Source organism: Dermacentor andersoni, chromosome 10 (genome assembly GCF_023375885.2).
Source record: "Dermacentor andersoni chromosome 10, qqDerAnde1_hic_scaffold, whole genome shotgun sequence".
In the NCBI taxonomy this organism is placed as follows: Eukaryota; Metazoa; Arthropoda; class Arachnida; order Ixodida; family Ixodidae; genus Dermacentor; species Dermacentor andersoni.
In genome coordinates this window covers 44651171-44765607 of record NC_092823.1, presented here as the reverse complement: position 1 = coordinate 44765607, position 114437 = coordinate 44651171, and the positions used below count along the sequence as shown (strand labels likewise).

At 45.9% G+C, this 114437-nt stretch overlaps 2 protein-coding genes across 2 annotated transcripts; both read right to left on the bottom strand.

Moving 5' to 3' along the window:
- Positions 1 to 11467: 11467 nt before the first annotated feature.
- Positions 11468 to 41167, bottom strand: LOC129388255 (chymotrypsinogen A-like). Its single transcript, XM_055078396.1, has 8 exons — positions 40974 to 41167; positions 38660 to 38687; positions 33295 to 33368; positions 28678 to 28784; positions 23527 to 23668; positions 18614 to 18725; positions 15225 to 15376; positions 11468 to 11855 (listed from the first exon to the last, which is right to left on the bottom strand). The coding sequence occupies exons 1-8, from the start codon at positions 41076 to 41078 to the stop codon at positions 11637 to 11639; spliced, it is 939 nt and encodes a 312-aa protein (XP_054934371.1). The 5' UTR covers positions 41079 to 41167; the 3' UTR covers positions 11468 to 11636.
- Positions 41168 to 47673: 6506 nt separating this feature from the next.
- Positions 47674 to 112779, bottom strand: LOC129380631 (chymotrypsinogen A-like). The gene is made up of 8 exons (XM_055062231.2): positions 112096 to 112779; positions 107885 to 107912; positions 85785 to 85858; positions 73952 to 74058; positions 66916 to 67057; positions 65088 to 65199; positions 57221 to 57381; positions 47674 to 48634 (listed from the first exon to the last, which is right to left on the bottom strand). The coding sequence occupies exons 1-8, from the start codon at positions 112195 to 112197 to the stop codon at positions 48425 to 48427; spliced, it is 936 nt and encodes a 311-aa protein (XP_054918206.1). The 5' UTR covers positions 112198 to 112779; the 3' UTR covers positions 47674 to 48424.
- Between the last annotated feature and the right edge of the window lie 1658 nt (positions 112780 to 114437).

Sequence of the window (114437 nt, the reverse complement as noted above, 5' to 3'; positions counted from 1 at the left end):
TTCCTTTAGTCTCACTGCCCAGAGCACTGCACCAGGGCCTGAACGGATAACATTTAAAATGTTTTGAATATTAGCCGACTACCACTCCAAGAGCTTGCGGATCTCTTTAACAAGCACTGGTGAAACTTATTATTGTTTTAGCGCGGAATCTGGAAAAAAGCAAACGGAGACACGAACGGAACAGGCGCTAACTTCCAACTAACGTTTCATGCCAGATGTTCTGAATATATGCAGCAAAAGAGAGAAAAAGAAAAAAGTACAACTAATCACTTCTCCGTACCAGCACGTGTGCTTTACCGAGCCTTTGTGCCAGGCTGTCCTGAAGAAACCCTATTTCTTTGGCACATAAAAAAAAGACGATGAGCTGACGCAGTTATAATCATCACTGTTGGTTACTGCAGCACCCATAATCTCGCGCGTGCAACGATCTTTGCAACGAACAATACTGCAGTGCTGTGAAGATATGGAGCACACCCAAAATCACGGTATTGTAACACCGTGTCCCTGTCCTTCCTCCCTTTGTCACCCTGTCTAAACAAGCGGTTGAAAGAGCGGGTGAAAGCAGCAACGTGACCTTCTTGTATTTATTCCGCTAACAATCGACAGTTGCAAGTAGCGCTACATTGGGTATGTTTCTCTTCTGTGTGCCAGTCAAAATGTTGCGTCATACAAGTACTAGAAAACATAACAGACAAATTTCTCCGTTGTTTGGCAGAGTCGAATCCACGAAACAGTGGTTCCTCAAGAAGAACTCGAAGATTTAGCAGGCTGCGCCACAAATCGTCACGCGTCAAAGCAGTTTATGGATCGGGCGATACACGTACCCATGCCGTTCCAGACATGAACCCTTGATAATTGCCAACATATATGCGGATGAACTTTTATGCCATCTGCTTAAATAAGAAGCGCTATCGCTCTCTCCCTAACCGATCTGTGCAGAAAGCGCTCCAGACGTTAAACTAAATTTATTCACTGACGTATTCATTCACGGTGAAACTGGTCAAAATTCATACCCATGCCCTTAGACCTAAATAAAGCCTTTAGACAAGGCCTAGCTGCAGTAGTTGATATTAAATAGCTTAGACTTTAAAGGTTGCGCTAGAACTTAATATATTGTATTGAACCTCAGGAGCTTAGATGTAAACATTTTCATGGAACACGTGGTGAAGCTTGAAAGATGCGCATGGGCACCTCGTTTTTGCGTTCCCGTTCCATGGCGTTTGTTTCTGCTGCCCCCATAAGAGCCGCAATAGATTGGTAAAGCACCCACCGCGGTTACTCAGTGGCGATGGTGTTGGGCTGCTGAGCACGAGGTCGCGGGATCCAATTCCGCCCACGGGGGCCGCATTCCGATAGGGGCACAATGCGAAAACAACCGTTTACTTAGATTTAGGCGCAAGTTAAAGAACCCCAGGTGGTCAAAATTTTCGCAGACCCACACTACGACGTGCTTCATAATCATATCGTGGTTTTGGCCCGTACAACCCCATTATTAGTATTTTTGCATTGTTAAAGTACAGCTGCACATGTGCCCACGAAGCGCAGTATTGGAATACTCTATAAAGAGACAGAGTTCTTTATTTGATAGACCTTTTCAATTTCGTTATAAAAGCCCCAAGTATGAGTGAACTTAAATACATGAGTTTAGTGATACTTCAGAAGCACTCGCGTTGCAGCTCTGACAAAATACCCATTTCGTGCGATAACGTGTAAACCCGGCCTTGTGAAAATGTGGTCTTCCTATGGGCTGGGGTGAAGATAAAGCAATTTATGTCGGTAAACATGAATACATACAGCCAGCCATAAGGCTAGATGTACGTTTGTGTCACATGTACTCCTAATCCCTGCGCGCTTATTTGATTATCCTAGTTCTTGAGGAGAGCAGCATTATTGCTGTTTTACTGTAGCCTGCTCTGCTATTTGGCTGAGGTGCAGAGTACAGATAAAGGCTAGATGCCTTTCCAAAGAAATGAAACTGTTTCGTAGCAATATTCTTACTGTTTCTCTTTGAAATTGCCGCTTTAAGCTATAGCTAGTTCTGAGTACGACCATTGCCATTAACTCAAACATTGTGGCTATATTTTTTTTTAGAAATGCGTATAGTAGATGAGAGTGTTGGGGAAGTTATTATCTTGAAACGTGCGCTTCTCGAAGTGCTTCTCGACACAAAATAACGTGCATGCAATGCCAAATAACAGAAACGAAAAACTCAGCTCTCTTATCTACTTCTCTGTACAATTAGAAAATGTCTGACCCATTACTACGTACAATAACCACACACTACCAATGGCTTTCTCAGACAGTATTTTGTGCAGTATGAATGCAACTTTATACCAATTTGTTGTTCCACGAAGCGAAATTTTCTGCTTTTCATAAAGAGTTCGATGGCTTCGTATCGAAAATGTCGCGTGCATTTCCGTTCAGCGTCAAGGGACGTGGATCGAAGCAAACAGCCTCACGTGATGCTTGATAATACTTAAGCTTTTCAGGCCCCGAGCATCGTCACTACGTCTTTCAGTGACATTTCAGTTTCACCTAACAGCAGTAAAAACTGCAAAAAGAAAGCTAGCATACAGTTAGTTAAATAGCATGTGACGAAGAATTAGTCAGGGGACTTCGGTAAGTGATATACCGCTCCGTCTTCGTTTTGTTTCCCGTAACGTTATCTTTAGAAAAGAACGGTAACCGTATTATACGCTCCGAAATTATATTGATTGCTTTTGTGTATGAATACTTCAACAACGCCTTTTTTATTGCTTGTGCTCTTCTGTGTTACTTTATTATTTAGTGGTTTTACGTTCTTCCTGCGTACGCGTGACACTGTGGATATAAAGCTGCACGAGTTGTGCGGTTAACTTCATAATGTTCCTTTCTGTGAAATTGTATATGTATCAATATTGTGCTTTTCCGCTGTTCGAAGTACACCATTTACACTGGAATGTGTCGAATGCAGCATTGTTTCCTATGAGTTTAAACATTTGATGCGGCCATCTCTTAGAGTAACCAAAACATAGACTGAAGCACTTGTTTGCATGTTGGACGTAAGTTTCTCCGCCAGTGTATACATCCTGCACATATGTCACCGCTACGCACCAATGTTACTCAGAAGCATGAAGCATAGTAATTATTCAAACGTGTTCGACCCGAGGTTGTGCTAACTAGAAATGGTTACGTGTCATGTTTGCGTCCAGGAAATCGCTCTTCTGCGGTCGTCGCTAATTACCACAACTATAGCGCCACTTTACGACTGTACCGAGTGTTGTTGCGGTGACTTGAAATTATATTAGAAATTAGTCGTACGAAATTAAATGAATTGTTATTTCGGAGACACGCGTCTTGGTGGAGACCGTAGGATGGCGGGTTGTGCGTGGTAATTAGTCGCTTATTAATAAAAAGCAGATTATGGCATTTTAAACTATTACGTCAGAGGGGCTCACCGTAACTGGGAAATCGAAGCTAGCTCTCCCCTCAGGCCACCTGAACTTTCGTAGCGGGAAAATTGCGATTACCCGTGGAAGTGCGGCACGACGAAATTTGGCTATCAGAGCACGAAACCGAAATTGCCAGGTTGCAGAGAGCGCAAAGCCCCTCCCCTCGAAGAGGTGTTCTGCATGACGTCACCCAGCAGCAGGCAGCCAGCAGGCTGTGGTTCCTTGCTGTCGCAGCACGCTGGTCGCCCACTGCTGGGTGAAATTAGCAGAACGACGCCTTGAGGGGCGTGGCCTTCACCCTCGCTGCGGCCTCCCTGTTTCGTCTTCGGGCGATGTCGATAGTCGAGTTTCGCCTTACCACGGTTCTGCGGTAATCACAATATTCCAGGTCCAAAAGTTGATAGTTCATGCACGGAGAACTCGCTTGAATTTCCCAATGACGCTAGGCCTGCTGAAACTGAACGTTTGAATGGTAATTGAAGGAGTTACATTGTTAGTAAATGATTACTCGTCACCTTGTTGTCGGCAGCCCTGGTGATATTTCACCGAGGGAACCACCCTTTCATTTCAAAACATCTACTTTCGAATATTGACGTCTTCGTAGAAACACCCGGTATATAGTGGGCTTGGAGTGTGCTAAGCACTTGGGACAAAATTCATCGCCCCCTTGTACCAGCATCAAGAGAAGCAAAACCTCGTTACAATAATCCGCGAAAAGAAATAGACGACGAATAATGAATACCTTCTTCAGAAAGAAAGCCCTTATGAAGAAACAACAAATGAAGTAGATTTCGTACTCTCTTTGAATCCCAGCAAAGTGCAAGATTAAGAACTGTGAGGTAGGGCTAAGGGATGGGATAATAGGTTACAAAAGTATAGGATTGCTCTCAAGTTGAAGAAGGTGGAAAATTTCCGCAGAATGAAATGAGGGAGACGAAACGTGGCATGGCACAGGGCAAGACGCTTCCAGTAAATGATAAGCAGGCTAATGTCATCAGCAATTGTGATAATATAGCAAAAGCAGCAGCAAAATTCTATAATGATCTGCACAGTACGTAGAGTAGCCACACAACCTTCATTGGAAGTAGTGATGAACAGGATACAGAGGCTGGTGATCAGCTAGCGATCAAGTTAGAGGGACCTTGCAAGACAAAAGATGGAATAATAGTCGATTTAATCAAAGGTGAAAGAGTTAGTTAGACGAGACAAGAAGACACCACAAGCGCTGTTTTTTTGTCTATATTTTGCGCTGTTAACAGCAGGATGGAGAACCAACAAGCCCAAGCTTCTATTCTACAGTTCCTCTGACGTTTTATTCAGCTGCTCCCGTAGGTTATTTAATGATGAGATTGCGCCCCTGGCAGTTTTAGGCATCATCAAGATTATAGGGAAGGATTTCAATTTGTTTTTCTAACTCCTAAACCACCGTTCACGTTTTAGTGACTATAGGAACGACAGACTCAAGTTAGTTTCGCTTCAGATTTCTTAAGCGAATTTCCTTTTTTTTTTAATTAATTTTTGTACACATACCACACGGGCTCCAACTAGAGTATTTCGTGAAGAAGTAAGAAAAACAACACAGGGCGACAACATAAGAACATGACTAACGAGAAATCAAGCAAGTGAAATAACAATGAAGGTAGCGCAAATCAACAAGGTAGGATAAAAATAGTCACCACAAGCGCTTATTTGCAGCTAAATGTTCACTCAGCCAAAACTGTATTTAAAAAGCAAGCAGATACAACTGGGCATTTGCCACAAATTAAGAAAAGTTCACTTCATACTACGTGTGCAAAATCAGAAAAGAAGCGACGAAAATCAAAAGCAAACAAAAATTACACAGAAGCGGCATCAAAATGCCTCAAGCGAAGAACACATCGCTCAGGCTGCGTTCATCACGCCTCGAGCAAATTTACCTGTCTGAGCAATAAATTACCTGAAGGAACACTAATGCATGCTTCTCCAGCTTTCTGGATGAAGAGCGTTTGCATTATTTCTCGTGCCAAATTATTTTTGTTTCTAAAGAAAAAAATTTACATGCCGAAATATGGCGAAGAAATGTAAGACGCAGAAGTGCTTTGTTGTTAGTTTTTCTTCCCAACGTTTCTTCAAACGGGGAGAAAAAAATTTTCGCCACTTAGATTTGACAACGGGAAAGTACAGCAAGCATCCCGCGGTAAATGTCATTCTACAGCCTCGCTTATTGCACAATCGCGTCATGCGTATCAGTTTTTGCGGTACTTTTCCACTACGTTTGTTCCTTTGTTTTTACGTGTGCTCCATAGCACAAGCAAAAACAGTGCAATAAACATGCTTAAAACGCATATCCGGATGGTCCGATGAATGTGGCTATCCGCTATAGACGTGAGAACGTACTGCTTGCTGTCACCTTTGCTTGAGAGACAGAAGTGGCCAAAAAGTATTGGCCACGTCAGGCAAGCTTTGGCAACAACAACAGAAACGAAAGGAAACAAAATTCGGTAAAATTGTACTGAACCAAGGAACCCAGCATAGCTATCGGTGATCTTACCGTAACTCCAACGAAACCGCTGACTTGCAGTCGTTTCCCTAGTAATATTAACCACTGACCACAAAGGTTCGGGCTTTTGTGTGACATTTGTCTATTTTGGCTTTCCCGAAGGCCAATTTTTGTGCACCTTGCGCAAGCACTACTCTAACGTTTTATCTATACTGTGTGTTGCACAAAGAGAGACGCTGCAAAATCCTGTTTTGTTTGAAAAGCGAGCTCTAAGCCGCACTGGCAGGGTGGCTAGCGCTGGCGCTGATTGCCTTTGTCGTTACCTATGTAACGTATATTCTCCATCAGGTTTGTGCAGGACCCCATCTGTACAGCATTAGCTATATTTAGTAAATGACAATGTAGAATTGTGTATACGGAGATGGTTGAAAAGGTTTTTTAAGATATCCAGAACCACTACCTATCTAAGATGCCGCGAATCGCGTTACCAGTTTTTAAGTTTGCGTGAGTAGCCTTCATCGTGGTAGGGATAAAGCGGTCTTCCAAAGGAGCGTCAAAAAACTGCTGGTGGGTGCAGAGCAAATCGGTAACATGCGTCTGTTCACGAACGAAAACGAAGAGTTGTTAGAGACGCTAAGTCGTCGGGGAAGAGTTGCGCTTCGATGCTTCAGTTAGTTGACGTTTCTGTTAATTTCAGCATCGCAGTCTTACAGAGTCACTCGTTAATTTGTATATTAGCTCGCGCGGGTCTTTCTTGGAATATCACATCGTTACCCTTCCTGTCTTGGGAATACAGGAATGCCAGAGGTCCAGCGTTTGGGCACCATCTGATGAGGCTTCTAGAGGTCCTCCTGCTAACCATAGGGACAACAATGGAAAACCAAGCGGGCATGTCTTGTGAACATGATCTTACGGAACGGATTACCATCACCCGAGAAGCGCGCGTCGGTACAAAAAGCAGAATGGCACGACGATGACAGCGCCTGTTACCGAATGAAGAAATCGCAACACGTTGATTACCGACGCCTACGTATGACTACGAGCCCTCACCGATTGTTGGTCATGAGGCCGCAACTTCGTTGCAGGCTTCGTTTCCGGCTGTTTTCTGACCGATATTTGATACAAATTACATTGCGGCAGAAACTGGCGTTTACTTCACGCCGAAACTTAAATGGCACGTACACTTCGAGCAGTCAAAAGCTAATATTAAAGTCTCACATTTTGTTACATGTGAGATCCATTCTCGATCATGTCACTATGGTTTGGGACCCATATCAGGACTTTTTGATGCAAATAATAGATAAACTTCAAAATCAGGCTGCACGCTTCGTCTCACGCGATCACAACACTTTCGAAAGTGTCACAAAATAAAAGCATTGCTGGGCTTCGAAACGTTAACCACACAGAAGACAAAAATTGCCCTAAATTCTTCCACCGTATCTTCTATTATCAAGCAGGAATTGGTAGCCACAACTGTCAGTCGGAGCAAAGTTATGTCAACTCAACTCAACCCCTCAAAGAAGGGGCGTGAACACAGTTGTAATGCGAACCGTTTGGCCACATCCTCCTTTCCACAAACTGTCACAGAATGGAATTTGCTGTCAGAAGAATGTGTTTCATTGTCTGATAACCACAATTTTTGTTCCCACCTGTGTTTGTGACAATGCATTACTGTCTCAGTTTTAATTTTCTATTACGCTTGAAAATGTTCACGTATTGTACGCTCCACTGTGATGTTACTTTGCTTTATACATTTGTTGCTTACTTATGTGAACAATTTAACACATCTTTCTCTCACTGTACCGCGTGTGATAATGCCTTCGAGGCGACGCAGGTATTCTGTAAATAAAGAAACGGCTATTGGACTCCCCTAAACGGCTTCGCTGCAAAATATCCTGTCTAGTATTGGGTATACTGAATATACTCCCTGCCGAGCAGGAAGAGAGGGAGATCGACTGGCAGAGATTAGGAAAGCCTCCTTACCGCACCGTAACAGTCTAGTGAGCTGCTGACCCCTCAACACTGTAGGGAAGATGCAGTGCGGAAAAGCAGTGTGGGAAAGGAGGAGTAGGAAAGGAAAGGTTACCGGAATGGCGAAGCTGACGGTCCTTCATCGAGACTTCGACTATCAAAAAACGTTGCGGGGCAAGTTGGTGATGCATAATTTTTCTTTCTCAGGAAAGTAATCCAGCGCTACTTATACGACGAGAACGCAGAAAGACATGACATTACCCTTACTGCGTGTATGAATATACGTCAAAAACCAAAACGTTTATGTAGAAAACACAGCTTATTCACACATATACTCGAAAGAAAAACCTCGTGAGTCTGTTATTCTGGCCGCCGTCTCACATCCCACGGAAATTTCCGTAACCTTGCGTTACTCCACGTCTTTATCACAGCCAGTAGTACAAAGTACTCGCAATGTATCAGTCTTATTTTGCTTTCTTACGAAAGTAATCCAGCGCTAGTTTTATAACACAGAAAGACATGACACAACGGGCGCATGTCTTTCTGTGTGGGATGTGCTACTGTGGGTAAAAAAATAAACTCACGAGGTTTCTCTACCAAGTATATGTGTGAATAAGCTGTGTTTTTCACATAAACGTTTTCTCCTTTGATGTATCTTCATACACGTAGTAAGTATCCGACGCAGTACAGGTTAGAATAGACTGATTAAGAAATTGAATTGAATTATGGGGTTTAACGTGCCAAAACCACTTTCTGATTATGAGGCACGCCGTAGTGGAGGACTCCGGAAATTTTGGCCACCTGGGGTTCTTTAACGTGCACCTAAATCTAAGTACACGGGTGTTTTCGCATTTCTCCCCCATGGAGACGGATTAAGGCTGCTGCTCGAAAACAAATGTGACGCTTTAGAACAGGAAGATGAAGATAACATAGAGGTAATGCATGAAGCGGTGACTAGGCCGATTTCAGAAGCGGCAATAAACTTCCTAAGGAAAAAAGGACCTAATAAAGAAACCATAAAGCATGCAAGCGACTCACTCAAGAGATCAGCCTAAATTCGCTAGACTGATAGACCTGATAAACAAGAAGAAAGTAACCGATATCCGAACTTATAGCGTCAGAAAATTGAAGAACCAGTAAAGGATGACCTCAGCATGAAATCAGTGAGAAGAAAACTTGGCATAGGACCGCACAGGATGTATGCACTGAAGGATAAGTAGGGCAGCTAAGCAGCATCAGCAATTTCGATAATGTAGTGTGAGCAACGGAAGATTTATATGCTGAACCGTACAATACAATGAGCAGCCACACAACCTTCACGGGAAGTAGTGATGAACAGCGTACAAAGTAACCTTCCATAACTAGCCATGAAGCGATGATATGGCCTGGGATGGCAGCAGGATAACAGCAGGATAATGTGGAATAACCGTTCACCTAATCAAAGATGGATGATATGTCATTAAAAAGCTTGTGGCCCTTTACACGCAATGCCTTATGAGTTGAAGTGTACTAGAGAGATGAAAAATTACATTATTATTATCCATAAGAAGAGATGTGTTAAAGAATTAAAGAATAGCAGGCCTATTGCCTTGCCTTCAGTACTGTATCGTGTATTAAACAAAATATTTTCTAATAGCACTAGGGCAACACTTGAATCAATCAAGAGAGCATGCTGGCTTCAGGATGAGATATTCTACAATGGATCATATCCATGTCATCTATCAGGTAACTGAGAAATCAACAAATATAATCAACATGTCTATATGGTCTTCATAGATTATGAAGAAGCATTTGATTCTGTAGAGATGCCAGCAGTCATGGAGGCATCGCGACATCAAGGAGGGAAGGAGGCATATGGGAATATCTTCGTAAATGTGTACAAATGTACCACAACTATCATGGCTCACAAGAAAATTATTTATTTACCTTTCAAGAAAGGGGTCACTATCTCTCGAATGCAATTCACTGAATATTTAGAAAAAGTATTCAAGCTATCAGAATGGAAAGACTTTGGAATGAGGATCAGCTGCGAATATGTCGGGAACCTTATGCTTGCAGATGACATTTTCCTGTTCAGCAACAATGGGGATGAATGCCAGCAAATGATCGAAGACCTTAATCGAGAAATTGTCAGAGTAGGATTGAAGATTGTTATGCAGAAAACAAAGTTAATGTTCAACAGCCTGGCACGGGAACAAGAATTCATGATCGCCAGTCAGCCTCTAGAATCTGTGCAGGAGTACGTTTAGGTCAATCACCCACAGGGCACCCTAATCATGCGAACGAAATTTACAAATGAATAAGAATGGGCTTATTCTGGAACAGCAGGCATTACCCAATCCCGACTGGAAGTTTACCACAGTCGTTGAAAAGTGTACAATCTTTGCATTCTACCGGTGTTAACATATGGGGCAGTACGTTGAAGGGTAACAAAGAAGCCGAGAACCAATTAAGGACCACGCATTGAGCTATGGAACCAAAAATTTGAAGCCTTACGTCAAGAGACAGGAAGAGAGCGGTGAGGACCACAGATTAAGGGGGGGGGGGGGGATAGCCGATGTTCTAGCCGACCTTGAGAGAAAAAAATGGAGCTGGTCAAGCCATGTAGTGCGTAGTGCGGTGGGCCCTTAGAGTTACAGGAAGGGTGCCGAGGGAACAGAAGTGCAGTCGAGGACGGCGGAAAGTTATATGGGGTGATGAATTTACGAGATTTGAAGGCGCAAGTTTGGATCAGCTAGCGCAAGACAGGGGTAATTGGAGATCGCTGGGAGTGGCCTTCTTCGTGGGATGGACATCCTAATAGGCTGCTTCTGCTGACGATGATCGACATAAAGACTATATGGCATGCGGTTTTCATGTGAAAGTCTTATGCGTATACTTTATGCGTAACGCCCTTTTAATGCGTAGGCAAACTTTGGTGAGTGCCCCAGCTCCGTCAGGCGAAAAGTCATGAGAGGAGGTTCGGGTTCCGTGTCTCCGCAAAAATGCGCAATTTGCTAGGACATTTAATCGTTATAATAGTGTAAATCTAGATTATTATAGTAGCTTTATAAGCGACAAGGATGATTTTTAACCGAAAAACAAAAACATGAGCGGAGAGAATACCCATATAAATACACAGCGCCCCATATAATGTGCATGGGGAAGCTTATAGTAAGGTTGGGCCAACCTAAATTTTTGGATGGGCCAACTTGAAGTTTGAGTGGAGGGCGGGAAGGCAGGATGTGCAGTTAAACACTGAAAAGCTGCTCTCCCTGATAAATATCCGTTTCCTGATACTTCATAGATCACTGAGCGCCATTTACTGGGCATTCACATGCAGCTCTTCGATGCATTTTCCTTGCGATAGCAATTATATGTACACTCGAAGCGAATTTCTGCCGTCGCCTTGAGTTTCCGTATTTGAGTTGAGGGAGAGCATCTCAAAGTAACAGTACATTTTAAAGGGACAGACCACGGCGCTTTCTCACCTCCTTCCTTTCCCTTAACTCGTTCTCACTTGCTGTAAACGTGTGCTGTTTTTGAAGTCATGAACCAATTAGCCGAAACACAGTATTTGTGTGATTGGGCTGTTGTTTTCTTCGCATTAAGGCAGAACAAAAACTTTTATTAATAAATTCAGTTTAGGACGCACTTCTCATCTTTCATGCCCACTGTTTCCGTATGCGTTTTACAGCTACCTTTTTCAATATGGTTAACCATTTCGCCAATGTGTTCGTCTTGAGTTTTCCACGATGGTGCTATGGAAGGGCGTCTCATGGCAGGCGAACTGAAAATTCTTTTCGGTCCAACCTATATTTCCCCCACATTCGCACGTTATTTAGAGCCTTTTCGATCCACTCTATGTGACTGGAGACCCGCGCGTAAAACGGTGGTCTACTTGGGGGGCATTCGTCCTTTCCCGCAGCAACGATTCCGAGTTGCAGTGTTTTTCCGTCGTCGCCCCTGAGCGTTAACGGTCCACCTGATTCCCCCTGTGGGGGACAAGGAAAGACATGATTATTGTAGGGGCACAATATAAGAATGAGTGTAAAACTATTTTCTGATAAACTTTACTTCCAGCGAAGGATTTGCTTTTGTAGGACGATGAACAACGGTTATAACAACTGTAGGCGTACTTGCAACGTGAAGACCTATTGACGTATCATTTTTATGGTAAACGTTTCTTGTCGGAATATTCCTAATGAAGTAAAAAATGTCATATTCTATACATCTCATCGACAGAGCTGACGAAATAAAAGAAAATTCCACTGGAGGTTTCAGTAATAATCAAAATTTCTTTTTCTCTTAAACTGCCAGAAGCTCAGTTAATTGTGAACGGCATGTGGCTCTTCGTAGTCTCTAATTTACCAGCCTAATGACCTGCAATATGGCCGTAAATAACCTCAAGATTATTATTGACCCAGCCGATGCAGGTTATGTGAATAAGGCAGCAGGCTCCAAAAAAAAATTGAGCGCTGGGGTTTAAGCTCGGAGGGATGCGAACCATGGACATTTGTGAAATTTCAGGTGGAGCCATGTCCGCCTGCACCATAATGGTGATAAATTGTTTGATTAGCATTGTTGATGCGCACGCTTCTGAAAATATCTTTCTTTACATTTCTCGTTTTCGAATATCTTGAGCAAGAGATTACGTTCATACAGAAAATTGTCGGACTTCAAAGTGCTAAAATAACATTTGGTAGTGCTGTACACATCAAATCTAGTGAAAAACTTGGGTCTGTTAGCTTACCCAGTATCTTTTATTAACTGGGGGCAATATCTTACTGACCGCAAGCAGTCGTTCTCAATTGGTTTTGTTCTTAACACTAAATTACAATAATGTCAAGACAATCAGCAAAACGTAAACAAGATGAAAGCAGCAGCCAACGCTTCAACTAGCGGACTTGTCTTTTTCAAGGCGACAAATGCTCTCCTAGGCCCAATATATCATCGTCATAATCATCATCACCAGCCTGGCTACGCCCACTGCAGGGCAAAGGCCTCTCCCACGCTTCTCCAACAACCACGGTCATGTGCTAATTGTGGCCATCTTGTCCCTGCAACCTTCTTAATCTCATCAACCCACCTAACTTTTTACCGCCCACTGCTACGCTTCCCTTCTCATGTGATCCAGTCCATAACCCTTTATGACCATCGGTTAACTTCCGCCCTCATAACATGCCCGACCCATGCCCATTTCTTTTTCTTGATTTGAACTAAGATGTAATTAACTCGCGTTTATTCCCTCACTCAATCTGCTCTCTTCTTATCCCTTAACGTTACACCCATCACTCTTCTTTCCAAAGCTCGTTGCGTCATCCTCAATTTAGGTAGAACCCTTTTCCTAAGCCTCCAGGTTTCTGCCTCGTAGTTTTGCACTGGTAAGACAGCTGTTATACAGTTTTCTCTTGAGGAATAATGCCAACCTGCTGTTCATGATCTGAGAATACACGCCAAACGCACCCCAGCCCATTCTTATTCGTCTCATTATTTCAGTCTCATGATCCGGATCCGCGGTCACTACCTTCCCTAAGTAGATATATTCCCTTACCACTTACAGTGCCTCGCTACCTATCGTAAACTGCTGTTCTCTTCCGAGACTGCTGAACGTTACTTTAGTTCTCTGCAGATTAACTTTTAGACCCACCCTTTTATTTTGCCTGTCCTGGTCAGTGAGCATACATTGCAATTGGTCCCCTGAGTTACTAAGCAAGGCAATTTCATCAGCGAATCGCAAGTTACTAAGGTATTCTCCATTAACTCTTATCCCCAATTAGACCATAAATAGCGGCAAAAGTGACAATAAATGAGACAATAAATGTAGTGGCAGAAGACAGTGCTCGTGAAAAAAAAGACTAAATATATAAAGGAAAGAACGAAAGGGATCAACCAAAATAGGGAGGAGGCAATGATAAAAAAAGATCAAAGAAAAAGAAGAAATTAAACAACACAATTAAATATAACCAAGTGCTCTATAGTTTGAAATTCAGCATAGCGAATGGATTTTAAAGCTCCCTTTGCAAGTTTATGCAATAAAGGTCCAATATTTCAAAATGCCCAAAGCAAATAAAAACCAGTAGTCATAAACTATGCCTAATTTAATTGCATAGGTTGAAATTTAGCATAGCGAATAGATTCTAAAGCTTCCTTTGAAACTTTCATGCCTGTTGGTTTTTATTGAATTTTGGACTGTCTGGAATATTGGACTTTTAGTGCACGTATGTCTCAAAAGGAGCTTTATAATCATTTCGCTATGCGAAATTTCAAACTAGCAGTTGGTTATTTTTCACTGAGTTGCTTAGTGCTTTCTTATTCTTCATTTATTATTGTGTTGTCAATAATATTCCAACTTACCCACCACCCTTTCTTTATTTATTCGTTTCGTTCTTTTATTAATATGTGTTTTCAAGAGTACTGTTACCTGCCAAATCTACAGTGACAAGTCAACCGGCTGAAATGTGGCACTACCTCATTTTCCTTCACCTACGTTCAGTAGCACATTAACTTTCTTTTCAATTGCACACCCTCGGGGCCGTTAACCCACCCTCGGTCGTTACCTCGCCCATCTGCTTTACCCTCTTTCCCCTTTAGAAGAACAGTGTCTATATATACTGTGCCGAGGATAGCATACGTCGTCTTGAAAAAAATACAAGTCCACTTGTGGCTCCTGCTTTCATCTTGTTAACGTTTTACTCTCCGTCTTGAATTTTCATCTCCCGCATTCCACAAGTATTCTCTGGATTATTGTCGGGAGTATCACAAATCGTATGCTAGGATCATTAATATTTTTACATGCAATATTGACGCAGCTATCAAATTTTCTCAATCTGCTCCAGCTAGACCATTTTTTGATGAGTGTGTAAGGCCACAACTTGTCATCGGCCATGAAAGTAAATGATGCAAACATTTAATCAATTTGTTTATAATCTCACTTATTTTTCAGTGCATTTGTGTTTCATATGCTAATTCATCTTATTTACCAATACCTATGCACATTTTCTTGTTTTATTTTGTATTTTGCTCCTCTATGTAGCTGGCAGTATAGTATAAGTAACCGTAGTGGGCATTGTGAGCGCTGCTTCTTCAAGTTTTTTTTATATTATTATTGTTCAGAGACATATATAATCTCGAAATAAATGGAAACACCTTTAGCCTAAACCAAAGGGTGTTTTAAGCAACCTGACTCATTGATTACATTAGGGACAGGCCGGGGGAGGGGGAGGCAATATCACTGCTTATTCGATCTATTCTTAACGCACCTAGATAATTAAGGGGTTATATCCATGTGTAAATGACGCTGTACAACTTGGCGCCTCGATTGATATCTGAAGCCGAAGTCACCGTTTCAATTGCCTACTTACCCGACAGGCTCCAGTGCCTATCCCGAAAGCACAGATTACAGGTCCAGGTGTGGCGTGTTTCCTATTTCTAACTGTTCTTAGCTCATCTTGGCACAGCTCATCCGTGAGACCAACAACTTCAGCACGCCGAAGGCTCTTGCTGGTATTTCCCCCTGGAGAAAGAAATAAAAAAAGGCACAAGGTGATTGCACCTCTAGTTCCAGTCGGTGAAAAAAAGGAATGCCTTCCTGAACGAGTTGAAGTAGGGATGGGATTTAATCAGAAAGTAGACTTAATTTCAGAAAGTAGACTACTAGTGTCGCGCATTATATGCGCGACGCTAGTAGTCTACTTTCTCAAATTAAGGTAGGCAAGCATCAGAGATTACGATGGAACTGTCTACGAGTCACCTATTAAATCCGATGCGCTTGACACGCAGATAATGCACGATGCTAGTAACAAGGTCCGGTAACAAGGTAACAAGGACAACAAGGTCCGGCAAGAACATAGACAAGAGATAGTATGAAAGGTAACATTCGAGTGAGTTCCAAATCCACCACGGGCCTCCAGGCCTGAGCGATAACTTTAGGCTGTTAGTGGTTAAAATTCGGTCCCGCTAAAGCTCATCAACAAGTAGAGTCGAGTGCAAAAGTTTAGAGACCACGGCATACGTAAAAAAAACAAGATTTGTTTCCTCTAGCACACCCGTGCAAGGTCAAAAGACATAAAAGCATGGTGCTCGTCAAGCAAGCGCACATGGACAGTACACTCGATTTCACGTTTTATGCCAAAGCACTGAAGAAAAGATTTTAGTGGCACTTCTGGTCTTTGAATTTTCGCACTCGACTGTACACATGTCAGTAGCGTAGAAATACTCCAGATGCCGACAAGAAAAAAGAAATTAGAAAGAACCAGCCCCAGTTGCCATCCAAAATTGCGTTTAGCGTGCTTTGGGAGTTATTAAAGAGTTATATTAAAGACATCTTTTATTACGACCGAGCACACTGGAAAGAAAAAATGATAGCCTCGCCAAAGACGCCCCGCTCAGCTTATCTAATTGAGAAGGCATAGCTCCCTGTCATGAAGCAACTACTTATATAGCCTTTTTTAATTAGCCATTAGGCGTAACACGCTGGTCGCATTTCAAATTCAAAATTTATTTCAATTGTGCCCGCAGAAATAGCGACGAGTGAATTTTGAATTTTCTCTTAGGCCTGAACTGACCGAGTTACCGATTGAGCATATATTCAGGACATCAAAGCATAGAAGAATAAACACGGGACATGTATTTTTTTTTATGGGAGAATGCTAACTCCCATTCTTGCTTTCACAAAATGTGCGAAACCTGCTAGTGCGCTTCATCGGACATCTACTTTCACCTAACCGAGATAGGGCCAGAATCGTAATAACGGAGCGTGAGAAAGCCTGCTCATGACATTTCTCGATTTGTACAGCCGTGGTTACAAATGCGTCAGTTTACCCACAAAAATTAAGGTGCCTTGACCGGAACCCCCTCCATAGTCCTTCTACTCGCCACCTAAGAATGTGTTCGTCTTTATATAACAAGAATTTCTAAACTGCCTGTTTGACAATCTCGGGGAAAAATGTTCATGTTTTCGCTCATGTGTTGATGTTAAGCCAAACTAGCTGAAGTTCTTGTGGCACTACTATAAGTTATCAGCCTGTCGCGCAGCCTTCGATGCAGCCTGCTGGACAGCCTTGTTGGCTTTCTTTTTTGTACAAATCTGGTTATTTCAAAGCACCGTCTGATCTCATTTTGTGCCTTTTTCTTTCTACATGACCTACACAAGCAATTATTATAACCCAAACCTTTCTCAGTGTTGCTTGCTACTTGAAAAGTCCGGTACCTGAGATTGCGGGAAGGGCTGAAAATAATCAACACATGCAAATGCGGAGTCGTTGACCAGACTCGCCTGCGGTGGCTGGCAAAGCTAAAACGGCCGCCTACCATTTCTGACACTAGCACCTAACCCACATCAAATATCTAGGCTGTTCGGTAACCGCACTGGCTCACCATAAATGTTCCTACGTGCCGTGCCATAAGCTGCACAAAGGCCAAAATGACGCGATACAAATGTCGTCTAGGATATCAACTATCTCTTCCATTTAGGATTATTACACCGACATTAATTCACTGCATCACATTTCTTCAACCATACCCTGCGTTCTATACTAAATTATTTTCTCACACTGAAGCCCTATCTGGGGACTGTGTCAGATGTGTGAATTTTCGCAATACATATGAAACTCAGAATGTGTAAAAACCTATTTAAGTACAAACAGCCGCTCAAAATACAAATAACGTTCGCCCACACGGAAGATTTCAATCAACTGGATAGTGAGCACACGACCAGCTTAGGTGCAAGAAATGAAGATCGGGTACGGAGAACGTCAGGCTCGTAGAGCCCGTTCGTAGGTAATCTCAGCTGCTTCTAGGTAATCAGTGATATCCCTTAGTCACTCCCGTTACCGTGGGCACTGCGCCCCTCATACTGCATCGCAGGGAGGCTCAGGCGAGAGCTTCTGTCGCGCATTTTTCTTCTCCAAAAATAGTCCCCACAGGGAAATCTGGGAAATTCTTTGTGGAAAATCTTGCTTCTAAACGTGCATTTGCCAAGGTACTATACGTAGGGTGAAGCACTTTGCTTCATCTTTGTCTCACAGCCACTTAACTTCCGTCGAAATGGTACCACTGTAGCCGATACAGAGTTAAGAGTAACTAGTGCGGTTTTTCAAGGAACCTTTTTAACGTAAACTTTGATCACTAGATACGTGCGGCTCTTCAGTGACAAGAAAAAATAATTTAAATTTCCCCGGATGTAGGCGGAGTTGAACCCTCGTCATATATTGGCCTACCAGCTAACATTAATAAAGGTTTTCAACAACAAAAAAAGATACAACGAACAGGGTGCAACATACGATTTTAAAAACTACGCTGTTCTGTGGTCATAACACAGTAGGTCTTGTAATTTTATTTTGTATCGCGTTTTGAACATTTTTCTTTTTCTTTCGCTGACCAGCTTGGCTAAGCTTAGCTTGGACACACAATATAATCAGACGCGCTTGTTTCAATATATATGCCCACATTCCTCATACATGACGAGTTTCGGCGTTTGCAGTACGGTCTGTCGACACTTTGCTTCAATGCTAATCGATCTAGCCTTGGCGTTCATTGTGAGATTGGTGTTGCCGGATTTGTGGGCTATGACAACCTTTACGAGACGAAGCTTTAAGGTTGAATGCATCACACATTTATATGAGTTGATTTATAGTTTTACTGTGCTTTTACGTGTGTGATTTCTTTTTCCACGTCTGTGGTCTTTCTTATTTGCCCATATTCACGTGAAGAATACCAATGTCCAATTAAAGGCGGAAATCGTGGTACTTACATTCTGTCCTACCCCAGCCGGCGACAACAAGAATCTTTCCTGCAACATCCATTTTGTGTGTAGGCAGGCACACTGGCTTCATGAACCTGTGGAATTCCAGATCCACTGGCAGCTGTTAAATGTAACGTTTAGTAGGGATCAATTGTAATCAAGCCGAACATATCCTCAACAGATAACGCCCTGCTTATGTCACACTGCTTTACATTAAATTTTGTAGATAAAGTCATGTCAATTTTAATGGACTGTTCCGTTGCTAAGAAGTAACTTTTTTTCATATATGCCTCTGAGGAAATAGTGTACAACGCACTTATACATATAACACATATAATTTACCAGTGATGCTGCTGTTTAAGAACAAAATTTTGCCATGGTTTAACTGGCCAAATGGTAGGTACATTTGCCTATTATAGTGAATTGTGATTGAACAGGTTCTATTTTATAATAATAAAATATACCAGGTTATTCAATCGAAGCGGTATGTTTTTTATCGCTGAATCTCGCAGCAGCTACAGCTGAATAATTATTTCAAGTGCGACAACGTTATTCGCGTTCAAACGAAACAGAGCTTCACTGAGTAGCCGCGTGGCCGTTAGTGGATAGAAGACAAATATTTCCAGTAATGAACTATTCTTAGCACTACTCACCGTATGAACCATCTTTACAGCATGCTCCATACCAAACAACAGCAGGTCGACCAGAGCAATCGTGAAACAGTCATCAGATTCATACCATAAAGCCTTCATTTGATACTCGGCGCACAATATGATACAAACTGACTGGAGTTACGAAAGGTATGATTGGACATTGGCATCATCATCATCATCAGCCTGGTTATGCCCACTGCAGGGCAAAGGCCTCTCCCATACTTCTCCAACTACCCCGGTCATGTACTAATTGTGGCCATGTTGTCCCTGCAAACTTCTTAATCTCATCCGCCCAGCTAACTTTCTGCCGCCCTCTGCTACGCTTTCCTTCCCTTGGAATCCATTCCGTAACTCTTAATGACCATCGGTTATCTTCCCTCCTCATTACATGTCCTGCCCATGCCCATTTCTTTTTCTTGATTTCAACTAAGATATCCTTAACTCGCGTTTGTTCCCTCACCCAATCTGCTCTTTCCTTATCCCTTAACGTTACACCTATCATTCTTCTTTCCATAGCTCGTTTCGTCGTCCTCAATTTAAGTAGAACCCTTTTCGTAAGCCTCCAGGTTTCTGCCCCGTACGTGAGTACTGGTAAGACAAAGCTGTCATAAACGTTTCTCATGAGGGATAATGGCAACCTGCTGTTCATGATCTGAGAATGCCTGCCAAACGCCAAACATTGCTATGAAGGATAATGAATGTCGGTGAATTTTAATGGACCTTAATATGAGGAGTGAGTGCCAGCTGACTTAAGTATCACCGAAATACGAGCACAGGGAGTGTGCGGGTTGGAGCGTGTTCGAGCGTGAGTCGAACGTGAGTAAATGCTGGACATCATTAGTGTGTGAGGACGCATGTGCCATCACCTGTGATGATAATGATGATTGTGATGAGGGGTGGTGGTGGTGGTGTGATGATGATGATGATGATGATGATGATGATGATGATGATGATGATGATTGGGGCCTATTGACGCAAGGTCCAGCAGTGGCCAAAAGACGCCATGGCTATTATAAGAACTTGTGGCTGTGACTGCTGACAAGTGTCTATGTGCATGAGTAGGATTTACATTTGTAAAAGGTGATGAGCGTGAATAAACATGAGTATCAGTGAGTATGTAGAACGCATAAATATTTGTGGATAACTATGAATGAGTATTAACCTATTGTACAGACATTTAGGAGGTGGTATGCCTTCTAACAAGGCTTAGTTCTCGCGAACGCGGCGCACATAAAAACGGCTTCTTTCAATTTTTTACGATCACTGTATGCTTAGCGCGTGACGAAACCTTAAACCTAGCTGTCTTATTAATCGCAAGTTCATGATATTGTGGTAGTCTTCTCTAAATATCATCGAACAAGCAGGCTCACAAAGCTAAATATTGGTTTAATGCTGCAGTTGTCCGTTAGATTCAAAAAATAAATATTACTATATAAGACAGACAAAGGGACACATGATAAGATACTGAGGCAAACACTAATGTTATATTTTTTTGAATAATCTTTGGCAGCCTATATGCGTCGACATTTGTGTCAACTTTTGTGCACGTTTGTTCCTTTTTAATGAAAATATATATTTTACTCGCTCCGGCGTTTCTTTTGAAACTGCCGCTGCGTCCCGTGCATTTTATCACAAGTTTTTACTGCTAAATGCTACAACCCCCCCCCCCCTCGCCACCGTTCAGCTCTCCCAAAAATCACTTCGCTTATAATTACTGGGTGTAATGTGTAACCTACCACCGCTATCAAAAAAAGATGGCAGGTTCGCCGGAAAGCTGAAGCATAGATTGCGATAGCGAATTATCAGACAGCCATACGAAGTAAGGATCGTACTTTCATCGACCGTGTCAAATTGTAAACATTTTCTTCCCAACTAAATTAACAAGCATGGTGTCAGCGCACACAGCAAATATGAACACATCACATTCGATGACAGCGGACAGTCGCTGTCAGAACGCTGGCGTGAGGAAACGAGGCAGCAGAAGTGAGCGAAATGGCCTTCGTGTTGTCCATCGCTTCAACGCAGAGTGTGCACCGAGAACACACAACACGCACAATGGTACGATCCGCCGACAACCCTAGACTCTGCCCAATGCAGATCGCTGTCAAGACACGGCCGCGCGACCGCACACAGCCATTACATGCGCAGTTGCAGCCGGAGAACAACGGCGCCCTCCTTCCTATGCCTCGCTACGTTGTGTGCCTCGCGCTCGACGGAAGACGGTGCGCTTCCTCCCCGCTTTCGTTCCTTTCGCGCGGGTGACGTGAGCCGCAATTGCCTGCTCCCCTGGCACAATTACACTTTAGCTTACAACGCAGGGCGAGCGGCGACGGTGTTGTCGCGCTTGGACTTTCTACGAAGCCTCACGGTGGTGTGTGGGGCAATGCAACGACACAGCTAAGCGTGAAGTTTAGCACAGGGAAATTGGGACTTATATTGCTTCATCAAGAGATGAGCGATGGCGTGGTCTCGATTCAACAACAAGTGATACCCATAGTCAAGCAATATAAATACTTTTGTGTACGCATAAATAAAGGAATGACCAACTCAAGTATTTCCCAAGATAATGTAAGAGGAAGTGCAATGCAGAAATAAGAAAAGGAAGTGCAATGCAGCAATAATGAAACATTGAGCACTTTGTGGCTGCAATAAGTGTGAGATGGTGTAAGGAATGCAGAAATGTGTAATGGTGCCAGAGCTAATGTTTCCAAGTTCAATTCTGTGCTTAACATGAGACATCCTGTCGCGATTGGATGTTAACCAAAGGTCGGTAGGCCGCTCCGCAATTGGGGACACACGATAAAACTACATATGATGCAGTGCCGGGAGACGCGCATTTGGCCTGTTTTTAAGTCAAAGAAGCGCAGAGCAAAATAAATTTCGAGAAAGGAATCAGTGGCATGGATGAAAATACATAGATGGCTAAAGCGCGCCAATATCTGAACCTGAAAAGCATGGCAAAAAAATGTAGGGAAGAGGTCAAGGAAATTGGCAACCAGGTGCAGCGTAACTGAAAGCCTAAATACACAATCAGGAGTCATCAGAAAGGAAGCAAGAGAAAGAGAGACTGTAAATTCGATATCAAGAATGAAAAAGAAAGAGACCATGGAGATGTACAAGAATGGCAAGAAATAAAATAGAAGGGAAAATCTGTACGATAACACAGAGGGAAGTCGAGCTGGTTGGCCATGAACAAAAACATACCGGAGCAGATGTACGAAACAGGAGGCATGTTTCTGCCGCAGCAAAAACCCAGAGGCAACTCGGCATAACTTGATGGAAGGCGACGGTTTTCACCCAGCGAAACCTTTGGGAAACGTCCACCTTCCAGAAGCGCTGAGATATGGAGTGGATGTAGGCATTAACCGGTCAGTCCAGATAAGTAAGGGAGAGACGTTTCGAGTATTGGTGGAAGAAAATCAGAACACAAATTGATAGCAGGACAGTCGTTGCAGGCGTGTCTGGCTATAGATGGTAGATATAGAGGATATAAGGAAGAGAGAAAATATTAAGAAGACATAGACACAATGCTAGACATAAATTTCTGCAGCTTAATTGAGCAGTTTTAAATACAACACTACTGATCGTCAGAAAATAAACTGCACAAATGCCCTCTCAAGATCTTTAGGACCTGGTTGCAAACAAGATTATCGATAACGAATGCCTGATGCATGACTAACTTTCCAGAAACTCTAAATTGGAAGTTAAATAAAGACCGAAAGTTGTGGTAAAAGAAAAGCTGCTAAAAATTTGTGTGCAGCAGGCAAATGCAATACGGTCTGTTCCAAGAAGTTCATCCCTGGTTGTAGCGTAAAAGATAAAGCTGCATTCTATATGACTAGACAGCAAGAGACACAAAAAACAGACCACAAGCGAGGATTCCAGGTCTTCATTGAAGATACCACCACGAAACTCAACATCTAGCTTGTGTCACCCATTTTGTTCCTGCATTGCTCTGAAAGCATTTGTCCCTGTTTCAGTTACGATAGTTTGGGCTTCCTTGTTAAGCAGACAGATAGCAGTAAGCAGACTTTACGGCTTGAAGTTGTGAAATAATTCGTTAGCTTCGTAATTCGAAAGCACCGAACTGTTTATTGTGCGCCTTTGGTACGTAAAGCCGTGTGAATCATCATCCGGAATAGTTAGATATATTGAACGAATAATTACAAAACGGCTACAGCAATTCTTTATGCGTGGACATTTCCAAGCTTTGGTATGCTAAAATGCTTGCATTTTCGTAGATTGTGTGTATCGGAAATTATAACTTACTTTCACAAGTGCCACGTCATGCACGATCTCGTCTCGTTTTACAAATCTTGGGTGCGCGATAATCTTATGAGCGCGCACTCCAGTGAATTTGCCATCCAGCGTGAAGTTGTACATCACGGCTACCTTCTCCACGTACCGGCCTCTGAAAAAGAACATGCGTCAACAATTCGGACAAAAAACAGCCCATCCAGCAAGTGCCCTTTTTGCCATACGCCATGGAGCAAAGAAACCGCACGAGAGGCTCTGACTAGCCGACATAAGTTGACGAGAGTGTGGCGGAGGTCACGTGGCGTTTTTTCGCAAAAAAAGCACTGGCGCTGATGCGCCAAATATCAACGTTGCCGTAGCAACCGCGATCGTGAGCTCTCGCTGCTGCTGTAGGCCTCTGAAAAGTCAGTTAAGATGTCTTTCGGCCCGTGTCAGTCTTGCAAGACATTCTATTCGCGAGTCAAGCTGACTTCGGAGTTGGGTGTGCAAGCTTGAAAGTTGTGTTTTGGTTGTGTGAGTGTGCGGGTCAGCCAGACGAACACACGCTCTAGTAATGACGGCACGATTTCTGTAGCACGTTGACGACTTGCCAGAGAAAAACACAGGAGCGTGTGTGCTTCACTAAAACTGTTACAGATGTTTCGTAGGCTTTATTCTGGTCAGCCGCACACACTTCCGGCGGCTCCCTACATTGAAAGTTGAAAGCTCGTGCTTATCTACTCCGGTGACCTGATTGGAGGTGCAAAGAGAGGTGGCACTCCAACATGGCTGCACTTCCGGATTCAAAAATGTAACGTCAGGGCCTCTCCTATATTTTTCGTTCCTCCATGCCACACGCCATATTGCAATGCTTCATTATCCGTACTATGCCCTCGTATGCTTTGCAATCCGCGCTCATGCGAGAAAACATGCGAGCAAACGTTCGACATTTTGAATTTTATGTTTTTAATTTACTTGAATGAATTTACTACCATGGTTAGACTTCGCTTCCCGCAAGAAAGAGTGGGCCGTTTGGTGCTTTATTCTCTGCAACCTGCGCTACATATCAACAATAAAATAAATAATTTTGAATATTAAACAATTTGAACACCATTCAATTCGTAGCCACTGATCTTTTTTTAAGTATTTGCTCGGGATCAACCAAAAAACTGGGGTCATGTTTTATATTTTGGTCATTCTTAAGCTTCAGTGGCTATGACGATGCGCTGGTGATCTCAACGTTGCAGGTTCGATCCCCACCGTGGCGGCAGCATTACGATGGAGGCGGAATGGGAAAAAATGAACAACCCTTCCCCTACCGGAAAATGGCGGTAAGCTAAGCGTCTCCTGCGTGCACTTGGCTTTCATCAGTGAAGTACCCGACAGGTAAAGGTGCCTGAATTCTTCGGCCTCCCGCTCCCTCAGCTCGGGATCTTCTCGTTGCTGTCGGATTGCCTGGGCTCGGGCGGTCCTATCGGCGCGCCGATGGCAAGCCCTTTCACGGGACAGTTCTCGCCACCGCTCGGTGAACGCTGCCTGTTCCTCGGGATGACGCACAACGGGTAGCCGTCCCATCCGCTTTCCGAGACTGAACTGAACGTAAACGAAGCCGGGGGGCAGGGGAGGAGGCAGCGCGCGCAAACGCCTATCATGCCCTTTCCCTACCAGGCGGAAGAGAAAAGGCTCTGACTGGTTGCGCACGTGGCGTGAGCGCGCGCCTATGCAGCTGAAATCCTTGCTGATAAAACGCTCCGGCGCCAGCTCAGCTGTTAACTCACGAAAGCAACCTTTCCTGCAGCTGCTTTGCTCAGGGAGGAAATGGGTTTTTGCGTGACCTCAACAACGCCACTTGTGAGCCAACACAAGCTTGGCTTGAAAAAACGCTCGTGACCCATGCATTGAGAAGGAGGAGGAGATCCTTACTAATGAGAAAAGAGGTGAGGCAGGTCTGCAGAGCGTCTGTCTAGCCTGCGCTACTTCGCACTGGGTCAAAGGGAAGTGAGGTACGGTGCATTGATGCTGTGCATTGTATTATAGCGCGGCATGCCATGCAAATGACGGCGTACCATGCATTGGACACCCGTTAAGAGCCCCAGGTTGCCAACATTATTCCAGTGCCCCCCTCCACTCCCGCTATGGCGTGCCTCATATTTAGATCGTGCTTTTGGCACGTAAAACCCCCAAAATTTAGTTTTTGAAATTTCTAAGCTGCTGAGAATATATCGCGAAATCATTGGGCACATTGGAGGAAACAAGTCAAATGTACCCTGCATGTTTTATTTTCTATTTACAAAATACAAAAAAGACTGTGAACGCTTGGATATCCGAAAGGTGCCTTTTTACAGTGAAGCTGTATATAGCTACCCTCAGGCGGTGGTCGATGTCCATCCGTCCACGCGTCGCATCAACACGAAAAAAATTTCGTGTCCACTTTCTCGCGAATACTCTGTAGCTTCCAATCTAATATAGGTATCTTGGAAACATCATCCTTAGATTGGCCGCTAGATGACTCTACCATTACGCCGAGTTCCATTTACTTGTAAAATTAGTTAGTGCACAGTGAAGTTGTGAAACAGAATTCCCGTCTGCTGGTAATGCATGGCCGTCTACGTAGGGACTATGGTTACAGAAAACCACTGTAACCCTTGTGTTATAAAATCGTTCCCGAAATAAATTTTATAACAATTAGCCGTTAAAACGACTCTAACGTTACGCTAAGTTTCATCTATTTTTCATAATTGCGTAGTTCACGGAGAATTTGTAAATATTGTGGAATTCACGTCTGCTGTCAATACATGGGCTTCTACGGGAAGGAAACGGACAGCACCATATTTGTAAGAATAATAATAATAATAATAATAATAATAACAATAATACCTATATAAATACAGATGCGGCGATTAAGTTAAAGCACACCACAGCTTCACTGCTCGGCCTTCTTCACAGAGTGGGAGGGCTCATAAATTGTTTTCCAATGTTGCTGATTGATTCAGAAGAGCTATAAAATGAGTGGGCGGAAAGGGTTCAAGAGGTGTAAACCTGAGTGTTTCTATAGCGATACCCGCTAAAATTGAAAAGACATGATCCAGCCTCAAAATGGTTATCATGGCGTATAAAAGCAAGTAGCTTTATCGTTTCACAATAGTTCTCTTTGAAACATTATCGTTGCAAAGGAAACGTGTTCTGAGGCAGCCGAGCTCGAGAAGGGCGTGTTTATAGCCAAGCGAGAACTACCGTAATTTAACCAATATACGTACATCTATTATCTAGGGAATGTTCTCAAAAATAAGTAGCTTTTCTATATTCGTCAAGACATAATGTCGACCGTTATTCGTTAACGAAACTACCGAATTACCGAGCTAACCGTGGCCTATGCTTGGCAACGTTCGGCATCTATGCGAGCCCGCGTGGTACCCAGTCGCCGTCATATTATTATCGTCATACCGCCATCGTTACGTTGTCATTTAACATCGTCATAAACGTCATCCGATAGCCGTCCTGTCATCGTCGTTCCACCGTCTTCATAGTTTCATTGACATGATTCCTCCTCCGTCATTCTAACGTTATCATGCTGTCGTCATTCAATCGTGATTTAGGCCACCGTTCTCATGCCATCGTTGTCGATACGTTGTTGCCAGACATTCACTGTCGTGCGTCCATTGTCTCACGTCGTCATAATACCGTCCCAATTGCGTCATCGTCGTTTTCAGCTTCGCAGTCCAGTTGTCCTCATACCGTCGCGGACAACTTCGGCAATCGAGTTACCATACAAAAGTGGGTAGATAGCGAAAAAAGTGTGTGTCGCGTGTAGAATGAGCACTACAGATTTTGAAAAACCGTAATTTCAGCAGTGCAATGTGTGCGTACATTGACGAAATGATGATCGAATTAAAATCGACAGTCATAGTGAGATGGGCGCTGCTGCAATGTTTAATGCATTACCCTTCTTAGCGTACTTCCCGCATTTTGCAGGGGCTATGTACATATTGTTAGATACGGGACCTCTTCCTGAGTCTCCTTCGAGTTCACCAGACCACATCGAATCGCGCCACACCTAAGTAAGGAACGCAGAAGCCGATCTACCCCTTTCCCGAATCGTGGCACGTGCAAACGAGTTGGCGTCCCCCACCTCGTGCGCCGCAGGTGAAGCTATTCGCTGCTTGACTCTTCCCGAAAGTGTAGCGGGAGCCTCGCACGGTTCCGGGTAACGCATGTCCCGAGCAAAGCTGCTTTGCAGCACTGAAACGTCGCCCCCTTCCGCCTATTGTGACGGCGCTTGCAAGTCGGCAATGCAATACCGCAGGGAGAAATAAGCCCGCGGACAATTGGGGTTATTGTTTGCGCTATATGTTAATTACCTGCTTCGCTGTGCACCCGGGAGAAAGATGCAGATACGCGGTGTACTGTGCATTGGGAGCACGCTAGAGAAACCCGGATGGTGTAAATTAATCTAGAGTGCCCCACTAAGGGTTGCGTAATAGTAGTATCGTGGTATTGGCAAGTGAATCCCCAGAATTTGTTTAATTTATTTTACTTTGCCTGCTTTTCTGTCTCGCTCCACCTATGTCTGCGTATCCGTCCATCCGTACCTCTATGCCCCCTTGTCCTTCTATGTTACTGTCTTCCATTGGATAGTGGTGGTAAACACGGGACATCGAACCAAAACAGGACGTAAACACATAAGCAAAATGACTGCCAAAGATCAAGCAAAGCCAACCGGAGCGCAGCGTGACACAATATTTGAAGCTTTTGAGTAAATAGGAGGCTCAGAGCGGCGTCCGGGCAGCTGTACTGAACCGAAACACCTCAAGAGTTCAGCAGAGTGCCGAAAAAAAAACGTCCGTGAAAATCTATATTCGACAAGTTATTTTTGGAGAAATCCTTCATTCCCTTTTAGCTTTCACTGCACTGAACCTTCATAATTTTTTACAAAGCTATTGTCCATTTCATTAGTACAGTTAATGCGTGTCATTGCATTGCCGAAAGAAATGATATAGCTGCCCATCCCCAATGGTACTATCATTCATTGGACCCGTCTTTTGGCAACGGGTTACTTGTAATTGAGAGGTAGATATAAACTGGCCACAGCTATTCTCTCAGACCAGTATATTATGTACCTGCAGGCCCCTGCCCAGAAAAATACAAGCAGCGCCTCTGAAGCGTAGAGGCTTTGAAATGACTCACTTTCTCACCACACAATGCGCTGCCGTCAGAATAACGTTCCTTGTGATTATGCTTCCGCCGCACAAACCAGACCCCTTCGCCGATCTGTCCTTGCTGAAAACTGCAACCTGACGAAGGAAAAAGACCAGACAATTTTTTTTTATTTTTTTACCACAAAACCACAAGAAGGCAATTATTCTTCGGTTGATTTAGTTACAGGCCGTTTGTTCCATCACAGTTTAGCTGTAGTCCAGCGGTGAACCTGGCGCTGACCATGGGACATTTGTGAAAGAATGTTCACAAGAATTGATGCACTGAACGCCAACAGGCTACGTGTAACGTGCAACATTTGTAGGATTCTGAGCAAACAAACGGTCTGGAGCGTTCAAAGGCAACTTGTGGTATAAATTGCGTGCACACGCAGGCGTCATCATTATTAGGCTGTTTAATTCCCCGCAGCGGGATGAAGGCTGTTCCAAGCGACGATCATGTTGCCTCTGTCTTCGCTCGGAGAAATCCACATAGTTGCAGCAAACTTATCAATTTCAATAGCAATTTTATCGTTACCTTCTTCTTTTTTTCTTTTTTAAATATTTCTTCACAACCACGAGTTGTATTTTCATCATTATAAGGTTACGACACCTTACGGGATCTTATAGTTGTATTCTTTCAATTTTGTCGGTGCTGTGTTCTTAAATATATTTGTCATCAGGCTTAGCAGGGCTGCACTCAGTCTCCCACTACAAGACTTCCTTCTATACATACATCTCTCGTAACTCCTACCTCACTCCGGGCATGAATAAAGTGAACTAATTCTGATACAGAATTTATCCACTTGTGCCCTCCACTGTGTGTTACCCTTTAACTGGCCATCCGCTCTGTTGCTCTAATAAGCAACCGATCGTCGCCTCTGTCCATTACGCATTCCGCCCATTTCACACACCGTTCCGCAAACTCCCAAGATTTCAGCTACAACATTTTAGCGCCTTTGAAAGTAATGTTGAATTTCTTATATTGAATGTTACAGCTACAAAATTTCAGGTCATTGCTTGCTCTACCACGGTTTCTTCCTATGTTCCGTGTGCTCTATCTTTTTTTCGGACACCCACGGTTCAGTGCTGGCAGAATGCGCTAGGTATGCGTTTTCGTGATTTTCCACAAGAAAAGTAAAAAGGTACCTGTAAAGAAAGGGGTCAGGCAAGGAGATGCAATTTCTCCAATGCTAATCAGTGCATGCTTGGAAGAAGTATTGAAGCTGCTTCCCCGCAGGGGCGTGTGCGTCAGCAGGTGTTTGGTGTGTTGCGACACCGCGTACCCGAGCACACGAGGGTTGGACCCTCCCGCGTCTAACCGTGCGCGGCTTAGCCGTGTCCGGTGAAAAGGCGATCCTGGAGGTCCGAAGCAATGGCGATCCCAGTGGCCAAAAGGCGATCCCGGAGGTCCGTTGAAAAGGCGATCCGGAGCAATGCTCACGCACAAGAATGTGTGTTGCATGGTAGCAGTTGGCACCGTTAAATCCTTCTAAACTAATATCGTTGGCTCACCTGGTCAAATTAGCGTGTATGCTCGACTAAAAGCCGCACTCCCTACTCGGCAGCCAGAAATTCTTTTAAATAATGATGAAATTAAGAGTCCCAAGAGTTCCAGTTGACAGACTATTTCGACCTCCAAAAGAGTCCAGGGCACTAGGCACCGCCAGAAAACTTGCCCAGCAATGGCCCACCCCTATGTAATGGCTGCATCTGATCAAAATTGCTTAAATGTGCGACTTTTACAAGAATATATAAGGTAACGTTTCAAGCGATGTCATGTTCATCAGATGTTCCCTCAAACCACACATTCCGTAATGTACAAGTGCTGAGCTATATAGCTGCTCGCTGAGTATGAGAATGATACTCAGTGCAGGTATTCGCTCAATGTTGGTCGTTGTAGCCTCGAGCGGATTTCTTGAGTCTAATGCTACTTCTTTATCGCGAATCTATTTGCATGCCTAGAGCCGTTCCTTTCATTAAAATAAAGGCTTTATTGATTGCATGCTAGCGATTGCTCTTATCTGTACTTTAGGTGCTGTGATGAGCTGGCTCTCGGGACGTTAAAAACAAATGGAACTTAGCACAAAACACGATGATAGATTATGTGGTTTACCAAACAGCGTCTATAATTATAGCGACACACATAATCGAGACACTCTGTCTTGATTTATTTAATAATTAATTTATTTCTTATATATTACAGGAATTAATTATGAAAAAGCTGCTCTAAATAGACGCCGTGAAGTTACAAAGCAGAACAACTGGAGCACGAGCAGCTACGAAAAAAACATGTGATGTGCTTTGTCGAGAAATCAATGCCAAATTGCAGAAAAATCCCCTACGTGATCGCAATTATTCCGAAGCAAACCCGAAGCCACATTTTCTAGTATGGGCCTGAGCAACTTTGTACGAAGCACAATCCACCAATAATGTGGCTCGTTCATACGACAATGCCAAATTTGCCCAGAATGTCACCACCATGTTAGAGCGAGCCATGATGCCATAGAGGTTGGCACAGCTCAACCATTTTATCTTATGCCGGCAACCGATCATAGGCATGACATATTACGCTTATATATGTGGCTGTTTTCGCTGCTTTTGCTGCACATGAAGTCAGAGACTTAGCTCAAGCCAGAAACACCGCTTGTTTGATCGTTACGATCACTCGTGTATACCGCAATTATCAGATTTTAACGAACCTTCGATTGTAACGCACACCCGTGCTTTTCAGGCCGAGATGTATTTAAAAAATGCAATGTCCTTCATTGAGCACCGTATCCCGTCGCCTGTAGTGGACTGGATTGTATGACAGTAGTGTTTAGCGGCTACTAAGAAATTCGGTACCCGCAGTACCGAAGTATTGCGGGTGCCCCAGTACAGAGCCTTCGGGTCGGATGTTATTATTCTGTAGTTGCCATACAGCTGTAAGTGCAATTTTTCGCTAGGAAATAATGGTTTCCAATGAGGTCAAGTTTACGCACCCGCAGTACGGAATTCCACAGTTTTGGAGATTCGAAGCCTATTGCAGCTCACAGCCTATTGCAAGTTCGCTTTCGTGTTCGATATTTAAAGTGCATGTCATCTTTTAGGAGGTTCTGCCAGGAAAACAAGGACGCGTTGTAATAGAGTGAATACATGTTCGTTAGTTCTTTTTTCGCACTAAATTTTTCTAAAAAAAGAACACTTCGATTACTGCTTTGTTGAGCCTGGATTACTTCTCTCGGCAGCTGGCCACCCCAAATTTTTCTCGACGCTGCAGATGTACGCCGCACACTGCGCCAGAGGCAAGAAACCTAATGCTTGTCATTGGTATTTCCATTTGGCTCACTGTCTCGACACACGCTATCTTGTGGTCTTCATGGAAAAAGAAACACGTTTCGCGAACTTTAGGGACAATTATTTTCTCCCCACGCTCTTGTTTCCCATTAGATATCCACTCTTGAAATTTCAGAATCTAACATAGGCGTTGTCTTGGAGGAAAGTTTATCTCACTTTGGATCACGAGACGATATGCAAATTGAATAAAGAATCTACTTTGTCGATTTCTTCTCTCAGGGAACTGGAATACCAAAACCAAGAAGGAAATAAACCTTCTCGCGTCTCATAATTATCCCAGTATTCCTAACTGTCACTATAAAGCGATTTTAATTCCACTGCGGAACCAAGGAAACACCCAGCTACCTCTGCTTACGCATATGCTATGTTTCGACCTGAATAACGCCACCTGCTGTAACGAGCCCGTGACAGAAAAAAAGAAGAAAAGTAGGTGATTTATAGCGGGTGATTATTTTTCTGTGAGGGGCCGCTTAGGTTTTGTGCTGTTCTAACGCTTGAAGACACCCGCCGTGGTTGCTCAGTGGCTATGGTGTTGGACTGCTCAGCACGAGGTCGCCGGATCGAATCCCGGCCACGGCGGCCGCATTTCGATGGAGGTGATATGCGAAAACACCCGTGTACTTAGATTTAGGTGCACGTTAAAGAACCTTAGGTGGTCGAAATTTCCGGAGACCTCCACTACGACGTGCCTCATAATCAGAAAGTGGTTTTGGCACGTAAAACCACATAATTTAACGGTTGAAGACGCAGGCTCAAGGCCTACATTAACTGAAGGATGGTTGTCCCTCTTGAATGTGAATATATAGACAATATTATGCAGCGGCAGTTATTGTCGCAAACGTTTTCTGTGCGTCCTTCCTCTTGACTGTATTTTGACTATTAGCAGTATGTCTGGGACACTGGTGGATAAGGTGAAAGGCGTGAATGAACGCTTAGAAAAGCTGGCCTAGTCAGATGTCTACGGGTCTTAGGTGTTCGTTCAAACCAGGTACGTGAATGAAGAATGAGCTGAGGCAGTTAGACAGAGCTTTCGGTATACTTGAAAAATCCCAGTAGAGCTACATTCCTACATTCCCGTATTACGAACCGTTCTTGAGCTTTAATCATTTGCACTAAAGGACAACGCGACTACCACTATCATTCCCAGATCCATTTTTATTTCAGCTTGCCTCGACCCATCTTTACGTATGCGAAGCTTCCATGAAAGTGCGTGCTTTGGGCATAAATCTTACGTATAGAAAGGGGAATCAAGACCACCATTTTCACTTACCATCCATGGAATGTTCTCCTTGGTGACTGGATCGCCGTTGTATATCCTTCCTGTCGGCTCCAGTTCACCACACTCTGCAATGGATCGTGTATATATATATATATATATATATATATATATATATATATATATATATGTATGTATCATCAGCCTGGTTACGTCCCTGCAGGGCAAAGGCCTCTCCCACACTTCTCCAACCACCCCGGTCTTGTGCCAATTGTGGTCATGTCGTCCCTGCACACTTCTTAATCTCCTCCGCCCACCTAACTTCCTGCCACTCCCTGCTACGCTTCCCTTCTTTTGGAATATATATATATATATATATATATGAACAATTAGAAAGGGGTTAACTTTTTATTAGTGATCGCTTAAGAAGCCAACACACACGGACAACATAGGGGAATTCGCTTGTGCTTACTAAATGAAATGAAGAAATGGTAAATTAATTGAAATGAAAGACGAACGAATGGCACGTGGTAGGGCAGATGAATTAAATGCATTGGTTTTACTGTATATGCGCTTGAAACTGATCTGATTATGCAATCTGCTTAAAAAAGAATATATATATATATATATATATATATATATATATACTGTGTTTGTGTGTGCGTGTACATTATTAACCTGGTTCATCTACATCAATTCAGAAAGGGCATAAGAGTAAGAGAATTCGTCTGGTAATATCATAAAAAAATGTACGTTTTGCAGCAACTGGATAGATGACGCGATCTCATGGTTTTACGCACGGTGAAAATTCCTCCTCAGGATTTTAGTCTTATTCAACTGCTCGAAGTGGATGAGATATATGCATGCAATGTCAAACACTTTCTAATCAATGAAAACTATGCCGCCTCTGCCATCATCACCTTCACCATCACCATTAGCCTATTTTACTTTCGTTGCTAAAAAAGAAGGCCTTTCTCATGGTTGCCCAATTACCCCTGCCTTGCATCTTGCGCCAGAGTGATAAGCTGGGGGCGACCACAGGTCATTTTCTCTGACAGAAACGAAAAAACTATATATCCCGATCCAACGCTCATGCTGGAATCTATGTGAAGCGAAGCTTCCGTGAAGCGGCAAATTCAACGCTTTAAACCTGTCCACTTCTGCAGCGTGTTTTAAAGCATATAGCAGTTAGGGCCTGGTCGACAAACCAGCAAGGCTCAAAGATCCCCTCCCGCCTCTCCCACCCCTTCCCCGACGTGATTCACGTGATGCATGCGACCGCTAATTACACTGCCTCTGGGATCGGCCCACTTTGAACAACGAGATATTGACCGAGCAGACGCACCAGACAATGAGAAACAAGGCATTGTAAAGTTCGCTTCAATAAAGGAAAGATAGACTTGAAGCCGCATGTTTGTTCCTGTGTGAAAATTTAAATGCCCTTTCTTGTTTGATGGCACAGTTCCTCAGAGAACAGAACCGCTCACAGGTACACCTTTAGGGGTGGTACAGATGGCTATACGTAAAGCGATTTGTTAGAGGTGCGCTGTCCTGTACGTAAGTTAATCAACACGTTCGTACGCTATCCGATAATACAGTATAAGCCTCGGTCAGCAAAGTGCGGAAGGGCCCAGAAAAAAGAAGAGGCAAATTTTTTTTTGCCTCTGTGTGACCTGTAATAGCACTTTTTGCCAAATATTAAAGCGAAGCACTTTCCTCGGCCCTTCTCCCCACTTTTCAATTGCTGGCGGCTGCTATTTTACCGATTATACAATAACTTGGGCCACATTGCGTCTGACGTTGGGGGTGTGTCGGTCACCGTATCGGAATAATGCAGAAGGACGCAACCTGGTGCTACCGAAGTTCTACGCAAGCGCAAACGAGTCTCAACACGCGCTTTTGTCGTCAGGTCGTCCCAGTCATCCCTCCGCTACTATTTCTCTCGCCTTCATTCCTACCGTTGTCCTTCCGTGGTCGTCGTACCGATAACGTCACATCGTCACCTTCACGCCGTCGTCCCCCTACAGTTGCCACTCTAGCGTTGTCTAACCATTGTCGTCGAGCGGCCGTGCTCGCGCCGTCGTTGTCATACTGACGTTATCATTTTTAGCATCGTAATCATGGTGTCGTATTGCTGCCGTCTGCATGCCGTCGTCATGATAACAGCGCCGTCATTACAGCTTCGTCATGCCACTGTCGTCACGCCGTCGCTATCATGGCAAAAATCATCGGTTCCAGAGTCATCATCCCATTGTCGCCATTCCGTCGGGGCCATAACAGCGTCGTTATGCAAGTGGCGTCATGTTGTCGCCGTCGTACCGTCGTGGTCGTGCCGTCGTCGTCCATTCCTTGTCATCATGCGCCGGATGCTATCATCTTCACTGCAGCGTCGTCATGCCACTGTCGGGATGCTGACACCTTTACACCGTCGGCGTCATTCTATCGTCATCCTTCTTTGCTCATTACGCTGTCGTCACCAGCGACAACATCGTGCCATGTTCGCCGTGACGTCACTGTTAGTTCGTAGTCGTCATTGCGTCCTCGCCACCCAGTCATCGTTATGCCGTCGTTATCGTTCCTCCGTCGTCATTATGCAGCAGTAATTCCAATGTCGCCATGTCATTGTCGTCATGCCCTCGACAACAACGCATCGTCGTCATTGGGTCCTCGTTACGGCCGGTCCACACGACGGACAAAATTGCTCTTTTGGACCGCGGTCCGCGCATCACGTGATAGGACGTCACCAGTTCGTGCGTACCGCCGTTGGCCCGCGCAAGACCGCGGCCCTCGCGGTCCAATAAATCGCCGAGGCTTTTCCCGCTTCAGTTTTGGCGGTGGACCGCATGCAAACCGCAGCGATTTTGGCGTAGCCAACGAATTTTGTCCGGCAACAGAGTGTCTTCAGCCAAATTCAAACTAGTTTTCGGCTTAGCAGAAGCCAGTCAAGCCAGTCGTTTCATGCCCGCCGTTCCGCCTACACATTGGTGCCGCAGATGTATTTTAAAACACCGTGTCCTCTTGGAGTGACAAGGAGGTTTTTTGTTTTGTATATCTCGTTGAGCAGTTCCCGGCTTTGTGGGACTGGAGCCGGATTGATAACAGTGATAACACTCTGGCCGAGAGTGTAGCTGGTTGGTCTGCTTTGCCGTCTGCTATGGCGGTCCACCGTGTGGATGTGCTCTGCGCCGGGCCGGACCGCGCCGGGTCGTGACGTCGCATCACGTGACCGATCGGCCCGCAGACTTAGTCCGTCATGTGGATTGGCCTTTAAGCACCCGTCATCTTGCAATCGTGGTCGTTTCGTTGTCGTTATGCGCGGGATTCGAATGATCGAGCGCAACAACCTTATGTTTTGCGAGATGGTTCCCGGTTCAGATGTGTCCAAATAGTTCTTGCGCTGCATAATTTTAGATGTTCGCTAACCAAGAGCACAGCCTTTGCAAACACCAGTGATAGCTTCACTTAAACCGATTTCTCCAGCGTGTGGGATCGGCATTTCGCGTGGTTCATTTATAACTATCAACGGTTCTTTAACATCGTTTTGATATTGTCCAACCCTTAGCGTAATTAACCTGTATTCGTACCAGTCGCTATTTGTTGTATGAATCCTCAGAGGAAGAAATATTTTCTTTTTGCACACTTCCACAACTTTATAGGAGTACGCACCCAAGCAAGTACGTTGGACGAAAGAAACCTGCGATGAATTTCAAAGACATCCGTAGCACCAAGGTATCCAAAAGCACCTGGAGATACCTGAACTTCTCATAAAGTTCACAATTGTAATACTTCAGATATAGGTTCACGAAATTCTATACGAATGTATTGAGCACTGTATCGAAGATGTAACAGTTATGTGGACAACCCAAAAAATGCAGTTCAACCAATCACACGATCACTATCGATGGTGACTGCACTCACATAGCAAATTGGCCTATATTTAGCTCTATCTCGACTACATGTACAAATGTGGCAGTGTTCGGCTCTGTTCTCCATACAATAATTAACGGAACAAGCGGTACCTGAATATTTTTCTTGCAGGAAGTATATACTTCAATAGCGCGATTTCTTCATGAGTAAAAAACAGTGAATGCTTTTTTCTTGTCCTTATTTTTTCGAAAGAGGGAAAAAGAGCAATGCTTCCGTTTGGTTGGTTTCTCGCAAATATGTTAATCAAGAGCCGTGTGCCCGAAATGCGTCCAATGTTCCCGAATGAACTACACTGGCACCGAATTCCGTTAGGCGTTTGAAAGAAACCATACTCGACGTCAAATAATTTGTTCAGCCACAAGCTGATGCGATCAACAGAACAGTGGCGCACAGAAAAGAAAACGCATGAATCCACTTGCCAAGTATGCGTAGAGCATCCCATGACAAACACCGAAAGCTAGAAGGCCGTGAAAGCGGCAAAAGCTATTTCGTTTCGATAACCTCACATCAAGTCGGCGAATCTGTAAGGCGTGTTCCTTTATGTTATGAAAAATTATGAAAGTTATGACAAATTTATTATTGTGAAAGCAATTACACAAGTTCCCGGAGCGCATTCCCACCGGCAGCCCCACCGTCGCAGCCGTCATGCTGACCCGCTGTCGACGGCGCATGCGCAAGGGGGCCCCAGTACTTGCGTCATCGAAGCCTAGAACTCCCTGGTATCTCCAGTGAATCCGAAGTGCGTTTGGCTGCAAATGCGACGAAGTGAAGTTGACACACCGTCGACGCTCCACTCTGCTCAATCGGAGCCAGAGTGTCCACAGCATGCACAGCATGCAAGTGTCCACCTAGCGTACATGTATGCATGTCCACTACGTTGGCACAGAATACTACGCCTGCCGCCTCCCCCCCCCCCCCCCGCCCCCGAAAGACAGCCTTATGCCTTCCACTGCTGGCGTGAGCGTTCTGCGCGCGGACATCTGAGCGTTCCACCTGAGCTTCTGCGCGTGTGCGCATTGGTCTGAGCCGAAAGGCAGTAAACGTCGCGATAACATTGTTTTATAGTTGACTGGCTCTGCTGACCAACGCAGAGGCTCTTGCGTCCGTCTCATTCAGTGCACGCTCGAGCTGTGATTCCCGCGATGCCCCCTCCCCAGCCACCCTGGCGACGTTCTTCATCACGCCAGACTTCTGAGACAGTCATGAGACAGCACGAAAGCTGCCTAGTTGTGGACCGCCTTGTGACGACGTGTCGAGCACAGGTTTTCTTGGAGCACCATCCGAAGTTGTCCAGTGCAGCTCTACGCCTTGCTGTCGATGTGATTGCTTCGACCTTGAGGTGATACTGTCACCATTTTTTTTCACCACCTCCACTGAAACAGGGGCACAAAAGTTTTAATTTCTCGACTCGACCATGCTCTTCGTTGTGCCATACCTCAAGTTTCAAATGGTATTGCAAACTTGGCGCTTAGGAAATCAAGATTTCACTCACCGGACGGGTTAATTTCAGCGTCTATTCTCTGTGGAAAGAAAAATAAGGGTCACATTTGATGCGAGAACAGTGTATGTTAGCTTCACCGCGAACAGCAGCTTCCAAGGATAGAAAACAATCAGTAGTAGCAAATTTATTCGTAGCGCTTGAGCTGCACATTTAGAGTGAAGCTTTCTGTTGCCTTCTTTTTTTCATATTCGAAAATAGTCACTCTTCGAGTCGTACTCTGTATAGTCAAACTTTCTTCCTTTTTCTTTCTCATGAACGCCTCTGCGCATGCGCAAATTACACATGTATATATAATAAGCAGAAGAGGGTAGCACTAGGTTTGCGTCCGCCCTCTTTTTCCCTTGTGCTGTGTTTGCTTTCTGTGGTTTTTTATTTATGTCGCGTATGCGCCAACAGCAAGTCACTTTAGGCCATGTTACCATCCTTCAACATTGAATAACCTTGCAGACAAGCCGACAACGATATAGTTGCCTACATCTTTAAGTTCATTGAAAAAATATATAGGGCACCCTTTCGCGAAAGAACATTTCTCCTCGTTTGTCGTTTAAATAAAAACAAACCGCCAGTTAACGCACCGTGGCTATATAATACGAATATAGCGCACGGTCGTGAATAGTGTGCTTTACAGCACGCAATTTCCAGCGACTGCAACAAGAAGCAATGACGCAGTTACAGGTCACGCGTTTTTGCTTCCTTATTTGCACCTCTTCCCACAAAGTAATTATCGTGAAAAGTTCTTTTCTGAAGTCCCTACACAAGCGCATACTTATCCACATCGTTAAAGTGAAGCAACAAATATATATTCAAGCATTCGCAGCATATCATCCAGTAACGTTTTTATGACTGAAGAAAATACAGCCGGCTTGGAAGTTTTTCAATTTCGGGGAGGTAGTTTTTAAATATGAGTGGGAAATCATTACAGATTTTAGTACCGTCATCAAGGAATGTCATCGTGCACGGTCCAACAAATGGGAAAAGAAAATTGCTGCTTATGGCATGTCGGGGAAACCAGCTTTCGGCGTTGTCATTGACGTAATATGGTTAAATGCGTCTCTAACTGCTGGGAAATTGAAGGGAATTTCTGCGACGTTAGATCTGCAGTATGACACGTTGTGCACCAGATTCTTCTACAACTCTGAAAAGAAGTGCTTTCGAGATCTCGGCAAAGACATACTCTAAGTGCTACCAAGAGTTCACAAAGCTTCTTTTCCTATTTTTCCTTTTAATTTTTATAGCTTGTATCAGCCGCCTAGAAACGTAACTATGAGGCTTTAGACTACGATATGACCACTAACACACTTGTCTTCTGAATAGACGCACTGACAAAAATACTCGTACAAGAAATATCATTTATTTGGTCGTACTTCTGATCTCTATAGCGTGCCTGTAATCTCATTTATAACTGTAATATTATGTCCTGTGGAACACCGTCTTGGGTTACTCGCATTTTGTATATGTAGTATTTAACAAAATCAGGTTGTCTTTGATAGCTAATGGATCTTAAACGAAATAGGAACAAGATGAACATCGCATTTGTAGGCTAAGGAAAGAAAATATTACACGGTTAATAGATCTGACTAATTTAAAATGTGTAAGAATACGAGTGATGTTCTTGGCGTTTACTTTTCTAGAAGGAGCTATTTGGGTAGTAGTTCGGCTGATTCTCTGCACCTCAATCTGGTAAATTCAAAGTGACATTCGGTTCAAAAATATGCCTTCATAAGCAATAAATTCTTTATAATACCACTTTTGAATTTCTGCGGAAATGCAGGCAAAGAAATAGAGGGATTGATAGTCGGCTATATTAACTTGATTGCCCCCTTTAACTAAAACAGGTACAGTTGTATTAATCATACCGGTAGGGAAAATGTCCTTTTATTAATAAAGTAACAATATTTCTGCTATATAGTGCTCTAATCTCGGGTGCAAGCATTAGTCGACAACGTTAAATCGATCATAATCTGCACACAGCGCTGATTTCAATTCTATTATTGTACTACGCGTTTCCATTTTCTTCATCATTTAGGTTTCACACAAACGCTTCAATCGCAGCGCGCTTAATAATATTTAAGCATTTTTAAGAAGAATGCTTTTCTGCGCAGCAAAAATAACATACCGGCAATTTCGCAAATGATACGATTACATAAACACAACGTTTCGCTGAACTAATGCACAGTTCTGGACATTCCAGAACAACTCAATGATCGCGTGCCAGACAACATGGCCGATTGGCCGCCATAGCTTGTACAATCGGTGTTATGGGTACTCCATTTCGAGCCCAGCGCGTACGAGTAAAACTACTTACGCAAGCAGCTACCGGAAACGCCAGGGCAAGGATTACGAGAGCAACAGTTTTCAGCTGAACCACCGTAGGCCTTAGTACGTAGTCGTCACCTGCCGAAGCAGCCATGCCTTCCGTGTTTCTCTCTTGCGGAGGTCACGAAATCGAGATGCGTCCCAAGAGAACGACGCATCAGTATGACGTAGCACTTTCACTGCTTCTTATCGGTCGCCACGGTAACCAACAGGCGAGTTGAAGAAACAAAATGTACCAACGCGAAGAGAAAAACTAACCATCTTTCATTAATGTATGAAGCTTGAAAGCTTCGTGCAAAGAGCTTGCCACTCGAATCTTCTTCGTCTGCAGACGTTCATTTCTAAAGCTTTCCGTGCAGTCACGTTGACGTTTGTCTGAAGCGACGAACCTTAAGTGCCCTATATGGGTTCTGGCTGTCAAACATCAAGTCGCACGTCACGTTTAAGTGGAGCGGCTCTGCAACCGTATAACCTCCTTTTTTTTTAATTTACTCATGCTACAAAATGATTGCGCTTTTAGTCGGCAGGCTTTTGTTGCGTGACACTCTGTAAGTGCCTTGAATGGAGGACGAGGGATAATACCCTCTGTGGTAAGAGCCGTGTGCATTTCTATGCGCGTCTCTCAATGGTTCACGGTGAGAAGTTTAGCAGCACCCCGTAGGATGCTTACAGTCTGCAAGACATATGAATGTAAAAAGTGCTAGTTGTGAATGAGTTTTCTTGCGAACGTCGGTGACTCTTCCAAAGGTAACTGTAAATAAAAGCAAGAGAAAACCACCGCAGCACTTGGTTCGTAGGTTTGTATTTCTCCTTTTTTTTTCTTTACAGGGACGATTTTCGCGAAGACATATTTCTGTCTCATCTAGATATGCGCCGCCCGCTGGACGTCCTCTACATCAACGCTTCTTTCATGAATTCCACGAACGCCTACGTATATATTGGAACATCGAGAAAACTAAAAAGGTCCAGAGATTGTTTAGAATTAAGTGGCTCAGGCAAGCTTAATTCGTAAGAACACTAGAAATTTGTATGTTTTATCCGAGAGTCATTGTCTCCTGTACCTCATAGCTTTGTTCTTTAACCCCCCTTTAGGCCAAGGTCTCTTTCGCAGCTTCTATTTCCAATATATGCCCCTTTTCTGCCCGATTCGTTTGAACTTCATAAAAGGAAGCAGTCAGCTGCACATATGTAGTGCTTTTGTCATGCCGATGGCGTCTATCACCTGGTGCAGTGCCGTATACTCTGATCGTCCTCGGTGTTCGCTTTCAGTTCAAGAGGGAAAAATGGTGAATCCCAGGAACATATGCGAATCGGTGATAAGCGTTCCTTAATTGTATACTGAACCGTTCTTACCTCACTGTCTCCTTCAACCCTACGTAGCTGAACGCTCCTTGCTCAACGCGATGCACTGGTCTCTATTTTTTTTCACCTAATTCCTCGTTTCGCACTCGGCTGTTCCTGGTGACAATTTGTTCGATTCCCTGTAGCCGACTCTTGTTCCATTTTTTCGGGGCCGATTACGCACGCTTCTTCCTCTCGCTATGCTTGTCTGTTCGCGCGCACTGATTCTCTAGTTCTGTCAGATATTGATTCTATGGCACTGGCCGAGGCAGTCAACATATTCAGTGCCACATACGGAATTGCACATGAAGAGTGTCCCAAGTTGTCCCTCCGCGCGCACATGCCCATTGTCTCAAGTTGTCTAAAGGGCCTAGGGAGCCTACATGCATGCGCTGTCTTAGGGCGATGACAACGCCAAACGTTTGACCGCTGTTTACCTCCTTATTTGGTGAGCAGCCATCTTGGTGCCCAAAATGGCTACAAGTCACTGCGCATTCCTGCTGTTTTTTCTTGTCATGCTCTGATATACCCGTATTGGCACGCGATCTGTTAAATTTCTTTAATATGGTTTTATACCAATGCGCACCTGAAACCTGCATGCATCTTTAGTATATATGGTTGCCTTTTCTTTTTATTTTAACACATCAAACATATCTTTTTTTTATTGGATGTCGTGCGACAAGTATAAAGCAACAAGTTATAAAGCTCGGTGGCGTGCTCGTGGTGGTATTATTCAAAGAGGTGTTAAAAATATTGGTGGAGTGGCAGCCGTGGCAGTGTCTTGCCAACACAGGTGAAGCTAGAGTTTGCCTATACTTCTACGCTGAAAAAGAGCCGCGACCGCTGAAATGCGTTCACAGCCTTTTTCGGCTTGCTCACCTGCAGTAAATGTTAGCCTAATTGTAAAATAAAAACACATGGTTTCTTGCTAAAATGTTAACTTTGGCTGAGCATTGATGTGATTATGGACCGTAATATTTGACAAGGCGTTTACACTTACTTCTCAAACCACTGAGAGAAATAAACACGTCAAACGATATCTATACGGGAAAATTAACCACTCTAAATAGCACGGCGTGGGAAGAACGCGTTTCCTGTAATCCCCGCTATTCCTTAACGTTTTTTTTTTGTGTGTGTGTGTGTACCTGTGGTAAGATGGCTGCCGTCTGACTTCACTTTTGAGACGTTATCTCCACTCTCACAATTTCTTTTAAACCTAGCTTCTTGGTATTATCCCACGTCAAGATTGCGAACTGAATTAAGCATCGTTGTTGCCTTCACTTGTAGGTAATATGTAAAAGGTGTATTTCGAGGTGTGCTGTAACAATGACTGAATGACTGTGCTTTCTATCTGTTTAACTAAAACGTAGACGTGTCGCGTCTCAGACACGCTACATGTCTCCGTCTGCTGAGGCCAAAGTTTATTGAAAGAAAGTTAATTGGTTTCACGTCACAAAAGGTCGTGGGAAACGTGGTCTATCGGCTCGTCTTTCGTCATATTGTGTCCCACATTTCATAATATGTCGGGAAGTTTAACGCACCCATTTAGCTGGCGACGACAAGTACCCTTACAAAGGCTGTCACCACCGTAGAACAGGCTTCCTAGTGGAGCCCGATATCTAACGCCGCATGTGTACAGCGGCACATACGCAAATGCCCAAGTTGTTCTATACTCGGCAAGGAAAAGCAAGCTTCACTTAAATATTGTTTGGGGATAAGCGACATGTGTGTGTGTGGGCGGTGCTCGGCGTGATAGAGGAGTTCACGCAGACAGTGGAGGACGAGGCAGACACGTAAGCTTGCCTGCGGACGACCTATGTGACGTGGGCCTGAGGCAGTCTATGTTGTGAGGTTTGCCTGCATTCGGGAAAGAAGTAATTGTCGCTCCTCTCCAAGAAAGCGGCCACTGCCTCGTATACCGGGTTGTGATGACGGATCCTCCTTCGGGGATGTTGCGTGCGTAGCCTGGGCACGTGCAATTTTATCAAAGCAGGGTTTATTTTCGGTTTATCGCGTCCAGCCACGGAGATGCCACATCGCGGGTAAGGGTGAGGTCGTGTTGCGGGGATTTAGCAGGCAAATTATCTGTTGGCTGGTTGGGGCTATTTACCAGCAGCACTGGTTTTCAAGTGGTCACACGATGACTTATCACTGGTCATGTGTCAGCTGGTGACACGTCAACCGGCTGACGCACGGCGCTACCTCACATTCTTTCCCTGACATTGAACAGCCCGCCTTTCTTTTCAATTCAACACCCTCGCCGCTAAGACACCCTGACTCGTTGCCTCACCCACCCGCCTTAGCCTCTCTCTCCCCTTTAAAAGAACCCTACCTGTATATACTGTGCCGAGGAAAGCATATGTCGCCTTGAAAAAAAAAAAGTCCACTTTGTCGATACGTTGGCTCCTCCCATTCCCTTGTTCTCATTTGGCTCATCGTCATAAATAAGGGCTCTCTGTCAAAGTACAGAAAGCACTCATCCTGGGCCTTTTGGTTTTCTTTTTGTTTTCACGCTTTTCATACTCTGAAACACTGCCACGGAGATTAAATCCTCAGCTAGCCAGCCAGCAAAGATTACTCAGGGTAAGATTGTTCCCGAGTTTACCGTATAGACCGTAACTTTTAATCTTTATACCATTTTAATGCGTTACCATTTTTTGGATACTTCACGCACTTTTGGGGGTGGTTACCTGTGTATCTTTGTTTCTGTTTATGTATCTAGCCGCTTTCCCGCCTAACTGGCTCACTGGGTAGTCGGTGGTCAAACGGGTACCGCATCGGGTTGCGGTGCTGAAGTAATAAGACTAGAAACCAACTGTCTGACCAACCTCGGTCACTGAGTAGGTGGCAATGTGAACATACGTGCCGCTTTTACAAGAACCTATTTCGTGCCGTCATGGGTCACTGTAGACGCCGGTCTGCGTAGGTACTGCTGTTTGAAGAAACTCTGTGACGTCGACATGCAGTACTGGGTATGTGCGGCTCGGTATGTTCTGGTCGCCATTGGAAGTATTGCATGCCAACCTGGGTCACTTGGTGTGTGCCAGTATGGGTATGTCACTCGTCAATAAACGTATCTGACGCCATCTTGGGCGACTAGGTATGTGCCACTGGCAATGTGCCGCTCCTCGATGAGGAAAAAAAAATATCGCTTAAATGTATTCGATACTGATCGGAACCCAGCCCACGCCACAAGCGTTTCTCAAGGACGGCAACCCTAAGCGTTAGAAGGTGGCGCCACAAATGCACTGGGCATGTGCCACTTTTCAATGAACGCCTTTGACGCACACGCTCTAGCGAACTGCGCCATGAATGCACTGGCTATGTGCCGCTCTTCGATGAACGCGTCCCCAACTTGGGTCACTGAGTATGCGTGACTGCGCTGCAAGCGAAGGAATCATTGGAGTTTTCGAATAGGGGATACCGAAGTTTGGATTCCCAAAGAGCTTCGCGGGTGTCGGCGTTGGTGTACGCAGGAGTGAAGGGTTTTATATAGGGCTTCGCGTTTGTGGATAGCGTGATGCGCTTGCAGCGCTACTATGGAGTCATAGAAAGGCTATTAAAAATATTAATATAGTATACACTGTATTATGTTTATTATACTTTCTTTTCTATGCGTGAAATATTTTAACACTGTGTAATTCATCATCTGCTTATATGTTCATTGAAGTCTACATCACGGCCGTTAATGTGTGTTTGTGACTTTGTTTACGAACTCACTGTGGTTCTATTTGCATTTGACTTTTATACTGTTATGTTCATGGGCGTATAGGACTCTGCTGTGGATTTCTGACCGGATGAAGTGATTTCATTTGGCTACATATATTTTACATTGTTGTTTCCGCTATGAGAAAAGAAGCCGCCGTCACTATTATAAAGTGACTACGTTTCATTTCAACAAAAAAAAAAACAGGAGAGTAATATTGACTTTCGTGTTTCCGCGCCCAATTGTGATTTAGAAGTTATTAGCAGCAAGCAATTAGTTGCGCTTAGATTTTAGTAACCAAATTTACGTGCCTGCACAAGCCAAGTTAAGACGTGATGAAATCGTCAATCGAATCCGGAGTCAGCGACGTCTAATGAATCAATTTTCGTAACACGTGCTAGTTAAGGGAAAGCGACAATCGCAGTCACTTCACCTAGCTTGCGAACTTCACACGTTACCACGAATCGAACCAAGTTTGGTGCTTGGTTAGAGCCATCGCTTCGATGGCAGCCATCATGTTTGTTGATGAAGACCTTTTGCGGCAGCCTTTGAGGGCTCCCGCTAAATCATCGAAATAGCGTGCACGACGCAATGCCCAAACGCAATTTATGCCTCGCGCATGCGCAGCGGCTTCGACGCTGCTTCTTTGGGGCCCCAAACCTTCGCGGTCCCTAATCTAAAGCTCTCTATTCTCAGCGGTGGCAGACAGCACTGCGCCACGCGGGCACTTCTCGCCAGCGCCGCTAGATGGAGCAGCCTGTCCAGAAAGAAGCGCGAGAGACGTGCCCGATTGTCGCATGAGCCGTTACTCCGCGTTCGCACGCGCCAGTGCGCAATGCATATCGGACCTCACGCGCAGGATTCGCGGCGGCGGCGCTAGATGGCGCCGAGTGTTTGAGGGAAAGCAAGCAAGAAGAGTACCGTTGCAGTACACGCCTCATACATAGCTCGTTTCGACGGTGGCAATACCGCTGTGCGGCTGTATTGATCCAACGCTAACGCATTGCCGTCGACAGTGATCCAGAGGTAGGTTATGCCGAATTTTTCCTTATTCATTTACAGAAGGTTCACAACAATTATGAGAGCCAGATGCGTTTCGGGAAAATTTTATCCGCGATACAGAAAACGTTGTTTAGTTGCACACAACTAAACGTTTAGAAGTCACACAAGTTAACCTTTGAAAGCCTGCAGAGCTAATAGCGATGCCAAGACATGACGTGTGCAACGGGAGAGGGTGGCGGCTGCTGTTCTACTGCAGCTTTGCTTTGGCCGCTTAGTGGCGCTGTCCGCGTCCTTTACTCTTTCACTCTGTTACTGCAATAGCAATTGTATACGGCCGCCGTCGTAACCGCTGTGGTGCCTCGGCACCAAGCGCTTGGCTTGTGTGGGCCGGATTATAGGTCTCTAAAGAAAAGCGATATATTCTCAGTGCGTCTGGCTGCTAAAACGCAGCATTAAAGTGGATGCACCGATATATATATATATAATTTAATAATTGATTTATTTATTTATATTGACCATACGGAGCATTTACCTTTTCCAGGTCAACTGCACTGCAGATATTCTATTCGTAGCTCAATGCACGCTTTAGCGTAGCGCCAAACATCAGTACTCGAAGAACTGCCTGAACCCTGGCATGAACGCCGGGGACAAGGCAGCGACAGATGCGGCGCAAGCGACGATATACCACGTGAACGACGCAGTGCACCTTGTTTGGAAACGTTTGAACGCGCTAACTTCCGTATCAGGCAAGGTGTACCTGGGCGAGCGTTAGCACCCTGTCCCAGTGACGTCATGATTCGTGAATTCCATCCCCCGCGTGTTTCTTAGCGCGTGTCACATTTTAAAAGCCTTGTTGGTTTTTTTGTCCTTTGTTTCCTGTTCTCATTTGCCCGCATATAAGCCTACGGTTGTCTAATAAAAAAATTTGCTGGACGACAGCGCTGCATCCGGGTTACCTCTTTTGTTTCTTGTCACTTGTTTTACGAAGCGCGCAGATCGACGTCATGACTGAAATATTACAACTCGCCCAAGCAACCACTTTGTGAAGCTTGATATTTCAATTATCGTTGTTGAACTCCATCCACTCCGAGATCGCCCATAGCTCTCCAATGCAGCCTCCTAGCGGGTCTGCTGCCGTTTCCTAAATTAGAACAGTAAAAAACTACACCACTTGGCGCCGCGAGCTCTTGTATTGCGTGGAATAAACAGCTTTTTTAATAAACTGGGCTTCAGCATCGCCTCTTTTTTTTTTTTTTTTCAAGGAGTAGGGAGGGTGAACGGGGTTATATTATCGGCGTCTTAGCGCTGTTCTTATACACATAACTGCCCAATTAGCCGACAATTCCAAGTAGACTTTTCAAAAATGTTACAATGGAAGATCCACATTTTGCCTAGTCGAGGTTCACTTCGTTCCGGGTATACACGAGCTTTCTCCACTTTCTGGGGCGGTTCAGGGCTCTTTGAATCCACTTGATGTGGCTGAAAACACTCGCGTACAATCCCGCTATGTTGGATGGGCACCCCAAACTAGTCGAAACAACTCCGACTTGCAGTGTTCTTCCATCGTCGTTCGTGAGCGTTAACGGTCCGCCTGAATCCCCCTATCGGAGCAAAGAAGAAAAAAATGCAGAAGGTCATCAGACTGAGAAGCACATCCGAAATGCGTGAAATCACTTAAGGTCCTATGAGTACTTCTTTTTTTTTAATGTCTTGGCATTAGGAGTGTGATAGTGGAAAAAAGTGCTTGTGTATGTGTGTGTGCGTGCGTGTGCGTGCGTGTGCGTGTGTGTGTGAGAGACTTCGGGGAGGTGGCAGTGGCAGGTGCATGCATATATATATATATATATATATATATATATATATATATATATATATATATATATAACAACTGACTAAGGTCTCATCTGGACCATCGTCGCTTATGAACATTATTTCGCAATGTGGCGAACGCGGCTTAAATCATGTATCCGGGGCCTCAAAGAGGTACGAGGTAATGCTAACGCATTTCTCTCGCATCTATCGCTGAAACTGAAATTTTTACGCGGAACCCTAATCGGCGCGGTTGTCTTTCGCTGTGACGGTAGCGATCGCCACTGGAGCAAGGCGCCTGGAGGGGGAGAAGAGAATCGCCGCCTTCGCATCCTATCAAAATGAAAAATTCAATTACGTGATTTTACGGATCGTTCACGCACTATCCGTTTGTGCTTCGACACCGCGGTGCCCACTGTGCATATTCTCGGCTTCTCTTCTTCGGGCACTGATATAGTGCCTCACTTATTAACATATTCAACCTACAAGCTTTATGCATTAAGTTGAGCTCTCCATGCGTGGCCCCACAAGCCCTAAGCTACTGCATTGCCGAGCTGAGAGCTGTTTTGACCGTATGCAACAGCTCTGCACCGGGACCTGATAGAATAATGTACGACATGATTAAGAACGTACACAGTGACACACAACTGTCACTACTTGCAATTGTTAACACTATTTGGGCTGCTGGATATCTTCCACCTACACGGAAAGAAGCGATCGTGGTCCCCGTTTTGAAGCAAGGTAAAGATCCTTCGTCAGCGGCAAGCTATCACCTCATAGCTCTCACGAGTTGCCTTTGTAAGCTGTTTGAAAAAAATGATTAACCGGCGACTCATACATATCCTTGAAATGAACAAAGTACTTGATCCCTATCAGTGTGGCTTCGCAGAGAGTCGGTCCACAAACGACCATCTCGTGCGCATTGAGGGGAATATTCGTGACGCGTTTGTACACAATAGTTTTTGTTATCGATATTCCTCGACATGGAGAAGGCGTACGATACAACGTGGAGATACGGGATCTTGCGAGACTTCTCGGGAATGGGTATCCGTGGCAATATGCTGAACCTGATACAAAGTTATCTGTCGAATCGTACCTTCTGCGCGAAAGTCGGGAATGTATTCTCACGTCCATTTATACTGGAAACAGGTGTACCCCAGGGAGGTGCGCTCAGCTGCACACTCTTCATAGTTAAAATGAATATACTCCGCGCTTCATGACCACCAGCTATATTTTATTCCGTCCACGTTGATGACATACAAATAGGTTTTAAATCCTGTAACCTTGCAGTGTGCGAAAGACATGTACAGCAGCGATTGAACAAGATATATAAGTGGGCAGACGAAAATGGGTTTAAAATAAAGCCCCCCCCCCCCCCCCCTCAAAAGCTCGTGGTGTTCTGTGCCTGGTTCCAAACCCGTGCATGGAACTGTGTGGACAAGGAATACCTGTCAACAAAGAACACAAATTTCTAGGTAAAATAGTTGACTCTAAGCTTACTTTTATCCCAGACATAAAATATCTCAAAGGCAAATGTCTAAAAACAATGAACTTACTCAAAATACTATCACACACAACATGGGGTAGCGACAGGAAGTGTATAATAAATATTTATAAGAACCTAATTCAATCACGGTTAGACTATGGCGCCATGGTATGCAACTCTGCCGCCCCGAGTGCACTAAAGAGGCTGGATCCCGTCCACCACCTGGGTACCCGTCTGGCCACAGGCGCATTCAGAACTAGCCCCACTGAAAGCTTATATGTAAAATCGAATGAGTGGTCACTCAATCTGCAGAGATCTTACATCAGCTTCACATATTTCCTTCAAGTGAACTCTAATCCTGAACATCCATGTTGTGAAACTATTAACGATTCGAAATGTACTGCACTTTCCCGTAATCGACCCTCTGTGAGACAGCCTTTCTCACTCCGTGTGAAGGAGCTTAGCGTCGAAATGGATGTTCCACTCTTCGAACACTACTTAATGCCTCCAGCGAAACAGCTACCGCCTTGGGATTGGCAGGTGATAGAATGTGATATATCTTTTGTAAGAATTACAAAATACGCACCAGAGCTCGAAATACGAATGCATTTCCATGAACTCCAATTGAAATACTGTTGTCCGGAATATTACACCGATGCGTCAAAACCGCATGTTGGTGTGTCTTACGCGGCTGTTGGACCCTCTTTCTCTGAAGCAGGTGTACTGAACCCCCATACAAGCATCCTTACTGCAGAGGCCTACGCAGTACTGTCTGCGGTAAAACACATAAAGAAATATAAAACTAGAGAAAGCAATAATATTCACGGACTCGTTAAGCGTTGTAAAAGCAATAATGTCTTTAAGAAAACACAAGAATAATATTTTCATTGAGCTTTACTCTCTCGTGCGCAATATTTATTCGTGTCGTAGACATGTGACAATATGCTGGGTCCTTGGTCATAGATGCATCGAAGGCAATGTGCTAGCCGACCAAATGGCCACATCAATTACACCTGAAGCTCGTAATTCCACCGCCGCTATTCCTGCCACAGACGTCAAGCCTTTCTTGCGAACGAAACTGCGAAGCTACTGGCAACGCATGTGGGACAAGGAAACAAATTATAAGCTGCACTTGATTGAACCAAGGATAGGTTTCTGGCCCCCCGTTACAAAAACAAGACGGTATCATGTCCTATTCTGTAGACTCAGAATAGGACACACATATGGTACTCACAATTTTCTGCTTACTGGCAATGAACCTCCTACCTGTGGTAGATGTGGTGAAAGGCTCACCGTCCTCCACGTTCTCATGGAGTGTCGGGCAGCCGAAAGATAAAGAAGGAAACATTTTCCTCTAGCATACCGATATTGTCTCCCTCTCCATTCCGGTATGTTTCTTGGTAAAGAACCCCTTTTTACCACCAAAGCTGTCCAAGGTTTCTTGAATGATGTAGTTAATGATGTGGTTTCTTGAATGATGTTAATAGCCCAATAGTATCGTAGCGCATCCTATCTCTAGAGGATACTGCTGGGATAGTAGTCCTTGTACAGCACAGGCCTTAAGGTCCTTGCGCTTCAAGGAATCTGTTAGGGCAATAGTGCTTTTCGAATTTTCATTCAGATGACCAATCGTACATCGTAACTCTTTTACAATGCACCTATCGCGTCCTTGGCACACTTCATAGTCATGACGTTGTGGCAAATATTCTTTTTAATAATCGTGCACCAATACAGGTACACGTGCTAGGTCATAATGCAACTTGCTACTGCTTTCCGTTTGATTTATACATTCTTTGTTCAAGCTACTAGAATAATCTACCGTGGCTCATAGCATAATTAGAGGGATGTCAAACTGAACACGAACCGAAAACCATAATTTAAACGGAACTTTGGCAGGAACTGAACCGAAACCGACATTTCTAAACGCACCTCAGCCTGAACTGAACCTGAACCACAATAAAAAAATTTGGAGCACACTTAAGCCTACCATGTGAACTTGCTGTAACCCGTCTGGAACCAATCTGGTGTACCGGTGTCGTGGATAAAATTCCTTATTCGCCTTTAAAATTAGAACGCAATGTTTTCCAAAGATCCCTGACTGCTTATCACGCTTCCGGGCAACTGCAGCTTATGTAATCGTAATGTTTACTAGGAAAGGTTGACGGTGAACGCCATGCACGAAGGCAAGTTTTCAGGCAGAAAAGCTGCCTCTTGCGTGGGCCGATGCCGGAGGTAGTGCATGGCCCCGCCAAAAGAAAGATCACATCATTTTCATGTTTCTTTTATTCTTTCGCACTTTTAATGTTTCAGTCTCAGAAGAGATAACATAAAAGATATGCGCTGTCGGTGTTTGTTGTTTTAATAACATTTTTTTGTGGGCTGGTCATTCTCAAATCCTGAGAAAAAATTCGAAGAACGCTTCAGCTTCGCCTTTAAGAGTGCAACGCGATAGCACTCAAAGACCCTGACTGCCTTTCGTGCTTCCCGGCAACTGCGGCTTATGTAACCGTAACGTAATCGCCAGTTCGGTTCAGGCTCCCAATATGGAGCCGTTATGTTTCTAAGCTACTTGAATATTTCGTAGTATTCCAACAGCTTTTCTTCCTGGACTGTCTGCGTGGGTTGTGAGCTTGTGCGCATGCGTACGTGCGCGCGCGCAGGTTCTTTGTTGTGCCTCATTAGAGAGCTACAGCTGAGCGGGTTTACTTCCCAGCTCTACGAGCGGGCGTGCGGAGAGGGCAGCAAGCACAGTACGAAAGGAGGAGTTTTAGCTCAGCGATCCCTCGTTCGGTCAAGCGGAGCGCTTTGCTGCCCCACCTGTCGAACAAAGTCGAAGTTACTGTCGGTCCAGTAGTCGCTTTATTTTTCGCCAGCTCTGGAACAAGGTTGGAGTTAGTGTGAAAAGAATACATGCCAAGCCTGCTTTTATTAGGCTGCAAGGATTAAACAATGTACATGCTTTTTGTAATTATATGATTTCATATTGACAGCGCCGCTTTAGAAGATGGCGCCGATGACACGCCACTGCTGCGCGCGCCAGCGGGGGTCGCCTTGTTTGTTTCGCAAAAACACAACGTCTCCTGCATGTCCTCCACTGGGGAGAGGGGACAACCGCCTCCTAACCGCGCATGCGCAGTGGCTTCTCCGCTCACCCACTGAGCCCGCTGGTCCACCAACCCGTTCAGCTGTAACTCCCTATTTTTTCACGTTTTATTTTTTATAAATAAGGTCATCGCTCCAATTGTGGCGATGACAGCAACGTGACAAATTGGTACACGCGGCAAAAAACTAACAATAAAAGCGTGAGCACGTGATTGTGTGGCCGCCATTCGCGTTGGTGGCCTCACGACGTCCGGCTCAACGCTGCGTTTTCGGAGAGACTGTGCCGTAACTGCATTGTGCTTAACACCCTACATATTGCAACAAAAACAGACGAAGTCCAAGTTCTCTCATATTACGAAACACAGCACCTAATTTGCTGATAGAAATGCAGACGCCATTAGAATGAAGCCGAATGAAGCAATAAGAAAGGGTTGTTGCACGTGAAATGGATGTGACTGCACAAAAGCGTTACTGCTACGTGTTACCTAAATATATTTTACAAAGCTATAAATTTCCCGCCAAGATTACTGGCTCGAGTCATAGCATTGTACGTTGCTATGATTCTTTGAAGTGGAGTATTCAGAATAACTGGTTATAGTGGTGTGTGTATGAGTGGTCGCTTATGCTTTTGCTATATGTTACTGTGCTACTACTTAAAAAATATAGTGTGGAAGTTCGTGGCACGCATTAATTCACGACCAAAATAAACCGAAGATACAACTTGTCTTTTTGTTGGATCTGTTCATTTGTCCACAACAGCGCCATTGAAAATCCTGACATAGTCAAGACTCTCTAGATCAATGCTCTGTGTGCAGCTGGTACCTTCACAATAACCCAAAACTAGACCATGTCTCGTTTGTGCTCAAGGACTAACACGCCGAATCACGCCCGGCCAGGTCGCTTACGAGCTAGGTTTGAAACCACCGGGCAGGGTTTGGGTGGGCCAGCGCATGGCACTTGGAAGCTCGGATAGGCCCCAGCCAGAAAAATAAATGGCCCGTAGAGTGCTCTAACTCGTGGTGTCGCCAGGAGTCGACAGCTACCCGACAGCACATAACAACAACAAGTGCCACTTCTACTCATTCGGTACTACGAATAACTAACTCATGAAACACCGCGAACAATTAACACAAATCGAGTCATCAGTAATAGTGAAGAGATTATCAAAAACTTGCCAAGTCAGGTAGCCTATAAAAAAGAACGCAAAGCATATCGCTGCTGACTCAAAAGTTCACTGACGTTTAGGAATAACAGTGTGACCAAGGAACCCGTATGTGTTCTGTAACATCGATTAAGCTTTCATATCGCTATTCACCAGGAGGCTTTATTCGGCGACCACATTCGTGCTTTTTAAGTACACCACTATTGAGGCCCAAGTCCAGTGATATTGTCCAGATACTTTCTTGCCTTAAAGGGGATCCGCCGGATTTTAGCGAGAGATGAGGTGCTGGAAAGGCCTGTCTGTCCAGTTCCTTGTGATACATCTGCCGTGCAGGCCGCATACGAAGCAAAGTTTCATGAATTGGGCGGAAATGCACAGCGTCTTTCTCCCACAGCGTGCGAAATAGTTGTACCGAAACAAAATACCACATGGCGTAGGAATATTCTCGACGAAAGGCCGAATTTGCGCGTTCATTATTACGGGAAACGTAGCGCCTGGCCTCGCCTTGGCAGGCATCTCGGTAAGTGACCCAGTTTGGCACGTAAATCGGGTGGCTGGCGCCAGACGCCGCAAAGATGTGTCCTCGTGGCCAATGATTGGCGTTGTATGGCCAACGCGCCCCCGCCACTCGTATAGTAGCAGGCAGCTCGGTACCTGGCCCAGTTTCGGCGTAACTCGGGTGGCTGGTGGCAGACGGCGCCAAGATGTGTCCTCGTGGCCAATGATTGGCATTGGACAAAGAACACACCCTCGCAACTCGGCTAGTAGCAAGCAGCTCGGTACGTGGCCCAGTTTCACACGTAACTCGGGTGGCTGGCAACAGACGGCCCCAGGATATGTCATCGTCGCCAATGTTTGGCGTTGGATGACGAACGTGCCCCCGCAATTCGGCGAGTAGCAGGCAGCTCGATAAGTGGCCCAGTTTTGCACGTAACTCGGTTGGCTGGCGGCAGACGGCGCCAAGATGTGTGCACGTGGCCAATGATTGGCGTTGGACGAAGAACGCTCCCTCGCCACTCGGTTAGATTAAAGCCTCTGCAACCGTAGGATCATCACCCGCTTTTGCGGTCCGTCGAAATGTGTGCAGAGCGGCTTCAGGATAGACACCTGTCCCGTGAGGGTAAGTGCATTTTAGAGCGCAGCTCTTTGGCGTCCGTTCCTGGGTTTCGCGTCGTCGTCGGCGTTGTCGTCGGCCTCGTAACCAGCTCCGCCCCCCTTTCATCCCCCCAGCGCTAGCAGCGACCGACTGATACCGCTGGATGCCGCTGACGCCGCTAGAGAGTCAAGATAACGTGACTGCATAGAACACCGTCGCCGCCATGCAGAAAGAGGAGGAAAGGGCCCCCCCCCCCTGTTCTTGTGTGGCGGATAGGGTGCTCTTCAGTTGCCGACGCGCCGGTTATTTCACGTAGGCCCCGGCACGTCGACGAATACGTGCCCACCTTCCCACGGCTAGACCTGGTTCTTAGCGCTGCGGAAGCGAGGGTATCATATTGTTTGTGTCGGCATCGGCGGCGTTGTCCCTGAAACCAACTCCGCAGCTGGGGTTGACTCACTATCGGCGTCAGCGGCATCAGTCAGTCGCTGCTATCTCTTCCCTCCTCCCTTTATCGTGTTGTCCGCTTGCTGCGCGCGCTTCTGCCCCCATCGTTTGCCGCTGGGTGTACACGCCGCCCCCCTCCCCCCTCTTCCTGCGAGTCTCCGGTTGTCAAAGCGCCGGCTCGAACTTAATTCCTTTCTTCGCTCCTCCTCCAATGCAACCCCTGTGCGGTGGCAATCAGAGAGCCAGATCGGTGGCGGCGGATGTGTATATGTGCACCGCCCGAGCCGAAATTGCCGCTGCCGTTCGCCCTGTGCGGTGGCAATCAGAGAGCCAGATCGGTGGCGGCGGATCTGTATATGTGCACCGCCCGAGCCGAAATTGCCGCTGCCGTTCGCCACTGCGAAATTATCTTGCTGGTAGTAGCTGCCTACTTCGCCCCTACCGCACTCACGAAAGACGTCGTGCACTTCCTGCAACTCGCATTAACCGTCCATCGATCCACACCGATGTTAGTAGTGGGGGACTTTAATGTTGACATAAAGACAAACAGCAATTTCCTAACACTTATGCGGGAGAACATCCCGTTCCTCTCGCTCGTAACGCGTCCCACGGCTGTGACAACCTCGCGAGGCACTTGTATAGATCTCGTCTTTGAGAATCAAGCATTGGTGTACCAAGTCGAACATATATCAGTCTATTTCTCCGACCACAAAGCTTCCTTCATGACTGTCAAGAACTGTTAGTGGAGTCTTTGTTAAAGGAATACGTGTGAAAAATAAAAAAAAAAATTCTGTGATAGCGCATACATGTGTTGCTCGATTTCTTTGCCTCAATCTATCGAAAAGGTGAAACAGCTTATTTGCTGCGCTCAAATTTCGCATTAGGAAGTAACGTAATTGTCGGTAATTTTTTTCTAGGGCAAAATACGCCGCAAACGCCCAACCACAAAAGCGCAGCAAAGAAAAGCCACTATCAGTTATAAAGCGGCCTACCCTCAACGCAGCTAACTAACTAAAGTGTAATCCATTGGATAAACACTCTGTACATGACCTTCACTTCCTAAAGCAACGGTAAACTGTGCTTACCCGACAAATGTCCTTGTTCTCGCCGGAAGCACAAATTGCGGGACCAGGATGCAGGGTGCGTCGCATGAAGGGATGTTTTACTCTTCGTAATAATGCTTGGCACTCATCATTTGTGCGAGCAACAACTTCTGCGTGCCGAAGAATTTTGCTACTGTTCGCAGCTATGTAGAAAGCAGAAAATAAAATCAGGACAATAAACATTCTCCTATAATATCTTCGGTATACGTGAATTAAAAGCCAATCGCGAACAATAGTTGGTTTTGAGAAGCTAGTAGCAACGTAAATATGCAAGAAAGACACTACAGGAGCACTGACTCACACCTAAATTTACTGTTTATTTGGAAATTATTCAGTATATTCTTTTATACAGGAGAGGTAGGCATGTGCAAGGAAATGCGAAAACAAGGTAAATACTTATTTCTATTCGTGCGGTTTGTATTTTAGTCTGTTCATAATATATACGTATTTTTCCTAAGTCTTCAGGAATTATTAAAAGTCGCCTATGGCAGGCAGGATGATTCTTCTGCTTGAGCTCTATTATTTAAAGAGGGGGACATTACTACAAGAAAACGAAACATACATTAAACTAAATATTAAAACTCACTACTTAACTTCTTAATAATTAACTTTGTGCCACAGGTTTCCATTTACGAATTGTAGCCGGTGAGAGGTATCGACTTGAAATGAATTAAACTTAAAATGATAATGGACGTACTATCAGCGTCAAACGAAACGTGAACCGCGGAGAGCATGGCCCAAGCATAAGTGAAGGTATAGTGCGCTCCTTCCAGTGATCACCATTGACCGGAACGTATTTGCCGATTTGGCCGCACCGCGCGATCCCCCAATAGTGAAATATTTTCGCCTGTGATCTGAATCCCACGTTCGAAAGGTGGAAAACAAAAATAAACAACAACAGAAGCTACAGTTTGCAGTTTACGGCGAGTCTTGTCGCACAGTTCACCGACGCGAACAGCGGTACGTGTGCAGCAATTTGCACCGTCATCATTGTAGATTCGCTCACGTGGTTTGCAGCTTGTGCGCCACATTATTCTCTCAATCGGCAAATTTGCGCAGCCCCGTATCGCTGGCAGCCGCGACGGTGGCCGACATTGGCGTGCTGAGCGCGTTGGCCGTTGGTTTGACTCCGAAACCAACGCCGTGCCGCGAAACCGGATGTGCGCGTCTGTCATGGTGACGACTGGACGGCGCGCACTACACCTTCGATTATGCTGGGGTTGGGCCACGCGCTCCGCTGTTCACGTTTCATTTGACGCTGATTGTACAACTTCCTAAGTCCACTTTCACAGGTTGGAATAGAGACGGAGTTCTTTTACGGCGAAGGTATGTGTCTCTACCGTTCAAGGAAATTTTCGGGTCGTTCTTGGCGTGGTAAACGAAACAATATGTGGGCCGATCCCGAAAACAGTGCAATGCCGGGCCGACCCGCGGTGCAGGTGCAGTTCGCCATTAAGGGGCCCACATACACAGCTTCGCTGGTCATCCTTCTTCACAGAGTGAAAGGGCTGTGAGTTTTTTTTTATTTTCTCTTTTTTTCTCTTTTTTTGTTACGACCTCGAGGCGGCGACGTCGCTAGTTTTTTCTTTTTTTTTAACGCCACCAATCATTTACGAGTAAACTATTATCACATTTACGGGTCGGTTATACACAGCAGCCGCAAAGCACGCTTCTCTGCACACAAACAAACACACACCCGTAATGCGGCAGATAAGCTTTCAAGGCGGCCTGACGTGAACGGTTTTCTCTCTGACCAGTTTTTTTTCTGTTTTTCAATTGTTTATTTATCGCTTATAAAGCTGCCAATCATCTACATCTACAGTATTATAAAGATTAAATGTCGTAACATCGCAAATTACGCATTCTTGTGCAGCTACAAGGCATTACGCATTTCGCGTGACAGACATTGTTAGAGTACTCGCCAAAGAATGCTTACGCATTAAAAATGTCCAGAGTCATGTTGTGCGCAGTTTATTACACGCAGAATTGAACCACATTATACACCAAAAATCGAACCCGGGTACGGCACGTAAGAACCAAGCACTCTAACCACTAAACCGAATCACCAATTGCACACAGGATCTGATAGTCATTTGTAGGTATATTCGTGCTTCAGAGGCAGATTGTTCCCCGTTGCCGATCGTCTGTAGTATACGTAGTTAATTATCTGTTGCCGATGCTTATCTTATTGGAGATAGTAATGATATACGTGAGTAACAGCACATGACTGCCGCTTTCGACAGCTGCCACGTGGGGCGGAAAGGGCGAAAATAGGGACAAGCGGCGAGAGGGTTGCTGCCTCTTGGTGTAGTAGAGCTCAACCAGACAAACACAGAGCTAAAATTTCAGTTACCCACTTTATTCTGCTTCACTGCTGGTGCAAATGTTCGGCAGTGGCGCAATTGTGTTCGCGATTATGCCGCTGTCGAAAATTCACACCCCTGGTAAGAAAAATATAGTAATTGGCTCTGTGTTTGGTGGCTGAGCTTTGCTCCACTAGCTGGCGCCACCAATCTGGCAGCTCACGTTTACGCCCCCGCTCATCCGGCAAACCGCGCGTGCTTGCCGGAATACCGGATGCACTAAGATTCAAGATTATGGAGCGTGGGAGCTAGCTGCGCGAAAACAAGAAACTGCTTCAAGGGAATGTTACTATTCAATGTTTAGTTCGTTATTCGCTACGCTGCGGATTGTTCGGGGCAGTCACTGTCTAACTGGAGACATAGTTTTGTCTGAGAAACTTTCGACCTCGATCGCAAAGTTCGCTTTAGAACTCATTCACCGCCAACGTGCACATCTGTAATTATCGGTAACTGCGCATGCCGCAAAGTTGAGCTGCCTCGAGATTAATTGAGAATCTTAGTGCGTCCGGTATTCCGGCAAGCGCGGGTGGTTTGTCGGATGAGTAGGGGCGTAAACGGGAGCGGCCAGATTGGTGGCGCCAGCTGGTGGTGCAAAGCTCAACCACCTAAACACACAGCCAATTACTATATTCTTCTTAGCTTGGGCGTAAATTTTCGACAGCGGCGTAATCGCGAACACAATTACGCCACTGCCGAATATTTGCACCAGCAGCGAAGAAGAATAAAGTAGGTTACTGCAATTTTAGCTCTGTGTTTGTCTAGTTGAGCTCTACAACACCAGGTGGCTGCACCCCTCCGGCCACTTAGGTTTACGCCCCAGGCCATCCGGCAATCCGCCGGAACCTCCCCCGCGTGCAGGAGTAGCGGGCGCGCTAAAGGAATCTAATGCCTCGACAGCTCTGCTATCCTGAAACGTCGACTAAGCGGGCGGGATTGGGCCCACACGTCCAAGTTAGTTGAATCGGGAAACATTTCTTTCAACTTCCGCTGGCAGCATCAGGTATGCCCTTTCCGTAAGAGTGACATACATAACTTTTGTCATTACAATTACCTGAAAAGAAAAATGCTCACGAAACGCATGTTTTATGCCGCTCCGTTGTAGTTAGTGGTTCGGCGTTTATATTGAAGCAGTAAGGCGCGTCGGTTACCATACCAGAGCTGTACTGCAAGTATCGGAAACTTCACTGCTTTGCACACGCTAGCTTGCTTTAACCTCTTCACCTACCAGGCACATGTGGCGCTGCGACTAGCTAGCGAGGTCATTACTGCCGTGGCGTTGAGGTTAAAAAGGAGGAAGGAAGGAAAGAAGTCAAGGCGCGGTTAAAAAAAAGTCATATTTTGAGACTTAACGTCCCGAAACCGAAGTGGATTATGAGTGGCGCTCTATTGAAGAGCTCGGGATTTTGGGACCGCCTGGGGTTCTTTAAAGCGCACCCACAAAATAGACAGTTTTAGAATAGGGCCCCCAAACGTTTAGGGGTCCCCACGAAATAGCGTCGAAGCAACTGCGCATGCGCGAGACGCACACTGCGTTTATGTGTTGCGTTGGGAACTCTAGTTCACCGATTTAGCGGGAGCCTAAATAGTGACTCCAAAAGCTTTGCGTCAGCAAACATAGCGGCACCCATCGAAGCAACGGCTCTAATCCAGCACCAAACTTGGTTCGATTCGTGGTAACGCGTGAAGTTCGCAAGCTAGGAGAAGTGACTGCGCTTATCGCTTTCTCTCAACTAGCGTGTATTATGAAGATTGATTCATTATACGCCCCTGATTCTGAATTCAATCGTGGATTTTATGGCTCGTATGCCTAACACGGCTAAGCTTGGCTGGTGAAGGCAGGTGAAGTTAGCTTGCTCAAAACTAAGCGCTACTAATTCTTCGCTGCTGACAGAATAACCTCTAAATTGTAATTAAACGCGAATACACGCAAGTCAAAATTACTATTCCTGTCATAAAATGGTATATTTTCTTTATTTATTTCGAAGAGCTTTTCTTTGACGATGTAGTGGCGCTGTCAGCAGAACACGCTATCCGCAAACGCAAAGCCCTATTCTAAATATCTTCCCTCCTGCGTGCCCCATCGCTAACACCTGCAAAGCTCTTTGGGGCCCCAAACTATTGGGGCCCCAAACTATTGGGGCCCCTATTCTAAAACTCTCAAATGACGGAAGCGTTTTTGCATTTCGTTTGCGTCAGAATGCGGCAGGCGCGGCCGAAAAGCAAAGCCGCTGCGATAACGCAGCGAGGGTGTCGTCGAAAGAATAATAATTCGGCCACGACTCAGCATTGTAGGGAGCTGACAACATATTAACCCAGCAAGGTACGTAGGGAACGTCTGTCTTTCAAGAGCACTCGCATTCAAAGCGAAAGGAAACATAAACGGTCAGCGCGCAATGTATTTCTGCAGGTTCGATTTTTTTTCCTTAAAACCATCAAGCTTCCACTTTACTAGTCCTTACTTTTCAGCCACAATAAATACTGCCATCAAGTTTAGCGTACTACGGCTCTTAATGATATCGTCACGTGACATAGAACCCAAAATCTGCGTCAATTGTATGCTGAATGTTTCTCACGACAGCCATTCACGGTGCCTTTATAAAAGAAAGCTAAATTTACTGCCCATGCTAATTACGCTAAGGTTCGCGTGTCGACAGGAGCACTAAAGATATTGAAGCGCCGAAACACTCCGATCCCCTACACATCAGAGACGTGGTTTTCTGGGCACGAGGGGCTGGAGGGGAACGAATTGGCACACGCCGCGCCCCGAGGTCACGCCTGCCGGGCCAAGCCCTCCCACCTACGAGATGGCTAGTCTGCGTTAGCGGGGACAGAGACCGTAGCCATCACCTACTCAGGGATTCTTGAACATCACAGGCGGGAACGCGGGGTGTACCCGCCACTTCACCGAAAACTCAACAAAGAAGAAAGCACCACACGAAGAAGGCTGCAGAGTAACACTTGCACCCCCAAAATACTGATGCACAAACTCTAAACGACGCTGCAAGGACACCGTTGTCCAATGTGCGGTATACCGGACACCTTGGCGCACCCGATCCTCGAGTGCCCATGGCATCTAGAGTAAGAAAGACAAGAAAGCGAAGACCTCATCGAAACGTGGGAGGCCAATGTCGTCTCCGAGGACATGACAAAACAACGACGCCTCGTCGGCAGGGCCAGCGAGGCAGCGAAGGCAAGATTGTTCCTGGAATGCGGAGACCTCCCACCTAGAATATAACCGGTGCTTGCATCGGGATACTCTTTTGAAAGTAAACGTTTATTACTCCTCCTCTTTCCCATGCCTGGTATTGATGAGTAAACACTAATTCGACGCTATAAGATGTGCATTAACAGAAATAACACTCTAAACACCTTGTCGAAGTTGAAACGCAGATAGGACACTAAATACATGCTGTTGTACATACTGCGATGTGCCACAGGCAAGGCCAAGTACATTTACCAAATTTTGTGATTTAGTTTACCTTTTTGTCTTAATGATATCTCCATGGTCTAACGCTCGTTATTGTGCTTTTTTTTCTTTTCTTGCACAAAAATGGATAAATTGCATTTTTGTTATTGAGTATTCCCCGAAGTGTGCATTGCAGTGTGTAATTTGATTACATTTATGTTTGATGCGCACTCGCAATTCGCGTTTTCATTTTTTACTCTTTCAATTGTAGCATTGCATATGTGTGTTCTATATGCGCATTATGTTAGTCAATTGTAGTCTTAGTGGGACTAAGATGACTCTACTGAATATGTAAGACCTCACCTTATGGTCTATCACTCCGTGTTAGAATGGCCCGTGGACGACGTTCGCGGTCCTCAAGATTTTGATGGTAAATAAAGCGAATTGAATTGGATCGAATAAGCAAGAGACCTTCAGCGTGTTAGCGGGAAAAGAAGCAGGGAAGCGAATGATTGTGCCGGAGTCATTCCAGGCATAGTTAACTGTACAGCATAAATTTAGAGCTTCTGATGAAAAGAGAAAAGATCGAAGGGCGATAGGCAAAATGTTAAACTTAAATAGATGCACGTGATGCCCAAGTAAGGATCAAGCAGTGTATGACTATTTGTCACCGCCCCGTTCTGAACGGGAGTCCAATCGAATGCATCACCAATAATTATCACTGGGCGTCGTGAATAGGGAAAAAAAGGTTACGCGTTCTTGTCGAAAATTTTGCTAATGGCAGTAATCGATGCAGAATCGCCTAGTATTGTCATCGATTTTCGGTGATCGGGTCAGGGACGGTCAAGGACTATAGGATGGTTCGGTTATCTCCTTAGCGAGCATCTTCATTTATTTTTAATGGTCTCACGCTCTGAAGTGGACGCATGGTAAGGCCTATGGTTAATGCGCTGGAATTACCTGTGTTTATTCGGTGAGACACAGCTTCTTCTTAGGCAAGCGTCCCGAGGGTGCCGTTGCAATCTTTAATTTTGGGACCCTCCCCTGTATAATATACTACCTCTATCTTCCGTTTTTCTAACGAATAAACGAATCTTGAAAAAATACTGGCGGTAACAACACACCTTAAGAATTGTCAGAAAATTCCTTTTTAGGCAAATTTTTTTAGTTCAATGGTGAAGCTTGCTGTGCGTGCGTGCGCGTGTGCGCGTGTGTGCGTGCGTGCGTGCGTGCACGCGTGCATGCGTGCGCCCATTTTACTTACGTTACCAAGCTCTTGTGTGCGTAAATAAATTGACCCGACATCCCGGCTCTGCGAAAGTAGTCCAGCGAAGCTGTTGAAAACCACCGCTACAACTGCTGAGGGCGGTACGCAATGCTTTATTGCTTTAGGGTAATGGAAGTAATAGTATTTTAGAGTAACAGTGGTAATGGTAGTAATGATAAATTTGACAGCACCCCATCACCCATAGCGCTGCTGCAACAACATTGAAATCAGTTGTTAGGCTGATTCTTTCATATACGAAAGGTTATTGACGTAACTCCCTACGTCGCAAGCTACCGTCGTTGCGGCAGCTTATGCAGCAGTAATCTTTACCCGGAAACGTAGGCGTTTACCTGGAAACGTAATCAAACTACGTGCTTCGCATTGGGCGCCACACTTTCTACCCTGTCTCAACTGAGACTTAGAAAAAAAAAGGTGTGAGCTCTGTATGTTCCTAAAATGGTGTAGCCCGAAGCTGGCGACCATGAAACCTCAGTTTGATCAGAAAAACGGGTTACGGAGACGATAACGTCTGCATTGTGGTCTTTCCTCCCGCTGAGCTAGGCAAGCAATATCTGTTGGGAAGACGTTTGTTCCGTCAACCTAACAATTAGCAGTGGGTCTACATGCAGTTATCCGCTATTTTGACGACAGTACGTGAAACATTAACGGTGTATGTCTGTCGCACGCTAATTGTGCTTGGTTCTACAAGTGCCCAAACGCCGTCACCTTGTCATCTTGCCTCGGAGCTTATGCATTTCCTCATTTATAACAAGTATAGCTTGAATTGTGCCGTATGAAAACTTTGTTACTTACATTCTGTTGCTCCCCAGCCGGCAACTACAAGAGTCTTTCCTGCAATGTCCATTTTCGCTGTAGGCAGGCATACTGGTTTAACCTGTCTGCCGAATACCAGGTCCCCTGCCAGCTGTTCAATGAAACGTTATGTAACTGGTCAATTCCAAATAAAGAGAAAATGTTTCAACGGACGAACTCCACATGATGCATCAGACTGATTTAAATAATCAGCAATTTCGGAGGTAACGTCACATACACTCTAATGCGTTGTTTTAATACTAAGCAGCATTATTTTCTAAATATAGGCCTATGAAAACCTGCGTATCGCTCCCTGCTGCATGCCAACATACATGGAGTGGCGACTAATTCAGCGAAAGTTTAGTCATGGTTACAACTGCCAAAGCATAGTTACATTCGCCTATAAGGTTTCCTGTAGATTTAACGGTCTTTGCATCGTCAAACAGCATGTGCCTAATAATAAATCAAGCCGGTCTTTTTCACGTAACGTCAAATGTAGCGTCAGTCACAACTATAACGTCAGTTCCTACCCATGTGGCCATGACGTCATCTGTGAGCGCTGCAGGAACTATCTAGCAGCCGTCTGGCTGTCAGAACGCTGAAAATTGAAGCGGCCCTGTATTTGTGTTAACATCAACTGATAGGCCAGCGCCGATGACGACGTGGAAAGCTGGAGGGCTGGCAATATGGAAACAGCGATTTAGGGGTCTTAGGTGCACTTCCGGTCCCGGAGGCTGGCAACTGGGTGAGTACACTACCCAGGAGCTACTTCTACCAGTTTCATACATGGCGCAGCTGACAACGCCTTGGGTATCTTAAGTTTGTTTTTTTTGTCTCTTTCTTTCTTCGGAGTTTGTCGTGCTGTGTGTTAAACCCCATTTACAGTTATGCGATGTCAGTACACCCAATAACTTTCCACCAATAAAGGTGAACTGTTGTCTTTTGTGACAGCGCACAGACTTGCGCAGCACCGGTAAACAATATTTGCTCAATAGCTTAAATTATAAAGTAGTATATAAAATAACACTTTCTAATGTGCAAGTTAAATAACTTTTTCATTTGAAATAGGTGCTCCTTCATTTATTATTTTGTGTCCAGGCCATAGCGTTTAACAGGTTCTTTGGATCACTTCTGCGAAAACGAACTTCTAACCAATCGAACAAATTTTTAAGGTCCCTCCGAACCTACAGTGTCTATATATGGGGGAAAAATGTTTTTTTTTTTTATGTGTTTGCGTAGATTGCATTTGTAAAGAGCACGAGGTGGCACTTGCATTCGTGCAGTCCCCTGAAGGTGAAGCTTCTGTGGCATTACACATATGACGTCACCTACCTGGCTGCTGTAAGCACCGTTGTTAGCATATCGAAATCGAAAACTCATATTTCTCTTTGCAACAGTTTAGTTCCGAAAAACTGAATTGAGGCAATTTTGTTCGTAGTTATATCATCTGATATTTAATAAAATGACTGGTATCGGAAGAGACCGATTCTATTTTTCAGGAATGTATTCTCTCTTCTTTTCTTTTTGCTTCTGCTGCTAATAAATTCCGTGGCTGACGGTATGAAAAACACAGACGAGTTAGGCACATGCTACGTAATAGCGGCCTGGTCCATGTTAAAGTGATGCTTTCCTATGCGGCGTCCTTCATTCATGAGTGTGCACCTCTAGGACATAAATTCTCTTCATTCAGAGTATTTAATAAAATCTTGTCTAAAATAGCAAAACAAAAATAATGTACATCTTCTTTTTGCGTGCACCTTTTTGTGAATTGCATAAGGCTAAAGCGCTTTTGTGATGGCTGAAGCTTGCTTCAGAATTTCACACTTACTTGAAGAAGTGCGACGTCATGGCGGATCTCAAACTTGTTTACGAATTTTCGGTGCAGCATCATCTTTTCAACTGGAAGTGATTTACCCTCGTCATACAGGTTGGAACTGTACAACACCACGACCTTTAGCGGAAAGGCGCCACTGAAATAAAGAAGCGTGTGTTAACAACTGTAACAAGAACAGCGTATATACATTAAGTGCTTTTTCCGCAAGTAGAGTTTTATTCTCTATACTGTGGTCAGCAGTGAAGATAAGCAAGAGGCGTTTCGAGTATCGTACAGTAAAAGAAGCAGAAAACAGCAGGTGCCAACATGGTTACAGGTATACGTAACTTTAGCATATTTAGAGGTTTTTAGAAAAGAATATAAACAAACTATAGCAGATTCCTGCAGGAATAAATGTCATGCGAACCATTTTGCAGGTACCTGGTTAGCTAGGATTGTTAGCGCTTCCGCAATGCGCTACAAAATGAACCACCGTGTTGGCGAAAATTGAGTAGTTGTGTTTGCGTTGGGTGGGGAGAGGGGAGGGTGGACCGTAGGCGTCTGTGACAACGTAAGCAGGACGACGGTATAATTTCTACGCCAGCCGTTCGACGCGAACCCATGACATGCTAATTGTTGCTTTCTATGTCGGTAGCGGACGAGCGTATTTGGAGAGAAAGGCGGATTGCGACGTCATCAGCGGCAATGTGCTATGCAATCGTACCGCTCGTACGTACCTACAGCTGTGTGATTTGGTGTAAATCAAATAGACGACGCAATTTGTACTACTGCGAGGAAATGTTAGAGGACGAACAACGTGGGCTATGATTACGCCGGTGCAATGTCGCACAATTTATTTTTTTTCGCACAAGGCGAAAAAATACCGAGAAAAGTGGGTAGGTCCCGGAGATAGTGCAATCTCAGAGCGCCAGCAGTCAAACGAAAAAGACGCGAAAGTGCCTGACCGAGCCTTTCAAAGAGCTGGCTGGCTTTGTAATTCGTTAAGTATGCGCCTGATCGTGGACTATTGCCGCTTTCGGGCAGCTTACAAATATCAGTGACGTACGAGCAAAAAAAAATCGAGCCATGTATTCGTTAGAGGGTTTGACTGCTGTGCTCGACAGCAGAGGTTCGATTACACTGTCGGTCAGGCATTATCGTCTTTTTTTTATTAAAAGCGAGGCGGAACATGAACCTACCTACACTCGGCTACAGCTTTCTGTGGCAGCGCGTTCAAAGCTATGGAACTGAAGCGCACTTCTGTTCTTGTGCGCCAGGATAGGAGTCCACCAATGTGAACATCTGCAAATTACGCAGCGTAAAACAAAACATACAATTTATTCCTTCTTTTCTTCCTAAATATTAATAAAAGTTCATTGTCTGTCTGTGTCTTCCTAAATATTTATCTCCTTTCTTGCAATAAATGAAGAACTTTCGGCTAAAAGATTACCGTTTCCTCCTGCTTCTCATTTTCTGGCTTTCTGTTGTCGACATCTGGAGAAGCGCCAACAAGTGGAACAGCGCTTCTCAACTTTCGAACGTCGTGTTCTTTCTAACGGATACTGCGTTGTTGTGGTTCGACAATCACGAGGAAACGTTCACAACATGGGAAAGATTTGTTTCGGAAATCAAAGAGCGATTCGGCGACTCCGCGACGAAAAAGAAAAGGGCAGAACAGACGCTACTGCAACGTGCGCAAGTGCCAGGCGAAATCTGCACGACCTACATTGAGGCAGTAATAAAACTGTAGGATGGTGGACTCTGGAATGTCCGAGGAAGACAAAGTCGGGCACATGTTATAATGAATTGCCGAGGATGTATACAATTTCCTCATCGCAAAAGACAACCTGGCTTCCGTCGCTGACATCATTCGGCACTGTCGCACTTTTGAGCAACTAAAGACGAGGCGCATCAAGCCGAAGTTTGGAAGGCTAGCCAATTTGACGACAGTTGCAAGCGTGGACAGCAACCATCCCCTTGATCTTGCATCAACGACCCGACAAATAGTTCGGGAAGAGCTCAGCCTGCACGCGCAAGTGACACATCCAGGCACTCACAGCTACCGCCTACCACCAGATTTCGAGCCAAACGTGGCATCCTTCTCCCCGTATCCTGCGGCAAGAGGCACTGAGGATTATGAACTCGCGCCCCGACAGCAGCCCCGTCTCTACGACAGAGCCCTATTTATGACGCTCGGCCACAACGAGAGCAGCCGCGCTTTTACCCCCGAGGCCCTGTGATTTCTGCCAGGCCGCGACAACAGCACCGACCCTACTACCACGACGTAACTTATGAACGATATAACGGATTTCAGCCACCAGCAGAGACATGTTATCCACATGACAACGAACTTTCTCGCCGCCCGCAGCCGCCTACCATTCGTTTCGAGGAAGACTCTGTGAACCGCGACCCTCCCGTGTGCTACAACTGCGGTACCACAGGCTATATAGCTCGGTATTGTCACCTCGGCCGTCAATCACGTAGGGCACCACCAATGTTCTCGTCACCGAGAACCCGTACTTCATGTGACTTGCGGACGACCGATTCGCATCCAATGGACCACTTCTCACACGAGACCAGACGCAGCGATTCGCCAGCATCTGAGCGGAGTTTGACGCCACCAAATAACCTTCCCCGTCGCTCTCCATCCCCTCGACGCCGTTCTTCCTCACCGCCGCTGGGAAACTAGCATCCGCGCCCAATGCAGGTGTGGTCGCCGGACGGTCTTTGCAAGAAATACCTCTGCCACTTGTGATGTTCAAAAACCAAATGAGTGTCTCGATTGACGGAATACCGACCATGGCGTTAGTTGATTCTAGGCGCCTGTGTCTGTGATGAGCCTCACTTTCAAAAACCGCCTTGGCCACAAAGCTATGTTTTTTTGGAACGACGGTATTACCTATCGCGGAGTAGGCGGCGACTGGCTTCATCCCCTTGGTGTTTGTGCTGTGAGTGCTTTGTTGGCTGGGAAAGTGTTTGTGTCGGAATTCCTTGTTCTTTCTCGTTGTTCGCACGATGTTATTCTTGGTATCGATTTTCTTAAACAGTGCGGCGCTTCCGTGGACTGTGGTTGTGGCTAAATATCATTGAACAAGGTATTTATATCAGCACATTCCGAACAAAGCTCGGGTGGTGAAGACAGGGACACAGACACACTCAGTGTTCTTGATGAAGTGATTGTACCATCGTGGTGCCTGACGCCCGTTCTTGTTTCGACAACTGCTGTTGACGCTGATGGTGTTGACCTTGTAGTTAGGCCTCTCCGCATAAACTGTGCTAAAAAAGATATACTTGTGCCCTGCTGTGTCGTGTGCATGACGAAAGGAGTCGCCCCATTGTGGGCGCTGAACTGTTCCGCCACGCCGGTTGTCCTTCCTCGAGGTATGAAAATCGCTCTATTCGATAAAGCCGCATGTAGCTCAATAGCGACACTATCTACGGACGTCTCTACAGCTTGCTCTCCTTGCGATAATCGCCATTCTGAAGAGCTAATGCTTGGCATGATCAGCAAGGCTCTCGGTACATCAGAACGGCAAGCACTGGTACATGTCCTTGCCAGGCATGAGGCTGCATTCGACTTCACGCAGGGAGATGCACCCCTTCATTTACCATCGTCTCACGCTCGTCACAGAATATATACCGGCTCAGCATACCCCATCCGCCAGAAGCCCTACCGAGTGTAATCGTCCGAGCGCAAAGTTATTGCAGAGCAAGTCAAGGAGATGATGAACAAAGGTGTCGTTCAAGAGTCGTCTAGTCCATGGGCAGCCCCAGTAATCCTGGTCCGAAAAAAGATGGCTCCTGGAGATTTTGCGTGGATTACAGACATCTAAACGCAGTGATGAAGAAGGATCTCTATCCACTACCGCGTACCGATGACGTCATTGATTGCTTACACGCTGCTTCTTACTTCTCAACACTTGATTTGCGATCGGGGTATTGGCAAATACCTATGGACCCTGCCGACAAGGAAAAGACCGCTTTCGTGACTCCAGATGGCCTATTCGAATTTAATGCTGTGCCTTTTGGCCTTTTCAATGCTCCTGCCTGCTTTGAAAGATTCATGGACACAGTACTACGTGGTCTAAAGTGGGAGATATGCATGTGTTACCTCGATGATGTTGTAATCTTTGGCCGCACGTTTCAAGAACATGTCGAACGCCTCAGCCTCGTTCTCGACTGCATTGAGAAAGCTGGACTGGTTCTAAACTCAAAAAAGTGTCGGCAAGGATGGCGTCAGACCCGATCCTCGTAAGATTGAAGCGGTGAGCTCCTTCAAGCCACCGCAGTCAGCCCGAGAACTCCGCTCATTCATTGGCCTATGTTCGTATTTTCGTCGTTTTGTTCCCCGGTTTGCCGACATCGTTTACTCGTTGACAGGTATTTTGCGACAAAAGGCATCCTTCAATTGGACACCAGAGTGTGACGCATCATTCTCTCAACTGAAGTTTATGCTAACGTCTGCACTCCTCTTGCGTCACTTCGATTCATCTTGGCCGACTGAAGTTCACACTGATGCTAGTGGAATCGGGATAGGAGCGGTGCTTGTACAACGTCACAGTGGCGCAGAACATGTCGCATATGCCAGTCGTTGCCTGAACAAATCTGAACGCAATTATACGGTTACGGAACAGGAATGCCTGGCAGCCGTTTTCACCATACAAAAGTTTCGGTGTTATCTTTACGGTAGACCATTGAAGATTATCACCGACCACCATTCTTTATGCTGGCAGGTCGGTTTGCGTGATCCCTCTGGTCGCCTCGCACGTTGGGCGCTGCGCCTCCAGGAATACGACTTTGTGGTATCGTACAAGAGTGGCCGTGGTCACGCTGACGGAGACTGCCACTCTGGGATTCCTCTTGCGACTACCGACTGCGATGCTTAGAATTTTGACGACTGTCTCGCTGCTGTTACTTCTACGTTCCCTGACACGGCCGACTTTCAGCGAGAACAACGGAATGATGTTACCCTCGATCCGCTTTTTGTCGCCGCCCGTACTGCTAAAGGCAGCGGTCGCTTTACTGTCCGTGACAAATTGCTCTACAAAACTAATTACTCCTGGCATGGAGCGCGTTTTCTGCTTGTTGTCCGCGAGAGTCTCCGCTCCGACGTTCTACGCGCCATGCATGACGATGTGATATCCGGCCATTTCGGCTTCGTACGAACGCTGCACCGCACGCAGGAGCGATTTTACTGGCCCAAGATGGACGAAACAACCAAGCGCTATGTCGCTAGTTGTGAAGCGTGCCAACGTCACAAGCGATGGAGCACCGCAGCCCCGGGTGCCCTTCGGCCATTGGCACCGCCCAGTACTCCGTTCGAGCAAGCAGGCATTGACCTTTTGGGTCCATTCCCGTTAACTAACAAGAACCGTTGGATAAGTGTCTGCGTAGACCATCTTACACGGTATTCAGAAACTGCAGCCATACCGTCTTCCACCGCTGCTTGCGTGGCGGTCTTCCTGCTGCGTTCCGTGGTCCTTCGTCATGGCCCACCACGTGTCATTATCAGCGACCGTGGTCGCCAGTTCACTGCTGATGCCATTGAATAGTTACTTCGTTTGTGCACTTCACAGTTCCGTCATTCCACGCTGTATCATCCACAGACCAATGGCCTCGTAGAAAGGACGAACAGAACGCTGACCAACATGCTTGCCATGTACGTCTCCTCCAATCATAAGAACTGAGACGACGTGCTTCCATTCATCACTTACGCATACAACACGGCGAAACACGAAACCACGAACTATAGGCCATTTCATCTCCTGTATGCAAGGTTACCGCGAAGCCCTCTGGACATTTTCTTACCCTTCGTACTGCACAGTGACCATTCTGTATCGAAGACATTGTGTCTCGCCGAAGAAGCCCGTCGAATAGCTCATCTTCGTAGTCTGGCCTCGCAACGTCGTTCGAAAGAGCGATACGACGACCGTCACGTACAAGTAGCGTTCGAAAAAGGTGATTTGGTCCTTCTTTGGACACCGCAACGCAAGCGTGGATTGTGCCAAAAGTTCTTGTCACAATATTCAGGCCCATTTGTAGTCGTGGACCGCCAGAGCAAACTCACTTACGTCATAGCTCGCCTCCTGTGTAGTGGTCCGCGATCAAGTAGAACTCAGCTGACTCATATTGCTCGCCTGAAGCCTTTCTACCCTGCTTGTCCATCCTGACTCGCCCCACGGGCTTCGTCTGCTTGCGGGGAAATGTAACGGATATGAAATGCGCGGACAAGAAGGGAGAAGAGAAGACGTAGACAACGAGGAGTTGGAGAGGCCGGGCTGCGCTACGATCCCGCTACGATCATCGTCCATCTCTTGTATATAAAACCATTTCTTCGCAACTCTTCGTAACAATATTGTTATTGCCACAAGGTATGCGACATCAAGAGAGCAAGCAAATGCTTCTAGGCTACCTTTCCCATGGCTCTTCTCTACGCTTGCTTACCTTCCTGGGGTCGCCTTCCTAGGATGTTTTTTTTTTATTGCTAGCCAAAAAAAAGTGAGCAGTCAAGAGGCTCAGTGGCCATCCATATCGCGAAACTAAGCATAAAGGCCCAAGGAATCCAGTGCGAAACTTTTTTGAGTGCGAGAAAATAATGCACAAGCGCATAGTTTAGAAGCTTAACTTACACGTGACGCAGAATGTTTGTACATATTATATGCCTCAGCTACCTGGCAGTTTATTTGCTTTTTTTATTTCGGAATCGAACTGTGTTAGATGAAACTGAAATTCTGTTCCGAATTTATAGAAAGAACAAGAAATAAACCGCGATAAAGTCGAGACATTTATCAGCTTGCATACTGAAGAAGTAAAATTTCTAGGTGGCATAATTTTCTGATACACCTTGCATATCTGGCGTGTACCACGTGATTTAATTTGTGTGCCGTATAATCTCGTCTCCGCATTTAAACATTCAGTCGGGAATCAGCGCTCGTGTTCTCTCATTCCTTGTAGACATAGCCTGTTTGTACTTCGTCTTCGAAGACGTTAAGCTAATAACTCGGCCCGGTTTCTGTTTCTATCAAGTGCAGAATCGTTTTAGAGGACTCACTTAAACAAGCAGTGCGCCGCAGTCAGAATAAGGTTCCTTGTAATGATGCTCCCGCCACATGAGAATTCACGACCCGACGAAAGATCATAAATGATACGAAGTTGAACCTAGGGGAAAAAAAGGCGACATGCATTTTTAGGGTAATACCACATAAAGGAAAATCATTTTTCGAGCATGCTTTAGTTTTAAGGTAGTGCGTGCCACAATAAAACAGCGATGAACATGAAACTGGCCACCGAACATCTGTGAGAAGTTCGAGAGTATCTGACGCGCTAAACGACTTCACTCTCTTACACTCTAAAAAAAGTATACACCCTTTGAGGTGTGTATTTACCACATAAGAATATTCGTCATCTGTCTTTCCCGCATTTCCTTCGTTGAAAACGCAGCGCTCGTTACTTTGCTGTTGAGAGTGTTCTGTAATGCTGATAATGCTCATGTCGTTCGTGACTTGGAAGTACCGGGCTCGCAGCATTAAAGGAAGGAAATGCGGACAAGACAGATGACGATTGTTGCTGTGTGGCAAATATACACCCCAAAGGATGCAACGGTTTTTAGAGTTTAAAACGGCTGCACCCTTTGGGGTGTATATTTGTCCCACAATGATAATCGTCATCTCCCTTGCGTGCGTTTCCTTTCTTGAAACCTCGGCGCTCACTACTTTCCTGTCGAGAATGCTCTGTCATGCTGATAATGCACATGGCGTTCGTGACTTGGAAATACCGGGCTCGCAGCGTTAAAGAAGCGAACTGTGGACATGACAGATGACGAGTATTGTGTGGCAAGATAAGACGCAAAGGGTGCAATCTTGTTTAAGAGTGTAGAGCTTCCGTGTAACGGGCTACATCCGAATCGAAGACAATCTGGAGACTGTGCGGTCAACGATGTGGTGTGCCTTGTGCTTTACAGACGTCCTCATTCTAAGACTGCGTGTGCCCCCACGGCAATACTAAGGCCTGCCCAAGCGACTTCCGGTTACTTTGGTCTTTGGTCAGCCGGACGTATCATGTTGCGGCAAAATTCGTCTTCTCAACATGCCGCTTCATTCTCGACTGCCTTCCACAGCGTATTCCTCCTTTAGACCTCCGTTTTGTCACTTTGATAAGCTACCGATCACGATCTCTATTTATTCATATTTATTTATTAATATACCCAGAAAGGTCATTCGGGCATTACCTTGGAGGGGGGAGTCGATTACAATAACTAGCGTGCAAAAAAAGAACATTAGTTGGGTACAGTGCAAACTATACACAGGAAATAAGACAATATGCAAGTAAACATGAACGCTAACATAATCACACATTTAGGATTTCGGCACAGCTTCGACTCGTTAACAATAGCATCATGATTAGTGACAGATACAATGCCCTTTGATAATTTAATGAAATGCTACTTTGCAAAGAGTAGTTGTGAATGACGATACAGATTAGTGCGCGCAAAAAAAAAACGGATTTTACATTACACGGGTGATCAAAACGCTGAAAAATACAATGAACTGTGTTGGTGTGAGATTCGAGGAACAGGGATTTACTTTAATGAAGCGCATGAAAATGGGACAGCAGAGCCATTGCTATGTGCGGTTATGAAGGGCGACCAATGAAAGCGATTCCTTGATGTGTGTAACGCTGTAGTTGCGCTAGTATTTCTTCGGGATAAATCTTGCTGCTTTATTGTGTATTGCTTTGAGTTTATCGACCAGATACGTTTGATGCGGATTTGAAATGATGGAGGCGTATTCTACCTTAGACCGAAGAAGCGCAGTTTATGCTAATAGATAAGTAGCTGAGTTGGTCAAGTTGCGTGTCATGAAGCCGAATGTTTCAGATGCCTTACCGGTTTTGGTATTAGCTTCTTTGTTGCAAGGAAAATCAAACGATAAATGAACTCCGAGATATTTAAATGTGGATTCCTTCTGAACATGGATTCCTTCAATTGGCAGCTCTGTCCGAGGTTTTGTGCTCTCATGAACGTCATGGCTTTAGTTTTTGAAGAGCTAATTTGCATTTGCCACTAGCGACCCCAAAGTGCGTGGTTGTCGAGGTCTAAACATAATGAGTAATAATCGATGTCAACAATTAATCAGCACATAAAACAGTCGTCTGCCCATAACGTGATGGTACGTTAGTGCGTTTCCTACGTTGTTGTAATAGATTAGAAATAAGGTTGGACTCAGTCCTGAGCCCTGCGGTACGCCGGATTTTACATGCAAAAGTGAAGATGAGCACCAGTTCACATAGACTGATTGCCCTCGGTTGGTCAAAAATTATTATCCATTGATATGAATTGCGTGCTTCACACTTATGACGTACCTGTGTTCACAATTTATTTCTGTGCCATATTATTTTATTATATTGTGTACATAATCACAATTTCTTTAACGACACCCTAAACGTATCTTATGGATTAATACCTCTTGTGTATACCTCACTTTTATAATTTGTATTGCTTGCCATTACTCAGTACTATTGTTTATTTATGAAAATTGTTTACTGCTTTTCCTTTTGTATTTATTGCCTACCACCATTGGTATTTGACAGACTTCCTCATTACCCCATGTTACTCTTAAATTTACTTCTTTGTGTTATTGTGTAATTAATGCCTACCATTTTCTTCACCTTTGTAAATTTTCTACCTTTTTAAATACCTCTTGATTTTTTCGTAACATTATTGCAATGTATTACGTTATTTTTCTTCCTACTATATTGTTTACCTTTGCTAATTGCATGTCTATTATGTGTAATCCTAAGATTGCGCTAATTATTATTGTTACATTGCAAGATAACTATGTATACCCTTCCTGCTATGATCCCTGATGGGATCGGCAGTATGAATAAATAAATAAGTAAATAAATAAATAATAGTGCTATTTTTCTTAACACTGGTTAGCTTCATTAATAATCGAATGTACGGAATCTTAAATACATTTACAAAATGAATGAACATAGCGTTATATTAATTTACTGCATCATGGATCAACTCGTGCAGATCAGGTACCGATTCAAACAGTTCAGTTTCCCAAAAACTAGCACGAAGGAAACCATGCTTATTGCTAAAGAAGAAATCGTGTTTTCTTAGAAATTTTATTATGATAGACTAGATGATATTCTCTAATGATCTGAAACATATGCTTGTTAGTGAAAGGGTTTCAGACTGAGCAGGGTTCACCACATTTACACAACCTGTCCAGCATCACTATTCTCTCCTAATCTTAAGTTTCGGTCACATGTCCTAACGACTAAAAGCGCCGCATGCCGTCCTTGCGGGTGTGAAGAAAATATACAGCAAACTCTGTGTCCACTGTCCACGCTTCCACTCTAAACGACGTGATCTGCGTACGTGTAACCGTTCAGACGATAGACCCTTATCGCAAGCAGAAATATGGTGGGACCTTGGCCGAAGCAATCAGGTGCGGATTCAAGATACCAACAAGACGTTAACGCGCGTCTTGAATGCCAATGGGTTGTCGACCGCTTGTGACTGTACGTGGGTGAATATTCATGGGCGGGCGTGCGCACACCGACTCTCCTTCTCACCTTATCTCCTCACGAGTAGGGTAGCCAACCGAGCCTGACCATGGTTAACCACCTGCTTGCCTTTTCTTCTTGGTGTTGGGTGCTTGTTATTGTCTTATTTCTGCGATTAACTAATTTTCAGGTATTTAGAAGGCACCTGTAGCTTACTTTAAGAAATACTGGCACGTCGTATTACTTTTCAGACATCGTCTATTAGCCCGTGGGACGGCAAAACTCACTCATGAGTCGACTCAATCAGACTCAAACTGACCCGTGAGTTCTGGGCTTAGTGAGTCCCGCTGAGAAGAATGCTTCGAACGATTGTATACAGACGACAAAAGAGAACCTTGCATGGAATCACATGGGCGCTGTGTTGTTGGAAACGCTACACTTAGATCTACGTTGAATCCTAAGGTAATCGCACTTCCTCTTTCCCTCACGCGCACACGCACATTCAACACATACACCCCTGCGTAGTGCCAGTCCAAAGCCGTAGCCGGACGGGCGAATCAAGCACCACCGCCGTTCAGTCTAGATGTACGGCGCCATATATCCACTTCCTATATGTCGCGTGCTTCCCATTTCCTTCCTAAAGCTGTGTCCGCTCGTCACGCCTCTGCTGCACGATACAGGGAGTTTGGAAGGGAAATGTCGGAAGCTTCGCAGGAGAGTGCGAAGCATTCGATGCCATCAGAACGTAGCTTCCGCTTTCCCCTACCGCGTTCGGATGATGGTCACATAAGGCCAGAACCTATGGCTCGGGCGCCGTCGTGAGAAGCAGGCGATATCAACGCCCAATGCCGAGTGGCATCTATTCAGTTATTTGTTTTCAGCGCTGGCTCAATCTTCCTTTTCCGTACCACACCCGCATCCTACTTAAACATGACTTCGGGGCTGTTGCTTAGTGCGGATGGGGCACTCGCTTACACTGGGACTGATGTCGATGTAATGGGTGCGCACTGGCCGTTCTACATGCGCGTCTACACTTGAGCAAATTTGAATTGGGGTTGGCACTCCTGTTCCACCTGTGAGACAACGGCGGACCTTGAAATTCTCGGTGTCCAGTGCTTTCTTTCGAAGTTGTGAGGCGCGCCGGACCTGCGTCGTTCAGTATTTTCGGCTTTGCAGCACTGCTCTGGTGTATTATAGTTAGGTTGGGCATCTTGTTATTTGGGGTTTTCACGCTGAATTCACGGAACGTGCAACTTCTCTCATGCTGCAATCTTCGCGAGCAAGTCGCATAGTGTGAGCAAAAGCTTACACAATCGAGTGAACCTTCACTAATTTATTAGTGTTGCTTTACTTTTTGGATTTTATTGCATTATCATTCTGAGCGTGATTCGCGTACTTCCCGGGGGCTATGTATGTTTGTCTCTAACCGCTTACCCGCCTATCTGGTTTACTGAGTAGTTCATCGCAAAATGGGTAGCTTATAGTGCTGCTGTGCTGAGGGAACACAGTTAAAAACCAGCCATCGGACCAACTTTTCTAAAGGATCATGTGGTAATGTGTGCATATGTGCCGCTCTTCGACGAACCACTTTCACGCCTACATGGGTCAATGTAGACGCGTGATTGTGTTGGTGCCGCTCTATAATAAGACATTTCGACGCCACCTTGGATCACTGGGTATGTGCCACTCGGTCTGTGCGTTCTCTTCAATGAACATCTTTTGTGCCAATTTGGATCACCAGTAGGTGGGTGCTGTCTTTCCCGCCAACTTGCATTAATAGGCATGTGCCAATGGGAATGGGCCGCTATGCGTACAACGACCAGACAAATCCTTAATGATGCTGGACGGTGTCGAGCTCACGTCACCATGCTTCCTGAAGGACAGCAACCCGACGCTTTAGCATGGTTGGATGGATGCAAAACTTTAATGAAGGTCCTAAGGTATGCGACTCAGTGCGCTGCGGGCCCCTCCCACGTTGGGACAGTCAGGCCATGCCTGACCGCCGCCTCCTGGGCCCTCTGGACAGCCCATAGTTGCGCCCCGGCATCGGAGCTCTTGATAGCATGGAGCCACTTGTCCTCATTGATTTGGCGATGCTTTTGCCGTCGAGGATGCGACAGTCTTCCTTACACACGGCGCCAACGCTGAAGGCGCGGATGGCTGCCCTAGAGTTGGTGAAGATATTGGCATGTTTATTGTCCAAGAGGGCCAAGGCAATGGCCACTTGCTCGGCCGAACGCGACGACGTGCTTCGTACCGAAGCGGCGTTAATGGTCGAATCCCTGTGGTTGATCGACACTTCCGGGAAATCATTGCTGTTGCCATACTGGGCCGCGTCAACGAAGCAGCTGCCGCCAGGGAGCTCTGTCGCGTGGCGTAGGAGCGCCACCACCCTGGCCTTCCTTCTTTCTACGTTGCGCAGGGGATGCGTATTGCGTGGGGCGGGTGATATGATGATGTTATCTTTCTGCTGTTTCGGAAGGCCATAGTAGGCGTCTTCGACAGTGACCGGGGAGACGCCCATCTCTGTTAGGAGTCGTCTGCCCGCCTTGGTGCGAGACAGCCTGAGAATCTGTGCCATTTATTGTGCTTCTCCAATTTATTCCAGGGTATTGTGAATACCCAACTGCAGGAATCTGTCGGTCCGTCTGTAGCGGCTCCAAGGCTGCGTGATTCCCGCTGCAGTTAATGCAGCGCGGCCTCTGCGCGGTGCAGTCGGCGGTGGCGTGCGACTCTCTGCAACGGAGGCAGTGGGCGTCGCGCGAACATGTTGCGCCGGCGTGACCAAACAAGCCGCATCGATCGTATTGGAGTGGCCGCGGGAGTCTGGGACGAACCGTGTGACGCTGCTTGAAGAGAAGCACTTCGGCCGGAACGGCGTTGCCGGCGAATCGCACCGCTATGTTGTGGCCCCTGCGTTTGCATCAGAGGACGGTCACGGGGGCTTCAAGGTGGTCTGTTATTGTGTCCGCGTCGAACGAACGGTCGACACCGAAGATGGTGCCAGCGCAGGTGTTTTTTGTGAGAGATTTCACCCTCACTGGCACATCGCCGACGGTGCGGACTTGTAGGAGATGTGACAATTCTGCCCCCGGAAGCGCGTCGACGGCGACATCATTCCGTCGAAAGTTCACCCGCGCGCGGTGTGCTCCTCGAATAGCTGAGAGCTGTGCGGCGATCGTTTCTTGCGTCAGTCTCAGGAAGTTGCCTTTCTTAGATTGGGGACGAAACAGCACCGTGTCAGCGCGTTCTCCTGGAGCTGGGCCGTCGACCGTGGGCGTATGTGTGATCATCTCGAGAGGCCTGTAGCGCGGCCTCCTTTTCCCGGCCCTCTTGGGTAGTGAGGTGGGATTAGCACTGTGTTAAGTAGCCTGCTCATTTGAATCCAAGGCGGAGATCACTGCTGGGCGACGTACAGGCTCGGTGTGGGGCTGCTGCTGCTGGCTTTTTTGCGTAGCGAGCGGCTGGAGCGGCCCGAGAACACAGCTGGGGCGCGGGCGCGCCGAACTAGCTTGGTTGGATGAGGAGTGCATTCCTTTTCCCGTGTTGCCTTTTTCCCTTCGGCGCCGTCGTTGCTCGTACATTGAGAGCTTGTCGCAGGTGCGGCCCCGGCGTGAGTCATTGGAGAGGGAGACTGGCCCTCTCTCTCTCGCTCTGTCGGGCGCAGTCGAGTGGGTGGCTTGGCCAGTGGGGGCTTTTGTTCCCCGTTCGACTTGTCGGCGCCTGCTTGAGGAGCTTGCCCGTTCTGCGAATGCTCGGCAACCGCTGCCACGTGGAGGGCTGGGGAAGGTGACGCCGGCTGGCTGTCATGGCGCCGGCAAGGGTCGTTCGCTTCTTGTTCGCCATGTTGCGGAGCTTCGAGCGATGGCAGTGAGCTGCTTTCCGTCGCGGCAGCGGTCGTAGTTTCGTTGTCAACGCGAGTCAGCGGTGAGCCAGGCAATGATGCAGACGACGACGAGCGTTCAGTCCTCGTGGGTTTAGAGGTCGGTGACCCGCTACACGAGGCGCTGAGCGATGGCGACGACTCCGTGCTGTCAGAGCTGGTGGCCGGCGAGGAAGAGATTGTGCTGCTACTCTGAGACGTAGGCGCTGAGGCATTGCTGTCGCTTTCCATATCGGCGAAAGATGCAGCGGCGGAAGTGGTGTTGGCGGCCTCTCGCCGATGGCGGTTGACACGTGCGTGGCGGTTGGCCTTCTTGCGGCCGGCGTTCTTACGGGTTGTCGGTGACAGGCGCTATGGCATTCCTTCCGAACCTAGCATACGGCGGGCCTCCAAAAGAGCAAGTCCAGTGCTTGCGAGCGAGGCTGTGGCGTGCCGACACGAAACCCGGGAACTGTGTCCTGGGTGTCATCCATATCAGGGTCCAACCAAGGGCCGAAACGGCCGGCTACAGGTGCATACCTTCTCACCTGGGAGCCCTAAAAAGGGCTACGCTCAAGAGCGCTGTCGTGGGAGAAGGTTAACAAGCAGCTAGGCTTAGGCGTCAAAAAAGGCCTCTCACATCGAGGGCTGTAGCGAGCGCCGTGGTCGTCGGAGCGAGGGGGAATGTCCGGGAGTGTCCGGGAGCGTCTCGCGGAACACCTGCTACTGCGCTATAGCTCCCCAGGTGTAGTTTAAGTGGACAGGGGATCGCCTTGACGCCACTTCATCCTCGCACTGACTTAACACTCCTCGACGGAGTAGAGCCTAGCAGAACGGCCGAAAGGGAACACCTGCTACGGCGCTATAGCTCGCCAGGTGTAGTTTGAGTGGACAGGGGATCGCCTTGATGTCACGTCATCCTCGCTCTGACTCTCAAAACTCCTCGACGGAGCCGAGCCTGGCAGAGCCGTCGAAAGGGAACACCTGCTACGGCGCTATAGCTCGCCAGGTGTAGTTTGAGGAAAAAGAGGTTCGCCTTGACGCCACGTCATCCTCGCTCTGGCTCTCAACACTCCGCGACGGACCCGCCGTGGTTGCTCAGTGGCTATGGTGTTGGGCTGCTGAGCACGAGGTCGCGGGATCGAATCCCGGCCATGGCGGCCGCATTTCGATGGGGGCGAAATGCGAAAACACCCGTGTACTTAGATTTAGGTGCACGTTAAGGATCCCCAGGTGGTCGAAATTTCCGGAGTCCTCCCCTACGGCGTGCCTCATAATCAGAAAGTGGTTTTGGCACGTTAAACCCCATAATTTAATTTTAATTTTTAATTAACTCCGCGACGGAGCAGAGCCTGGCAGAGCGTTCGAAAGGGAACACCTGCTATGGCGCTATAGCTCGCCAGGTGTTGTGTGAGAGGAGAGGGTATCAGCGGCGTTCAATCGGACATTAGTGTTTTTACATTGACAACTCATAAGTGCTTAGGTGTCGTCGGATATTTTTCTTTTTAATTTGACACCCTGGTTTGATTATTACTGAGCGCTAGTGAGTGTGAATGGACGTTATTATGAGCCAGAACGAGTACGTGTGAGTGCGAGCAGAAGGCCGGGCAAGTCGATGCGTGGCAGTGCATGTCTGTAGTCGTCAGTGTCAACATGATTTTGAAGAGAGCTCTGCTTCTGCGATCATTTTAGTGGGCTGGCAATAGGCTCGAGATGTAAGCCTGTGAGTTCTAATCATATGAGTAAGTGGACAACTCCACGAATTTCAAAGGAGTCTGATCCCATGTTTCCGTTAGGATGAATTCATCCGTAATTATGTGAATCTCAGTGAGCCCGAGTGAAAGCTCCTGGGTTTCAATAGGCCTGCTTGTGTCTGATTCTGGTACGAGTGAACCTGGCTTAGTGTACTTTTAGCGTGCCTCAGCCCGAGTGCGCTCAGTTTAGTAAACGTCTGATGAGTCTCAGCGGGAATAAGTGCCGGTTGAGTAGCACTTTGTTGTGTCGGAGTGCGAGTGACGCCTAAGCAAAAGAATATATATTTTGAGTCAGCATAAGTCAGTTCCGTTCATTCTGCCAACCTACGGTTTAGCGACTCCAGCAATGAGAAGGTGTCGTGATTTTTTTATGCATTGTAAGTCAGACGACGATAAGAAATAATTCTGAATCAACCCACCTGAACAAACAGGATGTTAGAGGCAACATAAATGAAATTCTTAGAGCTGTCAAAAAAGCGGCAGTTTGATTTTTCATGGAATCCGTTAGCAAATAGAAAAATCTACGTATATACCCTGTATGAGTGCTATAGTGGCTCAAGACTGCGGAACCTGCTTTCGTTCGATAATCGCTTTAGTACAAACCTTTCACTTCTAATAATATTGGTAGTTCCCCTTGACACCGCGAATTTGGGAGAAATACGAATAAAGGGATTAATGTGTTTCAGCGAGCCATATTTAGTGGCACAACGCAAGTCACTTTCTGTTTTGCCGACCACCGATCATTAGCTTGACATATAAATCCTGTCTAAGTGGCTGTTGTTGCGCTGACAAAGAAAAGTCACCTTGTCAAAACGTTGGCTCCAGTTTTATTGTACCGTTGTTGATCGTTCGTGTGTACAGTTATAACCTTATTCTAATGCTCACCAGATTTCTCACGGATAAAAGTAAAAAAATGCGATGAACATCTTTGTAAAAAGATGGCTTGCATTGAAAGATCGCAATTTTTAAGGGCATGATAAACATATGACAACCCCCCCCCCCCCCCCAGTACTGAGAAGCTAGATCGTCGAGATTGGAAATTTGAATTTGAGATTAGGAGGTCGGGGGAGCGGGGGGGGGCGAATTTCGGCTCTTACTGCTGCAATTTTTGTTTGGTACTTGGTTCTAACGTGCATGTCACATTCTTGTGAAATTGTTTATAAAATTGCGCCCTAGAATCGAGTAAATTCATGTTATTTTTAGCACTAAATAGATACGTTCCTTAAATATTGACTGCGACTATTGCTTCGTTGAGTCTTTTTGTGGGGGCTTACGGCCAAGTAAATTCATGAGTGTCTTAGGAATTGCCTTGTGGCACATTTACAGGGCAAACACTACTTTGTCTAAACATGGCGGCGAGATGCTGACACTAAATTCTCCATGAAAGTTGACAAAGCAACCGCCTCCGCGTTTATCGTTTACTTTTCTAATATGTCACATTTGCTGATGGGCTGGCATGTTCAGCCTGCATCCTCGAAGTTCCCGTCGTATTTCGCAGCATTCTCAACGCATTCGACAGGAGCGTTGCGCCTTCCGTAGCCACGGTCTTGATCACATTCACGAACAGTCTAGATCAGAACAGTCAGATCACAGAACAGAACATCAAATCAGAACAGCCTAGATGACATTCACGTCACTTTCCTTGAAATCCGATGGCATGAACTTCACTAAGTCACTTCCGTACAGCAATGCATGCATCTGACTTCACATCCGGTGCGAATATTTAACGTCGTTGCTCCGGAGATATTTCTGAAGCCGGATTGAAATCAAAGGGCAATTTAATGCACAAGGGGTATAAGAAGGGTATTATGCGACACTTAATACCCGGACTTTTACATCTTTTCTTCTCTTTTTTGCTACATTTCGGTTCATGGTGCGTCGAAAGCCATGGTAGGTCAGGTGAAAAGTGTGAATGAAAACCTAAATAACGCCCGGCTAGTCAGGTGGTTACGCGGGCCGTTGTAAGGGCTTCATTTAAGCCAGACGTGATGTAAATAACGATATGACTTTATTATATAGAGCTTTTTTGTATATTTCACAATTTCAATACAGCTACGTTTCTATGAAAGGGAAAGAAATGGCATCCACCTGACTGCAGGAGGAAGCTCGCAGGTCACTGAGCAACCTGTGTTGGTTTCCTTTGTAGCTTCGTGCTACAGTCAGGTGGATGACCATTCTCGCCCGTTTCATGAGCTTTTCTATTCCGTGGCTCCACAGAACTGATGTGTCAAGGTCAGTGCCCTACTGCTTCAAGATTTCAATTAATTTACCCTCTCTCTGCGGTCTGCTAGCCTCCCGGATAGCTCAGATGGTAGAGCGACCGCCCGGGAAGGTGTTGGTCCCGGGTTCGAACCTCAGACCAAGCGAATTTTTCTTCAGCTGTGAAGCTTTTTTCACGGAAATCTATAGGTTTCCTTTGTATAGCTTTCATTTGTATCTGTAGCTTCGCGCTACAGTCAGATGGAGAACAATTCTTTTTTCCTTTCATGAACTTTCATCCACCTTGCGGGATTCCGCAGAACTAATTTCGCAGCTACATTGCCACCATTACGTAGTACGCTGTTTTCTTCAGCATTTGTCATTTGCATTAAAAGCAAACACAACGAGCACAATCGTTCGCAGCTTATTTTGATATTTCTTTCTTTTTTTTTGCCTCAGAGCATGTTTACCTGCTTTAACCTTCCGTGCAAGTGCGTGTGCTTGGTTAAATCTCAAGAATAGGAACGATAATAAAGAACAGAAATTTCACTTACTATCCACGGCATGTTCTCCTTGGAGGTTGGCTTGCCGTTGTATATCCTTCCTTTTGACCCCAATTCGCCACAACCTGCAATACTCATATAACGTATTCGAAGACTAAGTATAGCAACTTTTTCGAGATAGAAGTATGGCTTCTCATGAACCGTTATGTTAATGATGGCGAACGTTAGAGGCCGCGCGAAACATGCTAAATAACACACTAGTTAGTGAAAATTGCCAAATTATCTTTTGACTATTAGATAAAGTGAAATGCAAGAACGCACGTGTAATTTGTTTTGTTTGCTTAGATTTCGGTATACGCTGAACAAACCCAGGTTGCCAAAATTATTTAGGAGCCCTGCACAGCGGCATCTCTTAGCTCCAGAGCTGTTTCGGCATGTTAAACCCTACGATTGAATGAATCAAGTGCCGGTTTGCACTATATCCAGGACCGGCCAGTCGCGAAAAACAGCAGCCAGCCCAAAGTAGGTAGCAGCTATTGCAGCCAGTACCCGCAAAGGGGTGGGAAGAGGCAAAAAACTACGCTTAGAAACATAGCAAAAATATTTATTTATTTATTTATTTATTTATTTATTTATTTATTTATTTATGTTGTAAAGGGGGTTTTTCCGGTCGTAGAGAAGCCGCGACCAACGCAGCAACGGCAGGTAGGGCGCAGCCAGAGAGCAAACTGTGTATGAGCCACGCGATGGCAACGGGGATTTTTTTACTCTGCCAATCTTCTTCGTCACAATCACCCCCGGAATTGAAGAGTAGCCATCCTGGCGAGCTAGGAAGAGGTGAGCGGATCGTAATACGGCTTGAGCCGGTCAATGTGCACAGTTCTCTCACCCCCGAAGACGCAGATCGCGAGATGGTGATACGGGTTCGACCGCGTAATTGACTGGTGATGGTTGCGCAACCACGTGGTAGGGCCCCTTGTACTTCGGGAGGAGCTTGGACAAAAGGCCAGGAGCTGCAACAGGCGGCACTCAAAGCCACAGGCGTGAGTCGACAGGGAAGGGGTGAGGGGGTGGGCTGAGGTCATGGCGCTCTTTTGAACGGCACTGGTGAGCAGACGTCAAAGAACGGGCCAGTTGTTGGCATTTCTCGGCGTGCTGATAAACCGCCGAAACAGGTGAGCATTTAGCAGGGTCCGGCCGGTACAGGAGAACCGTATTAATGGTGCTGGGGGGATGGTGGCCGTAAAGGAGAAAGAATGGTCAGAATCTGGTAGTTGCTTGAGAGGCTGTGTTATAGGCGTATGTGACGAATGGAAGTACAAGATCCCAGTTGGAGTGGTCGGGCGCAATATACATTGATAGCATGTCACCAAGAGTTATGTTGAATTGTTCTGTTAAGCCATAGGTTTGTGGATGATAAGCAGTAGCAGTGCGGTGAATGATTTCGCATTCCGATAGGATTGACTGCAGGATGTCTGAGAGGAATACTTGGCCCGATCGCTCAGCAGTTCATGAGGTGCGCCATGGCGGAGAACGAAGTTGTTGAGAATGAATGAGGCGACGTCTTTTGCTGATGTGGCAGGCAAGGCGGCGGTTTCAGCATATCGTGTCAAATGATCGACGGCGAGAACAATCCATCGGTTGCCAGCGCCAGTAGATGTAAGATGCCCATATAAATCAATGCCGACTCGGTCGAATGGCTGAGCTGGGCAGGGAAGCGGCTGGAGAGGTGCGGTGGAGAAATGCGGGACACATCTGCGGCGTTGGGAGGCGATGCAGGAGCGTACGTATTCGTGGACGAAGTTGTACATCCCTCGCCAATAATATTGTAGGCGAAGCAGTGTGTAGGTTTTTGACACTCCGCCGTGACCACCCTGCGGGTCAGAGTGAAAAGCGGAGCATAAATCTTGTCGAAGGTGGTGGGGCACTACTAAGAGCCATGTGCGGCCGTCGTTGTGGTAGTTTCGGCGGTATAAAAGTCCGTCGCGGATGGTGAAATGCTGCGCCTGTCGGCTTAACTCTCGAGGTGCCGAATCTGCCGGAGGATTTGATAAAAAAGTCTAATATCATGACGATCCATGAGTCTTTTCGTTGCTCCGATGCCATGTCCAGGATGTCAAGTGGTGAGATATCATGTCTGTAGGTAGAATTACTGCTGTCTGAAGTAACTGGGAAGCGCGAGAGGGCATCGGGGTCAGCTTTTCTGCGTCCAGAGCAATAGACGACACGGACATCATATTCCTGGATTCGCAGGGCCCACCGAACGAGGTGCCCCGATGGGTCTTTGAGGTTAGACAACCAGCACAGAGCGTGATGATCCGTCACCACGTCAAAGGGTCGACCGTAGAGATATGGGCGAAATTTTTGAAAAGCCCATACGATAGTAAGACACTTTTTCTGTTACTGAGTAATTGGCCACAGGTTTTGCGAGGGCACGGCTGGCATAAGCGACCACCTATTCGGCATTAGTGTTAACATTGTGCGAGCACGGCACCAAGGCCTACACCACTGGCGTCAGTGTGAAGTTCTGTAGGTGCGCTTGGATAAAAATGGCGCAAGATCGGCGGAGACGTGAGTAGGCGGCGAAGAGTCGTAAAGGCGTCATTGGAGGTTTTCGACCAAGTAGAAAGCTCATTGTTGCCTTGTAGGAGTGGGTTTAGTGGTGCGATCCCAGTAGCAAAATTGCGAACGAAATGTGGAAAATAGGAGCACATGCCAATGAAGCTGCGTAGTGCTTTTAAGTTAGTCGGCTTCGGGAATTCGGATACGGCGCGAAGTTTAGCAGGATCAGGAAGAATGCCGTCTTTGGATACAACATGTCCTAATATAGTCAGTTTTCGAGCTGCAAATAGGCACTTTCTTAAGTTAAGCTGGAGACCAACATTCCGGAGACAGGTCAAGTCTTGAAGTAAACGGCGAAGATGGGTCGGAAAATCAGGGGAAAAGACGACAACACCGTCGAGGTAGCAGAGACAAGTATACCACTTCAGGCCGCGTAGGATGCCGTCCATCATGCGTTCAAAGGTAACGGCCTTGTTGCACAGACCGAACGGCATTACAGTGAATTCATTCAAGCCGTCTGGCGTTGCAAACGTGGTTTTAGAACAGTCAGCGTCAGCCATGGGCACCTGCCAGTACCCAGAGCGGAGATCTAAGCAGGAAAAAACTCCCCTCCTTGCAAACAGTCAAGGGTGTCGTCGATACGTGGCAACGGGTATACATCCTTTCGGGTAATCTTGTTAAGCCTTCGATTATCAACGCAAAATCGTATGGTGCCGTCTTTTTTTGACGACTGGTGATGCCCAGGGACTACTAGAAGGCTGAATGACACCGCGTTTCAGCATGTTCACTTGGTCATTGATAACACGTCTTTCGGTCGCCGATACTCGGTAGGGACGATGCCAAATGGGTGCATGCATGGCTCCCAGTGCCGATAGTGTGCGAAACAGTCGTTGTGCGGCCGAGTGATGTTGTTTGGCAGTCAAAAGAAGAAGAGAAGCCTTCAAACAAGTGAAGAAGTTCATCGCGCTGCTTCGTCGTAAGGTCACTAGCAATAGCTAGCGTAAAAGAACGCGGCAGTGACTGAGGAGGCGACGCCTCGAGTGCGGCAAGATAAGTGCAGTCGTCCGTCGTGTCAAATATTGATGAGGCCAGGGGCTCTGCTCTTCCAAGGCTTTCACGGCGGCGTAAAGTAATTGGTTGGGCCGATGGATTTGCACGCACGTGAGAGAGGCTCCAGTTTCGAACTCGAGGATGGGGAACGGCAGTGGTAGTGAACGGCGGCGAACTAAGAGTTCAGACGGAGCGAACAGTACTGCGCCGTCGTCTACAGATTCACAAGAGATATTGACAAGAGCGGCAGACCAAGCAAGTGGAACGGTATCTTCAGAAACGGCGATTTTGCGACAAGGGTCCCTATGGTCAGTGATAATATCACCCGAAAACTGAAACAGCTTGATCGATTTCGGCGCGGGCGCAGTCAATGATCGCGTGATGTGTGGATAGAAAGTCCAAACGTAAAATGACATCGTGTGAACATGATGGCAACACGATGAATTCTATGATATAGCCAACCTCCTGAATGACGACACGAGCGGTGCAGGTGCCGTATGGCTCAACATGCTGCGTGTTGGCTGTCCGAAGGGACAGTCCAGAAAGCGGCGTCGTCACTTTGCCTATCTTGCGGCAAATACGGGCATCTATCGCTGAAAGTGCAGTGCCGGTATCGGTACTTGCTGGCATCAATGTTCCTTCTATTGCGACTTCAATAACGTTTTTCGGGCAAGTGTGAAGCCTTATATATTTCGCAGACACCGCAGTTCTCACCTCCTGAACTGCGATTTTTAGTTTTCCTAGTGCAGAGGGCTCCACCACCGGTGCATGGGGGAAAGGTATTGCCGGCGAGGAGAAGGTGAACGGCGAGCGGCGGAGAATGCGGTGTCGACGCCAGGAGCAGATTCAAAGGTGTCCGAATAGTTGTGGCGTTGTTGAAAACGTGGCGCTTATGGACGCACATTGTTGGGGACGTTCGGTGTATGGAGGCGACAGTGACGTGCTACATGTCCAGCACGGCCAGAATAAAAAAAAGTCGGGCGATTGCCTTCCTTGCGCCAATGGTCTTGAGGTCGTGCATACTGCACCAGTGGCCCACTGGAGCGGATACGGGCGGGCGCAAAGACGGGCGAATGGGACTGCAGGTCTGTGGTTCAGGCCTCGCAGCGACTTCGGCGTACGTCAGGTGAGCGGCAATTGGAGCCTGCTGGAGAGAAGGTGAAATGTGGTCGGCTACCTGCTCCTTGATGACAGATTGGAGAGCGGGCGCCAAGGGAGAACTCGACTGGCCATGTGCAAGTGGAATCAAAGAAAGCTGATGAGCCACCTCTTCACGGACGAACTCCTTGATCTGTAGCGGCAGCGGCGTGCTATCCGGGGCAACAGCCAAGCTCGACATTGAAGTCGCCTGAGGAGGAGATTGGCAGGTGGCTATGCGTTGTCTGAGGAGTTCATCAAAGCTTTGACAGAGACTGACGAGTTCAGAGACTGTCGCCGGATTTTTCGCCAACATCTGGAAAGCGTCGTCATCAATGCCTTTAAGATATGGTGGATCTTCTCGGAATCAGCCATTGTGACGTCAACCTGGTTACACAGGTCGACAACGTCTTCTATGTAACTGGTAAATGTATCCCCACACTATTGTGCACGACCACGCAAACGTTGCTCGGCGCGAAGCTGGCGAACGGCGGGACGCCCGAATACCTTCGTCATGTAAGTTTTGAAGGCCGTCCATGTCGTGAGATCCCGTTCATGGTTGCGGTGGTACATGCTGGCGACACCGCTCAAATAAAACGACACGTAATTTAGTTTTTTGGTGTCGTCCCAGTGGTTGTAGATGCTCACCCGGTCGTAGTCAGCGAGCCAGTCTTCTACGTCATTCTCTTCGGTACCGCTGAAAAAGGGTGGGTCGTGTTGACGCCACGGGCCGGGGCAGGCCACGGTAGTCACCAGGGCAGCGGGTTGTGGTTGTGGTGGTCCTTCTTCCGGCATAATGAAGACAGGCTGCAGTGTCCGGTTGCGAATTTCCAGAATTCCTGTTGTATCCAGGAGCTCCACCAATTGTAAAGTGGGCTTATTCGGGTCGTAGAGAATGAGCGACCAACGCAGCAAGAGTAGGTAGGGCGCAGCCAGTGAACTAACTGGGTATGAACCACGCCATAGCAAGATTTCCAATAGCGCCTCCATTCGCACTTCAGAGCCCTGAGTCGCCGAGCAAGCCGCCATCGCCGTCGCCCTGCTAGCAGGTCGTGGGTCCGAGATATATAGCGATTCCAAAACGGCACTTAGGGCTTTTCAGAAGGGTTGCATCGCCAAGCAAGCTGCTCGTATTCTTAGCAGCTCGAGTCGATATGCTCTCACGCATCCCTCAATCCACTGGTTTCCCGCTCACGTAGGGTCGGTCGAGGGTGCTACCCCGAACCTCAATGAGTCTGCTGACGAGGCTGCCCGTGACCTCACCGAACGCGCTTCTTATGCAAGAAGCACCGACTCCCCACCTCCTTACGGCCACAGGGACGCTCCCGCTACTCGCAACGAGATTATTAAATTCTTCTACATGTCTAGAAGGGTCTTTCCACCCCCTCACCCCAAGTCGAATAGGGCGCAAGCCGTTTCGCTTAGACATCTGCAGACCAGCACGTATCCGTCTCTGTCCGTTCTCCACGAGGCTTACCCGGACGTGTATCGCGACGACGCCTGCCCCTCCTGCGGGCAGACCTCCACTCTAGTGCACATGCTCTGGAAGTGCGGGCCGACATACCCCAAGTTCATCAATGAGTAGTGGGACTCGCTCCTGCGTAGCCCCGCTCAAGAAAAGCAACTCCTGGCTGTCCGGCGTGCCCGCGAGCGGGCCGGTGGGCTAGACCTGCCAGCCCCGACGTGGGACTACCGGGGTCCGCGACGAGTTCGCGTCCTCGCCGGACCAGCCATAAAGTTTCTTCACTCACTCACTCACTCACTCACTCACTCATGAGCCACGCTATGGCAATGGGGCTTTGTTTAGTCTGCCGATCTTCTGTGTCACAATCTATATATATATATATATATATATATATATATATATATATATATATTGTAAAGTGCGTTTATTCGGGTCGTAGAGACTCAGCGACCCCCGCAGGGGCGTCTGCGCAAGCAGGCGTTTGGTGTGTTGCGACACCACGGACCCGAGCACACGAGGGTTGGACCCTCCCGCGTGTACCCGTGCGCGGCTTAGCCGTGTCCGGGGAAAGGGGGATCCTGGGGGTTGAGCCGATGCCGGGTGTTCGGACCTTTAAGGCCCCCCGGCGGAGGCAACACGCCTCTTTGGCCTCTGCTTCACGTAGACGGCACCCCCGGACTGACCCACCCGGGGGAAATCGGTAGTCGCCTTTTCCTGTCTCTCTCTTCTCAAACCTTCGTCTTTCTCTCACTTTACATCTTTCCTGTCTTCTTCTCTCTTCCATTTACTTCCTTTCTCCACGGCGGCAAGGGTTAACCTTGTGTGGATATCCTACCTTGGGTACACCATATTGGGTTATAGTGATGGCGTACGGCTGGCGTCGTGCAGGCTTGTACACAAGCTCTGCCGCGTCCCCTCGTTGGGCTCCGTGGTGGGCGGTCGGCGCTGTTGCCGAATCTTATATATTCTCATGGAAATTCCCTTCCCCAAACTTCCTGATCGCCTTCCGAAACGAGGGCGCACCGAAGATGTTTTTCAGTTTTTCGGACACCAAATCCAGAATTTTCCCCGGTTCCACGTCATTCACTCTGAAAAGCGAAACAAAGCAGTGCAAAACATATCACCATTCCTTGTCTCAAAGTCCTTGACTGATGTTTTTGGACCAGGTTACAAGGTGTCCAGAATGGCAAGCGGTGACCTCCTCTTGGAGCTCCGCGACCAGAAGCAATATGAGCAACTACAGAAACTAGTGTCATTCGGGGAGACCCACATAACAGTAACGCCACACCGTACAATGAACACCACCCGCGGTGTTGTTTCCGATGATGATCTGCTTGAGCTGACTGAGGCGGAGCTCCTGGAGGGCTTCAGTGAGCAAAATGTTATCAATGTTAGAAGAATAAAGATAAGGCGAGATGGCAAAGAGATTCAAACGAAGCACTTAATAATCACCTTTGGTTCAAGTGTCCTGCCCGAGTCAATCGAGGCCGGGTACATCAAGCTCCGCGTTAGGCCATACGTGCCCAACCCACTCCGCTGTTTCAAGTGCCAGCGCTTCGGCCACAGCTCGCAGAGCTGCCGAGGCCGCCAAACTTTTGCTAAATGTAGTGCCCACGAACACACATCTGAAGCTTGTGAGAATGCTCTCCACTGTGTAAACTGTGATGGGGAGCACGCCGCATACTCGCGGTCGTGCCCCTCCTGGAAGAAGGAAAAAGAAATCGTGACGATCAAAGTTAAAGAGAATATTTCATTCAAAGAGGCACGTAGGCGGGTATCGTACCTGCCCAAGAAAGCATTTGCCGACGTGGCGCGTCAGGGGGCAGCGTCACAACGGCCTCCGGCGGCTGTCCGACCCACAAGCAGTGAGTCGGCAGCTACGCCATCTGCCCCCGCGGTGGTTGCAGCTAGCGCTGCTCCGCCAACCCAACAGACGACCCCGAAGGTGGGCGCAGCCGAAGCTGCCCCAACCTCCGAGACCCCTTCCAGCGCTGGCAACGGCCAGCGCAGCCAAATCCCTCAGGGAGCCCCATCGACCTCCGGGCTGGTGGGCGCAGGGGTCTTGCCTTCCAAGGCGGGACTCCCCCTGAAAACTTCTCGCTCGCAAGAGCGCTTGTCCGGCGTCTCACAGGAGGCAATGGACACTACACCTGTCCCCAAGGCGCACCAAACGCCTAAGGAGCGTCGAGACTCGCTCGAACGCTTCAGAAAGAACAAAACACCTATTACAGGGCCTCGAAAGGGCTCTGTAATGTAAGGCATCCCTTCCGTTTCCGTAAACACAGCACCTATATTTCTTTAAATATGGATACACAAATCATTCAATGGAATGTCAGAGGTCTTCTTAGGAATCTTGATGATGTGCAAGAACTCATCCATACACACAGTCCAAAGGTGCTGTGTTTACAGGAAACACACTTAAAATCAAAATACACAAACTTTCTTCGACAATATGTTACTTTTCGGAAGGATCGCGATGATGCTGTCGCATCGTCGGGCGGTGTTGCAATTATAATTCAAAAAAGCGTAGCCTGTCAACGTTTACAGCTACGAACGCCCCTTGAAGCAGTGGCGGTTCGAGCTGTTCTTTCAAATAAACTCGTCACCATTTGCTCGCTTTATGTACCCCCACACTTCAAATTAAACAAGCATGAATTTCAGTCATTTATAGACGAATTGCCAGAACCTTATGTTCTTCTTGGCGATTTCAATGCCCACAGCTCCCTGTGGGGCGACTCTCGTACAGACGCGCGAGGTCGTCTTATTGAACAGTTCCTCTTTTCTTCCGGTGCGTGCTTGCTGAATAAAAAGGAACCCACATATTACTCTCAAGCAAACAGAACATTTTCTTCAATAGATCTTAGTATAGTTTCCCCGTCTATACTGCTCGAACTTGAATGGGAAGTTACGAAGGATCCTTACGGGAGCGACCACTTTCCCATACTGATAAGGACATCTAAAGAAAACGAATATCCTCCGCAAGCTCCTAGGTGGAAGATAGACACAGCCGACTGGGAGAAATTTCGAAGTCTCACTAACATCTCATGGGCCGACATGTCTTCTCTAGAAATTGATGCTGCTGTAGAGTATCTTACATCATTCATAATAGATGCCGCATCAAAATGCATATCCGAAGTGAGTGGTCTGGCATGCAAACGACGTGTACCGTGGTGGAACAGCGAATGTAGGATCGCCCGTAAGAATCAGAACAAGGCGTGGGCGTTGCTACGCGCTTCTCCCACTGCAGACAATCTTATAAACTTTAACAAAATAAAGTCCAAAGGCAGGCGAACCCGCCGACAGGCCAGAAGAGAAAGCTGGCACAAGTTTTTATCGAGTATTAACACGTTTAGGGATGAGGCCAAAGCCTGGAACAGAGTTAATAGGATTAGAGGGCGGCAAACACATTCACTCCCCCTGGTAAACACACAGGGTGATACACTACAAGACCAGGCAGACTCACTTGGGGAGTATTTTGAGAACGTGTCAAGTTCATCAAATTATTCACAATCCTTCCTCAAATACAAACAAATAGAAGAACGTAAGCCTTTCAGCAGAAAATGTCGTCAAAATCAACCATACAACCGTCCTTTTAGTATTGCAGAGTTCAGAGCTGCCTTGAGCGCATGCAAGAGCTCTGCACCGGGATCTGACAGAATCATGTATGAAATGCTGAAAAACTTACACAATGACACGCAAGTTACACTACTTACACTTTTCAACACTCCCCGCAGGGGCGTCTGCGTCAGCAGGCGTTTGGTGTGTTGCGACACCACGGACCCGAGCACACGAGGGTTGGACCCTCCCGCGTGTAGCCGTGCGCGGCTTAGCCGTGTCCGGGGAAAAGGGGATCCTGGGGGTTGAGCCAATGCCGGGTGTTTGGACCTTTACGGCCCCCCGGCGGCGGCAACACACCTCTTTGGCCTCGGCTTCACGTAGACGGCACCCCCGGACTGACCCACCCGGGGGAAATCGGCAGTCGCCTTTTCCTGTCTCTCTCTACTCAAATCTTTGTCTTTCTCTTTCACTTTTGACCTTTCCTGTCTCCTATTTACTTCATTTCATTTCCAAGTTTCCGGGCGGCTAGGGTTAACCATGTGGGCGTGGCCTTCCTTGGTCATGGTTATATGGTTATAGCAGTTATGTATGGCTAGTGGTTTTAAAACACTCCCGTGTTGGGCTCCATGGTGGGCGGCCAGCTTAGCTGCCGAACTTATATGTAATTTCATGGACAGAACCCCCTCTTCAACAAAACCTGATCGGAGGCCGAAAAGGCACCGGACCGAGGTAATGAATTTCAATAAACCTAGTGATTGCTTCACAAAATTTTTTGTCATCACGTCTGAAACTGAACAAAAAATTCAAGACATGTCCCCCTTCCTCATCGCCAAAGCACTTAACGAGTGTATTGGTGAGACCTACAAAGCCAAGAAAATGAATTCTGGAGACCTCTTGCTCGAAGTTATGACGGCTGAGCATAGCAGGCAGATTAAGAAACTTGAGAAGATCGGTGAGAACAGTGTGTCTGTCTCACCACATCGGACACTGAACTACGCGAAGGGTGTGATTTCAGATACAGAACTCCTTAAGTGCACAGACGAGGAAATCGAAGAAGCCTTGAGAGATCAGGGTGTTCTATGTGCAAGACGAATTAAATTTAGAAAAAATAACATTGAAACTCCGACCAAACACATTGTGCTGACCTTCAACTCCTTAACACTTCCAAGTGCCGTTAAGGCTGCTTACCTGTACCTTAGAGTAAGACCATATTTGCCCAATCCCCGCCGGTGCTTTCGGTGTCAGAAATATGGGCACGGCTCCCAGTCATGTCGCGGAAGAGCAACCTGTGCTAAATGCGGTCAAGGAGACCACGGTGATGAAACGTGCACAAACGAGCTGTGCTGCGCAAATTGCGCGGGTCAGCACGCGGCATTTTCCAGATCTTGTCCTCAGTGGAAAAAAGAAAAAGAAGTGATTGCATTGAAGGTACGGGAGAACATATCATACATTGAAGCCAAAAAGAGAGTCGCTTTTGCCGATAGAGGTACTTACGCACAGGCTGTGCACAGAGGGCGTGCGCCGCCGATGGTGTCAATTGGAACCCAGGTGGAGCTGCTGGACAAGGTTTCAGCTCTCCGGCCCTCCTCACCCAGTGAAATAACAGACGCTCGTCGCAACCCTCTCCCAAGAGGCCCAGAGGCTTCTGCTGAGGCTGACGGCAGTCAGCACGTGGTAGATGCCACGAAGGTCTCAACGCCGGTGCTGAAGGACCGCTTTCTTTCCAAGAAGACGGCACCTTCTCCAAGCACCATCAACGATGAACGCCCAAAGGGCGATGATATGATGGAAGTGTGTCCGCCGGACACGAATCAAACAAAAGAGCCTACATCTGGTAGGCAAACCAAGAAGTCGGGTATTCCCCCTGGAAAACACAAAGGGGGTAGACTTCCGGTCATTCCTCCTGCTAAGGAGAAGTGACCTACAAAACATTTTAGCAAGTTTCTTGCTCATTCACATAAGTCATCTTTGTGACCACTTACATAGAATCTCTTCGTGAAGTACTTGATAATCCACATCATCAAGTATGGCTACTATTGTGCAGTGGAACTGCCGTGGTCTAAGAACCAATATTGATGACATTTACGATCTTTTCGAGGATGCTGAGGCTTCTGTTATGTGTTTGCAAGAAACTCATTTGAAAGGTTGCCATAAACAACCTCTGCGTCGATATAGCATCTTTCGCAAAGATAGGGAAGAGGCGTCAGTCGCATCTGGAGGAGTCGCTATAGTGGTTGCTCAAGGAGTCCCAGTACGCGAAGTGAGGCTTAACACCAACTTAGAAGCTGTAGCAGTTAAGGTTCAGATAGGGAAAACAATAACAGTATGCTCCCTGTACTTACCACCAGGTAAGAATATCACAATAAAAGAATTAGAAAATCTCGTGAAAGAACTTCCAGAACCTTTCCTTTTATTGGGTGATTTTAATGCTCATAATAACATCTGGGGCAGTAACCACACTGACGCAAGGGGGAAAATGATAGAAGAATTTTTAGACAACTGCAATCTGTACCTTTTTAATGATGGAAAGCCAACATATTTTATTGCTAAATCACAATCTACTTCAAGCATTGACCTCTCCTGTGGCACGCCGTCACTCGCTGGATTTTTTATTTGGGACGTGAGGGAAAACCCACGTGGCAGCGACCACTACCCTATAATACTCAAGCCGATCGACGCGCCTCCAACAACGCCAGTACGAAGACAGAGATGGAAGCTGGGTAAAGCAGACTGGTCAGTTTTTTTGGAAAGCTCCGAAAAAAGGATTGATGATGTCATCGCACTCAATATTGACGACTTATGTGATGCGATAACGAAACAAATTTTAGATGCAGCTGAAAACTCCATACCACTTTCACAAGGAAAACTTCCACGTAGACCAAAACCGTGGTGGAATGAAGCATGTGATAAAGCTCGTAGGAAACAAAACTGTGCATGGTCTCGACTTAACAGGTACCCAAATTTCGAAAATTTATTGCTTTTTAAACAAAAGCGCAGTGAGGCTAGAAGAGAAAGACGGATAGCAAAAAGAACATCATGGGTAAAATATGTGAGCTCTATAAACAGTCAAACAACAAGTAAATTAGTCTGGGAGAAAGTGAGAAAAATAGACGGTGTTCATACAGAATATACACTCCCTATATTCGACGAGGAAACGGATCTTAAAGGGCAAGCAAATATACTTGGCGAGCACTTTGCTGGAATTTCGAGTGACGCTCACTACACGCCCGAGTTTCTTAAGATAAAGACCACGGCAGAAAAGAAAGATCTTCGAATATCTCTGAATAGTACTGAGCCATATAACAGTCCTTTTACAAAAACTGAACTCTTCGATGCAATATATTTAGGGAAGAGCCATTCAGCAGGCCCGGACAACATACACTACGAAATGCTGCGACACCTACACATGAACACGTACGACACAATCCTTCACCTCTTCAACAGGTTGTGGGCAGAAGGCTATTTTCCAAAAGCATGGAAGAAGGCGATAGTTTTACCACTTCTAAAACCTGGAAAGGCACGCTCTGATCCTAACAGTTATCGCCCCATTGCCTTAACCAGTTGTTTAGGAAAAACATTCGAAAGAATGGTTAACAAACGGCTTGTACACCTTTTGGAAAGTAACGGGTTACTTGATCAGTACCAGTGTGGCTTTAGAGCCAATCGCAGCACAATCGACCAATTAGTTCGGTTAGAAACAAAAATCCGTGAATCTTTCGTCCAAAGGCAGCATTGCGTCTCCGTTTTCTTTCACCTATCAAAAGCGTATGATACGACGTGGAGACATGGCATTTTAATGGACTTGCACAGACACGGAATAAAAGGGCACATGCTTTGTATAATCAAAAGCTATCTGGAGGACCGAACTTTTCAGGTAATGTTTGGACCAACTTTCTCCAACTGTTTTATACAGAAGAATGGAGTGCCGCAAGGTGGAGTATTGAGCGTTACACTATTTTTAGTGAAACTGAATTCGATAACTACAGTTATTCCTTCTTCCTTAAGGTATTCTTTATATGTCGATGACATTCAACTTTGTTTCTCCTCTTGTAATATGGCTACTTGCGAACGCCAACTCCAGTTGGGTGTAAACTCTATAGTGCGATGGGCAAACGAAAATGGTTTTAAATTTTGCGCAGAAAAAACAATATGCGTACCTTTCAGTCAATACCGAAGGCTCACACCGGACCCAACATTACATATTAAAGGACAGCAAATCACAGTAAAGAACGAACACAAATTTCTTGGTATGATCTTTGACAAAAAACTCAACTTCAAAGCGCACATCGCTTATGTAAAACAGAAATCTCTGAAATCCATAAATTTAATAAAGCTCCTATCCCACCGATCATGGGGTTCAGATAGAATATGTCTGCTTCGCATATACAATGCAGTTGTCCGATCACAATTAGACTACGGATGTTTTGTGTACGGCTCAGCTCGAAAGTCAGCATTAGAGGTTCTTGATCCGGTGCATCACCTCGGCCTACGTCTGTGCTCCGGCGCGTTTCGTACGTCTCCTGTACAAAGCTTGTATGCAGAAACCAACCAGCTGTCTTTGGAACACAGAAGACTATTTCTTGGAAACATGTACATAATGAGAGTACTGTCCTGTTCAACGCATCCTTGTAGACGACTATTTACAAGGCCGCGCTTTGAAACACATTTTAGCAACAAACCGGCAATCATTCCTTCCTTTTTCATCAGGTACCAAAAGCTGAATGCGGACCTATGTTTCGACGTAAGAAATAAATTCTTGCAAGATGAACCTTCTTTTGCTCCTTGGGAGATGAAACATGCGCAATGGGACTTTAGGTTAACAAAAAACAGAAAACAATTTTCACCAAGAGAGGCGTTACTAAGCGAATATTTAGAAATAGAATCAGAATATAATTTTTGCGTGAAATATTTTACAGATGGATCAAAAAGCAATGGCAATGTAGGCGCTGCAGTGACATCAAATCAATTTGAAAAACAAATGAGACTTCCAAGTCAGGCTACTGTCTTTACTGCAGAACTTCATGCCATTTCGTTAGCTCTTGAAGACATCCTGAAAAGAGGAAATAACCAATCTGTTATATTTAGCGACTCCTTGAGCTCTCTTCAAGCTCTCGCATCTAGGTTACCATCTAGAAATAATCTATTGAAGAAAATAAAAAAACAATACACAACATGTCACAAGAGAGCGTTAAATGTCACTTTCTGCTGGATTCCTAGTCATGTAGGAATTCCCGGTAATGAAAGAGCAGATTTTATGGCATTCAGTACCAAAGATTTGGAGCTACATGATGTTGGCCTACCTTGGCAAGATTATAAAGCCACTTTAAAAATAGCAGTTAAGAAACACCGGCAGAAAGTGTGGGATCAAGAAAAACTTAAGCTTCATTGCATAAAACCTATTCTACGAGAATGGCAGAGTTGTCGCCACAGACAAAGATTTTACGAGGTTATTTTATGTCGCTTAAGAATTGGTCACACAAGGCTGACACATACTTACTTAATTAATAACAAACCACAACCAACATGCCAACACTGCGGTGAAATTTTAACCGTGCTACATATTTTAATAACATGTCCGGGTTTAGAAAAATGGAGGCAAAGATATTTTAAGATTTTTTACGAAAAAAGAATCCCTATCCATCCTATGTTGTTATTGAGCGATGAACCACTGGTCCCATATGAAGATACTTTTAACTTTTTAAAAGCCACAGGAATCCTACAAGAACTGTAGCACATTTCATGTTTTATATGTTTACTTGGCCATTTACACCATTTTACAGCATTTAAACAAATAAGCTAATACGAAAATCATGTTCTTGGCGCATTATAGTCTGCACGGCTGCTGCGCCATAAAAATTCCAAATCATCATCATCATCACTTTTCAACACTATCTGGGAAGCAGGGTACCTTCCGACTGCATGGAAAGAAGCCATTGTGGTCCCTGTTTTAAAACAAGGCAAAGATCCTTCCTCAGTGGCAAGCTACCGCCCGATAGCCCTCACAAGTTGCATGTGTAAGGTATTTGAAAAAATGATAAATCGGCGCCTCATCCATTTCCTTGAACAGAACAAAATACTTGATCCTTATCAGTGTGGCTTCAGGGAAGGGCGCTCCACAACTGATCACCTTGTACGTATTGAAGCAAACATCCGTGACGCATTTGTACACAAACAGTTTTTCCTATCCATATTCCTCGATATGGAGAAGGCATACGACACAACGTGGCGATACGGAATCTTAAGAGACCTGTCAGAAATGGGCATTCATGGTAATATGCTCAACCTCATAGAAAGCTATTTGTCCAATCGCACATTCCGTGTAAAAGTCGGCAATGTACTGTCACGTCCTTTTACACAAGAAACTGGTGTACCCCAAGGAGGCGTGCTTAGCTGCACGCTCTTTATAGTGAAGATGAACACGCTCCGTGCTTCATTACCTCCGGCCATCTTTTACTCTATCTATGTGGACGACATTCAAATAGCTTTTAAATCCTGTAACCTCGCAGTGTGCGAGAGACAGGTACAGCATGGTTTAAACAAAGTATCAAAATGGGCAGAGAAAAACGGATTTAAAATCAATCCTCACAAAAGTTCTTGTGTACTTTTTAAACGAAAGAGAGGCCTGGTCCCGGATCCTTGCTTAGAACTGTGTGGACAACAAATTCCTATCAACAAAGAGCACAAATTCCTAGGTATTATACTTGACGATAGACTCACTTTCATTCCACACATCAAATATCTCAAAGAAAAATGTCTAAAAACAATGAACATAATAAAACTTCTATCCAAGACTACGTGGGGTAGTGACAGAAAGTGTCTAATGAATCTCTACAAGAGCCTAATACGGTCACGATTGGATTATGAGGCCGTTGTGTATAACTCTGCCGCCCCGAGCGCGCTAAGGATGCTGGATCCTGTCCATCATCTAGGTATCCGACTAGCCACTGGTGCTTTCAGAACAAGCCCGATCGAAAGCCTATATGCCGAATCGAATGAGTGGCCGCTCCACTTACAGAGATCATACGTCAGCTTTAGTTATTTCCTTAAAGTGCATTCCATTCCTGAACACCCATGTTTTAATATCCTTACCGATATGACGTATGCTACACTTTTCCGCAACCGTCCGTCTATAAGACAGCCTTTCTCGCTGCGTGTGAAAGAGCTTAGCGATGAAATGCATGTCCCACTCCTGGAGCACCGCTTAATGCGCCCAACCAAGCTATTACCTCCTTGGGACTGGCAGGTCACAGAATGTGACGTATCCTTTCTAAAAGTTTCAAAGCATGCTCCAGAGGTAGAAATTCGAATGCATTTCCTAGAACTTCAGTACAAACACTCGTGCACAGAGTTCTACACAGACGCTTCCAAGTCACATGCCGGAGTGTCCTATGCAGCCGTCGGTCCTTCTTTTTCGGAATGCGATGTACTACATCCAGAAACAAGTATCTTTACGGGAGAGGCCTACGCTATATGGTCGGCTGTGAAGCATATAAAGAAAGCAAAACTCCAAAAGGCCGTAATATATACAGACTCCCTAAGTGTGGTGAAGGCCTTAATGTCACCCTACAAACATAAAAATCCTGTACTTACTGAGGTCTATTCCGACATGTGCAAAGCTTATCTGTCTAACCAGCAAATCATCATATGCTGGGTGCCCGGCCACAGGGGAATCGAGGGTAACGTCTTGGCAGACCAGATGGCTACGTCAATTGCACTCCCTGCTGTTAATAATACTGATTTGGTGCCTCTCACAGATCTGAAACCTTACATACGAAAGAAACTGCGAAACCACTGGCAACGCATGTGGGACGCAGAGATAAATAATAAACTGCACGTTATAAAGCCGCAGTTAGGTTTTTGGCCCTCCCCAACAAAATCTCGGCGAACAGATCTCCTATTCTGTCGCCTCAGAATAGGACACACATTTGGTACCCATAATTTTTTGCTTACTGGAAATGAACCTCCAACCTGTGGCAGATGCGGTGAGAGGCTGACCGTCCTCCATGTCCTCCTGGAGTGTCGGGAAGCCGAAACGGAGAGAAAGAAACATTTTCCGCTTGCTTACAAACATCACATCCCTCTACACCCGGTTATGTTTCTTGGTAAGGAACCGCTTTTTGACACCAAGACAGTTCTGAGCTTCTTAAATAATGTCGTACTACACGTTATATGCCCAAGAAATTCGTAGAGCATCCTCGCTCCAGAGGATGCCGCTGCGATAAGTTTTGCCTAGCACATGCCTCCAGGCCCTTGTTTTTTCAAGGGCTCTAAGGAGGCAGTAGTGCTCGAACATATCTTATAACCTTATATATTTTTACGCATCGTATCATTCTATTTAAATGCATTTTAATGTTCATAGTACACGTCATAAGTCATCGCCATAATCTTATTATACAGATTTTGCGCACTTTAGCGCGACCGTTTTTAAGGCCCTTCTACAGCCACGTCACACCAACTTCATCGAACTCATGATTTCACTGCAAGCCCATTAACACGGACATGGCGCTCTTTGGCCATACTTGGCCCTTGCGCCACAAAACATCAAACATTCATTCAGACTCAGCGACCAACGCCGCAACGGCAGGTATGGTGCAGCCAGTGAACGAACTGGGTATGAGCCGCGTGGTGGCAACCGGGCTTTTTTAGCCTGCCGATCTTATTCGTCACAATTTTTTTTAATTAATTATTTAATAATTTATTTATTTTTACTGTAAAATAAGGAGCAGTGGGGCTGTGGCTAGGAGAGAGGCAACGACGACGAGAAAGAACAACCTTGTTTCGGTGCTCGATCGGCTACACTACCTCTCGCTGCTCCAACGTTCTAGTCACGAACGCTTACTGCTCAAAGTGCTTCGCGACATATGGTGGAGGTGCTGGGTAAGGCAAAGGCTGCAATGGGGCGGTTGAACGACCAGGGGGATCTTTACGGCGTTGGCAAACGAGACAGGAGCGGACATAATGATGGATGAATCCATACATCCCCCGCCAGTAGTAACGAAGGCGTAAACGCGCTTATGTCTTCACTACACCTGCATGCGCGCACTGGGGATCGTCATGGAACGCTGCACGAATGTAAGAACGCAGATTCCGAAGGATGACAAGCAACTACTTTCGGACCTGCGAGAGGTAATTACGACGGTACAAAAGCCATTCGCGAATGGACAAGTGATGTGCTTGGCGACGTATGCGCGATTGGTAGTGGGTGTCGATGGGCGGGACAAGAAACACAGCGTGGACACAATCCATGGGTCCTTCTTCTGCTCCAGAAGAATGTCCGTGGCAGCAAGGGAAGACTCGGACAATGAGGCCTTCGGGAGCTAGCCTCCTCTGTTAGTGGCGAATGAGACAAGGCATCCGCATCCGAGTGTTTTCGGCCAGAACGGTACAGCACGCGAATGTCGTACCCCTGCAGTCGAAGGGCCCATCGAGCAAAACGACCGGACGGTTCTTTCAAGGATGACAGCCAGCACAGCGAATGGTGATCACTTATCACGTCAAATTGGCGGCCATAAAGATACGGACGGAATTTGGTGATGGCCCAAATTGTAGCCAGGCATTCTTTTTTTGTGACAGAATAGTTCGATTCAGGTTTAATGAGTGCACGACTGGCGAAGGCAACGACGTACTCGTCGAAGCCAGCCTTTCTCTGAGCGAGAACGGCCCCAAGGTCAACGGCACTGGCATCCGTGTGTATTTCAGTTGGAGCACTTGGGTCGAAATGGCGCAGGATTGGTGGTGGCGTCAAGAGACGACGCAGCTTCGTGAAAGCGGTATCACAATCCGGTGACCAGGTTGAAAGGTTGTGGCCACTACGAAGAAGCTACGTTAAATGTGCTATTATGGTGGCAAAATTGCGGATGAAACGGCGAAAGTATGACGCAAACCCAATGAAGCTGCGCAGTTCCTTCAAGGTCGTCGGTCGGGGAAACTGGGCAACAGCTTGTAGTTGCGCCGGATCAGGGAGTACACCTTCTTTCGACACGACATGGCCGAGGATGACCAGCTGCCGGGCAGCGAAGCGACACTTATTCAAGTTAAACTGGAAGCCAGCATCGGCGATGCACTTTAGGACTCGTTCATGTCGAAGTAAGTGGGAAGGGAAGTCCGGTGAAAAGATAACGGTGTCGTCCGGATAACACAGGCATATCTGCCATTTGAGGCCGCGCAAGATGTTGTCCATCATTCTTTCAAATGTGGCAGGCGCGTTACACAGGCCAAATGGCATCACGGTGAATTCAAATAAACCATCAGGCGTGAAGAAGGCTGTTTTCGGACGGTGTGACTCAGCCACTGGCACTTGGCAGTACCCGGATCGTTTATTTATTTATGCAGCACCTCAAATACCGCATCGAAGAGGTATTACGCCAGGGCTAGGTTTGAGCTAAACACAATCTTCAATGATGCGCTTGAAGTGAGGGGCATTAGTGCGTGTACACGCCGTCAGGTAGGAGGTCATTCCAGCCCATCGAGATACGCACAAAAGATAACTAAGGTTGACTGAAGTGCGGTAGTGAAGCGGGTAAGTAATGGCTTTCAAATTACTTGCGCGGTATTACGCGTGGTAAGCTGGACGGATGATTGAGCTGCCGAGCTGCGAGTTGGAGAACCTATGAAACAGACAAATCCGCCGAATTCTGCGTCTAGGTTCTAAGTTCGTGATTCTAATGTGAAAGCACTGACAACGGCAATTGCTGCATTAAATTGATTTGTCATTGATCAATGTTCCATGTCGATTGATCGGTCATCTGGAGAAAGATCATCAAGTGGCTCTTTAAACAATGCTCTCACGTTCCGAACAATCAAACGCTCTGCTTGCCGAAGACGTCTTGCGGACATTTAAGCTTCAGTATGGCGCTGAAGTATATTATCTGACATCCTAAATTTCCAGAGGCTGGGGTCCTAAGTGACCCCTTCGGGGCTCTGAGCCGCTTCACCAACGTGAACTCCCTTCTTTTAAGTTAAATTTTCAAGGTTGCCCATCGAATCTGAGGGAAGAGCACTGATGTTTCAGAGAGCACTGGTACATTAGTATTTCAGGAAACGAGGCAGCTCTGGAGGCTTGACCCATAACATCTCATGCAAGTTTGACGACACTCGACTGCCTTATATGCCGCAACTTAGAACGCTTGCACCCTGATGAACGTGTCGCCAGGGGATTCTACTCTACACCAATCAGTGTCCATGCTTTCAACCCACCGCAACAGGTCCCTACTGCGAAAGTTACGCACTGGGTGCGTTAATGTAGCACGCGGCCTTCACCGTCAAGAATGTGCCCCGAGTCCTTCATGTCCGGCTTGTGGACAATCAGTGAAACGCCTGAGCACCTGCTGTTGAAATGCTCAGCGTTCAACAGTTGTTGGTGCGTGCGGCGGAGCATCTTCCACCAACTTAAAATTGCTCGAACTGCACTCAATGATTTATTGTTTGCGTAAGGTCGTGCTTTAACTCGTTCTGAGGCTCACAAAGTTGTACTAGAATTTATCTCAACCACGGAACTGCACTCTGATCTATAGTGCTGGTGCTGTGCATGTGATCTGTTGTGATGTCACATTCTCTTTTTCTCGAGCGATAACTTTCTTTGGCTTTTCCCTCTGCCCCCTTTATGGTTTATCAGTCGCTGTCCATTTATAGCCACTTGGGACACTATATGTTACTAGTTGTCATAAAAATGAATTCAACAAAGAAACAAAATTTTCCGATGGTTCATTTCGAACGATGCTTCCTCGTTGGCAACGATAAGAAATTCCCGGCACGTCTCTCATCTTACTGCTCCGCATGTGGCACGTGTGTTGCACGTCAGGCACGCCATGTCTCGCCATTGAAAATGTTTTAACGCGGATTAAAGGTACCGCTACCTCTATAAGGTCCACCAAGGTGGCCGAGGGTTGCGGTCATCAATGACTGCAGTGCGTCTCTTATCGTAATGCGCAACAGTTTATATATTGCGTGCAAAGATCAACCAAGTTCAATCCTGCCGGGATTTTCTTCACCTCCTTTTTAAGTGGGTGGAAATTGTACCCTTTACAAGAAACAATTGCTAGCCCGCTACTCTTTTATTTTTATGATCTTTATGTGAGTTCCCATAATGTAATAATTCTCGACTGAGCATGACACAAAGAACAACTGAAACGAGCAGGCTATGCAGGTGGTATTTGAAAGGCTTACGTCACGCTCGCGAACTCGTAAGTTTGGTTCTACTGGTGCTGGAGTTGCAGAAAATTTACTATACGCTATTTTCATCAAACCATCCCAAATCATCTTTATTATTTTCGTCGTATCGCTGCAGCCGATGCAGAAATATTATTCGTTGTCGTTAAAGAAAACCGCCTATTTCGATCGTGTTGTGAAATCACCATTGAAGAATAAAGGTCTCACTCACCGGCTTGGTTCAATTTGGTGTCCATTTTCTGCGGAGAGGGAAATAAAGGTCCGATTGGATAGCAGCATTCTACATAATTAGCTTAAACGCGGAACCTATCTTCTAGTAATTAAAAAAAACGAACCCCGACCTTCAACCTGGGCATATAATTATGGCTCGCAGGAATGCCTAAAGCACCGGACCTCTTACACGAACAGGCGATTGTATTCAATGACTTCTCAATAAAGCACAGCTTTCTTTGCCTGGTTTACCGGGTTGGGATAACACCACCTAGATAACACAAGCCCTGTTTACTCCGATCCATGAGCTCACGCTACATGGCCCGAAATTTCCATTGAGAAGGCTGGCATGATGAAAGCGGTGACGTCAAAATCACTGTTGCCTACTCCTGAGCATCCAATTAAATTCTATGGCAGTCGGGCCAGGTAACATGGCGACATCGATCGGAGGGAAGAGGCTTTGTGCTATCTAGGTGGTGTCGGTTGGGCATGACTGCCTGGCTGCTGAGTGTTGCATCGGTCACTATCTCAGTAGATATATTTGTGGACATACATACATGCAAAGGTTATATGTGGTCAGAACAAAAGTACCAGCGAACTGGCTTAAATAGTCCTTGCCTGCTGACCAAGTATATGCACAATTAACCGTTTTGTTAAACCTTTGCTTCACATAACTTTTGGTGGGTGTGTTTTATCTGCATAATTCTTGTCTGGTGGTTAATTAATGGACTTAATCCAGAACTTCTCAACTAATGGCGATGCGTGCAATTTTGTTTACTTTCAGAATATCTAAAGCGTAACGTCATAGAATGTTTGTTTATTCACATCGAAGGTCACAACTATTTTGTCGTTTAATTTTTATGTTTATGGACTGCATCGTTCACAAGCTATGTCGAAATGCAAGCGCCAAGTCAGGCGGATGCACAGCCTGAGACGGATACATACGCAGTGACGTCGCAATAACGAAAACGATGTATGCTAGTTGTTGAGGGTAGAGTGGGGATGATAAGAGTATGCTTAGTAAAGTTCGACACGAATCAAGCAACATTTCGGAATTATGCACGTCCTGTGTCACAGCGTAACATAACCCCCGGCCATCTTGAAAAATTGGCTAGAAAAGGGGGCAAACCACCAATGGCGCATACCAACGGCTCGAAAAATCCGTCAAGTATAATTCACCATTCTCTTGACAGATCGGAGCGCTTTAAAAATATATGTGGGGCAACACTACCTGACGAGGATTTACGGAGTAGTCTGCGATCGACCAATATATTGAGGCTGCACTATCTTAGAGATCGAACCTCAACTTTTGGTGGGATAGCTCGATAGCTGGACAAAAAACTGGCATGAGAATCCCAAGAATGCTATTGCCATTGAAAACGACACGACAACGCCAGAGTACAGATAAAATATAGTCCGAGCTTCCAAGCAGTGCTTCCAAGCATCGCTCGGTCACTGGGTAAAAAACAGCGATGACGTTGTAATTAGGTTGTATAATGAAAGTCACCTGGCCTCGAATATAGCAGAAGTGTGAGCATCCCTGGTGCGTGGCCCACTTACTAAAAAGAGGGCGACATGCTCTTATAAGGTGTTCTGACTAGGAGCAGGAAGCTGAGCTTCGAGAGATCCAAGCACCTTGTTTAAGCCTGGTAAACATCCTTTCAGCAGGATGGTTAGCTCCGCGATATGGTATTCTACTCTTGACATGAGAAGCGCTGGGTTCGTCTTCCTTCTGCTTTTGCATTTATTCTAATTTTCGCACTGCTCGCCTCAGGAATCATTTTAGTACAGCGAACTTGCCAGGGACTGTGAATTAGCCTGCAATCCTGACACGTGATTTGCGCAGCTCTCAGATGAAACGAAGAAGTGCAAAGCCACTAGAGTGGGTAAGCACTATGCAGCAAACAACGTCAGGCATCAGCGTCCAGCGACCACATCGAAAGCCTCCCATTCTCATGGTTAAAAAAGAAAGAAGGCGTCTAACCTGCACATTTTTCTTAGCCAATTGACTTCTTTCTGACCGCATAAACTGAAAAGTATGCCGTTTTGCTTGTGTTCTTTATATATATGCTGTTCATACACATTTGCAAGAGATGCTCTATTACCGCACCGCGTTCATAGCATATCCTGGTATGACAATTCAACCATAGAAACATTTTCGTGGAAAATCTAGTGCTTCAATAGTTTTCAGCATTTTTCTATTTATTCTGAATAAATCTATCAGATACTGTATTTCGCTACACCCGCCGTGGTTGCTCTGTGGCTATGGTGTTAGGCTGCTGAGCACAAGGTAGCGGGATGGAATCCCGGCCACGGCGGCCACATTTCGATGGGGGCGAATTGCGAAAACACCCGTGTACTTGGATTTAGGTGCACGTTAAAGAACCCCAGGCTGTCGAAATTTCCGGAGTCCTCCACTACGGCGTGCCTCATAATCAGAAAGTGGTTTTGGCGTGTAAAACCCCATAATTTAATTTTAAAATTATTTCGCTAAGAAATTTATTTTCAACTTTGTCACTAAATTCCGACTGTATGCCACTCTTATAGCGCATTGTAGAGTGACACGTTGTAACACCCTGTTCCCAGCGACTGTGAACAGGGACGATTATCCGGTTACAAGTCGCGCGGTTTCTCGTTTATGACTTTGGCGTGTTACCATCAGCTAGAGTCGTGAAAGGTTCTGTTCTGCAATTGCTATGCAAACTGTCAATACCTTTCAAATGAAGAAAAACTGCAATCACGCATTCGCAGCATAAACCACTCAGTATCCTTTCAGATAACTAAGTATCCACTCAGATAAAACACTCTGCAAGTAAATGTAACATTCCTAGATGCTGGTTCTTACAGTTAAGCAACGAATCATTCGATTAACCCCCCCCCTCCCCCTTGAACATCAAAGAGTTCCTTATCGTGCGCGTTCTGACACAGGGGTAAATTAAAATTGTCCTTTGAGGTCACTTCCGGTAGGCCAGCTTACCCCTTCTCGCATTGTTTAGTATAGTTTTAAATTCGTCGATAGCTGCTTCACCTTCAAAGTAAATTTTCACTGTGTTATGTACACGCAACAAGGATGTTGCGTGCCTGTGCCAACAGTGACAGATTCTGAAAGACACCAAGAGTTCACAAAACCCAACTTTTTTCAAAACTGCCGGTTTCCCTCACGTACAGGCGTAAGGATAGTCATATATCCAAAGATTACTGACGATGAGCTCATGTGCTCAACAGGCACTGATATTTAAGCCGGCAAGGTCTGCGTACAACATGTATACTCCCTGTATTGTAAAATGGGTACTCCATTTCATAATCTGCATGGCCCTGATAAGCGGCCTGCTAGAAAACCACTTTGGATTTGTGACATTTCGGATGGGTAAACTCAACAAAATTGGTTTGTCGTCGGCGACTTATGAAGCTAAAACACAATGTACGAATTCCGTGAACGCGAAATTAATTGTTTTAATGTCAATTTGAAAAAAGTTGGTTTACGATATTTTAAACATCGGACCGATATTCCTGGTGTTTGAGGTTTTCTAGGATTGGCTATTTCTCGAACAGTTGAGCTAATGCTTCGAATCTTCTGGTAAGTTGAGGCAGATGCGTCCACAAATTATGTTTTCTAAGCCTTCGATTCTCCATAGTAGGGATATTGAATCTATTCGATATTGCAGGTAAAACATGAAGGGGCAGTAGTTGGCTATGTCATTATTATTATCATTTTTAAATGTAACCATTACGGTTCCGTTATTCTTTCCGGTAGGAAGTACGTCATTTGAATTGCAATATAAAGGTATTCATATTATATAGTGCTATAATCTCGGCTACAAGCTTTTCCGCACAAAGCTAAAGACAACCGTAAATGTTGAAGCGCGCAGATTTCAATTTCTAAGCTATACTAAGTGCCATTCTATTTTAAATTAAACAAACGATTCAACAGCTGCATGATTCATAACGCTTGATGCCATGTCTTCTCAAAAACAAAACATCGCTGCGAAGGAAAAACAACGCACCGACATATGAATCCGGTTATCATACCGGTTACCAAATACAGGATCACATAAATGACAACGTTTCTTTCAATCAACGCATAGATTCGGAAATTACAAAACAGTTCAGTCATTGAGTACCCGCCACCATCGCCGATTGGTCATCATGGTGCGTGCAATCTATGTAAGAATAGGTTATTGTAGTTAGGTATGTACGAGTAAAACAACTTACGTTAGCAGTTACAGGAAGCGCCGTGACAAAAATCACGAGAGCAACCTTTGTGAGATAATGTTGCGTATACCATGGTACGTAGTCGCAAGGTAAGGAAGCCATGCCTTCCACGTTTCCCTCTTGTCGAGATCACGAAATCGTGATGCATCCCAAGAGAACCACACATCGGCAGAACATGCAGTTTTCAATGCTTCTTATCGGTCGTAACTACAGCCTGTAAACCAGTAAGGCGAACCTAAAATGCAGACGTAGAAAGCAGACTGTCAACGTCTCATAAATTTATGAAGCTTGAAAGTTTCGCACCAAGAACTTGCTGCCATGAATGTTCCTCGATTGCCCGCCTTTACTTCTAAAGCATTCCATTCAGTTTCGCGGACGTGCGCCTTCAGTAAAAAAACTAAAAAGTTTACCTGCCCTTCTGGATCCTGCGTGTCAGGCATCTGCAGTTGCACTTCACGCTTAAGTGGAACTGCTCGCCAACGATATTCTCAATTGGTCGTGCTGCAGAATGAACGTGCTATTAGCCGGCGGACGTTCCTCGCGTGACACACTGTATACTTCCTGAGCTTTGGGTCCCGGGCGTTGGCGGAGAATGCCGTTTGGCGTGTAAGAAACGTGTGGCCTTTGTGTGCACGTCTTTCAATCGATCCTATTGTACGCGTTGACAATGGCAATTCGGCACTGTGCCCCATCATATACGCGAACTTTTGTGCAAAAGACATCATTTTGAAATGTACTATCTGTGAGTGAGTTTTCTTGCTAATTCCAAAGCAATAAAAAACGATTCCAAGGCTAACTGCTAGAAATCGATCGCACAAATCACTGCAGCACCTTTCTGTTTGAAGTGCGCCCGTAAGTCACAGGGACGACTTCCGCGTAGGGGAACGCCCATCGTAGCAAGACATACGACGTACTCCGGAAGTTTCTCTCAAGGCAAACATGTCTACAAAATTCCAAGAATATGTGCATATATTATTAGAACGTCGGGACAACACAAATATTGCGAAGATTTCCCCGAAAGGGATTTAGACGCTCTAGCAATATTAGATTGGAGTGGCTCTGATTGCATTTCTTTCTTCGACTTTTTTTTTTTCAGGCCACTGAGGTGTTGCTTTATCGGCGCATTTGTCCTCGGTCTAACGAATCATTCAGCTTGAATGGGATAAAGAAGTGCCAACTTACGGGACTTGGCAGTGGAGCTACTGGTTTATGCAGACAATATTGAAGCATGTTAATTCTGTCCATTACGAGGGAGCCACGCCAGCGGTGCGAAGTGTGATCAAAGTTCTGTGCAGTAAGTGTAAGTGTTGTAAACAGGGCAAAGTGTCTGGGTGTATGCCATGGCGACCGCTTGTGGCCTTGTGCACCTTCGCCTAAAGGGACTCTGTCACGACTCCGACTAAGCATTTATGAGCTTCGATCAAAAATTACGGGGACATTGCACCGTACCGGCAAACTGAGCCTGAGATTGAACGGGTGCAATTTCTATACCATGTCCGGTGTGTGAGAGCCAATTTTGTGCAAATTATTCGAAGTTATCAAATGTGGTATGTCCCTAATCTGCCGCAGTGCTACAAGGTAAGCACTAAGATGACGCAAGTATTCAAAACTTCAAATACATATCCAATAATATTTGCTATTGAATTCGTTACCGATACAAAAATTAAGTATTCGACTTTGACGAATATTCGCTTTGTTCGATTATAAGAGATGACACCTTCTGGAGCCTTGAGGGAGAAAGACCGCTCGATGCAAGTCAGGATTGTTTCGAATAATTCTGCGGCATGATAACCATTGATGGTTGCGTAGCTGCGTCGTTACCTCGGCAAACCCACGCCGTCCCTAACTTCCGTTCAATGATTACCCGTCATCCCATAATAATATTTCGCTTTAGTCCGTTCATACACAGGTATAATGTCTGTTTTTGGCCTAGGTAAGTTATTATCTGGTCAGTCTCGTCACGTTTGTATCCTTTTAATACACTGTGCATTGCTATATTATGAAACTTGGCTGGTTCGATGAAGCCAACACTCTACGTGAGTCTCGCGTCATGCTGTTTTCTTCTTTCATTGCTGTCGCTGCCTTGGTGCATCAGATAACAGAATCAGTTGTGTCTTATTCACAAAGTACTCAGTTGGCCGAAAGTACATGCAGTGTAGACGACATTACGTGCATTTCTCAAAAAGTGCAGAAAAAGCGTCCTTCTTGTTCAGGTGGAGTCCACGCAACATATCACTTTGATTATATATCAGAAAAATCTTCAATTGGGTATTCGGCAGTCGTTGCTTACGTGTATTCGGGTTTGGTTCGATTTAAAAATTTTGTTGCTGGAACTTACCCCG

What these genes read in the sequence shown, in the direction of transcription:
- LOC129380631 (XM_055062231.2), bottom strand. Translation starts at nt 112,197, where the DNA reads ATGGCTTCCTTACCTTGCGACTACGTACCATGGTATACGCAACATTAT. An exon ending in ATGACGTCGCACTTCTTCAA is followed by an intron (nt 65,200 to 66,915) that starts GTAAGTGTGAAA and finishes TTCATTGAACAG; the next exon opens with CTGGCAGGGGACCTGGTATT. An exon ending in AGAACAAGGACATTTGTCGG is followed by an intron (nt 48,635 to 57,220) that starts GTAAGCACAGTT and finishes TTGCTCCGATAG; the next exon opens with GGGGATTCAGGCGGACCGTT.
- LOC129388255 (XM_055078396.1), bottom strand. Translation starts at nt 41,078, where the DNA reads ATGGCTGCTTCGGCAGGTGACGACTACGTACTAAGGCCTACGGTGGTT. An exon ending in CGCTGAAATTAACCCGTCCG is followed by an intron (nt 33,369 to 38,659) that starts GTGAGTGAAATC and finishes GATCCATTGCAG; the next exon opens with AGTGTGGTGAACTGGAGCCG. An exon ending in GCGCATTGTGTGGTGAGAAA is followed by an intron (nt 23,669 to 28,677) that starts GTGAGTCATTTC and finishes GTTCTTTTTCAG; the next exon opens with AGGCCGGTACGTGGAGAAGG.